Genomic DNA, 110,619 nt, shown 5'->3' with positions numbered 1-110,619 from the left:
CTTGGAAGGGAAGTTATGACCAACCTAGATAGCATATTGAAAAGCAGAGACATTGCTTTGCCAACAAAGGTCCGTCTAGTCAAGGACCAAGCTATTGTTTTTCCTGTGGTCATGTATGTATGTGAGAGTTGGACTGTGAAGAAAGCTGATGGCCAAAGAATTGATGCTTTTGAACTGTGGTGTTGGAGAAGACTCTTGAGAGTCCCTTGGACTGCAAGGAGATCCAACCAGTCCATTCTAAAGGAGATCAGTTCTGGGTGTTCTTTGGAAGGAATGATGCTAAAGCTGAAACTCCAGTACTTTGGCCACCTCATGCAAAGAGTTGACTCATTGGAAAAGACTCTGATGCTGGGAGGATTGGGGGCAGGGGGAGATGGGGAAGACAGAGGATGAGATGGCTGGATGGCATCACCGACTCAATGGACGTGAGTTTTAGTGAATTCCGGGAATTGGTGATGGACAGGGAGGCCTGGTGTGCTGCGATTCATGGGGTCGCAAAGAGTCAGACACGACTGAGCGACTGAACTGAACTGACATGAAGGGAAACACCAGGGCTTTATCTCTCCTAGGGCTTCATTATGAAAGGACATATTGGTCCCTAGTAATGAGATTGCTACCCATCTCTCTGAGGATTTTATCATGCAGCCTTTCCTAAATTGCCCCAAAAAGAAGAGGGTAGATTCTTATGAACCCACCAGCATCTAAATACACGTATTCTTCTCATTTCTGGCTCTCCAAGTCTCCCTTAGTCAGATAAACTTTATCTAATTTGCAGTTGTACAGGTTAAAGACAAGAAAGAAAAAAGATCGTATTTTCCAAAACTGGCTATATACATGCTCTTAGTTATTTTTCTCTGTGTTTCCCTAATGGTTAGCCTTTTGAAATGTAAAATGTAAAATGTTGTAACATTTTGCTGAATCATTCATCTTCTAGAGCAATGGAAACTACAGTTTGTGTTATGTGCTTAGTTGCTCAGTCGTGTCTGACTCATTGCGACCCCATGGACTGTAGCCAGCCAGGCTCCTATGTCCATGGAATTCTCCAGGCAAGAATACTGGAGTGGGTAGCCATTCCCTTCTCCAGGGGATCTTCCTGACTCAGGGATGGAACCCCGGTCTCCTGCACTGCCAGTGGATTCTTTACCATCTGAGCCACCAGGGAAGTCTGGAAACCACAGTTTTATTGTCTAAATCAGAAAGGGTAACATGGGCTAAAAAGTAGAATTTTACCTGGCTACAAAACTTTTCAACAAAACTTACATCGAACTGAGCAAAATGATTTAGGACACAAAGAAGTCACCCCAACACCCCATCCTCAGAAGAGAAAAATATATCAACCAACTACTTCTCAGTAAAATTCACAGAAAAGGGAAGGGGGAGGGAGTGGGGTGCTTGGGTATACTAAGCCACGTTAATAATTTGCTAAAAGTTGTCTTGATTTTTGACCAAGGAAAGGACCCTTCTATTCATCCTCGTCAAACTAAGGTTGAGTCCTTAAGACAGGACTTCAGTACTATACTGTGTTATTTATTTCAGATTTTTTAGGGTCAAGTCTGCAGAATGTTGCTTAATAAGTGTTTACTGAATCAACCAAAATAACAAGATTAAAGCAGCTGAGGATTAACAGTTCTGAGGCCCTGTCTCCTAGCTCAGAGTCAAGCTGATAACAATACTTCACTTCAGAGACAAGATACCACCATGAATAATGACCTGTTGCAAAGATCATATTAGCTCTGCTGTGGCTTAAAGTAGACAGTGCCATCTGTCTTTTGTCAGGTTTCCCAGAATCTGACTTCCTGTGTGTCTGCATTGGGAGAATGCCAGTTCAGGGAGGGCTTGGGCAGTCTCACAATGCCAACTCTTGCTTTTATCCATGTGTTGGGCACGTGACTGGCAGCTTGTGCCTTGTGCAATTGAAGGAAGAGAAGAGGGGTTGTAAATATGTGAACATTAGCTCTTCTCCTGGTCTGGACTGCAGGAGGCTCAGAACAGCACAGCTGTATGAGGTAATTTTGCCACACAGCTACCAAGTAAGCTGGACACCTCACTCATCACAGCTCACATGTCTTATTGTAGAAAGGATATTGGGAATAGTTGGTTAAAGAATTGAGAGGTTTGGTTTCTTGTTGGACTGTCACTAACTTGACTTGCAATTAGGGGAATATTATGTAATCTCTCTGCTTCTTTATGTCTATGCATAAGAAAAGCTGGACACACTTTTGTCCAGCTGTCATTTACTTAGAGTGTGTTTGTCATTTACTTAGAGTTCCACTTATCACATGATTAGGGGTTTACTTTTACCAAACGTGTAGACTTTGGGACTATCTGGAGTCTAGAGCTCACAGTACAGGGCTTTGTGAAATACAGTGCCTATGAGAAGCTTCCCCCTGTACACAGAAGCCACAGAGCTGCCCTGAAGCACTGAGCCGCTGTTGGCATACATGGTGCTTATCATGGGCTTCTCAGACAAAGCGTTCCGGATGCGAAGTGCCTGTCAAGAAAGAACATTCATTAGTAGTATAAGAGCAAACAGCTGTCAGAGACATTTTCTTTCCCAAACACTCCAGAACGTGTACAATTCTCAGAAATCAGTAAGTTAAAATCTGTGCATCTTCAGTATTTTTTTTCTTATTCTAATGAAAGTATTAATGTTTCTAATCAAGTGAGCTAGTAATCTCACATCAGCCCAATTCCTTAACAGATGGTTTTCACAATTTTGATAGTTCGGGCATCTCTATAGAGACAGGTAAGAACCATGAATGCTCTTATCTAATTGAGTGTACAGTCTTCCTTCTGTATAAGGGTCTTGCCTTTCACTGGGCATACAGCATGGGGAGGTAAATGTGGAGCAAAATAATGAAGGGATAGCGAGTTAGCTAGCCAAACCAACCCAGAACCAGTGGATGGTAGTTTTCACAGCTGCAGCCCCCACTCAGGGAAGCAAGCGTAAAGAATGCACACTCTGGAATTCAGTCTGACACAACTGCCTAGTCCTATTTTTGATCTGCAGGATTAACACTCTTTAGTTTGCTAATCAGTAAATATATAAGCACTCAGGTTTCCAAATAGCTTGGATGAAGTTCAGTCAATCAGGACATGATATGAATTAAAGAAAACCAAGTAGGAGTTCATGAGTCTATATCGACATCTCTTATTAAAACAGAGTTTAATAGAGTTTTTTTTTTTTTTTAAGTTCCTATCTTAAGGAAGATCCTACAACTTTATCTCAGGTTTGTTACATGGAAATACTCAAGATGGAACTCATGTTGTAAACATTAGCCTCAACCAAAAATAAAGGGTATCAGAGATTGTGAAGAAAGAAGTCTTACCTAAAGTAAACAAATGATTAAACTTGAAAATGGAGACATGAAAAAGAGTCTAAGCAATTTTCAAATCATTCTATGAATCATATTTTCTTTTGTTCTTTTAAAGCAGACATTATTGTTGGGCATTTGTAGAAAAGTTATATGTATCACTTTGTGAGGCACACATCTGAGGCTAGGGTAGCTTGCTAGTTCAGGGTGACATTCTTTAGGGTCCAGTCTCAGACTGTACTTTTTATATTTTTTGATGTTTTGTGTTGTTGTTGTTGTTACTGTTTTTTTTTGTCAAGAAGTTGTGACTAGAGTATTCCCTGGAGGTTCAGTGGTTAGGATTCCACAATTTCACCGCCAAGGGCATGGGTTCAGTCTCTGGTCTGAGAACTAAGATCCAAAAAAAAAAAAAGAACTAAGATCCCACAAGCTATGTGGTGTGGCCCCCCAAAAAAAGTTGTGACTAATTTGTTAATAAAAGGAAAAAAATTTTTTTAATTTCCATTTATTTATTTTTATTGTACTGCATAGCATGTGGGATCTTAGTTCTCCAACCAGGGATCAAGCCTGAGCCCCTGCATTGGAAGCATAGAATCTTAACCAGTGGATTGCCAGGGAGTCTCAAGAAACAAATTAAAAAAAAAACAAACTAAAGAATAGCAATTTTGGAAGCAGTATGTTCTCTTTACCCACTGGACCAATTACCAGGGTGGTGTTTGAGGCTCAGTTTCCCAAAACCCCAAATCTAGATTCAACCATTATATCTTTGTTAGAATCTTACCTTCTCAGTGAGGTCTGTCTTGGTCTCTGTATTTACTAAGACCTGCTGTCCCTCTGTTCACAGCAGCCCTGATCCCTTTTACTGTTACGCTTTTTCTTCCATAGAACTTTTCAACTTCAAACTTACTATTAATATATAATTTACTTATTTCTGATGCTTATTGTTTATTGAATGTCTCCTTCCCTAACAGTAGGGATCTTGGTATGCTTTATTTTCTGATATATATTCTAAGTATGAGAACAAAGCCTAGTGCATTATAAGTGCTTAGTAATTTTGGGGGGATAAATCTCTCATAGTATGTGTGCCAAGAATTTATATCTGTGTTTAAATTCACTAGAGATTTTTTATTCTTAAGCATAATGCTATAGAAATTGCAATACTTTATGCTGTTGTTTTTAATGCCATATAAAATTCAGTGGTGTATGATATTATTTTAGAAGAGATTTAAAATAACATCTTTAAAATGAGACATTCTTCAGCACTATCATATGTAATAGAACTGCTGGCAAAATCTAATTTTTTTTTGAGATTACAGTTACTTAAACCAGGGTTCCCCAATTCCCTGGGCCACGAACTGGTACCCATGATTCCCAAAAACAAGTATAGCCTTTGCATGGATGGGATATGTTGTTTAGCACTGATGGTTAACGGGCACCAGGTGACTTGAAAGGGTTAATGGACTGTATCTCCCCAGCCTGTCCCAAATCTTACTCTTTCCATATGCAGAATTTGTTCAGTTCTGGAACATCAGATATGGCCTGCTAAATTCTCCCAAGTCACCTCCACACATTATTTGTTCTTGCAGCTTTCCCCTGAAGTTCAGGTAAGTCTAAGAACTTACTTCTGACCCTGGAGGATCCTCGGTGTTATACATCAGCAGCTTGAGAGCATTAGGATGGCATCCTGCCAAAATATCTCCCGTGTCAGGGTCAACAGTTAAGTTATCCACTAAGGTGTCCAACTGGATTACCTTCCAACAAAGAGGAAGCAGTGAAACATTGTTCTGACTTTCATCCCTTCCACCTTCCTCCTACTAGCTCCTTCTGGCTCCCCAAATTGGTATTTTTGCTACTGAATTTTCTAAGTGCAAGCATAATGTCACCATCATTCTTCAAAAATAGTCTCATTTCCTTCATTCAAGAAGTACATTCCCAGGTCAAGCTTGGGAGCTAATGGAACATGTTGTATGGGAAACCAGGGTACTCTTACCTTGAGTTGAGTTAAATCCCAGTTGTCATGTATTTTCATAACATGAATGTTCTTATCCGATACATCAGCTACATAGATATACCTTTGAAGTAAGCAACATTTACATTTAAGCAAGTAATAATGAAAGATGACACTGACTCTTATTTTGGAAAAGAGGTTTACAAATTCACAATAGCTCAACATGTCCGTGCAATACCTTGCTAAACCACAGTGAAAGATAATGGAGTAGTATGTTTAATACTTTTGAAGTATTTTAATAAGCTTTGAATATGAAATTTGACGAAAGGCAATGGAATTGGTGTTTCCAAATGACACACAGGCTCAGTCTCATTAGTTAGAAGAGTCACACTTTATTCTTTAAATTGAATGGAGATAAGTGGATCTCTTATAAGGCCAATAGATTCTATACTTCTAGTGCTTGAAACTAGTGCTTGAAAAGATGTAGCAGATGATCATGAAACTCAATCACAATCATTTTTAAAAAGAGGAAGAATACTTACAATTGTTTTCCACAGGGATCATCTCTACTTACTATCTTACCATTACATTTAATATTCATGGTACTCTTCTTTTTAAATAACCTTCCATTTTAAAACACTTTAAAAGAATGTTTCTCATAAAATTTTATACTGCATAAAATAGCATTTCTCATAGAAAAGTCTGCTGTAGTATGAAAGGAAGTCTGCCACTTACACAATCACAGTGCCCAGTCTAAGTTGGGCCTCCCTGTCTAATAACTTTTGGGTAACTGAACTTAGTATAAGTTAACTCAGTTAAAGTCCTTCTGGCCTCATAAAGAATAGAGATATTGTGCATTTATTCTTCTTTTTAGTCACACAAGAATTTGGAACAAACTATGCCTGTCCGCCTATGTCCCTACCCAGGCTATTTTTCTACCACCTGTCCCGGATGTCCAGGAGTCCACCAGTACCCTGGGCCAGGAGGTAGGGCAGAGCAGTCCTAGGTACTGCCCTGACAGGCTAGGGTAGGCTGGGGGTGCCTCCCATCCCAGCCAGCCTCCTGTCTCACCTAGCCTCCCATGGCCAGAAAGATGGGGCCCTTGAAATTTAAGAAATTAAGATAATAATATTAACAATGATGAAAAGAAGGCTGGGCCACAGAGACTTGTTCTCTCCTGAAGCCCAAGACCCACCTGGCCTTGTGGCCATGCTGGATACCCACCTCGGGACCAGGCACCCATCAGCCCACAACCCATGGCCCCAGACCTCTGTAATTTTATATGGAGTTTGAGCTGAAGCTTCATTTATTTAATTCATTTTGTTAAACAAGAAAACGTATATCCTTTTTCCTCTTTAAAAAACCAAAAAGAATTTGAAACAAGGACCTCATATCCATGAGTCAAAATTCTTCATTTTGTTGGGGGAGCCTTATGTGCACAAGGGCAATGGTTGGCTTTAGATCACACACTGAGTGTGAGCCCTGCACACATGTATTGAGTACGTAAGCCTCAAGAAGTAACCACTTCTTCAGAGACAGAGTCCACAAGAACATGAGGGTAAACAGTTGAAAATTCATAAAAGAGCTTACTTCTTGTCTAGTGAGAGTGTAATTCCATTGGCAGAACTAAATCCTCTGGCCACCACTTTAACCTCTCCTGGGCTGTAGAAAAGCACCTGAGTCCAGTGAAGATCCATGAACAACTCTAATAGCATCAAGAAGAAGTTGGTAAAATAGCGGTCTCTGGTGGCATAGAACTGTTCTGGTCCGAGAACCACAATATCATTCACACTAAAATGAAAAAAAGAGAGGGGGGAAAACCAGCAAACCATGAGCTAATTAAAATCATGAAATCTCAAAGACCAGTAAATTCATCAGCTTGAAGAACTGTACAAGAACTAGTCTGGATTAAAGAATTCCACAAAGAGGACATGACTTTTCATTGCCCTGATGGGTTTTCTTTTAGCCACTTGTTGTCTCACTCCTCCCTTCCATAGGAGTCAGCAAAAACAGATAAGTTTACAGATAAACCCCAAATCTAAATCTGGTGACTTGTGAATGTTAATAGTAGTTATCTGTGGTGGTCATCATGCAGTTCACCAGTACTTCTGGTTCTCTTCTTTCTTGAACTAGGCTCCTCCGTGCCCTTGGAGTTAGGCACAGCCATGTGACTTGCTCTGGCCAATGAAAATGAAATGATATATTAGCTTCCAAGATGGGAGGCTTTGAGAGCCAGAATGCTTCCCTCACTCTCCCACAGTAACCAGCAACTTTTCTGATAAACTGTGGTCCTCTCTTAGGGTTCTACATGCAGACACCATACAACTGACTTCCTGAATCTACAGTGGACACAGCATGAGTGAGAAGACAAAACAACTTCACGGTTTGAGCTGTGGAAGAGTTAGGGTTTTTCTTTTCTATTATTGCACCAAGACCCAGATCAGTCTGACCTTTATATTTTCTCTGCATAGGTGGGATTATGAGTGTTATTCTCTCTTATTTATATTCTTTAATACCATTAAAAAATTTAAATGAAGCAAGTCTTACTCTTACAACATAAGTCAATAAAAACAAAGTTAATTCCATTTTGGAAAAGAAAAAGATGACTTGAAAAAAATGCAAGGAAAAAAATTAAACTTTGTGTGTGTGTGTGTGAAGCTCCTTTAGGCAGCAACTTTGTAAAATACACAATATTGTCAATAAGTTTAATGTGCCACCCTTTCTCGTGGTATACATGATTTTTAAATTTTTTATTTTATATTGGAGTATAGTCAATTAACAGTGATGTTAGTTGCAGGTGTATAATAAAGTGATTCAGTTGCACCCATACAAGTTTAGACTTAATTTAGGAAAAAAAAACTTTCAGATGAATCAGGAGCTACTTTGAGGTTTTGGTGCATAATGATTTCCCCAAGTTTGTTGGGCTACTTGTCTTTTAGGTCTCAGTTTACACAGCCCTTCTTCTAAGAGGTATTGCCCAACACCATAGATTAAGTTAAACTTCCTCATAATAAGTCCTGTAGCACTTTCTTCCACCTCTTGAAATGCCTTGTCATTGTGTTTATCAGGGCACCTCTCAAAGTCCTCAAAGCCCACCTGCTCTGTTCCAGCTGGCACTGCTTCACCCTGCTCTGCATGGGGCCTGACAGAATTCCACAGTGCACCCTTCTAGTGCCTTGTCCATGTCTGTTATGGGCCTCTTACTCCTACTTCCAGGCTTCCAGATTGATATCAAAGCACAGGATATCACCAGATTTGCCTTGCACCTGCGTAAGGAGATTTGTGCAGGAAATAACAACCCTTGAAGCAAACCTTTGACTACTGAAAGATGGGGCTGGTGGATAAATTCCTCTTCCTTTCTTATCTTGACTAGACTGTCTTGAAATGATGCCTATGTTGCTTATTGGAGGGCAATCCCATGATTTCAAGTAGTCAGTTACACTTAGCAGTGGCTGGCTTGACAAATATATTTACTATAGACTCTCTTCTGTATCAGTTTTCATTTTAGTGGCTCAGTTGTGTCTGACTCTTTGCAACCCCATGGACTGTAGCATGCCAGGCCTCCTCCCTGTCCATCACCAACTCCCGGAGATGACTCAAACTCATGTCCATTGAGTCGGTGATGCCATCCAACCATCTCATCCTCTGTCATCCCCTTCTCCTCCTGCCTTCAGTCTTTCCCAGCAGTTCTTCACATCAGGTGCCAAAGTATTGGAGTTTCAGCTTCAGCAGCAGTCCTTCCAGTGAGTATTCAGGACTGATTTCCTTTAGGACTGACTGGTTGAATCTCCTTGCAGTCCAAGGGACTCTAAGAGTATCTCCAACACCACAGTTCAAAAGCATCAATTCTTCAGTGCTCAGCTTTCTTTATAGCACAACTCTCACATCCATAAATGATAACTGGAAAAACCATAGCTTTGACTAGATGGACCTTTGTTGGCAAAGTAATGTCTCTGCTTTTTAATATGCTGTCTAGGTTGGTCATAGTTTTTCTTCCAAGGAGTAAGTGTCTTTTAATTTCATGGCTGCAGTCACCATCTGCAGTGATTTTGGAGCCCCAAAAAGATAATGTCTGTCATTGTTTCCCTATCTATTTGCCATGCAGTGATGGGACCAGATGCCATGATCTTCGTTTTCTGAATGTTGAGCTTTAAGCCAACTTTTTCACTCTCCTCTTTCACTTTCATCAAGAGGCTCTTTAGTTCTTCTTTGCTTTCTGCCATAATGGTGGTGTCATCTGCATATCTGAGGTTATTGATATTTCTCCTGGCAATCTTGATTCCAGCTTGTGCTTCCTCCAGCTCAGCATTTTTTGTGATGTACTCTGCATATAAGTTAAATAAGCAGGGTGACAACATACAGCCTTGACATACTCCTTTTCCCATTTGAAACCAATCTGTTGTTCCATGTCCAGTTCTAACTGTTGCTTCCTGACCTGCACACAGATTTCTTAGGAGGCAGGTCAGGTGGTCTGGTATTCCCATCTCTTTCAGAATTTTCCACAGTTTATTGTGATCCACACAGTCAAAGGCTTTGGCATAGTCTCTTCCAAATAGTGCTGCTGTAAAAAAGTTACCACATGCTGGGAGGCTTAAGACAACACAAATTTGTTGTCTCATTTGCTGTCTGTCTTCTTATAAGGACATCAATCATATTAGATTAAAGGCAGGCTCTAATATAGCCTCATCTTAACTAATTACAACATCCTATTTCCAGATAAGGTCATGTTTTAATATACGGGAGGGGGATTAAAATTTCAACTTATCTTTTTGAAGGGACACAGTTCAACCTATGACACTCCCCTTCCCCTGCCTCAGGTTGGTCTCTGACTTTTGTATCCTGGGCTGGTCCTCCCTAATAAATGAATGGTGTCTCGAGTTTTCCCTCCGGCTCTGCTGAGGAGCTATTCCCATGAGGTGATGTTGCATTTGATCCTCACAATCACCAGGTAGGTAATCAGGCCCATGAGAGAATCCCCATTTTGCTTAAGAACACTGAAGCACAGGTTATGTTGTTGGTCCACAGTTTCTCAGTTACCTTGTGGCAGTCCTAGTCCCCACCATGCCTCAGAACCCAACATGACGCATCATGGGAAAAGTCAACAACGTTAAGTTCTCTTACTTCCTCCCCTCTGCTTTTGTTGCCCCCTAATTCTGTATGGAGAAATTAAAATGTCTTTGAGAAAGAGAGCAAAGGAGAGAAGATGAACTTCATTCCTTTGCTTTCCCTACTCTTCTGCCTGATGCGAAGATGGACCTCTACTGTTTTAGAACCAGTCTTTTGATGCTGAGTCTGTTTTATCAAAGACTCTTCATAGTTCATTATAGGCTCGGAACAGGCAACCTAGCCCATAAAAAACTTAGAATTTTTCTCTAAGATGTTCATCACAGTGAGTAAGAGCCCAGCTTTGAATTCAGATGGGTCAAGGTTTACACCTAATTCAGCCACTTACAAGTTATGTAACTTGGGGAAGTAACTTGGCCCCAAACGGCTCTAAGTCTGTTTACTCCTGCCTGTCACTAAAGGCAGTTGTGAGAAGAGGTGGATCAGGTATTTTGGCACAATGCCTGGCACACAGTCAACACTTGATAAGTGTGAATTTGTATATGTGCCTATAGGCCTTTTTATTCTTCCTTCAAATTCTACTTTAAAGCTTTGATTGAACAAAGGAATGGTCCTTCTGGAGGCTGGTTATAACACCCAGTGGGTGTGGCTTTCAGATTACAACCTACTAGGACAACTAGAGGGTATGGGTGTTTAAAGAGCCTAGTAGCAAGTACTGCACTGTTGTGTTACCGAGGATGGAATTAGAGCTTGGGAATCTAACTGAGCACATTTATAGGATTAAAATGCTTTCCAAAAGTTAGAGATATTCAATACTAAATACAGCAATTTTTAGTGAGGTGCTGGGCAGTGTCACCATGGGAACCTTTAGAAAGCTTTAGGAAAAAAAAACAAACAAACTTCAAAACAAAAGTTTAAGACAGCCTGCTGAATTTAGAGAAGAGCTGACACTTATCCTACTCAAACTCTTCCAGAAAATTGCAGAAGAAGGCAAACTTCCAAACTCATTCTATCAGGCCACCATCACCCTAATACCAAAACCTGACAAAGATGCCACAAACAAAGAAAACTACAGGCCAATATCACTGATGAACATAGATGCAAAATTCCTTAACAAAATTCTAGCAAACAGAATCCAACAACATATTAAAAAGATTATACATCATGACCAACTGGACTTTATCCCAGGGATGCAAGGATTCTTCAATATCTGCAAATCAATCAACATAATACACCACATTAACAAATTGAAAAATAAAAACCATATGATTATGTCAATAGATGCAGAGAAGGCCTTTGACAAAATTCAACATCCATTTATGATAAAAACCCTCCAGAAACCAGGAATAGAAGCAACATACCTCAACATAATAAAAGCTATATATGACAAACCCACAGCAAACATTATTCTCAATGGTGAAAAATTGAAAGCATTTCCCCTAAAGTCAGGAACAAGACAAGGGTACCCACTCTCACCACTACTGTTCAACATAGTTCTAGAAGTTTTGGCCACAGCAATCAAAGCAGAAAAAGAAATAAAAGCAATCCAGATTGGAAAAGAAGTAAAACTCTCACTGTTTGCAGATGACATGATCCTCTACATAGAAAACCCTAAAGACTCCACCAGAAAATTACTAGAGCTAATTAATGAATATAGTAAAGTTGCAGGATATAAAATCAACACACAGAAATCCCTTGCATTCCTACACACTAACAATGAGAAAACAGAAAGAGAAATTAAGGAAACAATTCCATTCACCATTGCAACAAAAAGAATAAAGTACTTAGGAATATGTCTACTAAAGAAACAAAAGACCTATATATAGAAAACTGTAAAACACTGGTGAAAGAAATCAAAGTGAACACTAATAGATGGAGAAATATACCGTGTTCATGGATCAGAAGAATCAATGTAGTGAAAATGAGTATACTACCCAAAGCAATCTATATATTCAATGCAACTCCTATCAAGCAACCAGTGGTATTTTTCACAGAGCTAGAACAAATTATTTCACAATTTGTATGGAAATACAAAAAACCTCAAAAAGCCAAAGCAATCTTGAGAAAGAAGAATGGAACTGGAGGAAACAACCTGCCTTACTTCAGGCTCTACTACAAAGCCACAGTCATCAAGACAGTATGGTACTGGCACAAGGACAGAAATATGGATCAATGGAACAAAATATAAAGCCCAGAGCTAAATCCACAAACCTATGGACACCTTATCTTCAACAAAGGAGGCAATTTTTTAAAGAAGTGGTGCTGGGAAAACTGGTCAATGACTTGTAAAAAATGAAATTAGAACACTTTCTAATGCCATATGCAAAAATAAACTCAAAATGGACTAAAGATGTAAATGTAAGGCCAGAAACTATAAAACTCCTAGAGGAAAACATAGGCAAAACACTCTCCATCATAAATCACAGCAGGATCCTCTATGACCTACCTCCCAGAATATTGGAAATAAAAGCAAAAATAAACAAATGGGACCTAATTAAAATTAAAAGCTTCTGAACAACAAATGAAACTATACGCAAGGTGAAAAGACTGCCTTCAGAATGGGAGAAAATAATAGCAAACGAAGCAACTGACAAAGAATTAATCTCAAAAATATACAAGCAACTCCTGCAGCTCAATTCCAGAAAAATAAATGACCCAATCAACAACAGACTGGTTCCAAATAGGAAAAGGAGTACATCAAGGCTGTATATTGTCACCCTGCTTATTTAACTTATATGCAGAGTACATCATGAGAAACACTGGACTGGAAGAAACACAAGCTGAAATCAAGATTGCCGGGAGAAATATCAATAACCTCAGATATGCAGATGACACCACCCTCATGGCAGAAAGCGAAGAGGAACTAAAAAGCCTCTTGATGAAAGTGAAAGTGGAGAGTGAAAAAGTTGGCTTAAAGCTCAACATTCAGAAAACAAAGATCATGGCATCTGGTCCCATCACTTCATGGGAAATAGATGGGGAAACAGTGGAAACAGTGTCAGACTTTCTCTTTTGGGGCTCCAAAATCACTGCAGATGGTGACTGCAGCCATGAAATTAAAAGATGCTTACTACTTGGAAGAAAAGTTATGACCAACCTAGACAGTATATTCAAAAGCAGAGACATTACTTTGCCGACTAAGGTCCAGCTAGCCAAGGCTATGGTTTTTCCAGTGGTCATGTATGGATGTGAGAGTTGGACTGTGAAGAAAGCTGAGCACCGAATAATTGATGCTTTTGAACTGTGGTGTTGGAGAAGACTCTTGAGAGTCCCTTGGACTGCAAGGAGATCCAACCAGTCCATTCTGAAGGAGACCAACCCTGGGATTTCTTTGGAAGGAATGATGCTGAAGCTGAAACTCCAGTACTTTGGCTACCTCATGCGAAGAGTTGACTCATTGGAAAAGACTCTGATGCTGGGAGGGATTAGGGGCAGGAGGAGAAGGGGACAACCCAGGATGAGATGGCTGGATGGCATCACGGACTTGATGGACATGAGCCTGAGTGAACTCCGGGAGATGGTGATGGACAGGGAGGCCTGGCATGCTGCAATTCATGGGGTCGCAAAGAGTCAGGCACGACTGAGCGACTGACCTGAACTGAACTGAACTGAATCAAAAAATGGTCCAAAGAACTAAACAGACATTTCTCCAAAGAAGATATTCAGATGGCTAACAAACACATGAAAAGATGCTCAACATCACTCATTATCAGAGAAATAAATCAAAACCACAATGAGGTACATTTCATGCCAGTCACAATGGCTGCTCTCCAAAAGTTTACAAGCAATAAATTCTGGAGAGGGTGTGGAGAAAAGGAACCCTCTTACACTGTTGGTGGGAATGTAAACTAGTATAGCCACTATGGAGTACAGTGTGAAGATTCCTTAAAAAACTGGAAATAGAACTGCCATATAACCCAGCAATCCACTGCTGGGCATACACACCAAGGAAACCAGAATTGAAAGAGACACATGTACCCCAATGTTCATCGCAGCACTGTTTATAATAGCCAGGACATGGAAGCAACCTAGATGTCCATCAGCAGACGAATGGATAAGAAAGCTGTGGTACATATACACAGTGGAATATTGCTCAGCTATTAAAAAGAATACATTTGAATCAGTTTTAATGGGGTGGATGAAACTGGAGCCTATTATACAGAGTGAAGTAAGTCAGAAAGAAAAACACCAATACAGTATACTAACGCATATATATGGAATTTAGACAGATGGTAATGATAACCCTGTATGTGAGACAGCAAAAGAGACACAGATGTAAAGAACAGTCTTTTGGACTCTGTGGGAGAGGGAGAGGGTGGGATGATTTGGAAGAATGGCATTGAAACACGTATAATATCATGTGTGAAACGGATCACCAGTCCAGGTTTGATGCATGATATAGGGTGCTCGGGGCTGGTGCACTGGGATGACCCAGAGGGAAGGGATGGGGAGGGAGATGGGAGCAGCATTCAGGATGGGGAACACAGGTACACCCGTGGTGGATTCATGTCAATGTGTGACAAAACCAATACACTATTGTAAAGTAATTAGCCTCCAAAAAAATAAATTAATAATAATAAAAATAACAAGACAGCCTGCTGAACTAAGAAAACAAAGCACACAGCAGAGATGCAGAATAAATAAAAATGCAAAATAATTCCATACCTTTTGAGAAGTTCATGTTTTATAGTTTTCAGGTATACCAAAGAACGTTGTTGTTCCTCAAATTTAAATATCTCCACGGTGGAGTCCATGTGGGGATGATTCACAACATAAAGATACACAGTTTGGTCTAAATTGGAAAAAAGGCATAATTTCCAAGAAGTTGGCTTCTATTTCAACTATTTTAGACATAGTATAGAACTTGATCATGTCCAGGGATTTTTCTTATACACATGTTGGATCTGATCCCCACAACCCATCTAATGTAAGTCAAACAAATGCCAGAATCCCCGTTTTGTCGAAGAAACTGACACTCAGAAGGTTAATGACTTATGAGCAGTTTTACCAACACCCAGTGGCAAAGCCAAGCCCAGATATTTCTGCAGTGCTCCCCTCAGCCTCGCCTGCACACCCTCTCTAACAGGAAGATGCAGAGCTACCACGGTGCATAAACATAGATGTGGTTTCCCAAAGTGGCCCTTCAGCAAACAGAAGTGGGTGGAGGCAAGTGAAGCTTTTCTGAGAATTCTTTTCTGTGAGAAGAGCCTACATTGCAACACACATTCAAGAGGTGTCATGCCAGCGTAAACATATTAAAATAAACACCTCCCAGTTAGAGAATGAACTCCTAACACAAGTCACCCTACCTGAGGCTGCAGAAACGGTATTTATTTGTGAACCCAATGGATGTGAAATGTAAATATGAGTGTAGGAGAAGATAAATTAGCCAGTTCTAGGATATAGCCAGCCTCAGGAATGTTCAGCTGTCTGTTCTCATACTGGAATGTGAACTGCTGTGATGTGAACCAGATTAGGGTACTCTGGTTTGTCAGAGTAGTCTTTTCTAACTTACCAGGAGCTCTAAATCAGATGAGCTCCAGAGTTTGAAAAAACCTGGGCCCATGCTTCCACTCAGGACTGGATCTGCATTCATCTCCTCAGTTCCCTTCTTGGAGTTTCCAGTTATGCAGTGGAGCAAGCTGGAAGCTGGAGCTCTGAGATGTGGGGCTTATCCTTAGGGCCCCGGAAACATATGGGCAGCATTATCTGAATTAAGGAAAAGTGCTCCCTCACAGATGAACCTTTCTTTTGGTCTGACCCAACTCTGTTCCAGGGACTTGACAGAACACGAGAAGGATTTAGTCCCCACGTGGCCCTTCAACAAGACACTCTTGCTGGTCACAGCATGAAAAATATATGTGCTGCCCCAGCTTTACCCGCTTCTTAAGACCTTTTTTTCATTTAAGAGATGCCTGGTGAGAAGACTTTTGTTCTCTATCTTCTCATGCATGCCAATTTATGTATAATGTTTTGGCCTTGTGAATTAAATACATAATTAAGGGAGGTCACTAACAAATAAAATAAGATGTTAATAATAATACACTCAACTTCTGAAAACCTGATTATATGCCTGAGGATTAATCAGTAAATGGTCCTATCTTAGAAAAAACAACTTGCACTTCTGAGAGTGATGGGAATCGTATGATGAATTTTTAGAAGGGAGTAACATGACCACATTTCCACAGAAAATAACTACTTGCTTATAAAATGATTTGAAGTGATAAAAGAGGGCAGTTACCATCAGGGGCCACTGCAGAATCTAGGAAAGACATGCTGGGGACTGGACTGGGATGGTGCAGGGAGGATGGGGAGAAGTGAGAGGCTTGGAGAGCTCTGTGAGGGGTGGATTGGACAGAACCTTGTAAATAGTCAATTTAATGGGGCAGGGAGAGGAGAAGAGTCAAGGTTGGGCCCAGTGTTTTATTTTGAGGAATAAATTATATATGAAAGTAGTTTATGAACTGAAGAACAATAAAGACTGTTAGATACAATTATCTTTTAAATAAGAGCTTGCTAAGCAAATACACATCATATATTATTATAGATTTCAGGGGAATATTAAACTTAGTAAAAGACCCTGATGCACAGAAAGATTGAAGGCAGGAGGAGAAGGGGATGACAGAGGATGAGGTGGTTGGATGGCATCACTGACTCAATAGACATGAGTTTGAGCAAGCTCTGGGAGATGGTAAAGAACAGGGAAGCCTGGTGTGCTGCAGTCCATGGGGTCACAAAGAGTTGGACATGACTGAGTGACTGAACAACAACAAAAATATCTTTGAGCTATTTAAAAGGTACCCATTTATTTAAAAATTAGCAAGTCTCTATTGGTTCAGATGAAAGGAATGTAACCTGGACAAGTGGACTGAAATAATTATTAATTATTTTTTTGTTTACTGAAATTACTCTAGCAAATTTATATTTAACAATGCATTGTAACTCCAGTATGTAATTGGAAGAATTAAAACACCATTCATTCAAAAATTTTGATTTGCAACACTTCCATTTCTCCTCCTTTTCATGTCATTACTACTAGAGAGGTTTCATTCTTCTTATATTTTACATGATCTGTAGCCCCACAAATATTTAAAAGTTGTTAGTCTGGACTTATACACTATAAAGAAAAATAATATTATTTTAAAGCACATATAATACAGTGTAGTCATAACTATGCCCTGCTTTCTGTGACAGCTTTTTTGAGATTTAATTCACTTGCCATTAAACTCACACTTTGAAAAGTACAGTTTAGTGTTTTTAGTGTATTCACAGAGTTGTCTAGCCATAGCCACTATCTAGTTCCAGAATATTTTCATCACTCCCCCAAAGAAACCCCATATCCATTGGCTGTCATGCCCCATTCCCCACTCTCCTGAGTCCCCGCCAACCATGAATCTACTTTTTGTCTCTATAAAGGTACCTGTTCTGGACATTTAATATAAATGGAGTCATACAGCATGTGGTATTTAGTGACTGAATACTTTCACTTAGGGTAATGCTTACAGGGTTTATCAGCACTTCGTTTATTTTTATTGCCAAATAATATTCCATTGTATAAACATACCACCTTTTGGTTATGCATTCATCATTTCATGGGAATTTGGATCATTTTTACCTTTTGCATATTAGGAGTAATGCTGCTATGACTATGTGTGTAAGTTTTTGTATGAACCTATGTTTTCAGTTCTCTTGCATATGTGCCAAGGAGTAGTTTCTACATCATATGGTAATTCTAGATTTAACATTTTGGGTAACTGCCAAACTGATTTCAAACGTGATTGCACCCAGTCCCACGAGCAAAGTGTGAGGATGTCAACTTTCTTACATCTTTGCCAATGCTCGTTATTGTCTGTCTTTTTTATTGTAGCTGCTCTATGGTTATAAAGTGGACTCATTATGGTTTTGATTTGCATTTCCCTAATGACTAAGAAGAAGGCAATGGCAACCCACTCCAGTACTCTTGCCTGGAAAATTCCATGGACGGAGGAGCCTGGTGGGCTGCAGTCCATGGGGTCGCGAAGAGTCAGATACGACTGAGCATCTTCACTTTCACTTTTCACTTTCATGCATTGGAGAAGGAAATGGCAACCCACTCCAGTGTTCTTGCCTGGAGAATCCCAGGGACGCGGGAGCCTCATGGGCTGCCGTCTATGGGGTCACACAGAGTTGGACACGATTGAAGCAACCTAGCAGCAGCAGCAGCAGTAGCAGCAGCAATGACTAAGGATACTGAGTATCTTTTCATATGTTTATTGACCATTTGTATATCTCTTTGGAACAATCTACTAAGATCTTTGTCTTTTACCTAATTGGGTTGTTTGTCGTTTTGGTTGAGATGTAAAATTATTCATATATTCTGGATATAAGCCTCATCAAATATCTGATTTGCAAATCTTTTCCTCTTATTCATTAGGTTGTTTTTCACTTCCATGGTGGTGTTTTTTTTCTTTATTTAGTTCATCTTAATAGAAGTGTATCACCTGGTAAACCACTTTGGTATTTTATTATTTTTTAATAAACCTTTTACTTTTTCTTAGAGCATAGCCAATTAACAATGTTGTGATAGTTTCAAGTGAACAGCAAATGGACTCAGCCACACACATATATGTATCCATTATCCACCAAACTCCGTCCCATCCAGGCTGCCACACAACCTTCAGCAGAGTTACCTGTGGTATACTGGTTGTATCTTTTGAAGATTTTAATTTTGATCATGTCTAATTCATCTATTGTTTTCTTTTATGTTGTTTCATAATGTCACATCTTCACTTTCACTTTCCACTTTCATGCATTGGAGAAGGAAATGGCAACCCACTCCAGTGTTCTTGCCTGGAGAATCCCAGGGATGGGGGAGGGCCTGGTGGGCTGCCGTCTATGGGGTCACACAGAGTCAGACACGCCTGAAGTGACTTAGCAGGAGCAGCAGCAGCATGATGTCACATGAGTATTTTCATAGGGCCTTTAGTTTATATGTTAGATTTCTGAGAACAACATTCAGACTGGTTTTGATGGTGAGATGAAAAGGGAATAGGAGAAAGGATTTGATCACAATCTAGTCTTCCCCTCTTTCATGCAATTAAAAAAATGTTTTGATATACATTTATTATCTCACAAATATATACCTTTATGGTAAAATATCATCTTCCCTCCTTTGATATACATGCTGGGTAATTTGAGTTTGAGTGGTTTGTATTTCCCTCATTTCCCCCTTATTCTTAAGCATTCAGGTTTTACCTTTGTCAATGAAAGTACTCATTCCATGTGGATTAAAGGATGCTTTGTCAAAACCATCACTGATGTTTAATTCCTGGACCCTAGGGTTTTGCTCATTTAAATCCATCAAGAAGATTCGTCCTGGCTCATCTGGTGCAAAGTCTGGCATGCCTGGATATTTTAATCCCTTTAAGAAACAGAGAAACAAAAATGTTCAAAGCTCTAAATTTCTTTTATAGATTTCTGGGATTTTTTTTTACACTGTCAGGTGTTGCCATTATCTGATTTGAAGGATTACCAGTGTCATCCAAGACATTGGGAATGGGCATATGGGAAGAATCTATCTTCAGTTTTTAATATATAGAGAGGAGGTTAAGCCAAAGAGCATAATACAAGAGGATAAGCTGAATTACTTTGTTTGAGTCCCTTAACCTGCCTAAGCTACAGGTTACTCATTTATAAAATGTGGAAATTAAAATATTTAATTACTAAGGTTCTTTCTAGTCCTAGGGTGTATGGTTTCATTGCACTGCTCCCACCCTCAGTTCAGTTCAGTTCAGTCGCTCAGTCGTGTCCGACTCTCTGAAACCCCATGAACCACAGCACACCAGGCCTCCCTGTCCATCACCAACTCCCAGAGTTCACCCAAACCCATGTCCATTGAGTTGGTGATGCCATCCAGCCATCTCATCCTCTGTTGTCCCCTTCTCCTCCTGCCCTCAATCTTTCCCAGCATCAGGGTCTTTTCAAATGAGTCAGCTCTTTGCATCACGTGGCCATGAAACTGGTTCTTCTATTAATTCTTAGCTGATCCTACTCTTTGTCATTACATAATATAACAGTGTAGGGTGGGAGCATTGTTACACCCTGCATTGTTATATTATGTAATGACAAAGAGTAGGATCAGCTAAGAATTAATAGGAGAACCAGTTTCATTGAATTGACTATTTCTGACCTGTTTGGTTCCTACAGATTGGTCCAAAGATTTGAATGTGAATCCTTTTCTCCAAATACTGTAAAACATTCATTCCAGTAACTTGTACAGTGGCTGTTTCTACTGGAAGGACCAGGTGTTTATCAACCAATAATAGGTGTCCTGAATGTATTGGACCTTTGCTGCATCCGAGGTCACTGTGTCAAAACTTAGGATTGGTTTATTCTCTACTAATTATAAAACTCCGCCTACTTCCTCCTTGTATCCTTCCTCTATCACTCTGATGTATGTAAACATCAACAACCTTGTATATTTTCCTGTACACTCATGTCTACTTATACCCAGTTTAAATTCTTTCCTTCTCTCTCTCTTTCGTTCTACTCTAACTTCTCCCTTGTACTCTCTCTCCCCTTCCTCCCTCCCTCTCTTACACACACACACACACTCTTACTCATACTATTCTTGGCCTTTCCATTGCCTCACCCCTGACCTCTGGGAGAGTAGGTCTTCAGTTCCAAATTTGGTGTTGTTGAGTCACTCAGTTGTGTCCGATTCTTTGTGACCCCATAGACTACAGCAAATAACTCTGCCTCTATCTTCAAACTTTTCTCAGAATAGTCATTCTATGCTTAAATCTTATGAGAAACCTGGCTTTCCTCAGATAATACAAGCCACTGAAGCCCATTGGTGGAAGGGCTATTCCCTCTATCATTCATCCCCCTTGAGTGACCACACCTAGAGGACAGATCAGCATGCCCCTGTTGTTGTTCAGTTGCTAAGTCATATCCGACTCTTTGCAACCCCATGGACTGCAGCAGGCCTGGCTTCCTTGTCCTTTGCTATCTCCAGGACTTTGCTCAAACTCATGTCCATTGAGTCGATGATGTCATATAACCATCTCATCTTCTGTCATGCCCTTCTCCTCCTGCCCTTAATCTTTCCTGGCATCAGGGTCTTTTCCACTGAGTCAGCTCTTCTCAGCAGGTGGCCCAAGTATTGTAGCTTCAGCTCAGCATCAGTTCTTTCAATGAATATTCAGGGTTGATTTCCTTTAGGATTGACTGATTTGATCTCCTTGCAGTCCAAGGGACTCTCAAGAGTCTTCTCTAGCACCACAGTTTAAAAGCATCAATGCTTTGGTGCTCAGCCTTCTTTATGGTCCAACTCTCACATCTGTACGTGACTACTGGAAAAACCATAGCTTTGACTATGCACACCTTTGTTGGCAAAGTGATGTCTCTGCTTTTTAATACACTGTCTAGGTTTGTCATAGATTTTCTTCCAAAGAGCAAGTGTCTTTTAATGGCCCTGAGCCATGCACTTCTGCTTCCAGACCTCGAATCTTGCCATCAGCAGTTAAGAGCCTGTCTTCTAAGAAAGACTCACTCTTTGCTCACTGCTTCCTTATCAAATTATCTATCAAGTCTCTTTGCCCTGTTCTAGCTTTTATATAGGGCTCTTGCCTAGAAAATCCCATGGATGGAGGAGCCTGGTAGGCTGCAGTCCATGGGGTTGCAAAGAGTTGGACATGACTGAGTGACTTCACTTTCACTTTTCACTTTCATGCATTGGAGAAAGAAATGGCAACCCACTCCAGTATTCTTGCCTGGAGAATCCCAGGGATGGTGGGCTGCCATCTAATGGGGTCACACAGAGTCGGACATGACTGAAACGACTTAGCAGCAGCAGTCTAAAAGCAGGTTGAAAAACTCTATGAAGTTATCATCTCAACTTCAACCATACATTTAATATTCTTTATCAATATTTGTGTTTATTCTAATATGTGAATTACTGTGTATCTCTAAGTATCTATTCTGGATTTATTTCATTATCTTCCATAGACCACACCATCTTTCTGTATTCTCAGTGGATGACTTTACCTCCTTTTTCACTGAAAAAAAAAAAACAACCCATGCCATTCAACATGAATTTCCTCATTCCCTCATTTCTACCTCAGTTTATTCTTCAGTTTTATCAATTCTCATCCTTTTTCCCTCTTTTCTAAGGAAAGAATATCCTTCTGTTGTTAGTTAATTCCATGATCTCTAGGGTCTGTCTTTAGAATTCACCACTCATTCTTCACCAGTGTCCCCTTCTTTTACCTGAAAAATTGCTCATTTCTCTTTCCCTGAAACAAATATTTTCCAACTTTACTACTTCAAATAGGCATTTTTCTCACCTTCCTTCACTGTCAAATTTCTTAGAAACATCACTTGACCTTGTTGTCTTGGTTTGAATTGCTCCAACTCTTAATTCTCTGGAATCCATATTCTACCAGTTTGTAGAAATACCTCTATAAAGGTCATATCAATGGCCTCCAAAATGTCTTATGTAATAATCCTTCTGTATTTCCTTATCTGTGTCTCTGTGGCATTTGACACTATGGTAGAACTTTTATTTCTTATCAAAAAACCAAAAGTAGAATTTCCAGATAGAATTACTGCTTCCTTTCCTACCCTTCCCTCCCGCTGTCCTCATCCATCCCTTCCTTCTCATTCTGCACTCTTCCCTTGCAGAGCTCATTCATAAGGTTTCATTTATTTCTTCCATATTAGTAAGCATCAAATATACACATTTCCCTGGAACCTCTCTATGGAGCTCTAGCTTGCATCCCAACTTCTTCCTAAAGGCAGCTCAAAATCAAGTGATCAAAACCAAAATCATCTCTCCTCAAATCCTTGCTCTCATTTGTATCTATTCTCTATTAAGGGAATCACTGCTCTCCCCAGTATCAGGCCATACAATTGAGACTCCAAATCTATCCTTTCCTTCACAGTCAATTTGTCACTAAGTCCAATGGCACAAATAGTGGTGACATTGAGGGAAGGATATCAGAGACACCCAATTCTTCCCATTTTCACTTGAGGTAAATCTTCTCTTTTCATATAAGGAAAATGAAGCCCAGAGAAGTGAAATGCCTAAATCACTCAGATCATTAGTTGTACAGTGATGTACAACTTTTTGCCACACCATAAAGAAAGGTTTGACAGTAGAGAATATTATATTGCTCGGGAGCACTGCTCAGGGCAGAACCCCACAGCAAGTACAGTGGGAGCTTGGAGGAATGTGAGGGCACTGCCGACTGGTAGAAGGATCAGGTGCTCTGGAAGTGGAAATGATCTGATTGGGGAATAAGGGTGGAGCATGGCCAACAAACATGGCCTACAGTAAGTGTCACGATGAATGAAACTCTTTACATATGCTTGGTTTTCTGTTTAAAGCAGTTAGGTAAGAATCTTGGCAAATGATTGCAATTATTTTGATACCATTCACCCCTGAAAATGACAAAAATCACCTAGGTATGCAGGCATCTTATTTCCACCAACAGACTACAGGTATGTATGGACAAGCATTGCACTCCTCCATGGCCCTCATTTACCAGTACGCATATTCAGTAAGCAGTCAAGCTCCTATGTATGCCAGATACCTTGGCAGGTGCTGCATGGCAACAGACACTCCAAAGTCCTAGTCTCAAAAGGACTGAAATCCAGGGAGGCAGCACCAAGCAAGCCAACCAGTATGGGGAGACATCTAAGACCCTACCCACAGGGAAACTATGGGGACACAGAAGAGCCACCTTGCCCGGAAAGATATGAGGGATATTCCTGAGGAATTAAAGTTCTCCTGCAGTGAGCCCTCATAGGGAACTAGGAGTTAGATGGCAACATGTGAGGAAGGGAGTAATCTTGCTGGCAAAGAACATGTCAAGTCCCAAGGTAAGGAAGCAAATAGCCTGCTTGGCACCTCTAAATAGACTAAAAATATCTATCACACAGAATTACTCCCTAAATCAGCAGCTTCCAAACATGTTCTAGGATGGCAGGAAAGGGCAGTAGGAGGTGACCAAGAAGAACAAGGACTTGAATTTATTGCAGTACAGCAAGATTAAAAATAAGCAAAGAACATTATCCTTATCCTATAAGAATGAGTTGTTTGTTATTTTGCAAAAAGAGCTAACATTTATCATAGAATTATTTGTGATGAAAATCTCTACTTGCTGAATAACAAGAATTCAGTACACTTACCTTTAGTGAAAATATTAACAGAAAAGAAATATACAGTAGGAACTACACATCTCCTAGCCATAAAATAATTGTTTTTAAAGGTCTGTTGGGCATCACATTGAAAACCTAAATTGACAGTAGGTTAATTTAAGTCAACAAAGAAAAAGCTTTTCTAGACAGCTTTAGTTTTTGGAGGAAAACTAAAGACATAAAATCCTTTCCACCCACCTACCCTAACATATACCACACCAGCAGCAATTTAAAATGCATATTGACTATAGACCCTGACCATACTGAAGAATTTAGAAATTGGGACCATTAAAAAATATTTTATGGGCCCCCCTTTTGGCCAAAAAGACATAGATTTTTAAAATGTGTTATTTGATAGTATTTTATTGGCCCAAATGGAATATTAGAACATGAAATTCCAGCAATCAGAATTCACACTGGAAATGTAATTAATACCTACTTTTTTCAAAACCCTAAGTCCCACTCCAAATTGTAACTGATTTAACTAAGTATATGATAATTTTCAATATTTTTACAATATAACATTTTAATTAGTTGAAGTTCTGTCCTTCTCATAGCTTCCTAATCATCCCCAACCTGTGAAGGTGGTACTGGAAATAAAATGCATGTGTTTCCCTACTCCTCTTTGAAAGAGCTTTTCTTTAAATGCTGAGGAACCTAAGATGAAAATGCTCTTGCGAAATGCAAAGAAATGCAAGATGGTTATGAATTGAGTAACAGGGCTAACATTGACTCTGCAAACATTTACTGAGTTCCAAACTCAGGCAGGCATGATGAGATGAATACTGATTAGTAAGAAGATGACTTCCAGAAGCTGAGGCTCAGCCAGAAGGGCAATGGTGAGGATGGATAGCCACAGAGCAAATCTGGAGCCTCGTCTAGGAAGTGAATGGAATTCAATATACACTTATCAGCACTCCCCTGGGTATATAACTGCCCACCATGGGGTAGGCAAGCCTGGGCACTTCTGTCTGGCCTCAGTTAGCCTCTGGAATCCCATTTTGGTGCTTTTAGTTGACTAGTTTACACACAAGTGGGACACTTGAGTTGGTGACACTAATGTTCTGTCCATACAGCTGTTGACCTGCGCATCTGAGGAGCATGGGAAATACTCACACTGGAGATGAAAGCCAGCCCACTAGGAAGGATATCAATATCTTCAGAGCCATTTTCTATAAAAAAAAAAAAAAAAGCTGAGGATCAGAAAGATGCATGAATGGTGGCTTAAAAAGTGATTTCACACACAGTCAAGACTTTGAACTTCTTTTGGAAACTACCTTAACTTTTTGAGCTATTTACTTGGGAAATAATATTAACTTTCAGGAATCCTACAGGCATGCTGCTCTCCAGGAAAACCTGAGCCAGGTTCCTGAAATACTAAATTATTCTTTTTTTTTTAAGAAGTCCATTTTCAGGAGAAAAAAGAAAATAAATATAAAATAAATTCATATTCTAGATTTATGCTTTAAATAAAAACCCCTAGAACATATGCTAAGAGATTCAGCTTTTCTTGCCACACAAGACAGATCTATAGACCAAGTGATAACATTTGGAAAGCCATCATTGTGAAGGTCACTTAAAGACTTCTCTGCCAAGTATTTCTCTCCTCTGACTTGTTGTTCAGTTCAGTTCAGTCACTCAGTCATGTCCAACTCTTTGCAACCCCATGAACCGCAGCACGCCAGGCCTCCCTGTCCGTCACCAACTCCCGGAGTCCACCCAAACCTATGTCCATCGAGTTGGTGATGCCATCCAACCATCTCATCCCCTGTCGTCCCTTTTTCCTCCTGCCCTCAAACTTTCCAAGCATCAGGGTCTTTTCCAATGAGTCAGCTCTTCGCATCAGGTGGCAAAGTACTGGAGTTTCAGCTTCAACATCAGTCCCTCCAATGAACACCCAGGACTAATCTCCTTTAGGATGGACTGGTTGGATCTCCTTGCAGTCCAAGGGACTCTCAAGAATCTTCTCCAACACCACAGTTCAAAAGCATCAATTCTTCTGCACTCAGCTTTCTTTATAGTCCAACTCTCACATCCATACATGACCACAGGAAAAACCATAGCCTTGACTAGATCTTTGTTGGCAAAGTAATGTCTCTGCTTTTTAATATGCTGTCTAGGTTGGTCATAACTTTCCTTCCAAGGAGTAAGCGTCTTTTAATTTCATGGCTGCAGTCACCATCTGCAGTGATTTTAGAGCTCAAAAAATAAAGTCAGCCACTGTTTCCACTGTTTCCCCTGTTTCCCCATCTATTTGCCATGAAGTGATGGGACCAGATGCCATGATCTTAGTTTTCTGAATGTTGAGTTTAAGCCAACTTTTTCACTCTCCTTTTTCACTTTCATCAAGAGGCTCTTTAGTTCTTCTTCACTTTTTGCCATAATGGTGGTGTCATCTGCATATCTGAGGTTATTGATAACTTGTTGAGGCCTGAAAAATCTATTGTTTTCTAATCATATTGGGAAATTATTAATTGTTCTCTGTTATAAAAGCAACAGATCATATACAACATAAAGCAACTAAACTCCAATTTTAAAAAAGCAATAAATCCTAGGATGAGCTGTTGGAAATAAATGAATTTGGAAGATTTTACTTAGATCCTTTTCTCACTGAGAGATGGTCATGGGCATTTTTCTATAGAAAGAAACATATAATGAGTAAGTTATGACTGAGAATAGGATGAAAAGGAGATTTGCATGTTTTCTAGCAGAGAGGTGGACCCACATATGATGTATTCCCAGGCGGGCAGCATTGAGGATGCAAGCAATGGTTATTGAATATGGCAAATGGTTATTTACAAATCTGATTGAAATGATGTATCAAAACCACATGCTCTTCTTAAAAATGTGATGTTCAAGCTCTCCCATTAGGAGACTAGGTCTGTATCCTCTTCCCTTAACCCTGGGTGGACCTTTCTAACTGCTCTGACAAATTGCATGAGGAGGAAGTAATGCCAGCTGACATACAAAGTCAAGTTATAATCAAACCTGCCATTGCTCTCTCTCTCTCCAAGCATGTGCCTTGTGAGCCCTGATTCTAATTATAAGAAGTCTGGCTACTTTGCAGGTACAGAGGAGAGACTGTGGAGAGACCACATGCGGTACAGAGGGGTCTGAAAGTGTCTCAGATGAGCTGAGATGCCCTAGCTGATGCAAAGGGAATAGAGATGAGCTGCCTCCCCGAGCCCAGCCAAAACGGCAAACTCATCAGCAACATAACTACTGTCCTTCTCAGTCACTAAGTTTTGAGGTAGTTTGCTGCACAGCTATAGTAAATAAAATACATGGGAAAATGGTTACCTGAGGTAATGGATTCCTAAGAAGAATGGGGGAAAGAAAAGTGGAATAAAGCCAAAAAAGCAAATTTGAATCAACAGAGTAATAAGCAATAGGCACTGAAAACTGGAGGACGGAAAAATATTTGATCATATTGATTATACTGAAGATGAAAACGAATCCCCAACTAGGAACCTGAAAACTAATCACAGTTTTCCATTTTCTAAGCATTCCAGTTCATCAAGATTTACCCATATATGGTATTTTGATGGTCTGAAAGATTTAATGCTTTTTATACATGGAATAGGGCTTCCCAGGTGGCACCGTGGTATAGGATTGGCCTGTTAGTGCAGGAGACGCAAGAGATGTGAGTTTGATCCCTGGGTCGGGAAGATCCCCTGGAGCAGGAAATGACAACCCACTCCTGTATTCTTGCCTGGAGAGTGCCCTGGACAGAGGATCCCGGCGGGCTACAGTCCATGGGGTTGCAAAGAGGCAGACCCAACTGAGCACGCATGCCCTGCCCTACGTGGAGTAAAATAGACGTGGGGAAAATCCAGCAAACTGAATAAAACAGCTTTAGAAATGATGTTGAATATGGGTGGGTTAGTTTTTAAAATACATTCATTAATGTGTGTGTTTTTCAATTGTCAGGTTTTGGGTTCACTTTTGGCTGCGCTGGGTCTTCACTGCTGCAGGGGCTACTCTCTCATTGCAGTACATGGACTTCTCCCTGCTGTGGCTCCTCCTGTGGCACAGCATGGGCTCTAGGGCACAGGCTCAATGGTTGTGGCACACGAGTTCAGTTGCTCTGCAGCATGTGAGATCTGAACCCATGTCTCCTGTGTTGGCAGGCGGATTCTTTCCCACTGAGCCATCAGGGAATCCCCTGGATGGGTTAGTTTTTGAACAAACCTTTTTCTATCTCTTTTTCCCTCTAAACACCACTTCTGGGCTTCCTTTTGCCCTAGTCTCCTTCTGCCTCTATCCTGGATGGAAATACTCACCAGCCTCTACCCGCACTTAGCTATTTCTCATAGCAGAGCACCCATTTACTCTAGTCCCAAGGTGTCAGCTTCCACCCACATACTCTTAACTCTCCAATCTCTAAATCAAGCCCAAAACTTTCTCCCAACCTCCAGACCTCTGTATTCACCTGTATATACATGTATAGTGAAAGTCACGCTACTGACTCTTTGCGACCCCATGGACTATGTAGTCCATGGAATTCTCTAGGCCAGAATACTGGAGTGGGTAGCTGTTCCCTCCTCCAGAGGATCTTCCCAACCGATCAAACCAGGTCTCCCGTATATAGGACATTTCTATCGGGCCTTTTCATTTCTCATGTTCAACATGTATCAAAGCAATCTGGAAATTTCCCTCTTAAATCTGCTCCATTTTGTATATTTCAGTTTCAGTGGATGACATTTCTATCCCCCAAGTACCCAAAGTGGGAACCTTGGAGTTATCCTTGATGTCTTCCTTTTCCTCATTCCCTAAAATCATCTGATCACAAGTCTTTCAAGCTCTGGAACTCCCTCCTGGATTTCTGTAATAGCTTCCTAGTAGGTCCACTTTGCTCCCCTACAACCATTCTTTTTAAATTGCAAACTTGACCTTGTAATGCCCCTGCTTAAAACCCTCCAAAGGTCCAGTAGGGTTGGCAGTAAAATTCTCACACTCCTTGATCTAGATCCACAGTTCTATGCCTCTTGGCTCCGAGCTCAATCGTGTGGCTCCCACCCTTCGCTGTTTTTCCCAGGCGTGCTGCAGCACTCTGTCAGCAGTTCCGAGGTGGGCCAGGCTTGTTTACCTGCATACCTGAGCACATGCTGTTACCTGCTTCTTGGCAACACACGTTTCCCACACCCGGTCTCACCTCCACTTAGCTGAGTATCACAGGCCCTTAGAGATGACTTGGATGCTGATCTCTCAGCCTTTTCAACCTCTCTTGGCTCCAACATCCAATTTGTGTACTAATATGGTCACCTGTGACTACCTCCACCATGATATTTTCCACACTTGGGCTGTAACTTGCTTGGATCAAGGACCTGGTTTTATTCACTACCGTGTCCTTGTACCCAATATAACACTTGCCTTTTCTATAAAAGCTTTCAGCAACAAGCTGGTTCACTGACTAAAAAGGAGAAACTGCTTTAGTTTTTTGAACTTTGTCTTGTTTGAGGTTAAATTATAGACAAGTGAGTGTTAATTTCTGAATAGAAGATGTTCTGAGTTGTATAATTTCTGATTTAGTCTTTTCATCTTCCAAACACCGTTTCACACATCTCCCATGATAGCACTAACCTGCTTCAGTAATTCACCTGCAGCATGAGTGGGCATTTTCCAGAGATGCTATGCTTTTTTTTTTTTTTAAACTTGCTCTGTCCATAGCACAGGGAAGCTGGTGCTTTGCACTCAGATGTGGAAAAGAATTAGTAGCTGATTGTGCATTATTCCTAACCCTCCTTTATCCCCCTCCCCGACCTACACTGCATCTGCCTGATGGCCCAGTGCATCTCTGCAACAGTGGCTCCTGTGGGAGTAAGAGCCTCTGGGACACCCTCCCCTGAGTCCTCTCCACATACTCATCACCCTGTGCACAGACAACATTAAAACCCCACTGCTAAGTCTAAAACCAGTCTTACGAATAGGTATCTACTCCTTTTAATCTGTCAACCCTATTTTTTGGCATAACCTCATTTCTCTGGCCTCCGATTGTTCTCTATAGACGTCTTGAGCAAAGTCGTGCCAAAACATTACTATCAATTAATATTATCATTTCACATCGTCAAGGGAAGAAAACAGCCAGCTAAGAAAACAAATGGAAGCTACCATGGAGTAGAAACGTATCTTGGAGACACGGGAAGCTACAGGAGGGGAAAGGGAAGGAGAGGAAGATAGGAAGACTTCACATACGATGGCTGGCTGTCTACTTCATAATTCTGCCAAAGGCAAGCTAATAAAGCTGTTCCTATTTCAAGGGCAACTTTAATTAGCCAAATAACTTCCCAGTTAAGCCAATCTTTGAGACTCAAAGCCTTGGAAAAAAGATGAATTTAATATAAAAAAGATCTTTGAGGTATGATTTCTAGGACGTTAGAATTATTTCACTTGTTAAGCTTTCTTCCCAGAAAGAATACTGGGGAAGGAATGGGACTTCCCTGGTGGTCCATTGGTTATGACCCCATTCTTCCAATGCAGGGAGCTTGGGTTCGATCCCCGGTAGGGGAACTAAGCTCCCACATGCTACACAGTGAGGCCAAAATAAATTAATAAATAAATAATGAGGAAAGAGAACAACAAGAGGAAAAGTTTGTTCTGCCAATAAAGTGGAAGTTTTAGTCATGTTCGACTCTTTGCAACCCCATGGACTGTAGCCCACCTGGCTCCGCTGTCCATGCATGCATTCCATGTCCATGGAATTCTCCAGGCAAGAATACTGGTGTGGGTAGCCACTCCCTTCTCCAGGGGATCTTCCCAACCCAGGGACTGAACCCAGGTCTCCTGCATTGCAGGCAGACTCTTTACCATCTGAGCCACCAGGGAAGCCCTCGACCAATAAAATTAATCAGAAAATTCTAGGTCTTGAAGAAAACACAAATCAGAAATTTTCCCCAGCTCTGTTACTGCCTACTACACTCTGCCTTCAATTCTTTGGTTTTCCATGCTTTCACAAAGCTTTTCACTCTCAGAGAAGGAGGGTCTGACGAGTATCATCTCATTAGCGAGCATTGTTTAAATATCCAACTTGCCCTGTCTTGGTCAGCTCTATTGATTAATGTTTCACTTTTTTGCATCTCAGATTTTCTGTTTTCTGCCACCACCATACTTCCTGAAATTCCGTAATAAAAATGTGCTGTCAGTAGATAAGAAAGGCAGTGTTACACAACAGAGAGTACAAAGGCATGGAAGAACAGCACCCTGCCTCTTAATCTAGACCTGGCACCTTCTCATTCTGGACCAGTGGGCAGGGAACCTCATTCTTCTGGGTGTCAGTTTCCTAATCTCCAAAGACAGATGGCAGCACCCACCTTACGGGGTGTTTGCGAGGATGATGTAAAGTGTTTCCAAAGGACTCAGCACAAAGCTCATGGATACTGGGCCTTTGATAAGGTAGTAGTATTATTTTTAGATATATAGCAATATTGTCCTATTAACAGATGGCCCGTGATCATTCTCACTCGTTCAGTCCTGTACATAGAGAATGTATATAGGCCAATGGACATGAGATGTGCATGCCCTTTTTTCTTCTGCTCTAGTTTTTGGAAATAATTTTCTTTATCTTTGGCTGTGCTGGGTTTTCTTCATCACGGTGAGGGTTTTCTCTAGTTGTGGAGAGCAGGGACTACTCTCTTGCTGCAGTGCACAGGCTTGCCACTGCAGTCGCTTCTCTTGTTGTGAAGGGTCGCAGAACACGGGCTCCGGGGCACGCTGGCCTCAGGAGTTGTGGCTCCCGGGTTCTAGCGCACAGGCTCAGCAGTTATGGCACACAGGCTCAGTTGCTCTGCACCATGTTGGATCTTCCTGGATCAGGGATAGAGCCTGTGTCTCCTGCAATGGCAGGTGGATTCTTTAGCACTGAGCCACCAGGGAGGCCCCTTCTGCTCTAGTTTTAACTTCACAAGTCTATTTGAATCATACAATCTGAGAGTTGGGCTAGACTTTAACAATGCTTTAACAATGATCTAATTACTGTCTAAATTAATTGGCAGACTCTTTTGAGATATATATATATATATATATATGTATATATATATATATATAATTAATGTGAGTATTACTCCACAAGACAGTAAACAAATGATTGAATGTTACATTTCCTTATTTTTTAAATCAAATTAAATCTGACCCTGGACCCACATTGCACTAAACTGGTAGGAAGCTCAGCCTGAGTCATTATTGGGTCTCTCTGCTAGGGTTGTGCAAATAGCTTAGTGGATTTTAAAACGAAGCTAAATGTTTGGGGAAGTCCAAATGGCCTTTATTCTACACTAGTCACCACTGAAATATCCATTGCCAAGCTCATGTGGTCCCTCTAATTTAGAAAATTTTGCCAGTTATACAATACTGCACGTGTGTGCGCGCGCGCGCGCACACACACACACACACACACACACACACACACACAACCTTTGCTCATTCTGTGACACAAAGTGTGAAGGATCCAGCCTGCCTAAAGGTATATTGTAGTCATTCCTTTACAGGTCTTGATTCTCCTCCAGAATGGGACAAAGTCCCCTGTTATTAAAAAAAAACACACACACAACAACAACCACATATTCCCCTTCCGTCTCCATCAGAATCCCTTGAAGTAGCCCAGGTTTTTAAATGTCAAAGTCAGGAAATGATTTGTCTTCAGTTCCTTCTGCTTTCTAGCTTGCAATACACACCTCATCTAAGACTAAGGAGCACAAGGACCAGGCTATTTCTCTATTTGTTTTAGAAATTGAGGGGGGAAATAAAGACAGAAAACCAAAATCAAAAGGGCATATATATATATATATATATATATATATAGATAGATAGATAGATAGATAGATAGATAGATAGATAGATGTATTAGTAACTTATCTTGGAGATCATTTATATCACAATAAGCTATAGTGTTGTCCTGTCACATACTGAAATAACTCACAGTCCTTGACCCTAGGAGGTTTACAATCTGATTGTGAGAGAAAGACACTGCTGGCTCTGAAATAAAGCATGTCTTAGGTGTCTCAAGTGAATGGGAGTTTCAGAGTGCTATGAGAGTTCAGGGGTAGAAGAGGGATTTCCAGCTGATTTCAGCAAGCAGCAATGAAGAAATCATTGGAGGTAATTTCATGAGCAAAGGTGAGAAAATGAAAGAATACATTCCTAGAACAGCATCTGGCTAGATGTGGTTTTTTTTTTTTTTTTCCTAGTAGTATTATCAGGGAGAGGGAAAGGCTAAGAGCCAGAACAAGCAGTTAAAGCAGTAAGGAGTAAATGAGATCAGCTCTGTGTGGGGGCACAAGAGAGGCCACAGGTCTCACATGAAACAGTGAGGGGAGAGGGGAAAATAAATGGCCCCTTCATTTTTGTTTTTTAAGATTTTTAAAGTCTTTATTGAATTTGTTACAACACTGCTTCTGCTTCCCGTTTTGATGTTTTGGCCTCAAGGCATGTGAGGTCTCAGCTCCCTGACCAAGGCTGGAATCCCTATCTCCTGCGTTGGAAGGCAAAGTCTTACCCACTGGACTGACAGGGAAGTTCAAGTTTCCTACATTTTGGACTGAATCTCTTTGAGAATGCAGGTACCAAGCTTAAGGGAAGTCTGGAAGAAGAGCCGATGGGTGGGGGAGTAAGAGAGGAAATGACAGAAAGGCAAAGTAGATTTCAAACAGGAAAACAGGCCTGCAGTTTGAAAGATCAGGGATCCAACTATGGACTTTCAATTAATTAAGAAAAAAAATCTCAATTGATTGGGAGGTTCTTGAGAATAAGGGCTGTCACATTTCTCTTAGTACTAGCAGATAAATTCTGAAGGCAGTGATACTGGAAGCTAGGAGTATCATCAAGGAGAGGGGAGAAGGAAAAAAAATAAGTAAGGCAACAGAAAAAGACAGAAGGAAATGAAATGTCACAGAGTGGGCAGGAGCAGAGTCCAGCGAGGGACCAACCAAAGAGTAGTCAACAACATATTTCAAATGATGGAGAGATGTCAGTAAGAGGACCGAGAAAAAGCCATAGATTTTGATGTTTGTTAGGATAACCCTTGGAGACGTGGAATCAGATAGCTCGGGTAAAACTGATGAGGCTGAAGCCTCAGTGGGAGGGTTTAAGGAGTAGCAGTGAATTAAATTAGCAGCTTCAGTCAGGGGGATGGTGACCAGGAAATTGTACTGTTATATACATACCAATTCCCTCAATAAGGTGGCAGTTCTGGGGCTCTACTGACTCCACTTCTCGATATGCATTCATTCTTTCTCTGTGGAAGATAAAAACACTGGGGATCAATGCACGGCATCCAAAATCAATGTCTAACCACAGTCTTTAACCATCTTCAAATTCATTAACTCTCTCATCATTTATGGATGATATCACAAATAAGTAGGCATCTCCTTTTATTTACATTTACTTATTTAATGTGGACACACTCTGGGTAATGTGCCTATATTTTTTTATTTAATAGTATATAAGTATTCTTAATTTAAATGCATAAAATACTATTATCTAATGTGATAAAGTATCATTTATTATAAATCTGCACTTTGATTCCCTTAATCCCTTGCAGTCCTTGTCCCCAACTGCCTTCCCCAAATTCAACAGGGTCTCCTAATAGCTAAACTCTGTAGCTTTTGCTTTATTATTTTTAAAATTTTATGTTCATTTACTTTGCAAGTTCATGAGTTCATTAAACTGCCCATAGTTTAAACAACTGGCCAAATTATTTTTGAATAATGTTTTTGATTCCACAGTGAAACATTCTTCTAAACACCAGGAATAATTTTACATTTTTATTAAATTGTATTCAGGAAGATTCTATACTTATCTTACAGTGAGTTTTTAAAAAATGCTCTTTAGATTGGCTTTATAATTATTATTTTTCATGATTTTCTCACTTGCATGCACTGGGAGCAAATGTAACAATAAACTCAAGCTGAACTAGAATGTATTATCAAAAGGCACCGTGCTCCTCAGCAGATTCTGCCAGTAGATGTGAACCTCTGAGAAGACCAGCTTCTCTTTAGAGAAATTAAAAACAACCCAAAGAGGACTGAAAGCAAGTAGAGGCTAACATCTATTCGGGAACACATGTCATCATCTAACAAACATTTCTTCTTACTAGCCCAGTATTCTCCTGAGATATTTCGGGAATGGCTATCACCACTAGACCTTCCACTTCGAAAGGTCAGGTCAGATACCAGACAATGCCAATCTCCCCTTGCAGGTTTCAGTTCATTTCCCTGCTGTCCTGCTAGCTCCTTTAATCTGGTAGCCCGGTACCCCTCGAGGTTGAACTTGCCTTGGACAACCTCTGAGTCAGCCAAAAACATCCAGCCTGTAGCCTGGCTCCCTCCCCCAAGACCAGCACTTCGAACAGAGTTAGTTTGTTCAAGGGTGGGTGGAACGCTGACCTGGGGAAGGGGGGGGAGTTGCATAACTTTCAGAAAATAAATCGGGGCATTTCTGCCTCACGATCTTAGGAAAGGCAAGAAATCAGCTCACTTTCCACATCAGAGCTTCTCAAGGGATAGTTTGTTAGGTGGAATTGAGAAGACGGGGTCCCCAAACAGCTCATTCTTACCCGCTAGGAAGGCGGCCCGGGGCAGCCCTTAACCTAACTTGGAAGAAGAGAAAAAACCCAGGACGCTCAAGATGCCAACTCACCTAAATGTCAAAAATCTCTCCCCGACTAGGGCCAGGCCGGCGCCCAGCAGGATAACTGCCACCAGCTTCCCCATGGTCTCCAGGGTCCAGGGGCGCCCAGTGCGCGCAGAGCTCTCGGGAGGGGCTGCGGGCCGCGCCGGTCCCGCCCCCAGTGGTGCCCGCCCCGCCCCTCCTGCGCCCGGCAGGTGCGCTGCCAAGGCCTGGGCTAAGGTCGCTGCGGCCCGCCCGCCCTTCGCTGCAGCGCTGCTCCGGGTTCAAGGCCACATTCACCTGCTTTCAAGGAAACCTTTACTCGCAGATTCCTTTATTCTTCAGGGCTCAAAATACAGAAACAGGACCCATAGCCCTGGGTTCCCTTGGCAGCTTTGGCGAGATCCCTCGGGTGGGTGGGACGATAGAGGAGGAGGTTTGCAGCCCAAAGCTGCGGAATTCTACCTCAGCTCCTCAAGTGGCCTGAAGGGGAAACTGGAGGTGCAGAGAGCGCGGGGAGCTGTAGTTCAGACCCAGAAACTTTGCAGTTTGTGGAAGGTAAGGTGTTCTATAAGACGCAGAATTGATCCCACACACAGGGTGGAGGCGCGGCGCGGGGAGGGGGAGGATTCTGTTTGTGGACTGGGCGGATTTGTGAATGTCAGCATCTGCCCCCAACATTTGAGATAAAAGTCAGGAGAAGTGAAGGGAAAGAAATAAATAGAATAGGTAACAAGATGAGCAGAACGGAGGAGAGAGGGGGAGAAGGGAAGCATAGCTTCTTTGGAAGGTTAGACTTTTCAAAAGACTCCTGGATCCTCCTTTCTTCTGGACCTTTAGATCCTGCCAGGCAACTAATCTGTACCCTCCCACACTCATGATAAAGATCAGGTTGGAAGAAGGGGAGCACGAGGTGGGAAAGACTTAAAGAGTTTGGGCAAAGCCAAGTAGCATCTTCAAGATCTGCTTTTATTTTCCAAAAGAAGAAAAAAAAAAAAAAGGACTATTTCTTTTGAGTTTAAGTAAACAGTGTTTGAGAGAACACAGAAGCGGAGATATTAAGTAAAGGAGGTTTCTGACTTATGGGATACATAAATACTGTCTGAATACATAATTATAGTGGAATAATAAAGCTTGCCATTTATGCAGCACCTACTGTGTACCTTGCATTGTCCTTAGAACTTTGCCTATGTTAACTTTTGATTATCGGTACTTCGCTGAGGTAGGTAACATCCCAGTTTTATAGGTGAGAAAGCCAAGGCACAGATTAACTGTGTAACTTGCCCTTGGCCACATAGATAGAGAGTGGCAGTGTGAGCCCTTCCTGTGCCCTTCCTCAGTTATGCTGATTTATATTAAAGCTGTGGAGGAGGAGGGCGGGACGCCGGAACATCTGGAATTGCATTGATAAGACAGTTACTTCTTCAGAAGATTAATTTGAAAAGAGTTCACACAGAGGAGGAATGCATATTTATATCTGCCTGCTGCTGCTACTGCTGCTAAGTCGCTTCAGTCGTGTCCAACTCTGTGTGACCCCATAGACAGCAGCCCACCAGGCTCCCCCATCCCTGGGATTCTCCAGGCAAGAACACTGGAGTGGGTTGCCATTTCCTTCTCCAATGCGTGAAAGTGAAAAGTGAAAGTGAAGTCACTCAGTTGTGTCTGACTCTTAGCGACCCCAGGGACTGCAGCCCACCAGGCTCCTCCGTCCATGGGATTTTCCAGGCAAGAGTACTGGAGTGGGGTGCCATTGCCTTCTCCAATATCTCCCTGTATTTCTATAAAAATATTGGAAAGATACACAAGAAACTAACAAACTGGTTTCCCCTAAGTGGGGCAGATGGGATGGCAAGGAGACTTTTCAACCTTCTTAAAAAATATTTTATTTATTATTTGTGGTTGTGCCGGGTCTTCATTGCTACGTGAGCTTTTCTCTGGTTGCAATGGGCAAGGGCTACTGTCTGTCTGGTTGTGGTGTGCAGGCTTCTCAATGCAGGGGCTTCTTTTGTCGCAGAGCACAAGTGCTAGGGACTCAGGCTTCATTAGTTGTGATGCATGGGCTCAGTAGATTTGGTTCCCAGGCTCGGGAGCACAGTGCTTAACTGCTCCAGGGCACGTGGGACCTTCCCAGAGCAGGGATCAAGCCTGTTTCTCCTGCCTTGGCAGCCAGACTCTTAACCACTGAACCACTAGGGAAGCCCTCAACATACCTTTTAATATAACTTTGATTTTTAATAAAGAGACTCCTGTGAAAACAGTGATCCATATTTCAGAAGAAAATACATAAATACACACACCACACACACACACACACCACACACACACACCACACACACACACACACACCACACACACACACACACATATGGTGTGGAGATTCTGCTGCTGCTGTTGCTTCACATTTCTTCACTTAGTCAGCACCCTGCATGTTTGTTTTGAAGAAAGACAAACCCCATGGATCGCTATGTGGTGATGACTCTCCAGACAGGTTCATGGCCACTGAGTTTGAATTGTTCTCTGGAATGGTGTGTGTGAGTCCATGGGAGACTGGGAAGGAAGGGAAGGAGTGTTGCTTGGCGTTCACACTCAGCACTGTTTGGTGAGCACTGACAACTACTTGCCCAGCACTGAAGACTTGGTGTGAACAAGATGCCCTTGCCTTCAAGGGGCTTACATCCTAGAGGGGAAATATATTTCAGGGAAGGAAGGGAGGGAGGATAGAAAAAAAGGAAAGAAGCAGGAGGGAAGGTGAAGCCAAAAACCAGAAAAAGACAAAGTAAAGAAGTAAGTTGTTTCATGTTCTTTTATGAAATAATCAGTCATGTATAGCCATGAGAGGCGACAGAGAGGCTCAGGAAATAATAGTTTTTTATACTCACAAAACTTTAGAGACAGAAGGACAGGCATGGTACAGGGCCACGTGGGAAAGACACCTGGGTGACTGGGAGGCAGAAAACAGGACAGGAGGGTTGAAGCCGCTCCCTTTATTGGGGTTTTGACAGTAAAGCCAAGGCAGGGCATGGTGCAGGCTCTGTCGCTTTAGTCGTGTCCGGCTCTTTGCGACACTGTGGACGGTAGCCTGCCAGGCTCCTCTGTCCATGGGATTCTCCAGGCAAGAATACTGGAGTAGGTTGCCAGTGTGCAGGGCAGGGTGAACTACTTAGGATTGGCTAGTTTGAATAATTTTGGCAGGTTTGAGGCTATAAGGTAGTTGCTAGTTTCCTGGCACCTGGTTCTGGGATGACTACGGCAGAGGAATATTGTCTGTTGGTGTGTAAGGGCCAGATAGAGGGGATATGGCTCTGGACCAGTTAGTTTGTGAATCAGAGACATGCTTCTGGTGGAGCCCCTTGCTGTCTCCCAGAATTGAAAAAGCCTCTCTGAAAAGGTGGCATTAAAACTGAGACCTGAAGTAAGAGAAGAAACTAGGTTTGTAAAGAATGGGAGGAGGGGAATTTCAGTTGAGGGAAAGATCTTGGTGTTTGCCAGGACCTGCAGTTACAGTGTGGCCCAAGCCATTGCTGGATGAAGTTGGAGAGGGAAGCAGAACCCAGATCACACAGCATCTTGCAGGTCTTGGTGGAGAGATCGGTAACACAGAAAGGTCTTGCAGGAGATGATGTGACCTGAGTACTTTGCCACTGAGTAGGAAATAGATTGGAGAGGGGAAAAACTGGTAGGCAGAAGTCCACCTGCAAAACTGTTTTGGGTAAGAGGTAATGACAGGGGTTGCAGCAGAGATAGGAGAACAGATCTGAAAGGATGTCACTTGGAGATAGAGTCGGGTAGACTTTCTGATAGTTAAGGACAAACATGGTATGAAAGATGCCTGCAAGGTCTGAGCTGGCGATGTTAATTTTGGAGTAATCAGTATACAGGGAGTATATAAACCCGTTGGAATGGATGGGAGAGAGGAAAGAGCACCCAATTTGGCCCTAAAAAGAGCCATTACATTTCTATTAATATTTGGATGAGGTGTGCAGACCAGCAAAGGAGGGGAAAACAGGAGATAATGAGAGTAGTGTTGAGAAAGCCAAGGTGGAAGAGTGTTTCGAGAAGGAAAGAAGAGAGCGTGCCAAATGCTGCTTAGAAGTCAGGTAAGATCAGAGCAGAGATAGAGGTAGTTGGATTTGGCAACACAAAGATCTCTGATGACCTTGACATGAACAGAGACCAGACTGTAGTTGGTTGAAAAGTGAATGGCTAATGAGAAAGAAGAGACAGTGTGGATCTCAAAGACTTTACTTATGATGGGTGTATTAGTTATGTATTATGACGCACTCCAGTGTTCTTGCCTGGAGAATCCCAGGGACAGGGGAGCCTGGTGGGCTGCCGTCTATGGGGTCACACAGAGTCGGACACGACTGAAGCGACTTAGCAGCAGCATGATGTACTAAACTATCCCCAAACAAGGTGGCTTAAAATTCATGATCTGGGCATTGCTGTTGGTCAGAAAGTGGAAGCAGCTTAGTGAAGTGCTTCTGGTTCACGGTCAGTCATGAGGTTGCAGTAATCTGAAGGCATTTCAGTTGCACGTCTGTCATCAGGAGACCTAAGCTCCTTGCCATGTGGACCTTCCCAAGGGCTGCCTGAGAAATGTCTTCAGGATAAGGCAGCCAACTTTCCCCAGTTAGTGGCCTGAATGAGGGAGCAAGGAGGAAACCTTGACCCCTTTTATGACCGAGTCTCAAAAGTCACAGGTTGTCACTTCTGCCTTATTCTGTTTGTTAGACATCAGTTGCTAAATCCAACCCACTCTTAACACATTATTGACAGGGGCATTTTTGCAGAAACTAACACCTGTGGCTGGCGATTTGTTATGTAAGTGAATATCAAAACATCTTCTGGTCAATATTGTGCATAACTAAGGATGTATGAATATGTCTGTGGTCAATAAGTTGTTAAGGAGCAGTGCATTAAGCTTGCCTTTGGGGGAAGTGTTAGGTAAAAGACCAGGACACCAAAAAAGTGTCTAACAGGCTCTTTAATGGCGAAGTGCTCCCAGGCGGGGTTCCCCTGACCGAGATAGGCAGGTGGAGGAAGTCCGCGCCCGGACCATGTTGGGGATGGCTTTTATACGTTCGTTGCGAGGGATGGTCAGGCTAGATGGACGGGGGTTCAGATAGGTTCAGCCGAGGCGTCCTGGGCTGACAGGTCCTTTTATGTGGCTGGGGTGGGGCGGCTTTAGCTGGCGAAGTGTGCTGTCATTGGTCCCCAGGATCTGGGAGGCTCCTTCCGTTAGGGACTTCCCCCACCAGCGGGAGGGAGAGGAGGGGCGGCCCATCATGGCCCTGGTCCGGCCTTACAGGAAGAATGTCAAATCTTTGGACATATTCTAAGCCATCAGTGGAATCCAGAGAAATGATGTGATGGTTAAAAATGTGAGATCAAGGGAGTGTTGTTTTTCAAATGGGAGATGCAGTTAGAAGATCTTTGTACTAATGAAAATGAATCAGTAGGGAAAGAGTTTGATGACACAGAAGACAGAAGAGATAATGGAAAAAGTGAAGTCCTAAGCACAATTGGAGGACTCCTTCTCCAATTTAACAGTAGAAGTAGGAGGAGGTGGATGCAGCTACAGAGAGAGGTGTAACTTTGGGAGGGGAAGTGTGAGGGGGCTTATATCTGGTTTTTTCCATTTTCTCAATGAATTATAAGACAAGACCTACAGACCAAAGTGTGAATAGATAAAGGATTGTGGGACGTTTGAGGAAAAGGAGAAGCTACAAAATTACTAACTCAAGAAAGAGAAAAAAGTTAATCTACTAAAGAAATTGAGGAATGCTTGACATTTTGAGAACCACATCTGAGCTTTGACATTCATTCGAGAGAAACCATTCAGCTATTTTGTGATTTTCCCAGGTCACAGATAGCTGCTCAGGTGCATGTGTGAAGTACAGAAACGGTTTGAGTTTTGCTTCCTAAGACAACTGGAGGAGAGACGTGTAAAGGGGTTGAGAGTATACTCAAGGAAGTGATTACAGGATGGAAGCTGGATTGGATAAGCAGAGATATTATGCATAAGAGGGAACAGTTGGAAGGGGAGAACACTCTGGGGCTAGGGTTATCAGTCAGTTTGACATTGCTGCTACTGCTAAGTCGCTTCAGTCGTGTCCAACTCTGTGTGACCCCATAGACGGGAGCCCACCAAGGTCCCCCCATCCCTGGGATTCTCCAGGCAAGAACACTGGAGTGGGTTGCCATTGCCTTCTCCAATAGTTTGACGTTGGAACAATTCAAAAATTTTAGAACCATGGCAGTACCTGAACAGATGACTTAGAAATGAAGGGGGTGGTGTTTGCAGAGTCTGAGACTTGAAATAAAGGTTTTACAGGTAAGGAAGTTTGTGATACAGAATATGGCTGTAGGAGCAGACGGCTGAGGCAGTGGGAGAAACGGGTATTGGGAGTGAAAATTTGAGGCATACAGAAGCTGGGTGTTGGAGGATTTATCGATGTAGACTTTAAAATCACTGGGAAGGAAAATGGAATAGAGGCGTTCTACTTTATTAGATGATTGCACTAATTTCCTTCAAAATGAATATTAATCCGAGTTTGGATAGAAATTAAGGTAGAAATCTGTGAAAAGGTAAGAAATATCTCTCTAGGAACTGATAGAAAATAATTTCCAGAAAAACGAGAAAGAATGTACAAGAGGAAAAAAGGGAGTTCAATGACAGATAATTTTTAAAAAAAAATATTGTCCATAGATATTAATAATAGGAATAATGAAAGAAAAATCACCATTTTGCAACTCCAATGTAATAATAATTGGACAAGAACACCACTGGATGCCAAATAGATGAAAGGTTTTAGGGAACAGAATATTCACTTGGATTTATAAAAAGAAAGAAAAAATTAACCCTGTTGAGCAGGTAATCACCACCTTAATCAGTTACTCAGATTTACCATCACAAAGAGTGAAAAAAACCAATGTTTATATTCTGCAATGCAGTGTGGAGTACAGGTCACTTATTAGTATTCTTGTCAAAATTGTTTAACCTAAATCTGGTCAAGCCTAGGGTAACTTCTAATTCACAGGAAATATGAGTGCTGCTGAATTGAGCTCAGGACTCCAGGAAGAAATGATCAAGTAAATTCAGAATGTAGATCATTCCAGAAGATATCTTGCTTGCAGGGAAAAATGTGTCATTAAGAATAAAAACAAAAAATAGGAAGACTGTTTCACATTAAAAAGGATTCAAGAGACATAAGTAAATGTGAATTGTGATCCTCAATTGAATTTTGGATTAGGGAGCACGGGGGATGCAAGGGTTAGCAATTATTAAAGGCATTTGGAGACCACTGAGAAAATTGGAATTTGTACCAGATATTAGATGGCATCACTATTAATGAGAGGTATTATTACAGCAAAGTGTTGTAATAACATTGTGGTTATGTGGAAGGACACCCTCATATTTAGAAGATGCAAGCTGCAGTATGCAGAGATAAAGTTCTATGATATCTCCAACTTGCTTTCAAATGGTGCAGAAAAATAAAAGCATCTTTACTTGGAAAAGTAAAGCAAAAATGGAAAAATGAGAACTGGTGATTGGTGAATATAGGTGAAGGGTATAAGGAAGTCACTGAACTACTCTTTCAATTTTCCTCTAGGTTTAAACATTTCAAAAGTGGTGGAGATGGGGAAATTGGGTTTCTCCAAATTATTGTTTAATACTTTGTCTATGCTTAGTTCCTTTTTTTGAAATGTAATTCAAGTCTATAGTTTTTTTTTAATCAATTTAATTGGAGGCTAATTACTTTACAATATTGTGGTGGGTTTTGCCATACATCGACATGAATCAGCCATGCGTGCACATGTGTCTCCCCATCCTGAACCCCTCCCTCCTACCTCCCTCCCCACCCCATCCCTCTGGGCTGTCCCAGAGCACCGGCTTTGAGTGCCCTGCTTCATGCATCAAGCTTGCCCTGGTCATCTACTTTACATACGGTTATATATGTTTCAGTGCTATTCTCTCAAATCATCCCACTGTCTCCTCCCAGAATCCAAAAGTCTTTCTTTACATCTATGTCTTTTTTGCCATCTTGCATATAAGACCGTCGTTACTGTCTTTCTAAATTCCATATATATGCATTAATGTACTGTATTGGTGTTTTTCTTTCTGACTTACTTCATTCTGTATAATAGGCTCCAGTTTCCATCTCATTAGAACTGACTCAATGGCATTCTTTTTTATAGCTGAGTAATATTCCATTGTGTATATGTACCACAACTTCCTTATCCATTCATCTGCCGATGGACATGTAGGTTGCTTCCATGTCCTGGCTATTGTAAACAGTGCTGCAATAAACATTGGGGTACATGTGTCTCTTTCAGTTCTGATTTCCTCAGTGTGTAGGCATAGCAGTGGGATTGCTGGTTGTATGGCCATTAAAAAAAAAAAATTATTTATTTATTTTGGCTGTGCAGGAGCAGCAGCTGTGATGGCACAGGAGCAGCCAAGAGGAGCTACCCTGCGTCCAAGTAAGGCTCTGCAGCTGCACTTTGCTGGAACAGCTGTGAAGAGATACCCCATGTCCAAGGTAAGAGAAACCCAAGTATGACGGTAGGCACTGGAGAGAGGGCATCAGGGGGCAGACAGACTGAAACCACAATCACAGACAACTAGCCAATCTGATCACAGGGACCACAGCCTTGTCTAACTCAGTGAAACTAAGCCATGCCTGTGGGGCCACTCAAGATGGGCGGGTCATGGTGGAGAGGTCTGACAGAATGTGGTCCACTGGAGAAGGGAATGGCAAACCACTTCAGTATTCTTGGCTTGAGAACCCCATGACCAGTATGAAAAGGCAAAAGATAGGATACTGAACGATGAACTCCCCAGGTCGGTAGGTGCCCAATATGCTACTGGAGATCAGTGGAGAAATAGCTCCAGAAAGAATGAAGGGATGGAGCCAAAGCAAAAACAACAGCCAGTTGTGGATGGGACTGGTGATAGAAGCAAGGTCCGATGTCGTAAAGAGCAATATTGCATAGGAACCTGGAATGTCAGGTCCATGAATCAAGGCAAATTGGAAGTGGTCAAACAGAAGATGGCAAGAGTGAACGTCAACATTCTAGGAATCAGTGAACTAAGACAGACTGGAATGGATGAATTTAACTTAGATAACCATTATATCTATTACTGCGGGCAGGAATCCCTTAGAAGAAATGGGTAGCCATCATAGTCAACAAAAGAGTCTGAAATGCAGTGCTTGGATGCAATCTCAAAAATGACAGAATGATCTCTGTTTGTTTCCAAGGCAAACCCTTCAATATCATGGTAATCCAAGTCTATGCCCTGACCAGTAATACTGAAGAAGCTGAAGTTGAACGGTTCTATGAAGACCTATAAGACTTTCTAGAACTAACACCCCCAAAAGATGTCCTTTTCATTATAGGGGACGGGAATGCAAAAGTAGGAAGTCAAGAAACACCTGGAGTAACAGGCAAATTTGGCCTGGGAGTACAGATTGAAGCAGGGAAAAGGCTAATAGAGTTCTGCCAAGAGAATGCACTGGTCATAGCAAACACCCTCTTTCAAAAAAAACAAGAGAAGACTCTACACATGGACATCACCAGATGGTCAACACCGAAATCAGATTGATTCTATTCTTTGCAGCCAAAGATGGAGAAGCTCTATACAGTCAGCAAAAACAAGACTGGGAGCTGACTGTGGCTCAGATCATGAACTCCTTATTGCCAAATTCAAACATAAGTTGAAGAAAGTGGGGAAAAAACTAGACCATTCAGGTATGACCTAAATCAAATCCCTTATGATTATACACTGGAAGTGAGAAATAGACTTAAGGGACTAGATCTGATAGATAGAATGCCTGATGAACTATGGAATGACGTTCGTGACATTGTACAAGAGACAGGAATTAAGACCATCCTCAAGAAAAATAGTTGTCTGAGGAGGCCTTATAGCTGAGAAAAGAAAAGAAGCTAAAGGCAGGGGAGAAAAGGAAAGATATACCCATTTGAATGCAGAGTTCCAAAGAATAGCAAGGAGAGATCAGAAAGCCTTCCTCAGTGATCAATGCAAAAAAAAACAGAGGAAAACAATAGAATGGGAAAGACTCGAGATGTCTTCAAGAAAATTAGAGATACCAAGGCAACATTTCATGCAAAGATGGGCTCGATAAAGGACAGAAATGGTATGGAAGCAGAAGATATTAGAAGAGGTGGCAAGAATACACAGAAGAACTGTACAATAATCTCTTCACGACCCAGATAATCACGATGGTATGACCACTCACACTCATCTAGAGCCAGACATCCTGGAATGTGAAGTCAAGTGGGCCTTAGGAAGCATCACTACGAACAAAGCTAGTGGAGGTGATGGAATTCCAGTTGAGCTACTTCAAATCCTGGAAGATGATGCTGTGAAAGTGCTGCACTCAATATGTGAGCAAATTTGGAAAACTCAGCAGTGGCCACAGGACTGGAAAAGGTCAGTTTTCATTTCTATCCCAAAGAAAGGCAATACCAAAAATGCTCAAACTACCACACAATTGCACTCGTCTCACATGCTAGCAAAGTAATGCTCAAAATTCTCCAAGCCAGTCTTCGGCAATATGTGAACCATGAACTTACAGATGTTCAAGCTGGTTTTAGGAAAGACAGAGGAACCAGAAATCAAATTGCCAACATCCGCTGGATCATCAAAAAAGCAAGAGAGTTCCTTCCAGAAAAACATCTATTTCTGCTTTATTGACTATGCCAAATCCTTTGACTGTGTGGATCACAATAAACTGTGGAAAATTCTGAAGGTGATGGGAATACCAGACCACTTGACCTGCCTCTTGAGAAACCTGTATGCAGGTCAGGAAGCAACATTTAGAACTGGACTTGGAACAACAGACTGGTTCCAAATAGGAAAAGGAGTACATCAAGGCTGTATATTGTCACCCTGCTTATTTAACTTATATGCAGAGTACATCATGAGAAACGCTGGGCTGGATGAAGCACAAGCTGGAATAAAGATTGCTGGGAGAAATATCAATAACCTCAGATACGCAGATAATACCACCCTTATGGCAGAAAGTGAAGAAGAATTAAAGAGCCTCCTGATGAAAGTGAAAGAGGAGAGTGAAAAAGTTGGCTTAAAGCTCAACATTCAGAAAACGAAGATCATGGCATCCAGTCCCATCACTTCATGGCAAATAGATGGGGAAACAGTGGAAACTGGCTGACTTTACTTTTGGGGGCTCCAAAATCACTGCAGATGGTGACTGCAGCCATGAAATTAAAAGATGCTTACTCCTTGGAAGGAAAGTAATGACCAACATAGACAGCATATTAAAAAGCAGAGACATTTCTCTGTCAACAAAGGTCCATCTAGTCAAGGCTATGGTTTTTCCAGTGGTCATGTATGGATGTGAGAGTTGGACTATAAAGAAAGCTGAGCCCTGAAGAATTGACGCTTTAGAACTGTGGTGTTGGAGAAGACTCTTGAGAATCCCTTGGACTGCAAGGAGATCCAGCCAGTCCATCCTAAAGGAGATCAGTCCTGGGTGTTCATTGGAAGGACTGATGTTGAAGCTGAGACTCCAATACTTTGGCCACCTGATGCGAAGAGTTGACTCATTGGAAAAGACCTTGATGCTGCGAAAGACTGAGGGGAGGAGGAGAAGGGGACGACAGAGGATGAGATGGTTGGATGGCATCACGACTCAATGGACCTGGGTTTGGGTGAACTCCGGGAGTTGGTGATGGACAGGGAGGCCTGGCGTGCTGCCATTCATGAGGTCTCAGAGTCAGACACGACTGAGCAGCTGAACTGAATTGAACTTAGCTGTGCTGGGTCTTCTTTGCTGTACACCGGTTTTCTCTAGATGTGGAATGCAGGGGCTTCTCTCCATTGCAGGGCACTGGCTTCTCACTGTGGTGGCTTCTCTTGTAGCAGAGCACAGCCTCTAAGCGCTTGGGCTCAGTAGTTGAGACACATGGGCTTAGTTGCTCCTTGGCATGTGGAATCTTCCAGAACCAGGGATCAAACCCAAGTCCGTTGCACTGACAAGTAGATTCCCATCCACTGTACCATCTGGATGACCCTGTGTTTATTTCTTTATAATCTATCTTTTTATCATCTATCTATTTTCTCATTTGTTGAATCTCCTAGTAGAATATAGGCATGTATCTGGTTCACTGTTATATATTAATGCCCAACTCTAAGTCTGATTACAGAAACATCATTTTCTATATTAAAAAAAAATTAAAGTAAACTGAGTTATTCTCTTTGCAGTTATAAAAATTAGACTAGGTTCTTTTTTCCTCTCCTCTGCCTTCTGCCTTATGGAATAAAAATCTTAAAAACCAGGAGCAGAAAGCTAAGAGAGCGCTGCAGGAATTCTTTCAGTCCTCCTTCTCACACTCAGAAATGTTTTGTAAAAATCTCAGAGTAAGGAAAACTCCAGGTGGCCAGAGAAAGGAGGAGAAAGGTGGACATGGGTGGTGTGAAAGTGAGTGCTATTAATTCTTCATTGTTTTGCCAAGTAAATATCCATCAGCCGAGACAAGCTATGTCTCCAAGAGAGGATTCAAACTAAGCAAATCAAGCCTAGAAAAGCGATCAGCCTTAGACTAGCTGTCAATAATTAATCCATACACAAAATGAGAATAAGAAATGCTAAAGTTATAGCTTATATTTCATTTTCCTTACTGCTCGTATTAGGTGTCCACATTCACAAACAGCTGCTGTAGAAGAGCTGAGGTTTTGTAAAAGACCAAAATGTATTTGTTGTCACTGAGCAAGACCTCAGATTAAAAAGAATTAACACACACACACTCACATACCTGAGATCTAAATCCACCTATTGGTGGCGCATCCCAATTGCAATTTCATTCCTTTTGAATGACCTCGTAATAACCAACCAAATTGTTAAACTCAATATAGGATCCCAGTAAGATCATTGTAAATGGATGCACAATATATTTATGAATCCCTCATGGCCCACAGAGGCTCAAAACCAGCATTTATTTAAAAAACAAAAAAAACTTTAAAAATCTCTAAGATAAATAACACATGTGCTTATTAACTTGTTTTTAATTTTGTCCAGATCGATTTTCTAATAAACACAATAGAAACCAAGTCTATCTGATGTCTATTGCATTCTGGTACTTTTCATGAATATAGCTTTTTAGATAGTCATTGCTCATAGTCTAAAATCTAAAACATATGCTTCTTGGCTTTGGATCCCTAATGAATAATATTTAATCTTGTTTTGCTTATCTGTGACTTAATGTTTTCTCCATGGATAATGTAAACAGCAAAAAGTGGTAATTATTTTAATATTAAATACATCCAATATATTTTAGTAGCAGACTATTTAAAAATATAAATAAAAACACAGGCCGAATGTGGTCAGAGACCAAGGAATACTTAAGCAATTTACATTTAAGTCTTTAAATGATCCATCTGAAAGAACTCAAATTGATACCTATAAAAACAGAAGAAACTGTGTATTAGGAAAATGAGCAAGTAATGAGATTCTCATTAGTCCCATGGCAGAAGCATCATGGAGTGGGTAACAGCACAGCCTCTGACATCAGAAGTAGATTGAGAGCAACCCCTTACTAGGTGTGTGACCTTGAACATCTATGAAATGTTAACAGTGATAGAAATCAATACCTACTCCCTCAGGGCCCTAATTAGGATTAAATGAGATAATGAATATACCATTTTTAGTGCACTCTTTCACTTTGTAAGTAACTGACAAATATTTCTATGATAACGATGCTAAAGATGGGAGAAGTATGAGAAGTGAAGTGCTTTGGTAAGTTACAGTGGAAAAGAAACGCAGATGAATTTATAGGAGGTATAGTGAGTGGTAGAGCTCCCCGGTAGCTCAGGCGGTGATGAATTTGCTTGCAGTGCATGAGACGACAGTGCAGTCCCTGAGTCAGGAAGATCCTTTGCAGAAGGGAATGGCTACCCACTCCAGTTTTCTTGCCTGGAGAGTTCCATGGACTGAGGAGCTAGGCAGGCTACAGTTCATGGGGTTGCAACGAGTCGGACTCAACTGAGCAACACACACACAGTGAGTGGAAAAAATGTGATTGCAAAGAGCTGGACACAATTGAGCAACGCACACACACGAATGTTCCCCTGAGCAGACACCTTCAGCCCTGGTGGGGTGCAAAATGTTGGACACGTGCACAAAATGGAAATATGTGGTTGCAAAGAGCTGGACACAATTGAGCAACACACACACACGAATGTTCCCCTGAGCAGACACCTTCAGCCCTGGTGGGGTGCAAAATGTTGGACACGTGCACAAAATGGAAATATGTGGTTGCAAAGAGCTGGACACAATTGAGCAACACACACACACGAATGTTCCCCTGAGCAGACACCTTCAGCCCTGGTGGGGTGCAAAATGTTGGACACGTGCACAAAGTGGAAACATGTGGTTGCAAAGAGTTGGACATGATTGAGCAACACACACACACACATGTTCCCCTATGAGGTGGACACTTTCAGACACACACACATACGGGCCTGGACACTTTCAGACACACACACATGTTCCCCTATGAGGAGGACACCTTCAGACAGACAGACAGAAACACGCATGTGCACGCATCTGGACAACTGATTTTGTCTCACCTGATGAAGTTCACAGGTGTTCAGTGAGGAGGTGGTGTGACTGACCTCCTAGCTCTGGGCTGTTATCTTCTCTTTGTATGCAAGTTGGGCTCCCATTAAGAAAGAGAGCAGATAGAATACTCCATACTAATTGAGAATTCCAGTTACCGTGTTTAATTAATTCATTGTTCTTTTTTAATTCAAATAAAAGGCTTATGTTTCAGATTTAATGAGAAAAATTAGCATTGTTATGCCTGTCCCTCCCAAGGAAACCACACAAGGAAGTGGCCACTTTCTGCTGAGGATATGCCATGAGAATTAAGCACAGACAAAACTTGGGTTTTAGTCTTTACTATAACTCCAACTCTTTAATAGTAAACAAAGATGTAAGTATAAGACATCAAAACATGTTATGTATCAGTAGTTCTGAGTCATAGTGGTCACACTGGTGGAGCTGAGGTCACTCACATTTTAAGGAAATATAATCTACCCTGTTTCAGTGGAATTCATGCTCTGGCAGTTGGAAGGCAGACATGAGGCTTATTTTGTGTAGAGTGTATTCACTTAGCTGAAAGCAGCTTTCTTCTCTTACTTTTACTTGGCATTTTTAAGATCTGTTCACTTTCTTTTTATGTTAAAAGTGCTATGTGAACTGAAGGGGTCCTTTAATTGCCGAAATAAATTTACTGTATATGTCACACATTTGGGGGTCAACGTTGCTGGTTAAATTCCCTCAGAATTAGCAATTCATGGAAAATTAGTTGTCGAGATGCTAGCACACCTGCATCCCAGGACCATCTAGAGCTCACAGTATAGGGCTCTGTGGTATAAAGTGCCTATGAGCAGCTTCTTGTCATACACGGAGGCCACAGAACTTCCCTGGAGAACAGATCCGTTGTTGGCATAAACTGTAGTCACTGTAGGCTTCTCAGATAAAATATCCTGGATGCGGAGAACCTATTCAGGAGATATGAAGGATTAATATAAACCACCATCCACCCATATCACTCAGTCATCAATAATCTTGCACAAAGACACAATGATTAAGAGGCCATGCTGTTGAAAATAGCAGCTAGCAATTTTTTTAATGTTTAAATTACTTTGTTAAAACCTCAAAGAAAATACTTTCTTAAGCCATCTAGTGACTGCATGCCAACACCAGATTGAGTGTTATTACCGTAATTGAGCATTAATAGAAAAGCTTCCACACTAATGTGCCTACTTTAGCATGCGCAAACGTCGTGGCATGCAGTGAGGTGACAATCAGCCAGGTATTTAAAAAATTGCCAGTACACCACACAAGGAGGGCACATCTTTAGAAAAAAGATCTTTTGACTAGCTTCTGCCATCATTTAATACATCAAAAGATTACCTTTCTAAAAGTATTTGAACAATGTGAAATTCTGCCAATTATTGGCTTAAAGCAATCACGAAGCCAACTGCCAGGCATTTATTGTATTATTGGTTTAAAAGGACTAAGCGGACCAGCCCTGGGGCAGTTTATTGTATTATTAGTTCAAAAGGGTTTGCATAATTAAGGTTTAAAAAGTAAAACATATAAAAACCTCTGATGAGGGAGGATTCTTCGGGTCATACACGAAGAGCTTCTGGCCGTTGGGGTGACAGCCCACCAAGACGTCCCCCGAGGAAGGGTCAATAGATAAATTATCCACCAGGGTATCCAACTTGAGTACCTTCCAAATGAAAAAACATCAGCATCTAAATGTCATGAGAAACTGCAATTAGATCATTTAGGGCTAACCTCTCTTGCCCCTATACATGTGGGGAAATTATACCCATCTCCTGCTTCCACCCTTTAACACCAATATTGCATAAAATAAGTTTAATACACTGGTTTAGAGTCACTTTTCATTCTTCCTGGAATTAAGAAAGTTAGGGAAATAATCAATCTCTCTAAAAAATGAACTACTTTCCCCCTTTAGAAGATGCACAATGATCGGTTAGCTCAAGAAACTCAAATAAGAAATTCTTCATCAATCTAAAATATGTGTTGTCAAGCAGGAAGAAAATAATAATGGTATGGAACCCAATTTCCACCTTCATTTATTATTGAAAGAACTGACAACTTGCATAAATCTTCATTTCGGAATTCATCTATTAGTCTTTTCAACTGTGAAAATTTCTTACTGGAATTCATCGGGTGCCATCAGTACTTCATGGAGTGGGTTCTAACTCTGATGCAAATAGCCCCCCCCAACATACTGCTGCATGTAATCAGTCAGTTCTTGTGACTTTGGGAAACAAGAGACTTGGTCAATTACAGACAGGTAGCAGTGAAAAAACCAGAACAGCAACACTGGCTAGTCTGTTTTAAGGGAGGTATTGTTATAATACAGTATGACTATGTAATTTCAAGACTAATGTCAACTTTAGATATAGAAAGAAATATTTTACCTTCAACTGAGTTAAATTCATATTAGGGTGCTTTTCCAAAACATGAATTTCATGAGCCAATATGTCAGCAACATAGATGTACCTTTGCAGAAACGACACACTGGTTAGAGCTCCAAGCCAGGATAAAGCTTCATTAGCACAGTGGGGAGAATAAGTCTTAATGACCTGCCAAGAAGTCAATCAATGGTGGGCCCTCAAGGAAAGCCTGATAAAGGCTAATTTTTATCTAAAAGTAAGCTTTCAAAATCAATTCAGTGCTGCTACAACAGTCATGGAATTGTTAAATTATTTTTCAAAAGCTTGGTAAGGAAAAATAATATAGAGCAGCATTTAAAATATCAAGTCTGTGGGGTGGGAGGTGGGAAAAAGGTTCAAGAGGGAGAAAACATTTGTATACATATGGCTGATTGATGTTGATGTATGGCAGAAACCAACACAACATTGTAAAGCAATTATCCTCCAATTAAAAACAAATAAATTTTAAAAATGTATAAAGACTGTGCCACTGAAGGGACAATAACACAAATGTCTGAAAAAAACTTTTATATTCTACAATATAATTTGATATTTCAAGGGATCATATACATGTAGAAATATTTGGTATAAAACAGAAGACATATTATTAACATATTGAGAAATTCAAGCATTAGAGATAAATATCTACTCAGAATAATTTGTCTGCATCTAAGGAGAGTGAATTAATGGACTGCTTTACCATAATCTTCCTCATTGAATTGACTGTTCCATGGCAACTGTTCTCTTGAGCAATTATAATGGGTAAAACCATGAACTCAGTAATGTGACAGAAATAAACATGAAGACAACAGCTGTTTTTCCTGAAAAGTTTACAGTGTGTTGTGGTGATCAGATGGCCTGTACACATTAAACAAATAATACAACATGATGGTACCATAAGACATATTTTGGGTCTAGGAACTGAAGAAATATCTAACTCCTGAAAAAGCAGGGCTTACAAAGAAAGGGGCATCTGCGGTGGACATGGACTGAACGACTCGATTTGAGGATATGAGGACAAAGCATCTTTTAGGCAAAAGAAAACACGTGAGCAAAGGTACAGGCCCAAGAATGAAAGAGGCAGGTTTGCAAAATACTGAGCTCCTGTGTAAGGCATAGTAAGTCTGAAAACAGTAGAAGGGAGAGGTTGGAGCCAGCCTATTAAAGTCTAGCCCTTTAGCCTGCCTTGATTTGATAAGCAATTGGGGTCTGCTGAATTTCTGGAATAACAGAGTGTGATAATAACAGATGGTCAGTTCTGTGCAGCAGTCACTAAGCATGTGGTTTGTGCCTGGCTGGGCTCAGTGTGAGGAGTCAAAGGTGAAGCAGACAGAGGTCCCTCTTTTGGAGGTCTTGGAAGGGCAGTGGGACAAAGAAAGACAAAATTGGCAATGGTGCCAAAAAAAAGAAAAAAAAAATGGAAGTAGACTGAAAACAAATGGGAAGAAAGTGAGAGTGAGAGCCTGAGCTAAACAGTGTCAATGGAAAGCAAGAGGGGCTGAGGAGCCACACGCAGAACCAGTGTGAGCTGCTCAACGTCTGGGCAGGAACAGTGAGAGGAGAGTTAAAGCTGCACTCCCTATTCTTATTATTATTTTCAGCTCGAGTGACTGGAAAGTTTGACTCTCATAATTGAAAGATGAGAGTCGGGGAGAAAAACAGTTTTGGTGGGAGGGTTGGATTGGGTCAGTCACAGACAATTGAAAAGATTCTACATCCATTTTCTGTAATCAACAAGAGAGAAAAAATTGTCATGAAAATAAAGACATTTAGTTGTCAAGGATGGCAGATTTATTTCATGTTATATGTGTAGTAAATTGTTCAGTGTGCTAACCTAGTAAAAGGGAAAAATATCCTTTCTATAAACTAGAGTTGGACATATAAAAGTGAAAGAATTTTGGGCGGGGGCGGATTTGGCACTATAAGAATTAACATTTAAAAGGAGCACTCTTTGAGTGAGTAGTTCTATTTTGAGGAGTTTGTTCTACAGAAACACTTGTACAAATGTGCAGAGGGAAGGGGCTCATAGCCCCAGATTTAGCCAATACCCAGTAGGCATTTGAACCTCGGTCTATATGACTCCAAAATCTGAATATTTAACCATTATGCTATCATTCTCCCTTGGGGGGAGGTTGTTCCTTAAAAATATATGGATAAGTTTCAGTGGTAAAAGAAAAATAAAAAACGTATTTTGTACGGAAAAGAAAATCGTATATATCCATAGAGAATTGGCTAGTTTACAGTCTTCCTTATAATGGAATAAAACAATAAAAGCCAGTAAAACAATAATATATTTATTTAAAAGAAAAACATCTACCTTATATTTAAATATGTATGTATAAATATGAACCCATTTTATGAAAATTTACATTTATAAAATTAAATTCTAAAATGATAGAGTTGCTGTCATTGTTAGCTGCTCAGTCCTATTTGACTCTTTTGCCGCCCCATGGACTATAGCCCACTAGGCTCCTCTGTCCATGGGATTTCCCAGGCAAGAATACTGGAGTGGGCTGCCATTTCCTTCTCCATAGCATCTTCCCAACCCAGGGATCAAACCCACGTCTCTTGCTCGGCAGGCATAGTCTTTACCACTGAGCCAATGGGGAAACCCACAACGATATGGACCAAATTTGAATACTGTATATAGATATTTATATATTATATATAAATATATAGTACATATGTTTACATAGAACATTATATATATATTTAATTAAAAATTATAAGCTCTCCTTTGTGATCAGTCATGTCCAGCTCTTTGCGACCCCACAGACTGTAGCCTGCCAGGCTCCTCTGTCCATGAAATTTTTCAGGCAAGAATACTGGAGTGGTTTGCCATTTCCTACTCCAGGGAATCTTCCTGACCCAGAGATCAAACCTGCATCTCTTGTGTATCCTGCATTGACAGGTGGATTCTTTACCACTGTGCCACCTGGGAAGCCCAGTAACCTTGGAAGGCTGATAATATATTACACATGTGTATTATATATTATAGTAATAGTTATAAATATCATATATATTTATCATAGACCAAAAATAACAGGTAAGCTATTTCTGCCTTAGGAAAAAAAAGAGCAAAGTAACGAATTTCACCTAGCACCATGGCTAAAGAGAAATGAAAATACTTCCATAAGAGCTCATACTTTTTATCAGGTGAAATATTGATCCCATTTGCTGAATCGAATCCTTCTGCTACCACTTTAACTTCATTGGGACTGTAGTAAACAACATTTGTCCAGCGTAAGTTCAAGTATGTTTCCAAATACTTTAAGAAAGGATCAGAGAAATAGTGGTCATTGGTAGCATAGAAATGTTCTGGTCCAACAGCTATGACATCATTCACACTGGAAGAGAAAAATAACATGTGAGAGAAAATGAAAAGCCAGTTGGTCTCCATATTAACGATTAAGTAGCCAGAAGGTTTACACAATATGTGCCTTAAATTTTTGGTAAGAGGTTCCCTAGGAAAAGCTCAGCTAAGATCACATGGGTATAGTCATATGTAACCTACCATAATATCATTTGCTGGGAGAACAATTTTGTGTGGTACCAAGTAATCTGAAGACAGATCATATAGCAATTATGGCAGGATTATTATCAAAGGAAAAATAACTTAGTCCCAACAGAGTATGTTTTTTTGACAGCAAAAAATGTAAGGTTTAAGAACAACGTGAAAGGACACAGCTATCCATAGTACAGAGCTTGATGGAACCTCTTTGGCTGGTGAGCTGGTTGGGCTGTCAAAAACATTTACCTAGCTTCCATTTTCTCAGCTGCTGGATTTTCTTGAGTTCCTTTGCTTAGTTATTAGTCAAACTAAGATTGACTGTTCAATTTCTACCTGACTCGCAAAGCCGACCTGCCGAGAATGAACAGGCACTCAATAAGCACTTCCAGGTAGACGGATGATGAAATTGCCAGAGTGTAGTGCTTCAGGTAAGAGATTTATATGCTGAAAACAATTACATTTTTAAAACCAGTTAGGTAAGGGTGTGATTAAATTTAAATTCCAATTACCCTATGCAAAAATTTCTGAAAGAATGGCTTTCCCCTTTGTTAAAGAAAAAACAGGGAAGGTGGGTCCCCTCTTTCTGAAAGAGCTCCCTAAAGCAAAGGCTGCCTGGAGGGCACTTAAGCTCCTAATTATTAGGAAGTGAATTTCTGGAAGAACTGTTGGCAGCTACACACTTAAGTTCTAGACAGAGAAGTAGATATTAAAAATATTCATCAACCAGCTGTGTTCTTGAAGTAGTAGTGACGCACTTCCAATTCTGTAGGGCCAGGAGCCCATGGCTACCTTGTGAAAACATTTCATGTTAGTTCCATACTAAGCATACAAACTCCATATAAAGCAGGCTACTCTTCCTTGCAGGACGGGTATTATTATTATTTGTGTGATGAGTCATCTGAAATGGAAGGTGACAGAAGGAACAATGGTGAGGTTTGTCTTCTACTCTCCAGACGGCTCTGAAAAGCAAATCCCCTGCAGGCCAGCATTTCCTCATTTCTCAAGCGAGTCTGCATAGAACACTGACGTCAACTTTCCCTGCTCTGCAAGGAAACTACTGTTGTTTAGTCGCTCAGTCGCATCTGACTCTTGCGACCTCATGGGCTGTAGCCCGCCAGGCTCTGTCCATGGGATTTCCCAGGGGAGAAGAGTGGAGTGGGCTGTCAGTCCCTTCAGGGGATCTTCCCGACCCAGGGATGGAACCAGTGTCTCCTGCATTGCAGGCAAATTATTTGCCGCTGAGCCACCAGGGAAAGCCCATTCTTCAAATTAAGGGACAATTAATCTCCGTAGTATATACTATAACAGAAAACTCTGAAACCATGCAATTCCTGCATCTTTTATTTAGTAGATTATATGAATATAAATTCAGTTAGTGGTCGTCATGGTAGAAATTCTGAGCAAGTTTTTCTGGGACCTAAAAAGGTCTCATGAACCTGTTATATTTCCCAGTTTGAAAGGATGTGCATTTGAGAGAGTTTCTAAAGACTCTTTCTTGGGGGTGAAAAATCTGTGTACAATTTAATCACTTCAATACTGAGTTGAGTTTGGATAATGTAATTTGGCCATGGCTAAAATACTGGTTTCATTCAAAATTTTACATTCATGTAAATATTTATGAAAAGGAAAGTTGCAAGGAAACTATAATACACATATACATATATGTATTTGTTTATGTATGTGTATGTATGTATGTATGTATGTATGTATGTATTTCAGCTCTTACAAAAGATGAAAGGACCATGATATGGACTATCTGAAAAAGGCAGCAATAAATCTGAGAATGAACAAAAGGACTAATTACCTTGGAAGGAGCTCATGTTTGATAGTTTTTAGATGCAAAAGAGAATTTTCTTCCTCTTCAAATTTAAAAATTTCTACTGTATTCTTGAATTCTGGGTGGTTTACAACAAAGAGATAAACGGTGTCATCTAAAAAAATGAGAGAACAGAGTTCATTTACAAGATATAACCATAGGACCTCTGGGTAGACACTGACATTTAAATACCACAGGCAAGGAAAGGCTGAATGTGTAAGCTGTTAGAGGACCTAACAGATCATTCTTCTTCCCCATCTTTCCCATCACTGTCTGTCTAGTGTTATTTCTGATCACTGGTCTCCTGACCTTTAAGAAAGAGTGTTTCTCACTCCATACACAGAATGCATGGGTAATGTTTATAGTTTAACTTAGAAATATAGCTCTTTTTCAATGCAATGAAAATAGATATATGAAAAGGTTATGAAATCTAAACATTCTTTCAGGTGTAATTAATAACTATTAGAAATTTCAAAATGTAGTATAACTTACTGCCATCTGAAGAGGCAATGTTGGACTTATTCGTATGAAGAATACAGAAACAATTCATGAGTTAATTCTCTTATACAGATATGATCCAAATCTATTTTCCAGTTATTTGCAAACCATTGTTTTTTTTTTTTAATGTTGGTAGCTCATCAGTTCTTACCACTGTCTATGAAAGTGCTGATACCATGTGGATTAAATGAAGCCAAATTAAATCCACGGCTGATTCTTAATTCCAGTGCCCTTGGGTTTTCTTCATTTAGATCCATCATTAGTATTCCTCCAGGCTTATCTGGTGCAAAACTGTGGAGGCCTGGACATTTCAGACCCTTTTGAAAACGGAGTAAAAGTTAAATATAAAGGCTTAAGTATTTTTATGGACTAAAGTAGCAACTATAAATAAGTGATACTTTGGCTAAAGGTGCTGACATAAAGCTAGAAACACAAAGAAAGCAGAGATGAAACAATAAGAAAATAATAATTGGGGGGTGGAAGGCTGAAAGCCAAGCAGTATCTGATATTTCTGAGTAGAGACAGAGATGAGGGGTTTGGTCTCCTCAGAGGGTAACCAGAAGGTTGGTGGACATGAGATAACGCAGAGTTGAGGGTGGGAATAAACTGCTCTCTGACACATATCCATCCTCTCCCAGTGGGGACATCAGGTGGAACTTAGTGCCTGGCATGCACTCAGGCTGTCCTTTTCCCACTGAGTCTAAATGTTGCTTTTATCATGTACTAGATCGTTGTTTACATATTGGTCTGTCTGGGGACTTGTGCCCTATTTCTGTGCTAATATGCAACTTTTTAATTACTACAGCTTTATTCATCATATATATATTAGTATATATATTATACTATATATTTATATATACTATATATTTATCCCATACTACATTGCTTTACCTTTACAAAATAATCTTAAATATATCTGCTCATTTATTTTTATGTATAAATTTCAGAAATCAAGTTGCTATTCAAAGGAAATCTTATTAATAGTAGCAGGAGTAGCCGTATTCCTACTACTACATTATCTATTTGGTTTTTCCTAGCGCATGGGAAACTCATTGAGTTTTATATGTTCGTTTTGAATCCAACCATTTCACTCAACTTCCTATTAGGTCTAAGAGTCTGTCAGTTTAATCTCCTGGACTGTTTAGAAAACCAAGTAATCACGCTGTCTGAAATTAATGGCAGTTTCGTCTTTTTTCCTACATCGTATTTCTTTTTCTTGTTTTCTTGGGTTAAGAACTTTAGTAGATTACTGATGGTTACGGCATTTTAGGGCATTTTCTTCCTTTTCTAAACGTTAATGGGAAGGGAGTGAATGTTTCACCACTAAGAATGATGTTTGCTGTAGGTTTCTGGGAAGTTTCATTCTACTTCTAGTTTTTTTTTGAGCTTGTAATCAGGAATGAGAGTTGAATTTTATTTAATGCTTTTCAGCACTCACTGAAATAATTGAGGTCTTTTCTCTTTTAAATTTTTCAAGTCATACTTTATGCAAATTTAAAAGAATACCTTCCCAAGTGAAAGTGAAGTCACTCAGTCATGTCTGACACTTTGCGACCCCATGGACTGTAACCTACCTTGCTCCTCCATCCATGGGATTTTCCATGCAAGAGTACTGGAGTGGGTTGCCATTTCCTTCTCCAGAGGATCTTCCCAACCCATGTATCAAACCTGAGTCTCCTGCATTGTAGGCAGACGCTTTACCATCTGCTGCTGCTAAGTCGCTTAAGTCGTGTCCAACTCTGTACGACCCCATAGACGGCAGCCCACCAGGCTGCCCCGTCCCTGGGATTCTCCAGGCAAGAACACTGGAGTGGGTTGCCATTTCCTTCTCCAATGCATGAAAGTGAAAAGCGAAAGTGAAGTTGCTCAGTCGTGTCCTACTCTTCGCGACCCCATGGACTGCAGCCCACCAGGCTCCTCCGTCCATGGGATTTTCCAGGCAAGAGTACTGGAGTGGGGCGCCATTGCCTTCTCCGTTTACCATCTGAGCCACCAGCAAAGTCCAAAACCTACCCCAAAACCTTACTTTATGCTCAAATTGTATTTAATACACATTTTCTCCAATTAAAAAATACCTATCAAATTATACAACTTCAAGATCCAACAAAGAGAATAAACTGGAATTATGCTATTGTTCCATGGCACTGACAATTCAGTGGTTTAATAATGTCTCTTCTTTATCAACGCACCATAAACAATAGAGTATCGATGCACAGGAAGCTCTACCAGGGATGTAATAACTCTTCATGTACGCTCAGTCGCTCAGTCATGTCCAGCTCTTTGTGACCCTATAGACTGTAGCCTGCCAAGCTCTTCTGTCCATGGGGATTCTCCAAGCAAGAACCCTGGAGTGGATTGCCATGCCCTCTTCCAGAGGATCTTCCCAACCCAGACAAGGAACCGAGGTCTCCCACATTACAGGCGGATTCTTTACCATCTGAGCCACCAGGGAAGCCCAGTAATACTGGAGAGAGTAGCCTAACCCTTCTCCAGGGGATCTTTCCAACCCAGGAACTGAGCCAAGGTCTCCAGCGTTGCAGGTAGATTCTTTACCAGTTGAGCTACCAGGGAAGCCCCAATAACTCTCCATAATTATCTTAATTTAAGATATCATTTAAACCTGTTTTTATCTCTTTTTAAAATTTTATTTCCACTTGTAGTAAAATATACATAACATAAAATTTACCATTATCACTACTTTTAAGTATACAGTTCAGCAGTTTCAAGTACATTTACACTGTCACTTAAATCTCTATTCTATTCTCTGTCATCCAAGTCCTCATTAAATGTGGTGTTAGTTTTGAGGTTGCCCCTAATTGTTGAATGGGATGGGTTAATGGGCTACAGTGCTTGGAAGAATAAACAAATGCCACGACGTAGGCCTTATTCATTTATAAAGGAGCAACATACTAGGGAATATTAGAGACAATGCTGAGTAAATTTTAAAAATCAGTAAAATGAAAGTAAATCATTTTAAATCAGTAAAAAGTCATATAACCAAGGAAGGATAAAAAAAAAAATCATGCAGAAGAAATTCTGGTGACTTGACTACAAGATCACTGTGACTATATTAGATCTCTCAGCTAAAAATGGCTGTCGATTTACGTATTTGAAGACCTCGCTCCTCCTAATTCAGATTTATTTTTATGGGGATAAAATCTTGAAATAGATGATTTCTGGATTACCCAAATCTCTGAGAACAGCTTCTTTGGGGAAAAAAAAAAAAAAAAGGCAAGCAACTGCCTTCTCCTTTACTCTAGATATTTGTATCTTTGGTTATGTATAATGCTGATGAGGAATTTCAGTGCTTTTCCCTAAGACTGTAAGCCATATGTGCGAGCACGTGCTTCTACACAAACCCAGAGTCCTCCCAGAAATATCATTTTACTCACTGTGAGTAGGTAATTAACTACAATTTTTCTTTTAAAGTTGTAGTTTGAAAATTTAATATAAATATCCATGCTTCTGCCAAAACCTACAGTATTTTTTTCTTCCTCCATGGTAGACAACCAGCTGCTCACAGGCTTTCACATAAAAACCATCAAGAACCTGAAGGGTGTTCTAACCCTCATTCTCATCTAAGCTGCGCTCTCTCACCTTCCTCGTAAGTCTGACAGCTATTTTACTAGTGTCGCTACTATCTTCTAAGCATCTCCAAGGTTTTCACATCTTTCCCTGAGTCTCAGAGTCTGAAAATAATGGCTGCTGAGAGGGAACAGAATACCTACAGGCTGCCTTCAAAGTTGGATACTTTCTTCTTCATTTAAAAGATATTTATTTATTTGGATGCACTGAATCTCAGTTGCAGCATGCAAACTCTTAGTTGTGGTACAAGGATCTAGTTCCTGGGATCAAACCCAGAACGAGGTTTGGGAGCGAGGAGTCTTAGCCACTAGACCACCAGGGAAGTCCCGAAGTTGGATTCTTCTTTCTCAAGAAAAATGGAACCCGTGAAGATGCTGAGGTCCATCACGCTGGCCCATTTCAGGGAGGAGAGAGAGGCAGAACTTCCTCTTCGGCCCATATATACGGGTTTCCAATTAGAATGCCTATTGGTATAACCTAGCAGCCCTCTGGCCAATCCATTTTGAAGTCTTTAAAATATATGCCTGAAAAGACTGTTACTTTTCAGGTTATAAAAATTAAGGCAAAAGTGAAGGGTAAACTCAATCAATGACTTTCCACTGATGATAGGCTTTTCAGCAGCGAAAAGAAAGAAAGAAAAAGCACTGGCCTTCCTTTGGGAGTTAATATATTGTTCAAAAATAAATAACATATAGATCAATGGAACAAAATAGAAAGCCCAGAGATAAATCCACACACCTGTGGACACCTTATCTTCGACAAAGGAGACAAGAATATACAATGGATTAAAGACAATCTCTTTAACAAGCGGTGCTGGGAAAACTGGTCAACCACTTGTAAAAGAATGAAACTAGAACACTTTCTAACACCTACACAAAAATAAACTCAAAATGGATTAAAGATCTAAATGTAAGACCAGAAACTATAAAACTCCTAGAGAAGAACATAGGCAAAGCACTCTCCGACATAAATCACAGCAGGATCCTCCATGATCCACCTCCCACAATACTGGAAATAAAAGCAAAAATAAACAAATGGGACCTAATTAAACTTAAGAGCTTTTGCACAACAAAGGAAACTACAAGCAAGGTGAAAAGACAGCCTTCAGAATGGGAGAAAATAATAGCAAATGAAGCAACTGACAAAGAATTAATCTCAAAAATATACAAACAACTCCTGCAGCTCAAATCCAGGAAAATAAATGACCCGATCAAAAAATGGTCCAAAGAACTAAATAGACATTTCTCCAAAGAAGACATACAGATGGCTAACAAACACATGAAAAGATGCTCAACATCACTCATTATCAGAGAAATGCAAATCAAGACCACAATGAGGTACCATTTCACGCCAGTCAGAATGGCTGCAATCCAAAAGTCTACAAGTAATAAATGCTGGAGAGGGTGTGAAGAAAAGGGAACCCTCTTACACTGTTGGTGGGAAGGCAAACTAGTACAGCCGCTATGGAGAACAGTGTGGAGATTCCTTAAAAAACTGGAAGTAGAACTGCCTTATGACCCAGCAATCCCACTGCTAGGCATACACACCAAGGAAACCAGAATTGAAAGAGATACATGTACCTCAATGTTCATCGCATCACTGTTTATAATAGGCAGGACATGGAAGCAACCTAGATGTTCATCAGCAGATGAATGGAAGAATACATTTGAATCAGTTCTAATGAGGTGGATGAAACTGGAGCCCATTATACAGAGTGAAGTAAGCCAGAAAGAAAAACACCAACACAGTATACTAATGCATATATATGGAATTTAGAAAGATGGTAATGATAACCCTGTATGCGAGACAGCAAAAGAGACCCAGATGTATAGAACAGTCTTTTGGACTCTGTGGGAGAGGGAGAGGGTGGGATGATTTGGAAGAATGGCATTGAAACATGTGTAATATCGTATAAGAAACGAATTACCAGTCCAGGTTCGATGCAGGATACAGGCTGCCTGGGGCTGGTGCACTGGGACGACCCAGAGGGATGGTACAGGGAGGGAGGTGGGAGGGGGGTTCAGCATGGGGAACACGTGTACACCCGTGGCGGATTCATGTTGATGTATGGCAAAACCAATACAATATTATAACGTAATTAGCCTCCAATTAAAATAAATAAATTTAAATTAAATTAAATAAATAAATAACAGCAAGAATGCTAGCTTTAAATTGAATGTTGAATGGAAAGAAAGGTATATGCTGCATTTAAAATAGGATAATGTATCATCAATATCCACAATCATGCTCCAGATATCATTTTTAATAACAAACAGATTGCACTGGAATATTTTAGTGCAAGGCAGTGGGGACATAAAGAGTAATAAGTCAACTGGCAAAGACTTTTTCATCCCTATATTTAGAGAAGCTGGAGGTAAATTTCCAAGATCCTGTTTGACCTGTCTTTTGTTTTCAGAATATAATTTTGAAAGTGAGGAACTTCAAAAACAAGTGACTGCTTTGCAGGCCTCATCAAACTTCCTTGTACTTCTTCCACTGAGATGGAGAAGGAAGATACTCACCACACTAAAGAAAGCCAGACCGTTGGGAAGTATGTCAATATCTTCAGCGCCAGCTTCTGTTAAGTTCAAGAAATAGATAGATGTCATGTTTAAATTCTGTGATCTGTTAGGTAGAGCTTTGTTTGCTTCATCAGTGTCTGTATCTTTTGGCACGGTTCTGATTTTTCCTTCCAAGGAACCACTCCCTTTAATAAACGTCAGGTCCAAATCCTTTCCTGCAGTGAACTTCTGACTTTAAATGTTGGAGATTTTATGTTTACTCAAATCAAAGTCAAATAATCACTACATTTCTAGCTACGAGACTGAAAAAGTTGACATCTGTACACTCTTATGATAAACAGCCAGATGTCTATGCAAAAGTAATTGCCATCAGGGGACTATTACTTTCAGAATGAAGGACTCATCATCATTTAACCATGCAAATATCTTGTCCCTTTCTCGGCTCATTCAGTCTGAAGCAAACACAGACATTTCTCTCATTACCAGAGATAAAACACCTGGGATTATACAGTCCCTCTTTAAAAAACGTCTGTTCGATCTCATAAGCAAAGAGCTTTCTGTTTAATCTTTAAATTTAGGCTTTGGATTAAAAAAAAAAATGGCAAAAGAAAATTAATGAAAAATACCATGCACCTAAAGCCAGCTGAAGCTTCAGCGCAGTCCCTGACACAGACTACAATTACTATTGATTGTTTATTGATTGTCTGCAGTACACGCCACACAGCACAGCAAATAATTAGACATAAGACCTTCCCAGTGGTCTCACTGTGTAAATTCCATGGACAGATAATAGACCCAAACACAGAAAAGAAGAAAAATGCCTTAGATTAAGCCAAATCATGACGCATTCTTTGAGTCCACAAAATTCAGTCTTCCCCTTTAAGCCCTCTCCAGAGTATGTCTCCAAGATTATTTCTAGGTTGTCAAAAACAAACAGCACCTATCCAGCTATTTGGGTTTTGCTTCCTGAGTTTGCATTTAGCTGCACTGCCTCTAGTGTTGCTCGTTCCATCACAGTGGAGAAAAGCAAAAAAAAAAGTCAAGAACTTCACTTCATAAAGATGACCCATATGCTTATTGTCTCAGAAAGTGGAGAGCTATGTCTAAGCATAGTGTGCTGGAGAGGTTCTTAACCTCGGGTCTGTGGAGCCACAAATGGGTTTTAAAGGCTGTATGAGCCTTCTGAAATTCTGTGCAATGCAAAACGTCCTGTACATGTACAGATATCTTCTGTGAAAAAGGTTCTAAGCAGGTTCAAAAATGGGTCTGTGATACCCACCAAAAGTTCCATGGTGCTTCTCAACTGCTAAAGAGCGAGGACCACGGAACCCTTCACCACATATACACACAAAAACACAAACATATGAACACACATGTGCACACAGAATTATAGTCCAAGTTCTGCTTTCTAGATCCATTTAGTAGGAGCTCAATTAATTAAAATTTGTTGCTCTTGAAAAATTATTTAAGACAATTTTAATGTGTACATGCCTACACACACAGACAAAGAAAAGATATGTACAAAAAAAAACTAACCATGTTTTTGGGGTGGTGGGATTTTCGGTTGAGTGATTTTCCTTTTACTCTTTAAATTTTTCTTTGTTTTAAAAATTTCTACAAAACATATTCTTTCAATAATCAAGAAGAGAGCAACGTTTTTAAAAGATATGTTCACTTCGACCACATTGCAACTTCTGTTTCCTCCTGTTGCCTAATTTCAAGGGAAAAAAAGTTATATCTGTAGCTTCTTTAGAATATTTTCCAGATCTACTCCCCCATCTTCACTTCTACAGCCAATACAACAGAGGGCTTTTGTCATCTCATAACACCCTTTCAGTACGATTATTGTAAAAGTAGTCAAAGCTGGAGACGTTTTTCCTCCTCTATTTCAGTAACAGAAACAGTAGTAGTATTGGTAGTAACTATTAACTGTTAGTAATAGTAACTATAACTATTAGTTGTAACTATTAACATAGAGTTCATCAAGTACCAGGCTCCTTATAAGTACTTTACACATGTTAATTCATATAATTTTCATAACTCTAAGAAGTGATAATACTATCTCTTATTTTAGAGTAGAGAATATTGAGCCTTTGAACGGTTAAGATCACAAACTGGGAAGCTGGGATTCAAGGCTCTTGGTCTCACTTAAAAGTGCATAGAAAAAAATACAACCTAGCATTTAATGAAATTTCTCTGTGAGAACCATTCCTTGATTCCTTTTTGAGAACACTTGACTTTGTAAATCCAGCTGTGGTCGATTCTATATGTTGGCTTTTTCCTCAAAATGTTTTCTTCCATGCCTTTCACCAAGATCTTCATCAATTCATGTGTTGTATTTTTCTTTCAAACCATCTTTCTCCAGAAAGTCTTGTGAATTAGCACATCTGATTTTGATCCCTCCTTACTTCTTTCGCAGTTATCTGTGTCAGAGAAGGCTAACCCCGCCCCAGGATCCATACTTCCCTCATTGCTGTTCAGCTACAGGTATGTGGCAACATGTGTGTGCTCGCTTGTTTGTGTCGGACCCTATGTGACCCCATGGACTGTAGGCCACCAGGCTCCTCTGTCCGTGGCATTTCCCAGGCAAGGATACTGCCATTCCCTTCTCCAGGGGATCTTCCTGACCGAGGAATCGAACCCAATTCTCCTGCATTCCAGGCAGATTTTTTACCAACTGAGCCATCAGAGAAATCCCTCTTGCTGATAAAGGTGGCTGTTTGTCTGAGTTCAGGTTAACGGGACATGAAAGTATAATGTGTATGCAACTACTGGGTAAATAAAGTAAACATATCTAGGTAAATTTTCCTTCTACCCCTTCCTGCTGGGAAATGGCAACCACTGGGGTTCTAGTCTTGGACCAAGGTGATATGTTGAAGATAGCTGTGCTGCTTCATCGGCCTTTGTCTCAGAATGACCACATGAAATGCAGCCATCTAAGAACCCTAGGCCATTTGCTTGTCTTTGGACTGTCACATAAAAGAAAATCAATTTCTTTCTTCTGTAAGTTACTTACTGTACATTTATAATAGCTGATCAGCCCTTCATACCCAACAGAGTATCCAAAATGTAATGTAGCCTATTATTTTCCACTTTTTTGGTTCATTAATCAGCTATATGTGTTAAGGACTCTGGGAGAAGACACTATATTGAAAAAAAATTGCTAAAGTTATTTAACCTCTCTGAGCCTTAGATCCTTAACTGTTATAAAAAGAAAAACAAAAAATATGTCCATATCTCACCCAGTGAGTTTTTCTGCTTCCCTTTTCATAGGTAGATTGCAAAGGGCTTGATGACAAGAGCTACAAACTTTAATGCTTAAAAAACAAAAAATCTCTCAAGCAGCAGTTATAAAAATCATGACCACCAAGTGTATAAAATCATTTATTAACTCAAGAGAAATAATCCATTCAAAATTTTTAGTCCAGGACTCTGGATGCCAGCATTTTCAAAGGCATTTTAAAATGTTTTGAACTTCAAATAGAATTAAATAGCTCTTCAAGCATATTTTTTATTATTTAGATATAGATATTATGCCAAATCTTAGTTTCTGTTAGATACACTAGAAAGGAATAAAAAAACAAAAAATGGAAAAAGTAGTGAACTTACCTTCTGACCCCCGCCCCCACCCGAAGGCACATATCCTGTATGATATGTGGTAGTGATTGTTGTTGTTGTTGTTCAGTGTGTGTATGTATGTGTGTGTTGTGTGTGTATGTGTGTGTGTGATGGGAATGGGGAGAGATGGGGCAGGGGATATGGTCGTACCTCCTACAGGGATTAGCTGGCCTCAAGTGTGTGTCTGCTACTGTTCCCAAAGTGGAAACTAAAAAAGAGAACTCCTGTATTCCTGCTGCCTACCATGAGAAGTTGCTTTTGCCCATATGGGAAAGTATACCCTACTAATTCTTTGTAGTCAAAGACCACTGAATAAGCAACTGTTATTAAAAACATATAACCACAAGCTATTACTAACCATTATGCATCCCTGATAGAGCACTCAACAAATGTTCACATAGTGTATGCTAACCAGAGAGCAAAAGCGAAGAAGAAAGGGAAAAAGAGAAAAATACAATTCCAATTGGATCTAAAAATGTATCCCAAATGTGCTTCTAATCATTCAACGTCTTTGCTCCACTGCCTTTTGAAGTGCCTCAGAGACATTAAACGCTTCACAAGAGGGGCCATAGGTGACATATTTCCTCATTCTTCCCAACTGCAGACAGCAGCTCGCACACATCACAACAGAAAGGTCACAAACACAGTCAGACGCCTGTTCAGAATACAAATGTTGTTGGACTTGTTTTCCTCCGAGGAGCTCTCTGTCCCATGAGTTGCAGCAGCAACGCACTTGGCAAGTCTGTCTTGTAATGTCGTCTGCCCTGAGACTTGAATCCACAGAAGGTGGGCTTCACAGATGCCAGGCTATTTAATAATTTTACAATTATTAACTCGGTAGCAAAAGTAACCTCCAGGATCGCTAACTCAACCTCCCATCCTGAACAGGTCCCTCTCAGCTGCCATCTGGCTTCTGCTGAGTGACCAGTTCCCAGGAGCTCTTCCTGCTTGCAGCCGGAAAGAAGGATGCATTTGCTGAGTTTCTCAGGACTTCAGACAACAGGAATTTTAGGACAGTCTGCATTACCCAGCATAGCCCTTTTCAATCCAACAGTTGGTTATTTGACACCGAGTTTGTATCTTCCTGCTCAGTGTTTGGGCAACAAACAAAAAGGGGAAATGCCAGGAGAAAGAAGTCAAGGAGTCTAGTGAAGGGAGACAGGACTAGGAAAAAGTACAGAAGTAGCAATGGGAAAGGGCAACAAGAGCACAGAGAAAACAGATGTATAGAGAAGGAGAGGGGGCAGAACCAGAAAGAAACGCTGCAGTAGAAAAGGCTGCTCTGAAAACCAACAGGTTCCATGAACTGGCTTCCTGGTGGTTCAGCAGTAAAGAATCTGTCTGCAATCCAAGAGACAAGAGTTCGATCCCTGGGTTGGGGAGATTCCCAGAGGAAAACGTGGCAACCAGTCCAGTATTCTTGCCTGGAGAATCCCATGGACAGAGGAGCCAGGCAGGAGCCTGAGGTCCATTGGGTCTCAAAGAGTTGGACACGACTGAAATGACTAAGCATGGCATGCTGTGAAATTGAAGCCTTCTTTGTATGATCCAGAAAAGTTCCACTACTTTGTTTTTGACAAAAGTGCATTATGAATCCTGTCTGGAGTGAATGTGGTTGTAAATATGAGGTCCTGAGTTTATTCGTGTTCCAACTTGAGGGCAATTTAGCGAACACTATCAAAACTTTAAATATATGTGCTAACTGAACAATAATCCCACTACTGAAAACTTATCCTTCATGTAAAAAAGATGCGAAAGCTATATGCATGATGATGTTCACTGATCTGCTTGTAGTTGCAAAAAACTGTAACCACTCCAGTGTGCAATAAGGAACTGGTTAAATAATAATGGTACATGCAAATATTAAAAAAGAATGAGGTAGGTCTATTCAAGTGCTAAAGTGGAAATCTCTTCATGTTCAGAATGAAGCAAGTTGCAGAATATAATTTTATACTAAGAGGCCATTTGTGAAAAATAGATATAAATGTATATGCATATATTTGTTTGCATTTGCACTGGAAATACCAGAAAAGATAAAATAGAAACTCTGTGTCTGAGGTTATTTTTGTGGGAGATGCAAATTTTTTAAAAATGTAATAATTTACTTTTTATTGAAGTATAGTTGGTTTACAGTGTTGTGTTAGTTTTATGTGTACAGCATAGTGATTCAGTTATATGTGCATATATATATTCTTTTCCATTACAGGTTATTACAAAATACTGAGTATAGTTCCCTGTGCTACACAATATAGTGGACCTTGTTGTTGTTGTTCAGTCGCTGAGTTGTGTCTGATTCTCTGCAGCCCCAGGGATTGCAGCACCCCAGGGTTCCCTGTGCTTCACTTATTGCTGATCTATTTTCTATATGGTAGAAATTAAAAGACGCTTACTCCTTGGAAGGAAAGTTATGACCAACCTAGATAGCATATTGAAAAGCAGAGATACTACTTTGCCAACAAAGGTCCGTCTAGTCAAGGCTATGGTTTCTCCTGTGGTCATGTATGGATGTGAGATTGGACTGTGAAGAAGGCTGAGCGCCGAAGAATTGATGCTTTTGAACTGTGGTGTTGGAGAAAACTCTTGAGAGTCCCTTGGACTGCAAGGAGATCCAACCAGTCCATTCTAAAGGAGATCAGCCCTGGGTGTTCTTTGGAAGGAATGATGCTAAAGCTGAAACTCCAGTACTTTGGCCACCTCATGCAAAGAGTTGACTCATTGGAAAAGACTCTGATGCTGGGAGGGATTGGGGGCAGGAGGAGAAGGGGATGATAGAGGATGAGATGGCTGGATGGCATCACTGACTCGATGGACATGAGTCTGAGTGAACTCCGGGAGTTGGTGATGGACAGGGAGGCCTGGCGTGCTGCGATTCACGGGGTCACAAATAGTCGGACACGACGGAGCAACTGAACTGAACTAAGTGTGTATATATTAATCACAAACTCCTAATTTATCCCAACCTCCCCTTTCCAAAAGTTTGTTTTCTATGTCTGTGGATCTATTTCTTTTTTAAAAAAATTTAAAAAGTTATTTATTCATGCTTTCTTTACTTTCGGTTGTGCTGGGTCTTCGCTGCTGTGCACAAGCTTTTTCTAGCTGTGGTGAGCGGGGCGGCCTCCTGTGGTGCCCAGGCTTCCCATTGGGGTGGCTTCTTTTGTTATGGAGCGTGGACTCCAGGCGCTCAGGCTTCAGCAGCTGTAGCTCGGGAACTTTAGAACGTGGTCTCAGTACTTGTGGCACACCAGCTTAGTTGCTCTGTGACATGTGGAATCTTTCTGGACCAGAGATCGAACCCATATACATTGCACTGGCAGGTGGATTATTATCCACTGTACCAGCATGGAAGTGCCTGCCTCTGGATCTGTTTCTGTTTATACATAAGTTCATTTGTGTAATTTTTTAGATTCCACATGTGAGTGGTATCATATGATGCTTGTCTTTGTCTGGCTAACTTCACTTAGTATGATCATCTCTAGTTCCACCCATGTTGCTGCAAATGGCATTATTTCATTCTTTTTTATAGCTGAGTAATATCTGTGGGAAGTGGAGATTTTTATTTTCTATTTTATAACTTCTCTTCCTTCTGGCTTACCTTCCCCAACTAACTCCTGGGCTAATGTTACACAGAATTCAGTTGCCACGCATGACAAAGAATACAGACCTGACAAAAATAGTTCAGCAAAGTCACTAAACAAGCAAGAAATCTAACAACAAACATAGGGTTGTACAAATAATTGATAAATCACAGTGAGAGTGAGAGAGAAGAAATACAGGGTACATGAGATCAGAAGAGATGAAAAGGTTTTGCAGATCTAATGTGACTTTTCCTCTGATAAACAGTAATTATGTGCCAAAATACTTAGTGAATTTTTTAGTGTTAGTGGCCAAACAATGTGAGCTGTGTAACAAGCATTTTCTCAGACTCACCGATTCCTTTAATCAGGTGGCAATTAGGAAGGTCTACAGATTCCACTTCTCTGGAGGCTTTAAGTCGATTCCTGTTTAAAAAAGAAAAAAATCTATCTGTTTATGTATCCCTGCTTTGTAGCAGAAAGGGTTTAAAGAGGCTTACAGCAATACACACACACACACACAAAAACACAGCCCAAATCTAAAGCGGATAAAGGAGAAGAGGGAAAACAAGGGTAGGAACATAGAATAGCACCAGAACTGAAGTTAAAATAAAAATGCACATCACAGAGTTCTCTGTGTGCACATGGGCCATAAAGGGAAGCCAGTAATCCAGCAAATACAGCTCGCAATGCACGCTCCTATGCAAATATGAGCATGACACCACGTCCCACTTCTCACAGCGCTCTTGCTGTGGGAAGAGCCTCAGATGTAGCACCAGAAGACCCAGGGGAGCTGAAAACTGCTCAGACCCTCTGCATAATGACGCAGTGATTGAAAGCAGGCCAGGGGAAAATGGCATTGTTCAGAGCCTGGCTCACAGGAGATACCACGTAAATACTTATCAAGAGATTGAGGAGCACCAGCTACTCTGGCAAAACTACTTGCTGTTGTCATTTCGTAAAAACAGAAGTGAAGAACTAACGAGAAAATGTTGAACTTCGATAAAGCATCTTCACTCTTGCTTCCCGCCCTGGAGCAGCAGCCCACCAAGCAAGGTGGACAAATACATCTGGGCTCTGCTGCTCGGAGGCTTCCCCTCTTCTCATCGGCGCATCTTTGTGTTCTCTACGTACATAAATAACGACAATCATGCTGACAGAGCAGTCTGCATTTTTCAAAGTGGTTCACGCACACCGCTCTTCTAAGAGACAGAATGACCGTGTGTCCCTTGTCTCTCTTCTATTCATATCCTCGCCTCTTCGGACTTCTAGACGCTGAATAGGGGGAAGGCTACTGTTTTCTCAGCAAAATGGAAGAAACCTCAGCCTGGACAACTCAGAATTACCAAAAGGGAGTGGCAACTATGTGTTTTGGCAGTTCACATATACGTGTATATATATATAATATGAACGTTTCTAATTAAAGTGTTAATCACTATGTATTTGGAATCATAGAACTAAAATAGTATTAAATTTCTTAAAACAACATAGCAATAAAGCAATGAAATAAAAATAAATGAATAAAATAAATATATAAAATATATGGACAAATAGAAAATTAAAATAACCAACAAAAATTTTAAATAAACAGTAAAAAAAAAAAAATACAAAAAGATCTCAAATCTATGAGCCCCACGAGTGACTTAAAGGGAAAACAAGTTTTTTCTTTTAATTAATTTTTATCAGAAAACAAGTCTATTAAGCGTAACATAAGTAATGGCAGTTAATACTAGTGGTGAGGATGCTGCTGCTGATACTCATGGGTGATAAACGGTAATCAGAAATAAGAAGGGCTAACGTATCGAAAGCGTTAGTAGTGAAAGAGGCAGACTGTATTTCTGTCATAGCAGTAAGACTGCATGCCCTTTGGCGGCTCAGTTTAGGTCTATAGGCCTTATGTGGGATCTTAGTTCCACAACCAGGGATCAAACCCATATTCCCTGCATTGCAAAGCAAATTCTTAACCACTGGACCGCCAGGGAAGTCCCAACATCAGGGTTCTTAATTTCAGGCCCAGTGACCTTCGTGGAGTCCATGGGTAAAATTCAGGGGTCTATGAACTCAGATGGGGGGAAAAACACATCTTTAGTTAAACCTCTGCCTGAAAGTGAGTATTTCTTTTGATGATGAGTGTAGGCAACAATCCACTGAGCTTTCTACTAGTAGTACCTGTGACTGCCACTACCAGAAATTGCAGACATTTCCTAACATTTTAGTTGCAGATATCTCAAAATACCATTTATACTCATCTCGGCTTCACAGTACCTACTGTTAGGTATTCAACGACCTCTAGATATATTTAAGGCTTATTATATCCTACTTTAGATTTTTCAAATAGTTTGACAATAGAATTTAAGTAAGTTAGTATTAACTGAGATAGTATTTAAGTTTGCTTTGTAATCCTGTGTATTTTATTTTATGCATTTAGAAACATGATGCTGAGAAGGAGTCAAGGCTTCACCAGACTGCCAAAGGGATCTGCGGCACAAAAATCTAAGAACCTCTGCTCCAACATCATCACAGGTAACAGTTATTGAGCACTTACTATGTGTCTGACATTATCCTAGCATTTTTCAAGAATTAACTCATTGATTTTTTTATAGCCCCTATATGGAGCATAAAGTCTGATTGCCCCCATCCTACAGATAAGGACACTGAGGCACAGGAAGGTGAAATAAAAGGCCAGTGAGTCAGGTAAACAGTGGAGAATTCAGGCTATCTGGCTACAAGGCATGAACCCTTAACCAACAGTCATTAGCATGAAAGAAATCTCTATTTCTTTCACTCAGGAAAGGGCATTACCTTCAAAGTGGAGTGAGACGCGGGTGGTTAGTGATTATCTTGCTCCATTTTGTGGTAACAGTAAAGACGCACCAGGTTGGTGTGTCAACAGGGGACACAGTCTTCTTACCAGGTTTGTTCCTTATCACACTGCCTTTGAATTTACAAACCACTGGTGGGGCTTTATCTTTTAAGTGCAGACTTAAATTCAAACAGGGGCTTTATCTTTCACATACAGACTTGTAAAACCCCTTGGAATTTACTCCCTCATGCCCTGTAATGCTCTTACTTAACTCAGAGTTTGTGCTCAGGCTTGTAAAGCTGAGGAAAATTTGCTCCAATGGCAGACAAGAGAGGAGGCTGCAGGAAACTGGGGCAAACTGTATCCGGAATCAGAAGACCTGGCTTAGAGTACAGGTTTGGCACTAACTATTGAACTACCTAGTTAGCTTCTCCAAGCTTCAGTTTTATCAGATATAATATAGGAAATATATAATATAATATAAACACAGATATGAAGACTGGGAGAAGGCAGGAAGGTCAAAGGGCTTTCTTTCCAAATGTCAGTAAATGTTTGTTTTAGTTTAATACAAAGAACTGTTGACACTTTGAACACAAAGACTAGCACACAGTGCTAGTGGTGACTCAGTGGTAAAGAACCCGCCAGCCAGTGCAGGAACATGGGTTGGATCCCTGATCCAGGAAGATCCCACATGCTCTGGGGCAAAGCTTGCACCACAACCACTGAGCCTGTGCTGTAAACCCCAGGAACCGTAACTACTGAGCCCACGCCCTACAACTTATTGAAGCCCACACACCTAGAGCGCATGCTCTGCAGTAAGAGAAGTAACCACGTGAAAAGTCTGTGCACCGCAGCTAGAGAGTAGCCCCCACTCACTGCAACTAGAGGAAAACCTGTGTAGCAATGAAGACCCAGCACAGCCATTTAAGACCAGCACATGGTAGTCACACAATAAACAAGGAGGATGGTGGCTGAAAAACAGGCTGCCCCTTCAGAAGTGTTCACTGGATAGCTTCTTGGTGGAGTTGTCACAAAAGATGTCGGGCAACAAACAGAAAGTTCAGGTGCTTATTTCTGGATTTCCTGCTCAGGCACAAGTCTCTTAGGCACTTAAGTCTTATGATTCATTCAAGGCTGTGTGCTTTGGAATAGGGAGCTCAGGCCTGGAGACATTTGTGTATTTCTGTTTTCCCCTTTATTGTTCAACTAGGGCAGAGAAGGCAATGGCACCCCACTCCAGTACTCTTGCCTGGAAAATCCCATGGATGGAGGAGCCTGGTAGGCTGCAGTCCATAGGGTCACTAACAGTCGGGCACGACTGAGCTACTTCACTTTCACTTTTCATTTTCATGCATTGGAGAAGGAAATGGCAACCCACTCCAGTTTTCTTGCCTGGAAAATCCCAGGGACAGGGGAGCCTGGTGGGCTACCGTCTACGGGGTCGCACAGAGTTGGACACAACTGAAGCGACTTAGCAGCAGCAGCAGCAGGGAGAAGTGGAAAAGTTGGGTATTATATGCCATCCTCCCTTGGGAACTTTAGCCAGTTACAGTTCAGAAGGAAATAGACAACTCTGATGCTGTTTATCCATCCATGACACTTATACTAAAATAGTATTCATTGCTTATCTGAAATCCAAGTTGAAATTTAAGTGGGCACCTTGGGGGAGAGAAATAAACGAGTGCCAAAGTACCATCTCTAAAAATAGAATAATAAAACTGAAGGCACCGGATGAGAGCAAAAAATCAAACCGAAAATCTGTTTCTTGAAGAGCCTTTCTTTTTGTGGAGGTGGGAACATGCTGCTTTTCAAAATACTCTAAGGGACTGAAAGGAGAAATGCTATGCATTTAAGCACCCCACCAAACTTCGTAAACAGTAGGTCCTTGATATTCTGCACTTACAGGGTTGCCAGATAAAATGTGAGATGCCCAGTTAAACTTGAATTTCAGATAAATAATGAATACTATTTTAGTATAATTACATCCCAAATATTGCCTGGGGTATGTTTATACTAAAAGAAAAATTTGTTGTTTATCTGACATTCCAGTTTGACTGGGTGTCTTGCATTTTTATTTGCTAGATCTGTCCATCCATCATTCCCCTCACCTTTTCACATCAGCCAATATGAGGCTTCAGTTGTCCAATGAGGTTACAACCCTGTGAAGTCACTGCTAAATAAAGTTTATTATAGTCAAGTCTTTATAAAGAAAAGACATTAAATTTTAAATGACCCATCAGGTCCAGTCTGTATGAATAAGATTTATCTACTTATTCTTAGGTTTGCAACCATATTTATCATTTAGTTCATTCAGTTCAGTTCAGTCGTGTCCGACTCTTTGCGACCCCATGAATTGCAGCACGCCAGGCCTCCCTGTCCATCACCAACTCCCGGAGTTCACTCAAACTCTCGTCCATCGAGTCGGTGATGCCATCCCGCCATCTCATCCTCTGTTGACCCTTTCTCCTCCTGCCCCCAATCCCTCCCAGCATCAGAGTCTTTTCCAATGCGTCAACTCTTTGCATGAGGTGGCCAAAGTACTGGAGTTTCAGCTTTAGCATCATTCCTTCCAAAGAACACCCAGGACCAATTCAAAGGGACTTAAATTTAAAACCTTATGATTATTAAGAAGAAAAAATTATAAACTAAGGAAACTTCAATTAATAGAAACACTAGTGGTTTGAACTATAGGGATAACCTAATGAGCTTGTGAATTTTAATGGTCTTGCCTTTGAAACTGGGAGCTGGATAGATCACACAAAATCAGCTAACTCAGTAAGTTTCTGCAGAACAGGGCAGTCATTTATATAACATGAAAATTAAGCTCAGCATGTCCATTTCTTCCTGGTGAACGTTCCTCCTCCGACTCTGACCCTTCCTGTCACACAGACACTGTCCTCCTCGTGTTTTTCTAGAGCAGATGAAGCTACAGCCAAGCCAGTGGAGCTGGAAACTCTAGCATCACCTTTGACCTACCCCTCATCCCCGGGGCTTCCAGAGTTTGGGCCAGACCACTGCAATACTTTAACTAGTTTCCCCAGGTCTTTTTACTCTCCATTCTGGTACTTGTCAACTCTAACTTCATATGAGAATTATCAGGAGAACTTTTAAAAATAAAAAATACTCATGCCTGGGCCCCACTCAGAGCAGCAGGATTGGAACTGCTGGGGGTGCAGTCCAGACAGCAGGCCCCCTGGAGATACTAAAGCACAGCCAGGATTGAGAATCACGGCTCTACTCCAATCCAGCCTTCCAGGTCAGCTCTACACAGTCCTGCTGATTATGCTTTAGAAAGTGTAAACAGGTTCCTGTTTAAAAAACAAAACACACACACAGCAAACACTGATAGTTCCCTTTTGCCCATCAAAGCTGGCCCCAGTTTCTCAGCATACCTTTAATAACCATCTCGAGACCTATCCTTCACCCATCCCTACTGTTATCATCCCTTAACTTTAAGCTCCCCTCAGATCCAAACTTCCCCACATCAGTCCCTTTGTTTATGCTCCAACCTCAATCTGGGACTGCCTCCTTCCTCCCCACTTGGGTTTCACCCATCCTTCCAGGACAATGTCAAATGTCTCTTCCTCCTGAGCTTCAACTTCAGGAGTCATTTTTCCTCCTTAAGCCTATAGGGGTTGGTTTGTACCTGTCCTGAACATCCTGATTGTCCCTGTAGCTCAGATGGAATCTGCCTGCAATGCAGAACACCTGGGTTCGACCCCTGGGTCAGGAAGATCTTCTGGAGAAAGGAACGGCAATCCACTCCAGTATTCTTGCCTGGAGAATCCCATGGATAGAGGAGCCTAGCGGGCTACAGTTCGTGGGGTCGCAAAGAGTCGGATACTACTGAGCGACTGCTACACTGAACATCCTAGTTTATCCATCTGTCTTATTTCTCTCCTTCCCTTTCATAGGGTAAGAACGGTGCCTTACTCTATTACAGGAGCCTAAGAGAGCGCAGCATACAGAACAGATGCTCAGCATTTCTGGAATTCTTTCGCGTGAGGCTTATATAATTTGAATTGATAATGTGGAGACTGACATCTGCCTACCGCGTTTTTTTCATAATAAGCAAAATGTGAGAAGGACTAGGCATGTCCTGTTTGGCATTCTGGCTTCACGGTTCCTGGACGAGGAGATAAATAAGGAAGTGATGTAAGAACAGTAGCTGAATATTTCAAGTATTTTTGATCTGCCGCGCCAAGATTAGAGAGCGGAAGAAGCTTCTCCAACGCGGCAGGGGAGGGATGGAGAACAACTTTGTTAAAGACAGAGGCTGGTTTGGGCACCAAAGAGAAGCAGGATCCGTGACCTGAAATAAATCTTTATAATTAAAGTTTCAGTGCATGAGTAATAGTGTTGTTTTCAAGTTAAAGCACGAGGTTTGTCCTTGAGTAAATTGCACGGCACTCGCACAGCTCGTCAACCTAGGTAGCAAGGAACTTTGTGAGCAGCAGAAGCTTGTAAACTCTCCAGGAAGTCTCGCGATTCAGCCCAAACTGTGTGGGGTTTTAGCGGGCGGCTGGGGGTGGGGTGGCGACGCTCGGCGGGCCGGGGAGCAGAGCCGGCAGAGAGCGTCCCCGGCCCCGGGTCCCAGCACGAGGGCCCCCGCAGCCCCGGCCACCCCGACCCTGCGGACCCGGAGGGCCCCCAGCCCCTACCTGAGCGTCAGGAGCCTCTCGCCCAGCAGCGCCAGCGCGATCCCCAGCAAGCTCAGCGCCAGCAGCCGCCCCATGGCTCGGGAGCCGCGCTGCCTTGCTCCGCCGGACCCGGGAGCGCTGTGGGCGGCGCCGCGGTACCGCCGGGCCACGCGGGCTGCGCTCCGCCCTGAGCCGCCCTGCTGGCGAGAAGCCGGGGCTCCGCCCTCGACCCGGCCCTTGGCCTCCGACACAAACCGACCTCCTCAGACACCTTCCCTGGGAACAGGGCCCGCCCCCGCCCCACCCGCCCCAGGTTGGATGGCACTTGGAATTCCTTCTCTTCCCTTCACTGACAGCCCCGCAGGAATCTCAAGCAGCCCTCAGGCTTTGCTCAGTTCCCACTTCTCAGACATTCCTTCCGTCCTAGTCCTGGAACTTACGTCCTAGAAACTTATGACGCACCGTTTTAAAGAGTGTGTGTGTGTCGGGGGGGGGGGGGGGGAGGTGGTATTTTTATTATTACTACAGGAAAAGATACTGGGTCATGTCTTGTAAATATATGTTGGAATCACTATTTTTAATAACAGTATATAGATGGGAGGAAGGAAACATCAAGTTTCTAAGTAATGCTTCATCCAGACTGTGCTGCGCTCAGTCCGGTCACTCAATCGTATTCGACTCTTTGTGATCCCATGGACTGTATGTAGCCCGCCAGGCTCCTCTGTCCATGGGATTCTCCAGGCAAGAATACTGGAGTGGGTTGCCATGCCCTCCTCCAGGGGAATCTTCCCAACCCAGGAATCAAAGCCAGGTCTCCAGCATGGTAGGCGGATTCTTTACCATCCAATCCACCAGGGAACAATTGAGTATGGCTGAAATAAGCTTCTGCTGGTTGCTGGTTAATTGTCACCCTACGTTATGTAGGCAGAAATGGTCACAATTGCGAATTTCCAACAGACATAGGTCTTATTAACGAGTAAATAAAAGCAGATGCCAGTTTCTCACCTGTAATACACTCCAGGAAAAAAAAAAAAGACCTTGCATTTCCTGTAGGGCTTCCCTAGTAGCTCAGCTGGTAAAGAATCCACCTGCAGTGCAGGAGAGCCTGGTTCGATTTCTGGGTCAGGAAGATCCGCTGGAGGAGGGACAGGTTACCCACTCCAGCATTCTTGGGCTTCCCTGGTGGCTAAGCAGGTAAAGAATCCACCTGCAATGAGGGAGACCTGGGTTTGATCCCTGGGCGGACTCGATGGACGTGAGTCTGAGTGAACTCCGGGAGATGGTGATGTACAGGGAGGCCTGGCGTGCTGCGATACATGGGGTCGCAAAGAGTCGGACACGACTGAGCGACTGAACTGAACTGAACCCACTGCAGTACTCTGGCCTGGTCGCAAAGAGCAACTTTCACTTTCACTTTCCTGTATATGAGTGTCTCTGATTCAGTCCTGAGGGATATTAGTAAGTTCTGTTGCTTGGTAGAGAGTTACATAATTGTCCTTTGAAAGCCCAGGAGGCTTACCTTTTGTGCGTGGGTCATGGACTCCTCTGGCAGTAGTGAAACTATAGATACCTTCCTAGAAAAATGGTTATAAGTGCACACAATGAAAGTACTAGTTGCAAAGGAGATCAATTACATTCAAAATAAATGATCAAAGTGTTCTTTCAGAAGTTTGTGCTACAGTAATACAGCAATGTAATATGTGCTACATTGTTAACACATTAAATAGCAAGGTGTAGCACTATTCTTTCAAGTAGTGATGAGCCTAAATGTTATTTCAAGAAATCTGTAGCACTATAATGAAATAATGATCATAACACTTATTTCCATTAGTAACAAAGTCACAAGTATTGCTAATGCTTCTGGAACTTGTTTCCTACTTTCGTAATTGAAAGCAATGCTTAATTCCATTAGAAATCAAGATACTTTCCGCTCATTCAAGGTCACAAACCCTCTGGAATTCTATATATGGACCATCTGGATTAAGAATGGTGCCATAGTTACCGTATGACTGGGTAGGTAAGGGTGGGATCTCTTCTTTAGGGAGGTTTTTTTTTAATTGTCTGTTTGAACACAAATACCCTGATACCATGCTTCTTTGTTTTTGTTTTTGTTTTTTTAAAAATTTTGGCTGTGCTGAGTCTTCACTGCGGCACAGGCTTTTCCCTGGTTGTGCGAGAGGGGGCTGCTCTCTAGTTGCCATATGAGGCTTCTCGTTGTGATGGCTTCTCTTGTGGAGCATGGGCTCTGGGGCATGTGGGCTTCAGTAGTTGTGGCATGTGGGCTTAATAGTTGTGGCTCACGGGCTTAGGTGCTCTGCAGCGTGTGGGATCTTCCCAGATCAGGGATCCAACCCGTGTCTCCCGCATTGGCAGGTGGATTCTTTACCACTGAGCCCCCAGCGAAGCCCTAGGGAGGTTTTTAATGACCATCTTTGGAGAAGAGAAGAATCTCATATGTGACGTCAGAATTTAGAATGAAGACCTAAAAGAGAAGGCCTGAGCCTATGGCCAGGGCTTCTGTGTTAGTTTGGAGAGCATTATGCTGATGATTCTGGGTAGTGACCAGTACATAACCTGTGCCTGTACATCTAATTGTACGTATAATTGTTGTGTGTTCTTTCCCTTTGCTATGCTCTGGCATTTTTTAAACTCATGTTCTTAATATTAATAATTCAGCCTGGTTGCAGCTGAACTTAATGAGTCAAAGGTCTGCTTTCTTCAAGATATACCCAGGGTAATGAAACACAGCTCTTGTGCCAACCTGCCCTTCTTGCCCATGGCAGTCATCACTAATTGAGCCTTCCATTGTTTCTCACTAAGCCTAGGCTTGTCTTCACATCTTTTCAAACAACAACAGAAGAGAAATAAAGGTCCCCGAGGATAGAGTTCCATTCAGGATGAAGCCTGCTCCCCATCTTGTGCCACCACAATGCCCTGGGGTTTAGGATGGAGGCATTTGTAGTAAAGAACCAGGCTTTCAAATTCAGCGAGACATACCTCACCAGTCTCAGAGAATCTTGGGGAACCCTCAGTTTAATTTTATTAACTCGACCAGTGAGTCCCCTCAAACTTGGTCTCCTAATTCCTCAGGACTAATTCTCCTCCGTGTGAGGAGCCTAGTAGCTCCATTCTGGGAAGGGAGAATTAGGGAATTTGGGATGGACATGTACACACTGCTGTATTCAAATGGATAAACAACAAGAACCTACTGTGTAACACAGGGAACTCTGCTCAATGTTTTGAGGCAGCCTGGATGGAAGGCAGTTTTGGGAGAGAATGGATACATGTGTGTGTGTATATATATGGCTGAGTCACTTCGCTGTCTACCTGAAACTATCACAACATTGTTAATCAGTTATGCTCCAAAATAAAACAAAAAAGTTTAAAAAGTACCACCACCCCCAATCCCTATCCCTACTATGCCAGGGCTGAGAATTATCTTTTCGCATAGTTGGGTTAGAATTCCAACTAATTTCTCATAGTTGGAAATTAGAAGCCTAATTTCTTCATCACAAGAAAATGGAGAAGGCTGGTCATAAATTCTATAGTACATACGAGGGATTACATTTTATAGTATAGCTTAGCAGTCTTTTGAGATAATTGGAATTTGTAGGCTATGCCAACCTAACCCCTGTCTTATGTTTTCTCATGGGAAAAATTGTTTTCTGACTCCCAAATAACCAAGTTACCCAATACAAAAGAGACTTGTTTTAGAACTTATTTGTATGCTGGCAATTCCTCACACTTGGTTGGAAGTATTTCTCAAATAATGACATATAACTAGTTTGTAATTAGAAATTAATGGTTGTTAAGCAAAATTGCAGAAATAATAATAGTTTTTTTCAATGCTTCTCAAACTATGTGTGGTGAAGGACAGGTTTTCTTTGCCTTTGTAAAGTACAATGAAAGTGAATTACTAGAAAATGAAATGAAAATTCAGACGTACAAAATATAAGCCCAAATCTTTTATTATTTGATTCAGCAGATGTAAAATTACTTTGTCAAATTTGTATAACAGTTCTAAATGCGTACTCTCAAATTTTCATCCTTATCTCACCATGGGCAAGAAACAAAGCATTCACAGACCAAAAATGGTCCTGGAACACAAGTGGACAGCCTCTCATGATCGTATTTTAACACTTTAAAGTTCTTTGCAGTAGATCATCACGTGTAAAATCCCAGTAATTTATGAAATAGGTTTCTTGTAATTATTGTCATTTTATATATGATGGGACATTCATCCCTCCATATCCTTTTTATTTTCTTCCTCTCTTTTCCTTTTTTTTTTTCAAGGAGTCATATCTTTAGATCTTTTAACATAGAAATACATGGAAGAGGTGTTATAAAAGATAGTTATTATCAGTAAAAGAAAGATTTGCTTTGTAGATGGTTCATACTAGTGCTCCTTGGAGGGCAGACTTCCCTACCAACTTACGGCAGTGTGCAAATTCAAAGAAAAAATGAATGAGTTTTTCCATTGTGTCAGTGTATCTCTAGAACATATGAATAAACAATTTTGAGATAATGTTGGAAGTTAATCAGATGGTCCGTTTGACCCAAGTCATTTTCTGAGAATTTCAGTATATTAAAAAGTGAAGAAATGCCATATAACAAAAATAGAAAATTGTTATATATTTTTAAAAATATTTATAATCAACAAATTAACATTCTTCAGATACTAGATTGAATATTAACTTGCTATTTGTAGAGGTCAAAAACACACAGATGTAGAGTAAAATTTTATATGCTAGTCACAAAATAGTTATGCATTTTGCAAAAAAAAGTTTATTTCTGGCTTATTACAGAGGAATGGCCCAGTAAAATGAATGAGTTTTTAAAATTTTAGGTAGGAACAAGAAGGAGGAAGTGGAACTTGTGTTAAATCATTCTAATATTCTTGCATGTGTGGAAAGAGAGCAGAGATAGTGGATAACTTTACATTTTCTTAAGGTAAGATACTGAAAGAAAAACGCAGTGTTTAAGTTCAAAGAAAAAAATGAGTTTTTTCATTGTGTCAGTGTATCTCTAGGACATACGAATAAACAATTTTGAGATAATGTTGGAAGTTAATCAAATGGTCCTTTTGACCCAAGTCTCTTTCTACAGAGGGCTGACAGATTTGCTGCCTGTCTTCCAGGAGCTGTGGGACCACGTGGGACCTTTCCAGAGGTCTTGGTAGAAAATGTTGGGAGAGAGAGAGGTTGGGGAGACCAGACTCAAAACTCCCAATCTCCTTCAGAGGCTGACTTGGTATGGCCTGAACTGTGTAGAAAAACTAAAGATATGTTCCCTCCATTCTAGGAAATACACGCATGTTTCCCATTGTCTAATACCAATCATGTTTCTAGTTTTCATAAATAAACTGTATGTGCAATATCTTTCAGAGTAACTTACTTATTGAACATTTCCTATTCTAACACACTTTTCAGACACGACCTCATTTAATTCCCATAGCAACCACTGGAGTTAGTTGGTTATTCTCTCCAATTTGTAAGTGATGAAACTTAGGCCAGCGGTTAAGCATCTTGCCCAGGGTTACACACTTCGAAAATGGTGGAACCAGAATCCAATATAAGAAAATATATATTAAGACCTAATTTCCAAAAAAAAACCCTTCATTTCAACCCTTGATGTATTTTTCAATCGTTAAATTAAGAGACTTTCATTCCTTTGCTATTTAAGGTAAGAGTAGAGATGACTCAGCTATAACAGGAGTTGTAGAAAATGATTTTGTATCAACTCTCATGAAGGAGAGTCTTTAAAATTGAGTTGCCTTTTATACTTTTCCTCTGCCTGCTTGCATTACTTCACAGTTATTGAGTATATTCTGCATCTCCAACCAACTACTGGGAACTCAAAGGAGGCATACATTCCTGCCGTGGTGGAGGTCATAGTTCAGTGGGAGAGGGAGGCGCGTGAACAAACATGGGCAGTGTTATCTGTCAAGGGCTAAGAACTTTGAATTTTACCCTGTATGTGCTGCAGAGCTACTAAAGCCTTTTGAGAAGGGAGAATCAATGTTTCACAAAGGTCACTGGCTGTGGGAGGGGGAGTTGGGTGGAGTCTACTTCCCAAGTCTCTTCAGAAGAAGATGTGACCAAGGCTGAGGCAGGAGGTTGGGGGAGGGCAGGGGGTGGGTTTAAGGAATTTCAGAGATCGAATGGATGGAAATAGGTGGCCGATAAGATGTGGGGGAAAGGAGGAGTTGAAGAAGACGTGGGTTGTTCAAACGGGTAAATGGGGATATACTGTGGGATAAATGGGAGAGGAACAGATTGAGGTAGCATGGGCAGGGGATTGAGGAGCACCATAGATGTGCTCCAAGCCCAGGGGAAAACTGCAGACAGGTTTCTAATGCTCAGGAGCAAGGTCTTGTCTGGACATGGAGACGTGGGGTGCGTTAGCAGAGAGCTGTGTAGAGGATCTTTAGGAAGGGTTGACATTGCCCTGTGAAGTGAGGTGACATGTAAAAGTCCTGAGGGGCTGAGAAGCAAGCTAAAAAGTGGGAGGTGGGATGGAGAAAGAAGAGTTGAACTGAGCTCTAGGGATCACCTTAAACTATGGAGAGCAGATGCTGGCGTAGAGATGCCCATTTTTGGTTTGTTTGTTTTTCTCCTAAATCTGAATATGGCCTTGAGGCTCTTTATACTACAGTGTTCCAGGCAGTCATTCCCTGACCGTAGAGAATGAAACCTGTTTGCTCTCGGACCGGGAACGATGTAAATGGTGGAAGTGGTTGGAAAGAAATCTCCAGAGTTATCCATACTTGGCATAAAACAGGCCCTTTCCTGCCCTTGGCAAGAGTGCTCTGGAGCAGCTCACTGCCTTGCCTCCAGTATCTATTTGATCTCACTGGGCCCTTTAGCCCTGTGTTATGTGGTCACCTTGAGAAGCTCAGGCTTCCTAGTCAACCTTCATCCATCAGACTCTTCCCATATGTCTGGGTACTTTCTCCTAGCTCTCTATCCTCCCCTGCCCACACCTTCTAAAACACTTCTGTTATATCCTCTGAAGCCCACAGTCATTAACAAAATCCCCTATATCCTCAAACATCTTCTCTAAATACCCTTTTCAACTTTCTATGTTATTTGTGTGTGAGTACATGCTCAGTCACTGTAGTCGTGTCCGACTCTGTGCAACCCTGGGGAGTGTAGCCCTCCAGGCTCCTCTGTCCATGGGATTCTCCAGGCAAGAACATTGAGGTGGGCTGCCTTATCCTCCTCCAGGGGATCTTCCCAGTTCAGGAATTGAACCCGGGTCTCTTACGTCTCCTGCACTGACAGGCAGGTTCTTCACCACTCGCAGCACAAGGTCCCCAGCTTCAGGATACTTCCCTGCCTGTCCTAGATAGTTCTGCTCCCGCTCCCTCTTATACCGCACTGCCAAAATGCTTGGCAATTTTGACATCCTTGTGGGTAACCTTTCCAGACTCACTCTTTCAGTTCCGTGACTACTTCCCCTCCAGTGACCTTGTCTCTGCCTTACTTGTCTGCCTACTTACTCCTCTGGTTGTACTTTTAAGCTGTTGCCATCACCAGTAACCACAATACTTCTCCAGTCTCCGTTCCAAGATGTCATTTTCCAGCCACCATCCCTTATCTTTTAGCTCACTCCCTCTGGTTCTCCACTTTTTGAAAAATTCTTTGACCTTGTTTGATGTCTTAACTCCTTTTTAAAATGGCTGCCTTTCAGCCCCACCCCCCAGACTCCGTTTAATTCCACTTTGCAGAGTGTTGATTCTTTATGGTGTGCGTTTTCACTGAAACAGCATATATGTAAATCCAGCGCAGTAGACTGTAAGTGTATATGTTTTTCCTAAATTCTGAGGGTGCTCACATACTCGAATCTAGTTAGAACCAGTGAAAAATGATTGTGATAATTTCTTCCAGTTAGTGAGTTTTCTAAAAAATGCATGATTTCTTCCTTTGAGTACCCTTTCCTGCCATCTATTCTTTGTTCTGGTGAACAGCTCTGTCACGCAGGCTGACAAAAAAGGGGTGCGAGTGATAGAAAGGGGCCTGGGTTGCCACAGGACACAAAGAGTATCACGGTGGATTTTGGTTTTAGAAGGCAGACTCAAAGCCCATTCACGGGGACATCTGAGGAACAGAAGTGAAGATTAACCGATAATGAGATTCTGGGGATAGTCCTTGACATTGTCATGGACATCATGAACCTGACTGCAGCCTGGAGGATGGGCCAGGCTTTTAACAAGTGGAAGTTGAAAGCCCCCAACGCTCGGGTCAGAGAAGGGACAGTGATGGGCAGTGGGAGAGGTCAAGAACTTTCTCTGTCGGAGTGATGTGATGAAGACCAGGAGACTGCTTGTTTCTGTTTCCAGGGACCCCATCCCCTTTGCTAACAAACTGCATGTGTGCAGCTCAGACATGCAAGAGGAACTTAGGTTTTATTTGGTATGTTTTATTTTAGGAGAATAGACGTGAGAGTCTTAAGGAATGACTTTTGGAGACCTATTTCATTTTCTGCCTTTCATTTATTTTTTCCTGCAAGCAGTGTTTTATTATTATTATCATTATTTCCTTTTAAGCCTGCGCACTTTCTTTTCGTTGCTTTGTATTTCACAGGCGCTCTGGAGCTTGAATTTGCCTGGCTGCCTTGGGGGAAGATGAACTCACATTTGGTGTGGGAGTTAGGGGTATGGCTCTTTCTTATTTTAAACACAGATAGTGGCTATCGTCTATGTTTACTTAATATTTTATGACTTGAAAAAATAATGACTATTTACATGAAATATGATTAAATTGCAGAGATGGAGGTGGGATGTTAAATTAAGTCCTCAGTATTCTTTGTAACCTTTTATTTCATATCCAATAACCCTGCCTGCATTCCACAAATTTAACTTGTGGATTTTCTAAGTGAGAAGACATTGAAGTTACTTGAGTATCTTAAAAATAGAAAATGAAGCCAGTTCTAGCAATGTGAGGCACTGCACAGAGGTCCATAAGTCGTGAGAAATCACGGGGATTTGTCCAAGCAGGCTGCTGGAATGATGGAAAATTCCTGGTGGAGAACACTGGACAGAACCGAGCAGTGGGGTGCACACAGGAGGAAGGAAGGAAAGAAAGAGGACAGTGGGCCCGAGGGGCAGCAGCCTCTGCTGGGCTCCAAGCTGGCGATGGGTCAAGTGAGCTGCCAGCTGAACTCCGCCAAGTCCAGGGCATCTCTGGAACCTACCTGCGCCTGGGAGTGGCCCTATCACCGCCCCCCCCCCCAGCCGCACCCCTGCCTCTGCCAGGGGCTACAGAAAAGTTCACGGAACCGAGCCTGTTTCCTAAAACTTTCGTTAGCAGCCTCTTCCCACCAAGGAGGGAAACGCAGTAGGCACCACTGTTCACCTGGGCGTTCCTTCAAGAGTTCAGTTCTGCCCAGGAGTGGGGCAGCCCGGCTGATCACCAGGGACTTTCCCTCTTCTGAGACCTAACATGTAGGAGCAAAGGAAGGTTGGATCAGGTCACTCAGCTCCTGGCTCCGGTTTCTAGGTTAGAGTGGAACTGTCTACCGTGCTTAGCAAGTTTTTACACATAATTTCAGGAGTTTTGCAATCGTGTCAGATACTACCAGAGCCTTAGCCAGGAAAAACAATATGCATTGCTGACCTGTTTCTTAAGAAGAACAATAATAAATAAATTTTAAAACCCTATAATTTTACAACTTGATAAACTTTTTCTAAGTATAAGTTTTTTAATGGATAGCTGCAATGTTAATTAAAAACCTGTATATACAAGCTCCAGTAATGTGGCTTCATTTTGTGTATTTGTTCTCCAAGACAGGATCACAGAGGATAATTTTAAAAGACCCATTGACCCAAGGACACTCTCCTTCAGTACTAGGACCCTCCCAGTTTTGCTGTAGAATGAACCCTTTATGCTGAGGATTTTGGCTTTCCCTCTGTTCTGCCTTCCCTTCTAGACCATGACTCAGAAGCCTGTCATTTCACACCCAACCTGGCTGCAGGTCCTTTTCTAGCAAACAAGAGCCTTAGTACTCAAGAGGAATCTACTTTTAGCTCTTTGAAAAGAACAAGTGTTTTTCTCCAGGCTACACTTGGAAAATATAGTCTGGAATGCCAGTAACTCCCCACTCCAGAGTCTTTTTACATGCTTTCCTACTTCCATCAATATTCCCTAAACTGTTCATAGGATATTTCACCCCTTGCCACGGTAAAACTGGCAAAGCCAATAAAACTCTCAACAGTAGTACCAAAATCACATTCTGAGTCTTGTTCATATTTTTCAGTTTTGCACATTATAAAAAGTCCCTCAAGTAGGAAGGTGATTGTAAATGGTAGAGTTAGGAGCATGGATTTGTGTTAGTATGAAGAGAGCAAGGTTAACTCCTGATACAAACTGGTTCTGAGACAATATAGACAGTCTGTCAGTGCTGAGATGTGTACAACTCTTTGCGACCCTGTAGACTGTAGCCCACCAGGCTCCTCTGACCATGGGATTTTGCAGGCAAGAGTACTGAAGTCGGTTGCCATTTCCTTCTGCAGGGGATCTTCCCAACACAGGGATCAAACCTGTCTTTCCTGGATCTTATCGATTGAAGGTGGATACTGTACTGCTGATCTACCAGGGAAGCCTGAGTCAGGAGTATATTGACCCTGCTTATTGAACTCAGATCGGGTACACAAGACTTGAAGGATTTTCTTTATGTTACTTACACAAATAACACAGGAATGCTTTCACACTGCAAAATATTCAGAGTTACTGATAAAATCTTAACTTTTTTCCAAGGGAGAACACTTTTCGTTCAGCTCAGCTCAGTCGCTCAGTCCTGTCCAACTCTTTGCTACCCCATGAACTGCAGCACGCGAGGCCTCCCTGTCCATCACCAACTCCTGGAGTTTACCCAGACCCAGGTCCATTGAGTCAGTGATGCCATCCAACCATCTCATCCTCTGTCATCCCCTTCTCCTCCTGCCCTCAGTCTTTCCCAGCATCAGGGTCTTTTCCAATGAGTCAGCTCTTCACATCAGGTGGCCAAAGTGTTGGAGTCTCAGCTTCAACATCAGTCCTTCCAATAAACACCCAGGACTAATTGAATTTAGGATGGACTGGTTGGATCTCCTTGCAGTCCAAGGGACTCTCAAGAGTCTTCTCCAACACCACAGTTCAAAAGCATCAATTCTTCGGCACTCAGCTTTCTTTATAGTCCAACTCTCACATCCATACATGACCACTGGAAAAGCCATAGCCTTGACTAAATGGACCTCTGTTGACAAAATAATGTCTCTTCTTTTGAATATGCTGTCTAGGTTGGTCATAACTTTCCTTCCAAGGAGTAAGCATCTTTTAATTTCATGGCTGCAATCACCATCTGCAGTGATTTTGGAGCCCAGAAAAAGAAAGTAGGCCACTGTTTCCCCATCTATTTGGCATGAAGTGATGGGACTGGATGCCATGATCTTAGTTTTCTGAATGTTGAGCTTTAAGCCAACTTTTTCACTCTCCTCTTTCACTTTCATTAAGAGGCTCTTTAATTCTTCTTCAATTTCTGCCATAAGGTGGTGTCATCTGCATATCTGAGGTTATTGATATTTCTCCCAGCAGTCTTGATTCCAGCTTGTGCTTCCTCCAGCTCAGCGTTTCTCATGGTGTACTCTGCATATAAGTTAAATAAGCAGGGTGACAATATACAGCCTTGACGCACTCCTTTTCCTATTTGGAACCAGTCTGTTGTTCCATGTCCCCAGTTCTAACTGTTGCTTCCTGACCTGCATATAGGTTTCTCAAGAGGCAGGTCAGGTGGTCTGGTATTCCCATCTCTTTCAGAATTTTCCACAGTTTATTGTGATCCACACAGTCAAAGGCTTTGGCATAGTCAATAAAGCAGAAATAGATGTTTTTCTGGAAGGAACTCTCTTGCTTTTTCCATGATCCAGAGGATGTTGGCAATTTGATCTCTGGTTCCTCTGCCTTTCTAAAACCAGCTTGAACATCTGGAAGTTCACGGTTCACGTTTGCTAAAGCCTGGCTTGGAGAATTTTGAGGATTACTTTACTAGCGTGTGAGACGAGTGCAATTGTGTGGTAGTTTGAGCATTCTTTGGCATTACCTTTCTTTGGGATTGGAATGAAAACTGACCTTTCCAGTCCTGTGGCCACTGCTGAATCAAATTTGCTGGCATATTGAATGCAGAGCTTTCACAGCGTCATCTTCCAGGATTTGAAATAGCTCCACTGGAATTCCATCACCTCCACTAGCTTTGTTCATAGTGATGCTTTCTAAGACCCACTTCACATTCCAGAATGTCTGGCTCTAGGTGAGTGATCATTACCATCATGATTATCTGGGTCATAAAGATCTTTTTTGTACAGTTTTTCTGTATAGTCTTGCCACCTCTTCTTAATATCTTCTGCTTCTGTTAGGTCCCTATCATTTCTGTCCTTTATTGAGCCCATCTTTGTTGAAATGTTCCCTTGGTATCTCTAATTATCTTGAAGATATCTCTAGTCTTTCCCATTCTATTGTTTTCCTCTATTTCTTTGCACTGATAATTGGGAAGGCTTTCTTATCTCTTCTTGCTATTCTTTGGAACTCTGCATTCAAATGGGTATATCTTTCCTTTTCTTCTTTGCTTTTCGCTTCCCTTCTTTTCACAGCTATTTGTAAGGCCTCGTCAGACAGCCATTTTGCTCTTTTGCATTTCTTTTTCTTGGAGATGGTCTTAATTCCTGTCTCCTGTACAATGTCACGAACCTCTATCCATAGTTCATCAGGCACTCTCTCTGTCAGATCTAGTCCCTTAAATCTATTTTTCACTTCTACTGTATAATCATAAGGGATTTTACTTAGGTCATACCTGAATGGTCTAGTGGTTTTCTCCACTTTCTCCAATTTCAGTCTGAATTTGGCAATAAGGAGTTCATGATCTGAGCCACAGTCAGCTTCCGGTCTTGTTTTTGCTGACTGTATAGAGCTATATAACACTTTTTGTAGTTTCATGTATATATTTTTTTAATTATTATTTTCTTATATATGAACCTGTAGAAACATGTGGTATTGTATACGTGCTCATGAAACAATATTGTCAACTAGTGTTCTTTGGTGTCTTGAGGATGATTCTTTTTTGCTATAGAAATAGCTCTTCAGAGGTGATCGTTGGTTTTAAAAATGGATAATTTATTAAAGTTACAGATTATGAAATCTGTCTTATGTTTGAAGAAGTCTTATTATTCTATTCACAGCAGATTTCAACAACATCTTATAAGAGTTCTTTCATTAATATTAGGAGCAATTCATAAAATTAGATTTTTGAACTTCTATTATTTAAACTGTATTCATGAAACTAAAATATTCTGTTTTCCTTAAAGTTCTACTTTGTATGTTTTACCAATCAAAAGTTTCCTGAGTAGTTAAATAGCTCACGGCTTCCCTGGTGGTTCAGATGGTAAAGAATCCGCCTGTAATGTGGGAGACCTGGGTGTGATCCCTGGGTTGGGAGATCCCCTGGAGATGGGAACAGCTACTCACTCCAGTATTCTGGCCTGGAGAATTCCCATGGGCAGAGGAGCCTGGCAGACTATAGTCCATGGGGTCACAAAGAATCAGACACAACTGAGTGACTTTCACTTTTTTAATAGCTCATATAGCAAATAAATTATATTTATAAATAGATGATTCTCAAATTCTCTTCATGTTCCATTAATATTTATGAAGCACAGATGTTAAATTAAAACCATGAGCCTAAACAAAACTGTATAATACATTTTAAATTAGAATCGTAAAAGATTTCTATTCTAATAAGCTATTATCCTGTTAGACCAAATTTTAAATATCACAGGTATTTGCTGTTGTTGTTCAGTCACCAAGTTGTGTCCAGTTCTTTGCAACCCCATGGACTGCAGCATGCCTGGCGTCCCTGTCCTTTCCTGTTTCCCAGAGTTTCCTCAGATTCATGTCCATTGAGTCAGTGGCGCTATGTAATCATCTCATCCTCTGCTGCCTCTTTCTCCTTTTGCCCTCAGTCTTTCCCAGCATCAGGGTCTTTTCCAATGAGGTAGCTCTCCACATCAGAGAAGGCAATGGCGCCCCACTCCAGTACTCTTGCCTGGAAAATCCCATGGGCGGAGGAGCCTGGTGGGCTACAGTCCATGGGGTCGCTAAGAGTCAGACACGACTGAGCGACTTCACTTTCACTTTTCACTTTCATGCATTGGAGAAGGAAATGGCAACCCATTCCAGTGTTCTTGCCTGGAGAATCCCAGGGATGGGGGAGCTTGGTGGGCTGCCGTCTATGGGGTCGCACAGGGTCGGACACGACTAAAGTGACTTAGCAGCAGCAGCAGCAGCAGCAGCAGCTCTCCATATCAGGTGGCCACAGTACCGGAGCTTCAGCTTCAGCCTCAGTCCTTCCAGTGAATATTCAGGACTGATTTCCTTTAAGATTGACAGGTATGTAGAATATAAAAACATGCAAAATTTTGAACACTAAATTATTGAAAACACAGATTTGTTTAACTTGACATTTATATATTTCACTTCAGATTTTCTTAGGGTTGAAAGATGCTTCCCTACTAAAAGAAAATTATGTTATTTCACATGATTTTAGGAATTACTTTCTTATATAATTTTGGGGTTGCTTTCTTTTCTTGATAGAGTTTGTAACAAACAGAATTATCGACATATAATTGAATCACTGTAGCCATGAGGATATGCACTAGTCCTTACTTGTATGAGACATTACAAAGCTAATAACTCCAAAACTTCAAGAGTAAGCTGGCCACAGACATAGCGTACGTGCCTGGATTTGAGTCCTGTCATTACTGGATTAGTCAGGGTTCTCCAGAGAAACAGAGCCAGTAGGATATGTGTAGATATATGGAGAGAGATTTATTCTAGGGAATTGGCCCATGCGATTGTGGAGTCTTGGTAAGTAAAAAAATCTACAGAGAGCAGGCTGGAGACCCAGGAAAGAGGTGCAGTTTGAGTGCAAAGGCAGACTGCAGACACAATTCCTTCTTACCCAGGGGATGTCAGTCTTTGTTTCAGCAAGGGCTTCAAATTAATAGGATGAGGCCCACCCACATTATAGAGACCATTCTTGCTTACTCACAGTCCACCACGTTAGTTCCATTTCAAAAGCATCTTCACAGAAATAATGCTGTTTGCAGTGACATGAAGGGACCTAGAAATTGTCACACTGAGTAAGCCAGACAGAGAAAGAAAAATATCATATGATATCACTTTATATGTGGAATCTAAAAAAACAGTACAGATGAACTTATTTACAAAACAAATAGTCACAGATGTAGAAAAAACTTATGGTTACCAGGTGGAGGGATAAATTGGGAGGTTGAGGTTAACTAATAAGAACCTACTGTATAGCCCAGGGAACTCTACTCAATGCTCTGTAATGACCTATTGGGAAGAGAATCTAAAAAAGGGTGAATATATGTGCATAACTGCACATATACACATATATGTGTATAACTGATTCACTTTGCTGTACAACAGACACTCACACAACATTGTAGATCGATTATACTAAAAACATCCAGAGTAACGTTCAGCCAAATTTGCAGCTGGCACTGTAGGCCAGCCAGACTGACACAAAATTACCTTTATAGTCACTCATCATTTAAATCAGATTAGACTATGAAATCCTGCACAGGTGTCAACATCACTTGATTAAAACTTGCATTTCTAAAGGTTAAAATGAGTAAGCATAGTTCCATTTAACTCTAAAGAACTTTGAGCTTGCATGAATCCTACCTGAATTCTTCTGATATGCTATCAATATTGCTTATCATTAAGTCCCATAAAACTCTTTTATCGATGTGTAAATTTTATTTCTGAACTTGATGTCACTTACGTTTATTTTCCATGTTACTAGTTCTCACAGGAGTACTTCATTCTTTGATGCATAATATTCTTTGCATGAATGTACCTTAGTACATTTAACTGATTCTAATTGATTGATATTAATTTTGCTATCACAAATAATTATGCAGTAAATATCTGACATTTGATTTCTTGTGCATAAGTGTTTCTATAAGTTAAATGCCGAGAAATAGATTTGCTGAGTCATAGAGTATGCATATATTCAATTTTAATTGATTACTACACTTCCTAATTGTCCTCCATAGTGGCTATACTTTGTAACACAACAGCAGTATGAAAATACCTTTCCTTCTAATCCTTTTTGCCGATTATAAAAAAAAGGGGGGGTTCCTTTTTATTTGTATTCTTTTGAGTCTTTCTGAGGCCAGGTATCTCTTTGGAAATTCATCTGTCATTGTAATTCTCCTGCCACTTGGCTTTCTTATGTTTATGAAATGAGTCTGTTTCTGGAATCTTTATTTTTTTTTAATTTATCTGATTTTCATATTATGCCAATAACGCTATTTAACTCACTATAGATTTATAATACAATTGAATATTGTGTTGTAGTCTGTATTTAGTCTCTAAGTCATGTCCAACTCTTTGGGACCCCATGGACTGTGGCCCGCCAGGCTACTCTTCCATGGGATTTCCAGGCAAGAATACTGGAGTGGGTTGCCATTCCCTTCTCCATGGGATCTTCCCGACCTAGGAATCGAACCTGTGTTTCCTGCCTTGCAGGCAGATTCTTTACCACTGAGCCACCAGGGAAGACAGATTCTTAAACTTCGTAAAGAATTTAATTTCTTAAAATTCTTAAATTTCTCAGAATTCTTAAATTTTTTCAACCTTTCTTAAAAATATGTGATTTTTTCCCATTAAGATTGTACACATTATCTTCAGGCTCTACTACAAAGCCACAGTCATCAAGACAGTATGGTACTGGCACAAAGACAGACATATAGATCAATGGAACAAAATAGAAAGCCCAGAGATAAATCCACACACATATGGACACCTTATCTTTGACAAAGGAGGCAAGAATATACAATGGAGTAAAGACAATCTCTTTAACAAGGGGTGCTGGGAAAACTGGTCAACCACTTGTAAAAGAATGAAACTAGATCACTTTCTAACACCGCACACAAAAATAAACTTAAAATGGATTAAAGATCTAAATGTAAGACCAGAAACGATAAAACTCCTAGAGAAGAACATAGGCAAAACACTCTCAGACATAAATCACAGCAGGATCCTCTATGATCCACCTCCCAGAATTCTGGAAATAAAAGCAAAAATAAACAAATGGGATCTAATTAAAATTAAAAGCTTCTGCACAACAAAGGAAAATATAAGCAAGGTGAAAAGACAGCCTTCAGAATGGAAGAAAATAATAGCAAATGAAGCAACTGACAAACAACTAGTCTCAAAAATATACAAGCAACTCATGCAGCTCAATTCCAGAAAAATAAACGACCCAATCAAAAAATGGGCCAAAGAACTAAATAGACATTTCTCCAAAGAAGACATACGGATGGCTAACAAACACATGAAAAGATGCTCAACATCACTCATTATTAGAGAAATGCAAATCAAAACCACAATGAGGTACCACTTCACACCAGTCAGAATGTCTGCGATCCAAAAATCTGCAGCAATAAATGCTGGAGAGGGTGTGGAGAAAAGGGAACCCTCCTACACTGTTGGTGGGAATGCAAACTAGTACAGCCACTATGGAAAACAGTGTGGAGATTCCTTTAAAAATTGCAAATAGAACTGCTTTATGACCCAGCAATCCCACTGCTGGGCATACACACCGAGGAAACCAGAATTGAAAGAGACACAAGTACCCCAATGTTCATCGCAGCACTGTTTATAATAGCCAGGACATGGAAACAACCTAGATGTCCATCAGCAGATGAATGGATAAGAAAGCTGTGGTACATATACACAATGGAGTATTACTCAGCCGTTAAAAAGAATACATTTGAATCAGTTCTGATGAGATGGATGAAACTGGAGCCGATTATACAGAGTGAAGTAAGCCAGAAAGAAAAACACCAATACAGTATACTAACACATATATATGGAATTTAGAAAGATGGCAATGATGACCCTGAATGCAAGACAGCAAAAAAGACACAGATGTGTATAACGGACTTTTGGACTGAGAGGGAGAGGGAGAGGGTGGGATGATTTGGGAGAATGGCATTGTAACATGTATACTATCATGTAAGAATCGAATCGCCAGTCTATGTCCGATGCAGGATACAGCATGCTTGGGGCTGGTGCACGGTGATGACCCAGAGAGATGTTATGGGGAGGGAGGTGGGAGGGGGGTTCATGTTTGGGAATGCATGTACACCCGTGGTGGATTCATGTCAATGTATGGCAAAACCAATACAGTATTGTAAAGTAAAATAAAGTAAAAATTAAAATTAAAAAAAAAAGATTGTACACATTAATTGGATTCATTCCTAGGTAATTTATAGCTCCTGTGGTATCATAAATGTTGTATTGTTTTCCTAGGACTGCCATAAAAAATACTCATAAACTCAGTGGCTTAAGCAACAGTAATTTGTTCTCTTATTGTTCTGGAGAATAAAAGTTCAAATCAAGCTGTAGGCAGGGCCACACACCCTCCAAACGTCTAAAAGAAGATTCTTTCTTGCTTCTTCCAGTTTCTGCTGTCCCCTGGCAGTCCTTGCTTTGTGGCATCATAACTTGCATCTCTGCCTGTATCTTCATGCGTCTTCTTTTTGTCTCAAAAATCCTCCTCTCATTTTTCTTATGAAGATGTAAGTCATTGAATTTAGGACTCATTCTTTTTTTGTTGTTGTTTTTAACTTGGGAATGATTTTATTTACTTAATTTATTTTTATTTTTAGAAACATTTTATTTTGTAGTAAGATATAGCCCATTAACAATGTTGTGATAGTTTCAGGTGGAAAACAAAGGGACTCAGCCATACATATACATGTATCCATTATACTCCAAACTCCCCTCCCATCCAGACTGCCGCATAACATTGAGCAAGTTCCATGTGCTATACAGTAGGTCCTCGTTGGTTATCCATTCTAAATATAGCACTGTGTGCATGTCCATCCGAAACTCCCAAACCCATTCTAAATCCAAGATGATTTTGTCTCAAACTGTTGTTTAGGTTCACTTGCTAAGTTGTTTCCAACTCCTTGTGAATCCATGTGAAGCATGGCCAGGCTTCCCTATCTTTCATTATCTCCCAGGGTTTGCTCAGATTCATGTCCATTGAGTCTGTGATGCTATCTAACCATCTCATCCTCTGACACCCTCTACTCCTTTTGCCTTCAATCTTTCCCACCATCAGGGTCTTTTCCAATGAGTCAGCTCTTTGTGTCAGGTGGTCAAAGTATTGAAGCTTCAGGATCTGTCCTTCCAACAAAAATTCAGGGTTGATTTCCTTTAAGATTGACTGGTTTTATCTCCTTGCAGTCTGAGGGACTCTCAGGAGTCTTCTCCAGCACCACAGTTAGAAGGTATCAATTCTTCGGCACTCAGCCTTCTTTATGGTCCAACTCTCACATCCATATATGACTACTGGAAAAACCATAGCTTTGACTATACAGACCTTTGTTGGCAAAGTGATGTCTTTGCTTTTTAATACATTGTCTAGGTTTGTCATAGCTTTTCTTCCAAGGAGCAAGTGTCTTTTAATTTCATGGCTGCAGTTACCATCCACAGTGATTTTGGAGCTCAAGAAAATAAAATGTCACCACTTCCACTTTTTCCCCATCTATTTTCTATAAAGTGATAGGACCATCACAGATGCCGTGATCTTTGTTTTTTTTTTAATGTTGAGTTTTAAGCCAGCTTTTTCACTCTCCTCTTTTACCTTCATCAAGAGGCTCTTTAGTTCCTCTTCGCTTTCTGCCATTAGAGTGGTATCATCTGCCTATCTAAGGTTGTTGATATTTCTCCTGGCAATATTGATTCCAGCTTGTGATTCATCCAGCCCAGCATTTTGAATGATGTAATCTGCATGTACGTTAAATAAACAGGGTGACAATATACAGCCTTGATGTACTCCTTTTCCAGTTTTGAACCGGCCAGTTTTTCCACATGAGGTTCTAACTGTTGCTTTTTGACTTGCACATAGGAGGCAGGTAAGGTGGTCTGGTATTCCCATCTCTTTCAGAATTTTCCACAGTTTGCTGTGATCCATATGTTCAAAGGCTGTAGCATAGCCAACAAAGCAGAAGTAGATGTTTTTCTGTAATTCCCTTGCTTTCTGTATGATCCAGTGAATGTTGGCAGTTTCTCTGGTTTAGTTTAAAAATCTAGTTCTAAACTGGTTCTAGTTTAGAAATCTCTGGTTTCTCTGCCTTTTCTAAACCCAGCTTGTACATCTGGAAGTTCTCAGCTCACATACTGCTGAAACCTAGCTTGAAGGATTTTGAGCATAACCTCAGTTCAGTTCAGTTCAGTCCCTCAGTCGTGTCCAATTCTTTGCGACCCCATGAATCGCAGCACACCAGGCCTCCCTGTCCATCACCAACTCCTGGAGTTCACTCAGACTCACGTCCATCGAGTCAGTGATGCCATCCAGCCATCTCATCCTCTGTCATCCCCTTCTCCTCCTGCCCCCAATCCCTCCCAGCATCAGAATCTTTTCCAATGAGTCAACTCTTTGCATGAGGTGGCCAAAGTACTGGAGTTTCAGCTTTAGCATCATTCCTTCCAAAGAAATCCCAGGGCCGATGTCCTTCAGAATGGACTGGTTGGATCTCCTTGCAGTCCAAGGGACTCTCAAGAGTCTTCTCCAACACCACAGTTCAAAAGCATCAATTCTTCAGCGCTCAGCCTTCTTAACCTACTAGCATGCAAAATGAGCACAACTGTATGGTAGTTTGAGCATTCTTTGGCATTGCCCTTCTTTTGGATTGGAATGAAAACTGACTTTTTCCAGTCCTGCGGCCACTGCTGAGTTTTCCAAATTTGCTGACATATTGAGTGCAGCACTTTAACAACATCATCTTTTAAGATTTGAAATAGCTCAATTGGAATTCCATCACCTTGACTAGTCTTGTTTAGTAATGCTTCCTAAGGCCCACTTGACTTTAGACTCCAAGATGTCAGGCTGTAGATGATGACCATACCATCATGATTATCTGGGTCATTAAAACCTTTTTTGTATAGTTCTTCTGTGTATTTTCACCACCTCTTTTTAATATCTTCTGCTTCTGTTAGATCCTTACTGTTTCTGTCCTTTATCATGCCCATCCTTGCATGAAATTTTCCCTTGATATAGCCAATTTTCTTGAAGAGATCTCTAGTCTCTATCATCCTGTTGTTTTCCTCTACTTCTATGGGCTGTTCATTTAAGAAGACGTTCTTATCTCTCCTTATTATTCTTTGAAACTCTGCATTCAGTTGGATACATCTTTCCCTTTTTCCCTTGCTTTTTGCTTCTCTTCTTTCTTCAGCTATGTATAAAGCCTTCTCAGACAACTATTTTGCCTTGTTGCATTTCTTTTTCTTTGGAATGGTTTTGCATTGGAGAATGAGCCCTCAGAAGTCAGAAAGTGTCCAATATGCTACTGGAGAAGAGCAGAGGGCAATAACTAGGAGCTCCAGAAAGAATGAAGTGGCTGGGCCAAAGCAGAAATGATGCTCAGCTGTGGATGTGTCTGGTAGTGAAAGTAAAGTCCAATGCTATAAAGGACATTGTTGCATAGGAATCTGCAATGTTAGGTCCATGAATCAAGGTAAATTGGTCGTGGTCAAGCTGGAGATGGCAAGAGTGAACATCGACATTTTAGGACTCGGTGAACTAAAATGGACGGGAATTTGCAAGTTTAATTCAGATGACTATTATATCTATTACTGTGGGCAAGAATCCCTTAGAAGAAATGGTATAGCCCTCATAATCAACAAAAGAGTTGGAAATGCAGTATTTAGGTGCAGTCTCAAAAAACGACAGAATGATTTTATTTCCAAGGCAAACTATTCAGCATCACAGTAATCAAAGTTTATGCCCCAAGTACTGATGCCAAAGAAGCTGAAGTTGAACGGTTTTATGAAGACCTACAAGACCTTCTAGAACTAATACCAAAAAAAGAGAAAAAGATGTCCTTTTCATCATTGGGGACTTAAATACAAAAGTAGGAAGTTAAGAGATACCTGGAGTAACAGGCAAGTTTGGACTTGGAGTACAAAATGAAGCAGGGCAAAGGCTAACAAGAGTTTTGTCTAGAGGACACCCTGCTGCTGCTGCTGCTGCTAAGTCACTTCAGTCGTGTCCGACTCTGTGCGACCCCATAGACGGTAGCCCACCAGGCTCCCCCATCCCTGGGATTTTCCAGGCAAGAACACTGGAGTGGGTTGCCATTTCCTTCTCCAGTGCATGAAAGTGAAGAGTGAAAGTGAAGTCGCTCAGTCGTGTCTGACTCTTCGCGACCCCATGGACTGCAGCCCACCAGGCTCCTCCGCACATGGGATTTCCCAGGCAAGAGTACTGGAGTGGGGTGCCAGAACACCCTAGTCATAGCAAATACCATTTTCCAATGACACAAGAGACAAGTCTACACATCAGTTCAGTTCAGTTCAGTCGCTCAGTCGTGTCCGACTCTGCAACCCCATGAATCGCAGCACGCCAGGCCTCCCTGTCCATCACCACCTCCCTGAGTTCATTCAGACTCACGTTCATTGAGTCCGTGATGCCATCCAGCCATCTCATCTTCTGTCGTCCCCTTCTCCTCCCAATCCTTCCCAGCATCAGAGTCTTTTCCAATGAGTCAACTCTTCGCATGAGGTGGCCAAAGTACTGGAGTTTCAGCTTTAGCATCATTCCTTCCAAAGAAATCCCAGGGCTGATCTCCTTCAGAATGGACTGGTTGGATCTCCTTGCAGTCCAAGGGACTCTCAAGAGTCTTCTCCAACACCACAGTTCAAAAGCGTCAATTCTTTGGCGCTCAGCCTTCTTCACAGCCCAACTTTCACATCCATACATGACCACAGGAAAAACCATAGCCTTGACTAGACGGACCTTAGTCGGCAAAGTAATGTCTCTGCTTTTGAATATACTATCTAGGTTGGTCATAACTTTTCTTCCAAGGAGTAAGCGTCTTTTAATTTCATGGTTACAGTCACTACCAAATGGTCAATACTGAAGTCATATTGATTATATTCTTTGAAACCACAGACGGAAGAAATCTATATACAGTCAGAAAAAAACAAGACCTGCAGCTGACTGTGGCTCAGATCATGAGTTCCTTATTGCAAAATTCAGGCTTAAATTGAAGCAAGTAGGGAAAACCACTAGGTCATTCAGTTATGACCCAAATCAGATCCTTTATTATTATACAGTGGAGGTGAAAAATAAATTCAAGGAATTAGGAGTGCCTGAAGAACTATGGACAGAGGTTCATATCATTTTACAGGAGTCAGTGACCAGACCCTTCCAAAGAAAAAGAAATGTAAGAAAACAAAGTGGCTGTCTGAGGAGGCTTTACATATAGCTGAGGAAAGGAGAAGTGAAGAGAAAGGGAAGATACATCCAATTTATCTCAAGATCCTTAACTAATTAGATCTGCAAAGACTGTTTCCATACAGTCATATTCTAAGGTTTTAAGTGGATATGAATTTTAAGGGAGATACTATTCAACCTCTACAAATAGGAACTTACTTTTTTCCAATGTATTTTTTCATTGGTTACTGAGGGAATAGAGGAAAGATATTAATTTATTGCATGTAGATCATATGCGTAGGATCCCTTGCTGAAAATCCATGAAAATATTTTGCTGGTTTCTTCTTGGAGTCACTCTCATTTTCTGAGTGACCAATATTATTGATTGCAGAGAGTTCAATTTTAATTCTTTCTTTTAACCATTTATACTCTGTTTTCTCTCTTTCCTTGTTTAGGACTTGTAATAGAATCTTGAATACTTTTAATTTATTCAAATCTTCTTTTACATCTTTTAATAATGTTTTATAATTTCTCTACAAAGGTCTTACACATCTTAAAAATCAATTTTATGTCTAAATGCTTTATGATTTTGGTACATATGTGAAAAAGGCCTTTTAAAAATAGTGTTTTCTACTTTGTTTTTAGTGATATATAGAAATATTTAAAAAATTGATCTTACATTTTATGCCATACTGAATTTTCTTTGTGTTTCTAAGAACTTATTGGTTTATTGCTCTGGATTTGCTAGTAGGAAATAATACTTTAGGCAAATAAAAAGAGTATTTTCCCTCCCTTACCAGTATTTATATTTTATTCCTTTTGGAGGGGGGTATTATCTAAGCCCTCCAAGATGCACTGAATATGAGTTAAAAATGAAGAAATGACTTTATCTAAGATGGTTCTAAAATTCTGTCATTAAATATGGTTTAGGTTTTTGATAGATGCCTTCCTATACATTTAAGAAGCTTAGAAGTCGCTTCATCTTAAAAAGTAAAAATATGAACAAACAAAAACTACAAGCTCTATTTAGATCCATCAGAGAAATGTAGTCACCAGGCATATTGCTGCCCCCCAAATTGCAGAGACAGACTGGTGGATACAGAAAATTTCAACTTACTGGAGCAGAAACCCATGAAGAGAAACCTCTCTGGGAACGAGTGCCATGGTAGGAAAATCTGGACTGTAAGCATTGAAGACTTGCTAGATGCTTGGTACAGACAAGCCTGAAAGTTAAAAGTTCCAGGGAAATCTAGGCATGGGGCCCGTTCCACACTTTGGTGAATTTTATCACTAGGGGCTCCCCCAGGTCTTCACAGTCAATGTCAGAGAAAAATCCCCATGTGCTTCTAGCAGAGAGGGGGAAGAGAACCTTTGTGAAACACGCCATTGCCTTCTTTTCTTCTTAACAGAGGCTGCCCCCACAATAAACTATTTTACCAGAGTCTAACCGGGTGGAATTTCATCAGAGTGCAACGCACCTGGGGGAAGGGAAATACTCAACTCTAGCCCTGTGTAGTCATCCCATCACAGTTAGGAGGGGGGAAGAACTTAGAAGCACTGCTAAGGTTCACATTGCAGGGGACAGGCTCCTCAAAAGACTGAGACCTAACCACAGGACCACAAAATACCTCCTCCCTTCCCACACCTCACCACACGTCAAAAAAGGTACACTTACACTTCTTCCTTTTACTCCAGATACCATGTCTGTCTATCAAGCAAAAAATTGGAAGGCATACTAAAAGGCAAAAACACAGTTTAAAGAGACCGAATAAGCATCAGAACCAGAATCAGATATGGCAGGAATACTGCCATTATCAGACCAGAAATTTAAAACAACTAAGACTAGTTTATTAACGAATCTAATGGGACAGCACAAGCTGGAATCAAGATTTCCAGGAGAAATATCAATAACCTCAGATATGCAGATGACACCACCCTTATGGCAGAAAGTGAAGAGGAACTAAAGAGCCTCTTGATGAAAGTGAAAGAGGAGAGTGAAAAAGTTGGCTTAAAGCTCAACATTCAGAAAATGAAGATCATGGCATCTGGTCCTATCACTTCATGGGAAATAGATGGGGGAACAGTGGAAACAGTGTCAGACTTTATTTTGGGGGGCTCCAAAATCACTGCAGATGGTGACTGCAGCCATGAAATTAAAAGACGCTTACTCCTTGGAAGAAAAGTTATGACCAACCTTGATAGCATACTGAAAACCAGACACATTACTTTGCCAACAAAGGTCCGTCTAGTCAAAGCTATGGTTTTTCCAGTGGTCATGTGAAGCTGTGAGAGTTGGACTGTGAAGAAGGCTGAGCGCCAAAGAATTGATGCTTTTGAACTGTGGTGCTGGAGAAGACTGTTGAGAGTCCCTTGGACTGCAAGGAGATCCAACCAGTTCATTTTAAAGGAGATCAGCCCTGGGTGTTCTTTGGAAGGAATGATGCTAAAGCTGAAACTCCAGTACTTTGCCACCTCATGTGAAGAGTTGACTCATTAGAAAAGACTCTGATGCTGGGAGGGATTGGGGGCAGGAGGAAAAGGGGATGACAGAGGATGAGATGGCTGGATGGCATCACCGACTTGATGGATGTGAGTTTGAGTGAACTCTGGGGGTTGGTGATGGACAGGGAGGCCTGGTGTGCTGCGATTCATGGGGTCACAAAGACTTGGACATGACTGAGTGACTGAACTGAACTGAACTGAATGGGACAGCTTGATTCCAGCTTGTGCTTCCTCCAGCCCAGTGTTTCTCATGATGTACTCTGCATATAAGTTAAATAAGCAGGATGACAATATACAGCCTGACATACTCCTTTTCCAATTTGGAACCAGTCTGTTGTTCCATGTTCAGTTCTAACTGTTGCTTCCTGACCTGCATACAGGTTTCTCAAGAGGCAGGTCAGGTGGTCTGGTATTCCCATCTTCTTGGAGGAAGCACAAACTGGAATCAAGATTGCAGGGAGAAATATCAATAACCTCAGATATGCAGAAAGTGAAGAAGAACTAAAGAGCCTCTTGATGAAAGTGAAAAAGGAGAGTGAAAAAGTTGGCTTGAAGCTCAACATTCGGAAAACTAAGATCATGGCATTCAGTCCCATCACTTCATGGCAAATAGATGGGGAAACAGTGGAAACTGGGTGACTTTATTTTGGGGGGCTCCAAAATCACTGCAGATGGTGATTGCAGCCATGAAATTAAAAGACGCTTACTCCTTGGAAGGAAAGTTATGACCAACCTAGACAGCATATTAAAAAGCAGAGACATTACTTTGCCAACAAAGGTCCAATTAGTCAAGGCTGTGGTTTTTCCAGTGGTCACGTATGGATGTAAGAGCTGGACTATAAAGAAAGCTGAGTGCTGAAGAATTGATGCTTTTGAACTGTGGTGTTGGAGAAGACTCTTGAGAGTCCCTTGGACTGCAAGGAGATCCAACCAGTCCATCCTAAAGGAGATTGGTCCTGGGTGTTCATTGGAAGGACTGATGTTGAAGCTGAAGCTCCAATACTTTGGCCACCTGATGTAAAGAGCTGATTCATTTGAAAAGGCCCTGATGCTGGGAAAGATAGAGGGCAGGAGGAGAAGGGGACGACAGAGGATGAGATGGCTGGATGGCATCACTGACTCGATGGACATGGGTTTGGGTGGACTCCAGGAGTTGGTGATGGACAGGGAGGCCTGGTGTGCTGCAGTTCATGGGGTCGCAAAGAGTTGGACGTGAATGAGTGACTGAACTGAACTGAACTGAATGGGACAGCTAGACAACACATGCGAATAGAGATAATGTTCTGTCTGTTCTGTCTGAGGGATGGAAGTCTTATGAAAGAAGCAGAGAGAAATGCTAGTGATCAAACCACTGTAACAGAAATGAAAAATTGTTTCAATGGTGCCATTAGACTACATACACCTGAGGGAAGAATCTCTGAGCTTGAGGATATCTCAATGGAAACTTCCAAACTGAAAGGCAAAGAGAAAAAAAGACTGACGAAAACAGGACAGAATAACCTGAAATTGTGAGACATCTACAAAAGATCTAATGTACACATAATGGGAATACCAGAGGAGAAGAGAGAAAGGAACAGAAGCAATATTTGAAGTGATAATGACTGAGGATTTCCTCCAAATTAATGCCAGACACCAAACCACAGTTGCAGAAAGTGCAGAGAATACCAAGCAGGATTTTTATGATAAAAACAAAAATTTAAAAAAAACTGCTACATCTAAGCATGTTATATTCAAACATTAGAAAATCAAAGAAAAAAAAAATCTTGAAAGGAGCCAGAGGGGAAAAACACCTTATCTACAGGGAAGAAAAGATAAGAATTACATCCACTTTCTCAGAAGCCATACAAACAAGAAGAGAGTGAAGTGAAATATTTAAAGCATCGAGAGAAAAACCACCAATCCAGAATTCTGTAGCCTGTGAAATCATCCTTTAATAGTGAAAGGGAAATAAAGACTTTCTCAAATAAAAATTGAGGAAATTTTTTGCCAGTCGATCTGCCGTGTAAGGATGTTAAAATAAATTCTTCAGAGAGAAGAAAGTGATATAGGTCAGTAACTTGCTTGCTTGCTAAGTCGCTTCAGTCGTGGCCGACTCTGTGTGACCCCAGAGACCGCAGCCCACCAGGCTCCCCCGTCCCTAGGATTCTCCAGGCAAGAACACTGGAGTGGGTTGCCATTTCCTTCTCCAGTGCATGAAAGTGAAAAGTGAAAGTGAAGTCACTCAGTCGTGTCCGACTCTTAGCGACCCCATGGACTGCAGCCTACCAGGCTCCTCTGTCCACGGGATTTTCCAGGCAAGAGTACTGGAGTGGGGCGCCATCGCCTTCTCCGAGGTCAGTAACTAGGCTCCAAATAAAGAAAGAAATAGCATCAAATAAGGAATAAATGAAGATTCCATTGAACTAAATAACTGAACAAAATTGATTCCTGGACCACTGAGAACCTCTGGCTTGACCCTTCTGTGAAAGCACAACCAGAGACCAGGGAAAGAATGGAAGACTTCTTAAATCCCTGTGTGGACTATAGAGTGTTTGACCACTCACATCTAGCTTCTGGAGAAGGAAATGGCGACCCACTCCAGTACTCTTGCCTTGAAAATCCCGTGGACAGAGGAGCTTGGGGCAGGCTACTATCCCTGGGGTCGCAAAGAGTCAGGCACGACTGAGCGACTTCACTTTCACTTTCACCTAGCTTCTGGATCTACCCTCGGTCCACTCTACTCTCTACTTCAGTCTGTGAGTTCCTGTCTCAGAAAATCACTGAACTGAAGAGCCAAGAGAGTCAGAAATATGTCTTCCACAACTTTCAAATGCCCCAAGTCATCTTTAACCAGGATGGCTGCTCAGACTTACAAAGGCTTTCCAGGGACATTATTTCCAATCACTGGAAGAAGGAGATATGTCTCTGGAGGATGAAAAGTTAATCTTAGGACTTTCAGAAGGCATTAGTCATTTTCTCTCTCAGCAGAACCTCATGAAAGTCCTCTTTATTGGTACCTGGTGGTGAGAAAAGCAGTTATGGGAGGTTAGGCACTGTTGTTCACAGAGTCGTGTCTGACTCTGTGACCCCATGGACAGCAGCGTGCCAGGCTTCCCTGTCCATCACCAACTCCCAGAGCTTGCTCAAATTCATGTCCATCGAGTCAGTGATGCCATCCAACTGTCTCATCCTGTCTTCCCCTTCTCCTCCTGCCTTCAATCTTTCCCAGCATCAGGGTCTTTTCTAATGAGTTGGCTCTTCGCATCAAGTGGCCAAAGTAGTGGAGTTTCAGCATCAGTCCTTCCAATGAATATTCATAACTAATTTCCTTTAGGATGGACTGGTTTGATCTCCTTGAAGTTCAAGGGACTCTCAAGAGTCTTCTTCAACACTACAGTTCAAATGCATCAACTCTTCGGCGCTCATCCTTCTTTCCAATGTTGTTGAGAGCTCCGTTGCATGCTTTTCCAATTCTGAATGCTCAGTCTCCAGGGCCCTGCAGTCAAAGGCAGGTGTCTGACCTTGGAGCCAGTTTAATCCATATCAGAGCCAGCACTACTTAGGAGTTTTTTGTTCCCCATGGTTAACCTAACTCCCAACTCGTCCTGACATTCCCCTCAGCTTAAGGCCAATAATGGATTCAGGAGTTGAAAAGCCCTCTTCCCTGGCTTCAGTGAATGACATGGTCCAAGGAATATACTCCAGAGCTCCCCTTGGAATTAGGCTGGGACTTCACATGAAATCACATCCTTTCTCCGCGTCTTCCCTTTCCCTGTTCTTCTCCCATTCACTTGATGTCTCTAGGGAGCCTTTCTTTAATAAATCTCTTAGAGCTGAAAAAATAAAAATTAAAGTTTAAATGTATGTTGAAATCTACCTAAAGTTTTACTTACTCCATATGACATAATCATATTTCTTCAAAATTTAATGTGTTAACATAATAAATTACATACACAGTTTTTTAAAAAATAGTAAATTCTACCTGGCCATTAAAAAAAAAATACACCACCAGATTTGATGTGCTATTTTATATTTAAGACTCTACTTCTTATGTTCTTAAGTGAAATTGACCTTTAATTTTATTCTTGGGCAAGGTTTGCCTTGTTTACAGTTCAGTTCAGTTCAGTTCAGTCACTCAGTCATGTCCAACACTTTGTTTACATTTAGAGATTCTAATAATCTTATAAAATAACTGTCTGTCTTCTTCATTATGTAGTATATGGTCATATTTTGTAATGATTCATGGATGTTTGGTTGGAGAAGGCAATGGCACCCCACTCCAGTACTCTTGCCTGGAAAATCCCATGGACAGAGGAGCCTGGTGGGCTGCAGTCCATGGGGTCGCTAAGAGTCAGACATGACTGAGCAACTTCACTTTTACTTTTCATTTTCACACATTGGAGAAGGAAATGGCAACCTACTCCAGTGTTCTTGCCTGGAAATCCCAGAGACTGGGGAGCCTGGTGGGCTGCTGTCTATGGGGTCGCACAGAGTCGGACACGACTGAAGCGACTTAGCAGCAGCAGCAGCATGGATGTTTGGTAAATACTTATGTCAGGGCTTCCCTTGTGGCTCAGCTGGTAAAAAATCTACCTGCAATGTGGGAGACCTGAGTTCAATCCCTGGGTTGGGAAGATCCTCTGGAGAAGGGAAAAGCTACCCACTCCAGTATTCTGGCCTGCATAATTCCGTGGACTGTATAGTCCATGTGGTCACAAAGAGTTGGATACTACTGAGCAACTTTCACTTTCACATGTCTTTATTTGGTGCAGAATTTGCTCAGTTCAGTTCAGTTCAGTTCAGTCGCTCAGTCATGTCCGACTCTTTGCGACCCCATGAATTGCAGCACGCCAGGCCTCCCTGTCCATCACCAACTCCTGGAGTTCACTCAAACTCACATCCGTCAAGTCGGTGATGCCATCCAGCCGTCTCATCCTCTGTCATCCCCTTTTCCTCCTGCCCCCAATCTCTCCCAGCATCAGAGTCTTTTCCAATGAGTCAACTCTTGGCATGAGGTGGCCAAAGTACTGGAGTTTCAGCTTCAGCATCATTCCTTCCAAAGAACACCCAGGACTGATCTCCTTTAGAATTTGCTCAGTTTCTCATAAATTGAAGCTTCTCAATTGTATGTATTTATATTGCTTTGAACATTG

At 41.1% G+C, this 110,619-nt stretch overlaps 2 protein-coding genes and 1 long non-coding RNA gene across 3 annotated transcripts; 1 reads left to right on the top strand and 2 right to left on the bottom strand.

Moving 5' to 3' along the window:
• On the bottom strand, positions 1,164-36,277 carry PON3 (paraoxonase 3). The gene is made up of 9 exons (XM_005678947.3): positions 36,139-36,277; positions 34,665-34,735; positions 25,624-25,679; positions 19,561-19,726; positions 14,992-15,118; positions 6,853-7,053; positions 5,305-5,386; positions 4,937-5,065; positions 1,164-2,491 (listed from the first exon to the last, which is right to left on the bottom strand). Exons 1-9 carry the CDS (start codon positions 36,210-36,212, stop codon positions 2,333-2,335), a joined length of 1,065 nt encoding a protein of 354 aa, XP_005679004.2. The 5' UTR covers positions 36,213-36,277; the 3' UTR covers positions 1,164-2,332.
• PON2 (paraoxonase 2) lies at positions 50,853-79,877 on the bottom strand. The gene is made up of 9 exons (XM_018047397.1): positions 79,718-79,877; positions 72,609-72,679; positions 65,064-65,119; positions 59,108-59,273; positions 58,447-58,573; positions 56,278-56,478; positions 53,117-53,198; positions 52,267-52,395; positions 50,853-51,658 (listed from the first exon to the last, which is right to left on the bottom strand). Exons 1-9 carry the CDS (start codon positions 79,789-79,791, stop codon positions 51,500-51,502), a joined length of 1,065 nt encoding a protein of 354 aa, XP_017902886.1. The 5' UTR covers positions 79,792-79,877; the 3' UTR covers positions 50,853-51,499.
• On the top strand, positions 67,453-85,046 carry LOC108635858. Its single transcript, XR_001917994.1, has 3 exons — positions 67,453-67,550; positions 74,682-74,776; positions 84,834-85,046. It is a non-coding gene; the product is annotated as an uncharacterized LOC108635858 (long non-coding RNA).

The sequence above is a fragment of the Capra hircus genome, chromosome 4, assembly GCF_001704415.2.
Source record: "Capra hircus breed San Clemente chromosome 4, ASM170441v1, whole genome shotgun sequence".
Taxonomy (NCBI): domain Eukaryota; kingdom Metazoa; phylum Chordata; class Mammalia; order Artiodactyla; family Bovidae; genus Capra; species Capra hircus.
This window is presented reverse-complemented; position numbering and strand designations above follow the sequence as displayed.

Excerpts from the sequence above, each read along its gene's own strand:
- PON2 (XM_018047397.1), bottom strand. The coding sequence starts at position 79,791 with ATGGGGCGGCTGCTGGCGCTGAGCTTGCTGGGGATCGCGCTGGCGCTG. Across the intron at positions 65,120-72,608 it reads CCACCTGATTAAAGGAATCG|AAGCTGGCGCTGAAGATATT; the intron begins GTGAGTCTGAGA and ends TGAACTTAACAG. Across the intron at positions 53,199-56,277 it reads AATATTTCACCTGATAAAAA|GTACATCTATGTTGCTGACA; the intron begins GTATGAGCTCTT and ends GTTTCTGCAAAG.
- PON3 (XM_005678947.3), bottom strand. The coding sequence starts at position 36,212 with ATGGGGAAGCTGGTGGCAGTTATCCTGCTGGGCGCCGGCCTGGCCCTA. Across the intron at positions 25,680-34,664 it reads CCACCTTATTGAGGGAATTG|AAAATGGCTCTGAAGATATT; the intron begins GTATGTATATAA and ends TTTTTTTTATAG. Across the intron at positions 5,387-6,852 it reads ACACTCTCACTAGACAAGAA|GTATATCTATGTAGCTGATG; the intron begins GTAAGCTCTTTT and ends CTTACTTCAAAG.